General features: G+C 38.6%; 1 protein-coding gene across 2 annotated transcripts; it reads left to right on the forward strand.

The window, feature by feature from the left end:
* Positions 1 to 53,558: 53,558 nt before the first annotated feature.
* On the forward strand, positions 53,559 to 118,532 carry SLC12A2 (solute carrier family 12 member 2). Of its 2 annotated transcripts, none has more exons than XM_065661819.1 (27): positions 53,559 to 54,174; positions 73,198 to 73,317; positions 75,284 to 75,359; positions 76,001 to 76,096; positions 77,939 to 78,078; positions 79,805 to 79,915; positions 82,787 to 82,895; positions 83,342 to 83,469; positions 83,557 to 83,641; positions 88,032 to 88,180; positions 92,931 to 93,038; positions 94,015 to 94,138; positions 95,538 to 95,639; positions 96,868 to 97,023; positions 98,216 to 98,315; positions 99,229 to 99,340; positions 102,060 to 102,200; positions 102,396 to 102,502; positions 104,449 to 104,528; positions 106,029 to 106,169; positions 108,554 to 108,601; positions 110,151 to 110,273; positions 110,443 to 110,554; positions 110,913 to 110,999; positions 113,116 to 113,251; positions 114,520 to 114,587; positions 115,615 to 118,532. In XM_065661819.1, exons 1-27 carry the CDS (start codon positions 53,599 to 53,601, stop codon positions 115,748 to 115,750), a joined length of 3,471 nt encoding a protein of 1,156 aa, XP_065517891.1. In that variant the 5' UTR covers positions 53,559 to 53,598; the 3' UTR covers positions 115,751 to 118,532. The 2 variants fall into 2 exon arrangements, with proteins under 2 accessions (XP_065517891.1, XP_065517892.1); XM_065661820.1 differs by having other exon boundaries at positions 106,032 to 106,169.
* Positions 118,533 to 120,009: the final 1,477 nt, after the last annotated feature.

The raw sequence follows: 120,009 nt of genomic DNA on the forward strand, positions 1-120,009 counted from the left end.
ACCCGTATTAAACAACAATATGGGATGTCAATACGCTCAAGATGTAAGAAGACTTGATACTGATAAATGAAATATTGGACATGACCCAGCAGTGTGCCCCTGCAGCCCAGAAAGCCAGCCTTATGCTGGGCTGCATCAATAGGAATGTGGCCAGCAGGTGAAGGGAGGTGGTTCTACCCACCTACTCCACTCTGGCAAGACCCCACCTAGTGCACTGCATTCAGCTCTGGGGCCCCCCATAGAAGAAAGACATGGAGTTGTTGGAGCGAGTCCAGAGGAGGGCCATGAAGATGATCAGAGGGATGGAGCACCTCTCGTATAAAGACAAGCTGGGAGAGAGAACTGCGGCTGTTGAGCCTGGAGAAGTGTGGCCTTCCTATGTATAAAGGGAGCTTATGAAAGAGGTGGAAAAACACATCTTACTGAGGTCTGCAGTGACAGAACAAGGGACAATGGTTTTAAATTGAAAGAGGGTAGATTGAGATTGAATGGAAGACATTTTTTTATGACAAGGCTGGTGAGGCACGGGAGCAGGTTGCCCAGAGAAGCTGTTGATGCCCCATCATTGAATGTGTTCCGTGCTAGTTTGGAGGGGCTTTTGAGCAACCTGATCTACTGAAAAATGTACCTGTCCATGGGATGGGAGAAGAGGGGTGTTGGACTACATGATTTCTAAAAGTCTTTTCCAACCCAAACCATGCAATAGCTCTATTCTATGGTAGTTGTCTCCTCCATTCCCAAGATTAAAACCTGCCTCAGTGGTGATATCCTGTTTGTTCCCCCATAACTTTGACCTGAGAAATTGATTTTACCTGGAATGTGTCAAGAAGAGTTACTACTGTTAAATAACAAGATGACTTGCCAGATTTTGCTGGGGAGGAGGGGAGGAGAAAGGGGGGGTGGGAGACCAAAGACTGTTTTACTCCCATTAGTTTAGCTGTTTAAATCCTTTTAAAAATCAGGCCTTCCATCATGTCTACTGTACATAGCTATCAGAACACTTGCAGCAATTATATTTTGATCTGTATTTTTTTCTGAACTGTAGGATATATTAATTTCTGTGAATCCTGTACTTGCCACATTTCGTATGCTTTCCTTCCACCGTCTTCCCCATTTTGTTCTATGCAATTTTCAGGAACTGTGAAAAGGGATGATTCTCAACAGCATGGAAAAAAGTTGGATACTGGATTTGAAGATATTAGCATTTTTCATTGTTTAAGAAGCTAATAAATCATCAGATATTCAAACTCATTCTTTGGTAAGACCCAGAGATTCTTCAAGCTCTATTCCAAATTCCTCTCTGTGAGTGTCATCATAGCTGTTAGCTGTTTGAAGCACAGATAGCAATCTGTCTTCACATACTTGGTATAAAAATATTCAGTGGTAAAAATATTCAGATAAAAGGGAATTAGAACTCTTCAGACAGATAGATACAGCTGGTGTAAGTTTAAATTCAGAGGTTTTCGAGCAGGAACCTACACGTCTGCATTGTTTGCAATTCTTTAACCATTTTTTTCACTTTTCTGAGAATATGAATAACGAATAGAAAGGAAATTTCTCACTTCTGCCAAGTGAAATTAAAATTCAACAGTCCCTTTTTAAAGTTTATTTTAAAGTACAGCATGACAGAACAGCCCTGTAGAGGTCTTAGACAAGTTGGGGAGAGAGATGTTAGGCTTTGTTTTATTCTGGTGTCATCTACTCAAGTTTCACTGTAGCATGAGAAGATGAAGCAGCTGGAACAAGCTTCAGAGAAAGGTGAAAGCAGCTGGCAAAAGATTTTAAGTCCAAGGCTATTTTGGCTGCTAAAATCTTTGAAACTATCAAAATTACCAAACTGCAATAATGTCAGGATAAATCTCATGGAAACTTCTAAGAACTAGGACTTTCTTAACTGAAATTACTGAGTGTACAATGTGATGGAAAATCGGCTAATGTCCACACAATTCTCAGAAGCACAAGGTACAATCATATGTTTCCCAGCAATAAATACAACTTCTTCCTGCTTTGTTATATCATTTAGTAATAGAAAACCAACACATTTGAAAGCCAAATCTGAAAATGGAGCTTTAATGATAAGTTTAATCATATAATTAGCAAAGTATGAATAACCTTGGATGAGGGAGGCACATGGTATCAGTTAAACTGGAAAGAATGCAGCAGCCACACTCATTAGAGAAAAATAAACAAAAATACTAGAGTTCAAAGTTACTAAGCAACTGCATTTAAAGGAGGAAACATCAAACTATGTGTTTCTCTTTGGGAGTCCTAGTTATTGAACTGACTTCAAAACTATTGCCATGTAATAAATTAGCCTGGAAAGTTTCTATAGATATTCTCTCAGTTTTGTTGCTGTTGCTTTTTACTTTTGTCTGGAACACATTTCATTAACACTTTGTAAATGTTTATAACACTAGAAAAGACAATCTAGGCAAAACACAGCAGGATAAATCCAGTCAAGTGGGCAAATTCCCTAAGGATGTTAAGATTAGAAAACTACATGAGAAAGCACAAGATCCATATTTTCTTATGTCTGTAGTTGGCTAAAAAAGTAAATGGAAATACCAATTAATGTTCCACCTTGCTCAGACAGTATGGTGGGGATAATCCTTGGGGAGTAAAGAGTTTTTAAAAGGGGAAAAAAACGTCAAGAAATCTAGAACCACACTGTGACTGACCCCTGTACAGAATGCCTATGAGCTGACCAACAGCCTTACAAATGTTATGGGTTGGTCAGAGTTGCAGTCTAAGCACTATTCTTCACCTTCCTCAGGAGATTAAATCCCACAAACTGGGCAGAGGTATGGTCCTGACCGCAGTTCATCAGCAGCTCAAGGCAGAGGAAAGGGGAGGCACGTTACCCCTTGCAAAGCAAGGTCTTTTTGTATATGCCAGAGGGCTCAGGGAAGACTTTTGATTCTTATATGATCTATTGCTTAGTGGTAGTATAAAACAGACTAAATTACGAAATCATGTTCATACTCTGCAATCTGTAAGGATAGCTTTTACCTTGACAGATAGCAATTCTTTTTCACAACAGTTTAAATGTACTTTTTCTACTATAAAGATTCCAGATAATGAAGAGTTTCTCCTGCAGACTCTATAGTCTCTCCTAGAGACTTATGTGCAGTCTCTTCCAACTGCTGATTATTATATTTAAGGTATTTTTCCCAGTCTATAGCTTCTCTGAGAACCGTAACTTATTTCATTTACGGGGCCATTTAATCACAGTACGATGAAGTGTGTTTAGATAGATTCTGTCTATCTAAACTTTACGGCACAGAAAGTGAGCTGTATGAAGAAGAACATTAAGAGATATCAAACCACTGAAAGGATCCCATTCATGTGACAATTTAATTTTGTCACATGCCATGAGAAGATACATCCATAATGCCCATTGACCCTTCTGGACTTTGAGGATGCTGATACTGTATAGAATCAAAGTCCGGGTTGTAGGAAAAATACGTAATTGATTTTCCACTAGAGACATCTGTTGTGACAGAAACTTCTTTGTTAAACCAGTTATAGCATCTTCAATCTAATATTTTTTGTAAAAATAAAAAATGGAAAACATTAAAAATTATTCTATATTTTAAATGTAAGTTTTACTGATAATTTCAGAGGAAGTACTTGCTGTTGAAACTTCTTACAGTGTTTCAAAGGGATCTGAAGTCCAAATGAATTTCACATTTACTGAAGTAAAATACTTATGTAGATCCAGTTTGATCTTTCCAGACATGTGAAATTATTAATAAGCTTGAAATGAATTTTCTGACAAGCCATAACTAAGCTTGTTATGGAAAATATGAATTCATAAACTATAATAATTAGCAAGATTTATAATCTTGCATAAAACAATGAGTAACTTCAGTTAGTCACAGAACAAACACCTTGTAGTCATGTAAGAATTTAGTAAATTCACAGGAGAGTAAAAACTATTACAGAGTCAGCATGTCTCCTTCTGGAGTGATAATGCATTATTTTCCAAAGCCACTTTAATAACATTATATGCATATACTCACACTAATAAAAGGCTATAACCTCCAACTTAATTTAATGGATCTTATATTGATTTTACTGGGAGTCTTGAATAACTATGACCCAAAGTAAGTGAAATGTACAGAGCAAGCAGATCATTACATTTCTAGGTAATTTACAAAGACAAATGAGCATTAATATTCTTCCTTGGCAGATAAAAAGATTATGACTTGAGTAAGGTTACAAAGGCAGTCAGTTATGAAGCTGGGAAAGAGCCCCCTTCTGACATGCTCTGAAAGCCCTGTCTTCCATGTTTCCCATAAGAAATAATCCAACTGTAGGAGAGCTGAGGAACTGCCCAGAGCAGCCTCTGTCTGCTTTTTGTACAGCATACCTATAAAAATACTGAAGTGCAATATTTAATTTTTTTAAATGACTGTATTATTGCGAGTTGTCACCTAGATCTGGATGAAGCAAAGAGTTTAAGCATCATTGTTAAACCCTTTGACTTCAATGAGCTTTGAGTCAGTTGCTTTTTTGTATGCATACCCTTTATTGTAAGTGTTTTCTGATGCAAAATAGAGTCTAAACTGGTTGCATTGACTACTTGCATACAAATTCTGCAGCTGTTTTTTTCTTTATGGTTAGTTACCAAATCCAGAAGCATGGCACTTTCTCAAAGTATGCAAACTAGCATCATATCACACTACTTATTAGCTAGCAACCTATACACACAGTATAATCTATGTGATGACATGATCCTGCAAGGAATTTGATACCCTTAAACATCACTCCTTCTTTGGAGCTAAAGACATTGAAATCTCTTTGAAGCAGTTATATGAAAGAAACATCCTACTTACATGGGAAAATGGCTCTGTTTTTTCTTTTGATTTAGAAACAAAATGCATGAGTTTGTGAGTTGTAAATTCTTTCTGCACTAGTTTAGTGTACTATGTGCTTTCTTCAAGAAAAATTCAGCAAGGCTAGCTAAACATTCAGTAAACATATACATTTAGAAAACCCCACAAAATAAACCACTCCAATTGTACAGTTCCTGTAGAAAACACAAATTTCAACCAAGAAGGATGTTTAGAAAATATCTTTAAAAAGTATTCACAAGGAACTCAGATTGAGTTAAGCTGAGCACTTCTGCAGATCTACCACTATTTTATTTCACGGGCATAAATAGCTGAACACATTATTGGAAGTTTTCTCTACTTAGGCCAAGCAACCATTCTGATTGCACTCTACTCTTAATCATTTAGTACATTATATATAATACATATATATATATATTCATTTTTTATATTTCTTTTCGTCAGAAAAGTTTAGTGTGAGATGAGATCATCCCATACATACAGACATGCTGATGACTATTTTTCAGCCCTTGAAGAAAGAAAATCTCAAATGGAAACATTGCACAGAAAAGGCTTTGTCAGTAGGTCTAAACTACAGCAACATAGCTATGATTGGGGAAAAAAAACTCTTTTCATCAATATTTGGCTTGTGATTGGAATGTGTACCACTTTCTTTCCAGGTTGCTACAAGGGACTGAAAGTGAGAATGAGAGTGTTTTATCAGTGACCTGGTAAATAAGTTACTCATGACAACTATTTCTCTTGAGTTAAACATAACAATAAAGCCCAGTTTTCCAAAAATGTAACCAAATAAATGGTTTGTGGGGGGGATATGTGGGAAAAGCAGTTGAGACATGCAAGCAAGGAAAAGAAATAGGGATGGTCTATGACTCCCTGAAACTTTGAAGCTGTTGTCTGAGTTGAAAAATAACCATTGTCATTAATACTAAAGTTGTAAAACAGGTTGTCAGATGTGTGTGAGGACTATGGAGAAAGTAAATGATTAAACTTTTCCTAAGCCTTGAATAAAAAAATTGTTCATTTTAAAAGAATATGTCATTGAAAGGAGATGTTTGTACAAGGATACAGATAACTTTTCACTTTACTATGTTTTTGTTCCTGCTAAAGACAAGTATAATGAGTCAGTTGTTTGAAAATAGAACAAAAGCAACTTAGAAAGGAAGAAGAGACGTAATAATTGCTTTGATGTGTGTAAAATGAACTGCTTGTATACAAACCACCAGATTCATATTGGTGGATTTCTGCTCAGCACTGATGGTATGGATTATTTTACTACATTATTTATTTGATTTCAGGTATTTATCACAAGGAAACAGGGCCTGATCCTGGGACTTTTGAAACTGATGGAAAATTTTCCCTTTTTCTAATGCACTTTCTACAGCCATGAAGTACAGAAGGACAAATACTTGTATATGTGGTATGTAGTAACAATTATTGGGAGGTTTATATGTCCTTTTTTGGTGGTGGTGGGGTTCAGTTTGCTGCACAGAGGACATTCAGAATGAGTTCTCATAAGCCTGTCTAGAACAGGAAAGGGTCTTGAAGCCTTAGTTGCCCTGACCAGCCTCACCAGCCATCTAGCCTCCAAAATGCAACCATTATCGCAGAAGCCCCATTTAAGCTTAGCCCAGGTGACATGCTTGTTACCTGACCTGTGTACAAGTTCTCTCTCAACTTGCAGACCGGACTTGCCAGTAAATGTTGCCTTCCATTTGTTTGATGATTTCTAGATTCTTGGTGGGCTCTGTTTTTCTCACTAGCTCATCCTGCCCAGCCATGGTCAGACTGCAGCTATTTTGGGTGGACATGCGTGGCTCCCATCTCACCGTCTGCTGTTGCTACTTCATGACAGGCACATCAATCTGTAAATCTAGGCTGCTGGACAGTTGACTATAAATGTTCACTGCACACCTCACCACAACTAATTGTAGTAATTTTCTGTATGTGTAGTTTCCTCACTGTTGTATGTACAGAAATGTCAACAGAATAGCCAGGATGGTGGCTTAAACAATCCATGCTTTAGCCAGCTATATTGCTGGGTTTTCTTCAAGGCAATTATCACCCAAAGTTGTTAGTTTTGGTTTTAAGTCACTGAAATGACTCAAGATGCGGATAGAAGTCTCAGTGGGATTTTCAAAAGCTGACATTTATCTTTAAATTAATGAGATGTGCTGAGGGTTTTGCAAGTTCTGCTTATTCATGTAATCTTTAGATACACTACTACCTTAAATAACAACACCTAGATAAATGTTAATATAGGATTTCAATAAATAATAAGTGCTCTCTACAGAAAAAAACTAATTTCTTTCTGCTTTTTCTTTTATAGCACATGGTTACTAATTTAAACAACAAATAAGTCAATTCAAGCTACAGATGGGGAAAACAAAGCAGTTGGCATGAGTGCTACAACCTCTAGCAGATTATTATAGAAAATAAAAGGTGGTTTAACATTTAAACACTTAAGCATTGCTACCAAATACAAACAACTGAAATGTCTATGCTACTATTTCTTCCAATTAAAACAATGCGACTATATATTAAATATATACAGAATGATATTTAAGTTTTATTTTTTAACTCTGGCAGGAAGAAAAGCTCAGACAGATGTTTTTGCCCAATATTTTTTATAATTGGAAGGTGGAATGCTAACTGAACCAACAACTCTCACAAAGTGAGAACTTTATTCCTGCTAGTCTTTGTGGGTCTGCAATAACCTTGCGATTTGTAGGACATGTCTCTCTGTAAACTTTTCCCCACATGAAGTTCATAAAGTTATGTTCTTGCTGTATTTTGTGTTTGAAACCTGAAAGTACTAATGGAGTATTAACAGCACTTGGAATGAACGATGATTTCCCAGTTTACCCCTACTAAACTTGAAATTATTTCCACTTCAGTCACTAGAGTCATGCACCACACACAGCAGTTAGTACAGACACTCCCCTCTTGGCCACATGTCTTATAAGGCAATAGTTCCCTCTTCCTTCTTTTCCTTCTTTGCCCCAAACATGGAAATTTCCACGCAGCTTCCATTCTCAGGAGACCACCCACCCCCAAGTGCTGACAACAGTTACTACAGACTCACTGTGCATTTCCCAATAAGGAATTAAGCCAAAATCTTTGACCTTTCATTAGCTTTCACAGTAGTTTTGTTCCACTGACAATCATAGTCCTGCCTAGCTAGGTCCTGCAAGACTGGCTGTAAAACCAGTTCTATATGGAGAACATTTAGAAGTGGCATTGTTTACTCACTCATTAACTTCTCAGCCAGTCAGAATCCAGGAACAGGGTATCATAGAAATGAGTTTAAAAATAAACAATTGGGATTATTAGCCTTCTCCTCCCATCCTTCTCCCTTTCACCCATGCTATTACAGAAAGCATCATGGTGGCACTATGTGAAGCCAGCAGTTGCTATACATTGAATTCTGTACATACCTCTACATGTTCCATGTTAAAAAGCACTAGGACAAGAAAAGGTCCATGCAGTCCAAGCAATGCAGATGATCCACCAGCGGGAGTGGCATGGAGGTAAGAACACATACATTCGAGCTCCTTACTTTGGAAAAGGTGGAAAGGGACCTGGACAGTGGTCCATAAAATCACTAGGGACGGGAAAAGGCAACTAGGCAATGACTGCTCATTGCCTCTTCAAGAATTAGGAAATGTCTAACAAAACTACAACCTGGCAGGTTCAGCTAAAATAAAAGGGAGGTAGGTTAGGTAACTTCTTGCCACAGGAAATGCGGAAAGAGGAAAATTTTCATGTGTTCAAAAAGTGACCATACAAACTGAAAGGAAGAAAAATCCAACAAGGTCTATTAAATATACCATAGGAGTCCTTGGAATGGCAGTTACTGGAAGTTGTGACTTTCCTGGGAAAGTATTATTACTAAGTGATGTTAGTGATCTCTGTTCTTATTTTAGGCATCTGATGTTGTTTTTGTGCTTCGCTGTAGCGTATGAAAAGACAACACTGACACTGCTTGTTCCTGTTATTTTTGTTATTTATTTTTTTTTTTTCATTTCTGAAAGCATCACTGCATTTTTCGCAGTGATTGCAGTGCTCTGTCACTGATGGTACACTATATGTCAAACACTTTTCCAAACAGGAGGGATCTTCAACAGTGCATGCTTGATTCACTCTATGCTTTTGGTGATAGCTACCCTTTCAGGATAACAGAGAAGTCTTAATTTCTCTCCTCCATTTTGCTACACTGCACCAATACTCTAAATCTGACTGCTTTATCTAGCAAAATCAGTGGGGCGAGCCTCGCACACAAGAACTTTCAATTATGTAATAGCTTCCCTTTACAATAAATGGAGCTGAATTTCTTTAGCGTATTTATTCTTACATGTTTTAAGGATTATTTAAAAGATTCCATGCAAGTAGCCATTCCTTTGTACATATTACACAGTGGATTTTCTCCCGTTAGCAGGTAGAGTGCAGCCAGAACTTTGCTCCTTGCTTTTTGCTGGCAGCTTCCCTTCTCAGAGGCTGGAGGACCGCAGCTTGAGAGGCTGCCATGGAATTCAGTCCAATTAAACCTGGTATTTATTGTGACCTTACTAATTTATTCTGCCAAGAAGGTTAAGTGAGAAGCTTTACAATGAGCTAGGAAGAGGGCCATGTGACAGAGCAACTGTAAGTAGAAAATTCTGCCTATTGCTGGTACTGACTTCAGCCAAGTGCTCACATGGAGCCCTGCATCCAATGGAAAGAGGAAGGCCCAAGAGCTGGATTAAATAGGGCAGCAGATGACAAAATAACCAAGTCAGGTAGTTTACATGGTGGAGCCTTGAGGCACTTCCCATACACACACATAAAGGACTACTGAGAATAAAGACACAGAGACACACAGATTCCTTCTGAGCTTCCCTGCAAAAGCCTAAGGGGAGGTTTCTGAAACTGTGTCTGAGGTGACTGGAAAGGGTCTAGGCATATTAAGCAGAACATGTGCATCACAGAACCCATGCTCACCTGTGGTATATGCAGTATTGTAGCCTAACCATATTAGACCTGGCCTAAAGATAGGTGCTTTGATCTTTTGGAACAGAAGTGTATCCTACATTTAATACTATGTAACTTCTATGCAACTTCGAGTCGCTATTTTCCCATTTTTCATATTTTCTTTAGCATCTAAGAACATTGTAATCAAGTGGATCACATTGTATTTGTGCTTTCTGCATCTCCTAAAGAAATGAGATAAAAATGCAGCAACTAAGTGAGCCATTCACTTTACCTGCCAGGGAGAAAGTCAGAAAAGCCTCCTCAAACTTTTTTTCTTTTGCAAGGGATGAACTATTTTTTCCACATTCCTGTAAGCAGAGAGCAGTAGCAGTCCTGTTATACATGTAATGAAAGAGGCACAAAGATATTTCCAAAAATCAGACTAAGAACACACTCCAGAATTTTGACTTTGATTTGATAACCCAGCTCAAACTAACAGTTAACACTGAAAAACCTTCTCACATATAGACGATTCTGTTCCTTTGTAAATATCAATAACAATATCAATTATAAACTTCACCGTCATTTACAGGTGCAGTTTTATGATTCCAAAAGTAGCTGCAAGCAGAGCCTCTACAGTAGCCATATTCCCTACAGGACTGACACAAAATTCCTGTAGTGTGATCACACTTCATCTTGTGCCTCAGAATAACCTCCTTTACTGTGGAACTCTTTTTTTCAGCCTTGCTTCATTGTTGAGGCATCCAGCCATGGGAAACAGCGATTAAAACCCTCCTCCTAACACACTGTGGGAAGAATCCTTTCAGTTGCTACCATGGCTACGAGATATAAGCCAAGGTCATTGTTTATTATGATTGTAGCTGTGCTGAGCCTGTTTTGTTCTTTTTGGCTTTTCTTTTTAATTGACGGCTGCTGTATTTTAGTAAAATTCAATCAGGTTTGAGGCAGATACAAAGTGTAGGATTTTTCTAATTCAGGTGAGGCATGCTGGTATTTCTATATTCTCTGTGATCTAATCTCTGATTTTTGTTACCATTGTACTTTAAACACAAAGTAACATCCCTAATTGTCCTTCACCACTTAAAAGGATATCAGAATGTGTAATTTCGTATGAATAATTTTAAATAAACTGGTAGCTACAGAGGTGAGTTAAGTCTGCACGCTTTCAAACTTTGCCATGTTTTAGAGATGCATTTTCTAAAACTAATGACATTGCTGGCAATCTGTACTTGTGCTTTATTTAAGTACTGTTATCCTCTGAATTAATCAGATTTATCAGATTTATTCTGGGTGGATTTGGTATCAGTCATGCGCAAGCAATTTCCAAAATAAGATCAGCAGAGACGTAGAAAATAAGGTCCCTTCTCTTTTCAACTGTGAGGTTGATTTAGCTGTCTTTGTTGACATTTCTAATCTAAAGAAGTTACTTTTAAGAATCGGGACTGTAAGAAAACATGTCCTGTATTTTAAATGAGGCCTGTATACTAAAGACCACTCCCATACATCTGGTTAAACTAAAGCATAGGATGCAAGGATCTGGTCCAAATCTACCTTCTTGCTTTTCAGCTCTATCTGGGCAACAACAGAGGTAAAGCCAATTCCTAAGGTAAATTAAAACAGATCCATCATTGCTTTATCATATATGAACTGGAACTATTGCCTCTAGTAGCTCTGAAGGGTCTTTATGTCTATACTGGTCAATATTGCTGCAGCAGTCTTGCAAGGGTTTTGATATACAGCAGAAGCCAAGGCAGTAAATGTGATATGGAGTGATACTGAATAAGATACTAACTTCTTTGGGGCAGTTTTTCTTAAATATAACACGCAGAACTAAAATATAAAGAGCACAGAAGGCAATATTTTGCATTTTATTTACTTTCTGTTTCTAAAAGCTGCCTTTCATGTGTAATGCTTCAAAACATGTAATATATTTCTGACAGGTATTTATCACAAAAGAGAAATATTGCGAACATTTGTATTCCTCTGCAGGAAATTTTCCATACTTTGCATTTTCCTTTAAAATGCTGTAAAGTAATACTGTTGGTGTCTCTAGGTCAAATATGATCGGTCTCCAAATATTCACTTCCTTAAAAAAAAAATTGTATCTATACACACATATAATCAAAACTGTGCTTATCTTCCGTTTCATTGTGGACACTCATGAAATATGTGCTCTTAAATGCACCCACGACTTTAGTTAAACCTTAGAGTGTAGGCTTTTATTTACCATCGTTTCCCTTCTGACAGTGTTGGCAGTAAGCCAAGTGAGCAGACGCAATCCCTATCTTGATATATACCAAAAGGTTCATTAAGTACATCACATTTCAAGGACCGAATTACTCAGTTTCAGAAAAGCATACGGAATAGAATACTTTAAAAAGAATCTGTAAATATTAATTATCTGTTTACACTCAAGCCTTAGCGTATCACAACGTTCCAAATGTAAACAAACTGAAGAATGCTGGATGACAAATTCTTGGGTAAAATTATTTACAGGAAGATAGGAAATGAGTCAGGAACCTCAGGAAAAAATAGCTATCTTACGAACATCTAAAAAAATTGTCCAAAACATTTTTTTTTCCCCCCAGGTGGAGAAAGGAAGTAAAAATGTATCAATAAGAGTTACAAACCATAAATTCCTAATTTCCTTCTTAGCTGCACATCAGCTTTGTCTTAAAATTTTAGTGCTGGGCACCAATGGGTAAAACAGGAAAAGGAGAGAAACTGTGGCTTTATTCTGTATATTAAAGACTCCTTAATGCAGACGCTGAATAAAACTTGAAGAAGTGATTTTCTTTGCTTCTGAAATTCTTTGGAAATATCAACAGCACTGCACAGAAAATATTTCTTAAAGCTGCTTCAGGAGCTTTTGATATGCTACGCAGATGTATTTTCATGCATCATGCTAAGCAGAATAACAATAGTTGGTATGTAGTGACTACAGTTTCACATGTTAGGAGGAATCCAAGGGTTCATGAAATAAATATTTACTCATTTTCAACCTTTATCTTGGTAAATAAAATGCAGAAAATAAGGAGAGTTAAAAGTGTAGCAGCAAGTTTGAAGACTAGAAAAAAACCCAAACAACTTTATACTCTGGCATTTACTCTAAGGAAGGTATCAGGACACAGAATCAGTAAGTACCATTGTTTAAACTTAGGTATTTCAAAGAAATGGCTTCTAAGTTGAGGGAAAGAAGATTTCAATAGCATCATCCGGTTCATTCTTTTCGGATGACTTGCCATTCACACGTGGCAGTACATGAGATGGATGTCTTCCTGCATTCTCAACTTTCTCCCCCTCTTCGGTATCCAAGAGACATTAAAGAGTCTGTGAGACTCTTGCTAAGCTCAAGTGGGAAAAGTTGCTTTATAGTCAGCAGTTTCAGGTGGATGAAGGTCAGAGGAAAACTGAGGATACCTTTCATGGTGCTTTTTTTTTTTTTTTTTTTTTTTGTAAACATATGAACTCTCAGTTCTAAGATACAAATTTGCAGATGACACCAAGTGGGGTGGCAGTGTTGGTCTCTTCACACAAGTAACAAGCAATTACACAAGAGGAAATGGCCTCAAGTTGCACCAGGGGTGGTTTAGATTGGATATTAGGAAAAATTTCTTTCCGAAGAGGCTTGTCAAGCATTGGAACAGGCTGCCCAGGGAAGTGGTAGAGTCACCAACCCTGGAAGTATTTAAAAGATGTATAGATGTGGTCCTTGGGGACATGGTTTAATGGCAGACCTGACAGTGTTAGGTTTATGGTTAGACTTGATGATCTTAAGGGTCTTTTCCAACCTAAATGAATGTATTATTTGATGATTCTAGGGATACGAAAACAGAAAGAATGGACTTGGTTTTCCATATACTATAATTAAGGAAAAAACAAACAAAACCACACAACAAAACCACATTTTTCATACAGCAAGTGTTACTGGTATAGTAGCTGTAGAGTCACTACTGCCCTACAGAAACGTTGGTCAGCTTCTCTGCGTAGATTAGTGTCCATGCTGCAGATAGCAGCTGTTTTTAAAGCCTTTTCCCAGATTTGGAACATAGAAGGAGCATGGATCTTTTTCAACTAAAATATAGTAATTCACTTAAAAAATCAGACCTTTAGCAGTAATCAGATCCAGTCTGACATCTTTGCTGTACAATCTCTGCTGTTTAATATTTTCATCAATGACCTGGATGAGGGAACTGAGTGCACCCTCAGCAAGTTTGCTGATGACACAAAACTGGGAGGAGTGGCTGACACACCAGAGGACTGTGCTGCCATTCAGCGAGACCTGGACAGGCTGGAGAGTTGGGCGGGGAGAAACTTGATGAAATTTAACAAGGGCAAGTGTAGAGTCTTGCATCTGGGGAAGAACAACCCCATGTACCAGTACAGGTTGGGGGTTGACCTGCTGGAAAGTAGCGAAGGGGAAAGGGACCTGGGGGTCCTGGTGGATAGGAGGATGACCATGAGCCAGCAATGTGCTCTTGCGGCCAAGAAGGCAAATGGCATCTTAGGGTGCATCAGAAAGGGTGTGGTTAGTAGGTCAAGAGAGGTTCTCCTCCCCCTCTACTCAGCCTTGGTGAGGCCGCATCTGGAATATTGCGTCCAGTTCTGGGCCCCTCTGTTCAAGAAGGACAGGGAATTGCTTGAAGGAGTCCAGCGCAGAGCCACAAAGATGATTAAGGGGGTGGAACATCTCCCTTATGAGGAGAGGCTGAGGGAAATGGGTCTCTTTAGCTTGGAGAAGAGGAGACTGAGGGGTGACCTCATCAATGTTTACAAATATGTAAAGGGTAGGTGTCAGGATGATGGAGCTAGGCTTTTTTCAGTGATATCCAGTGATAGGACAAGGGGCAATGGGTGTAAACTGGAACATAGGAAGTTCCACGTTAACATCAGGAAGAACTTCTTTACTGTAAGAGTGACAGAGCACTGGAACAGGTTGCCCAGGGGGGTTGTGGAGTCTCCTACACTGGAGATATTCAAGGCCCGCCTGGACAAGTTCCTGTGTGATGTACTGTAGGTTACCCTGCTCTTGCAGGGGGGTTGGACTAGATGATCTTTTGAGGTCCCTTCCAACCCTTGGGATTCTGTGATTCTGTGATTCTGTGATCTTTACTTCCATTTTACAGGTCAGTTTATAGCTCCACAATCCACAAATCCTTTCAATTAAATCAATTGGGGAATATCTCTTTGTCTTAGCCCCAAGAGAGCACCTACCATCCACAGCTCTAAACTATTATTCTTGACAAAACAAGCTCTTTGAAAAGGTGAAAATTCCCTGACCACTCCATTGTCAGGAGAAATGGAGGAAGAAAGCCTGACTGTAAATTATGCCATACAGATTGAGAATGGATTGAGATATATGGGAAAAGTACACGTCAATCAAATCTCACTTACAGAGACTTTTTTCCACAGAGTACCTTTAATTTATTTTATTGTAATCCTCAGGTACACATATGTCAGCACTAAATAATTCAGTCCAACTGCCCGTCCAAGCTTTAAGAAACAATACATGCCTATATACTAAAAGAAAGGTTACACAGATGAATAATTATGGTTTGTTTTTTTATCATGCTTAAGTTAAACTACTAAATTATATTTGCTGCTGCTCCCCAAAAGCAGCATCAATAATTGAATTACATGCATATTTAAACCCAGAGCTGCTCTTGCCTAAAAATATCTCCAACTCTGACTACGACAGAATAACTACCTTCCCTTCTGTGATGGTCCCAGACTGTGACTTGGCAAAACAAGAAGAAAATTACCCTGACTGGTTCTTTATACTCTTCTTGGTGTATCTCAGTCTTTCTAAAACTGCTGAAAGTATTTTATATATGTAAACTGTACTTCAGGTAGTCTGTGTTCCCTTAGAAAATTATTCATTGAAAATAAGTACTTGGAGTGTTTTCACATCAGAACACCTCAATCCCTTCCTTCACAGTTGCCAGAATGCCTGATGATTGCAAAACAAATAGCCAGCCAGTATGATTATGTGATCATTTGGTGCGAGAGCTTTTGCATTATTTTCTCCTCACCACTGAAATTATACTGTACATACAGAAAGATTTATTTCCTCCTAGATTTTCCTTAAAGAGTCTGTTCTGGGTTCAGCAGTAGCAGACATTTTTCTCCTTCTCAGTAGCTGGTGCAGTGCTGTGGTTTTGACTTTCAGCCTGGGAACAGCGCTGATAACACTGATGTTTCCAGTTGTTGCTAAGTCATGTTTACTCTGACCAAGGACTTTGTGAGTCTCATGTTCTGCCAGGGAGGAAGGGAAGCCGGGAGGAAGCAGAGACAGGGCACCTGACCCAAACTGACCAAAGAGGTATTCCATACCACAGCACACCATGTCCACTATATAAACTGTGGGCAGTAACCCAGAAGGGCTAGATCACTGCTTGGATTGGGCTGAGTATTGGTTAGTGAGCGGTTGTGTTCTCTTCCCTTGTTATTTCCCTTATCATTATTATTGGTGGCAGCAGCAGTGGTTTGTGTTATACCTTAGTTACTGGACTGTTCTTATCTCAACCCGTGGGAGTTGCATTCTTTCAATTCTCCTTCCCATCCCCCCGGGAGCAGGGGGGCGAGGAAGAGGAGGAGTGAGCGAGCAGGCTGCGTGGCAGCTGGGCTTAAATCACATGTCTCATGATATGTCTTAGCCTCATGATTTTAGGACTTATTTTAATGGGATTTAATCACCATCCAAGGTCCTGTGACTATCTGCTCTTGCAAGTTTTTAATATGACTAGTTCATCTTTGGGTACTTATTACCATTAATGATCTACTTTTGGTTGTTTATAAATGTTGCTTAATATCTTCCTCCTAATTGGGGAGGGTGAGGAGGGTAGGAAAACATTAAAATTAATTCAGAATTGATAGGTTTATAACGCTTAACAGGTAATACTTTTTGTCATTTTTCAGAATGTTTAGCATGTAATAAATCATTGAAAAGCCTAACACTTGACTTCAACTGCAAGAGTCATTGCTCAAGTCTACTGCAGACCAGACCCCATGTGTTTGAGGTTTAGCCCCAGAATGCATGGAATGTATGGGGTCTGTGAAAATGCGACTTGGCCAGCATTGATTACATACTGTCATATTATTCAAGGTGATATTCAGGTTCCATGACTACAAAACTGGGTTTTTTCCCCCTGAAACTTTTTTTGCTTGATTTTTCACCCGTCTTTGACTAGTTGCAGCAAGTTATACAGCAAGACTAGCTTTCTTGTAGCTTGAAAGACTAAGGGTGGTAAGGCACTGGAATGGGTTGCCCAGGGAAGTTGTGAATGCTCCATCCCTGGCAGTGTTCAAGGCCAGGCTGTACAGAGCCTTGGGTGGCATGGTTTAGTGGGAGGTGTCCCTGCCCATGACAGGGGGGTTGGAACTAGATGATCTTGAGGTCCTTTCCAACACTAACTATTCTATGATTCTATACTAGTATAAGATACTAGCTATGTAATGTATGCATTATGTATTTTGGTACAGATTTACTATTTGTTAAATAAACATTTCAGATGTTGGACTTTTTAGTTTTGGATAATATTTGTAAATTAGTTCTGCTATTAGGCTTGTTATTCATCACTGGAATGCAGTTGAAAACTGACAATCTAATGACTGCCTATGGATTACTAGAAATGCATATTATTTTGATAACTGAGTTTGAATACACTTACTTAAGCTAGCACCTCTATTTCTGTGATCTCTGACTCCTAAATACCGAAAATTATTTAATGTACACTTGTATGTACATTTGGATGCAAATACAATTGTATAGAGCGTAATGTTTAGGTATTTCATAAACTCTTCTCCTAAACTTAATGTCATGGATAATGCTAGTCCTTCAATCAGGTAGCTGAAACAATAGAAAGTCAATATAATTAATTGATTAATGAGAAGGAAAAGTAAGAAAAGAATCAGCTTTTCAACAAATACATTTAAGAGTATGCTCCTACCACCACGTGAACTTTCAGAACACAGGATTGAGCAAAATGCGCACAGCTTTCATTTTAAAGGTCAGGTATTGTTCATAATTCTCTTCCATGGAGAACAGAATTTATTTTATCCTCTGAAGTCTCACCATCCTGAATCTTGTCAGCCAAATCCAGTTCAAATCTCTGATTTTCAGGTCCCACTGGTCCCATATGTATGCCTTCTTAGGTGTTGATTGGCGAAAACCTGTCATCTTAGAACCATTTCTCTAAGGCTCCTTTGAAATTGGATAATTTCCATTTATAAACATTTCTGAGTCATAATTGCCATAGCTGCCAGGCTTCTCTTTTCACCTTTGAATTCCCACCTTTACCAGTTTAATTTAAAAGCCAGAAAGACATTTTAGCCAGCTGATCATCCCAACAACTGTATAAAGCTTAAAAAGGGTAGTGAAGAGGGAAGGGGGAACAGGAAACAGAGCCATATTGTAGTTTTAATTATATTAATAAGCACTGGTACAGTTTGTTGATTCACCTTTGCTTATAGCGGTGTTTGGGTTTTTTTAAATATTATAGCAGTATCTGAGGACTTCAAGCAGGATTGCGATCTTACTCTGTTCTGTATTGTGCAAACATAGTAAGAAATAGTGTGTCCACTGAAAAACCTCTGGTCTAACCTGAGACAATAGAGAATCGTGAAAACAAGATCCAAAGTCATAGCAAAATTGTGATACGTAATTGCTATATAGCCAGCTGTATACTATCTTAATGTGTTTATATCATAAAGTCACAGAATAGTTTGGGTTAGATAGGACCTTATAAATCATCTTGTTCTCACCACCCTCCCACACGCAGGGACACTAACCATGCCCTTCCACTAGACCAGATTGCTCTTATTTTTACTTACTGCACTTTTTTGTTGATATATAATAATTTTGTCTGCCTGAACTCTGCAAATATGATAACACACAGAAGCTCAGACTGTTGTATCTAAATAACAGAGCTGTTACAGACCATCTTGTGTCAGCAACAACTCAAAGACACTAAGCTGTTTTATAGATAACTAATCAAAAGATGCTTACCCATACTTGTTACAAAAAAGCCAGAAAAAACTGAGGGCAGGTTCAAAAGCTTATTGTACCTATAGTACAGTAGGAGTAGTATTGTATGAGTTCTACAACATGTGTTAGCAGTTAACTTTCGAATGACTGCAGCTGGTTGACTACAGCATGATAGTTACATTTCTCATGCAAGGTAAACCAGGCAAATCTGTGCAGCTGGTAAAAACAGTAAAAAATAAAAGTGAAAATCCCTTAGGTTTTCTTTGGCCTTCTGTCTATTTAAGGAGTAAGTGTGGCAACATGAATTTTCCACAAAATTAAGACAGAAAAATATAGAGAACCTGTGATTCAGAAACGATGGGGCTTCATGTTTTATTATGCTTTCATTTTCTCTCAGGACTATAATGCATTGTGTTTCTGAAATTAAGGTAACTTCTGACTCAAAAAAAAAAATGTGATATTCTTCTTGACCCCCTGCATAGGATGTTATTAGAATGGTATTTATTTTCAGCGTCTAAGCACTGGGTTAACAGTGTCCCAGGTTAGCAGAGCAAATCATCTCTTCTGGTTGAAAGTGTCTGGCTTTAGCCTGTAAATAACAAAGCACATTTTCAACACACAAGAATCTTTAACTGCATTAATTAATTAATGAGACATAACAGTGGAAGAAAACGTGTCCTGTTGATTAAGTTCTTGGATGGGATCAATGGCTTCATTGCTTGGATATATTAACTTTCCAAATATCATCACTGCGGGTTTCATTACAGAGAACACAATAGGCTGTACATGGCTGAGTGAGGTATACCCAGGAAGCCAGCCACTTAGAATTAATATACAGTCCTCCATAAATCAAGCTGTCCTTTTGGTATTCTGCAGAAAGGAAGAGAAGTACATACTTGAAGGCCCTGATTCACAGCTGACATTCAATCTGACCTCTCTTTCATATAGCATAAAACAAATATGGCAGACTGGATGTTTGGTTTTAGAATACCTGCTACTGTGATAAATTGACAGGCAAGATGATCAAACCCAGGGGAGCAAATAAAGATTTCTAGTTTTGGTAGTTTTAGGGAAATTAGATGGTTTGACAAAAGTGTTTTTCACTGACAAATGAGAGATTTTTTGAAACTTAACTAGAAATGAGTTGTCAGATATATTTTCCTTCTGTCTTTTTCTCTTTTTGTCTCATCCCATTACTCTTTTTTTCCCCGAAGGCAATGTAATGTAGTATTCAGGTATTTTTATAGCTTGGGAGTTACCTATTCTGTCACACTTATTTGCAAAGGAGAAAGGAAAAAGTAGAAAACTTAATTTGCATTAAAATAATCATAGCATTCTGGAATGAAAGTCATAAAGTCAGGATTTTCTACAAAAATCCTTCTCTTTCTTTTTTTTTAACCACTGCAGTTACAGGTGTGGAGTTTCTAGAACATAATGTAATTATGAACTGTGCAAAATCTTGAGATACTCAACACGAACTACATGTTGCCTTCATCTGCAAAGAGGAGGGCTCTTCAGTGGTGTCCCTATATAAAGTGATAACACTGACACCCGTCAAGTGGGTGGTTACTGTGGAATTGCAGTGTGTTTGGGATGCTCCAAATCTACAGTGTTAGCATAGCACACACTGTTACTTTGTTTTGTTTTAGTGAGTTCCTTGGTTCTGCTTTCTTTTTTCTTTCCTACATCTTCTGCATCAAATTCATAACTGCCTCACATTTAGTCCTGTTTCTGTACTTACTTTCTACATTTCTGTTCTGCAAGGAGAAAAAAAAAAGAAAGTATCTTTCTGAAATTAAGATGAAATTGGCTGACAGTTACCATTCAGAAGATATGCCTGACTCACTCTCCAAATCAACTCTGTAGAGGCTACTGCCATCCTATTTAGTATAAACTCAGTGACAGAAAAGCAATGCATTTTATTCTGGCAATAGCTTCAAATGACCTTGCAGGAGCCTGCAGGCTCCAGAACAGTTCTTCAGAATGTCCTGTCTTGGTGCCCAGGCGGATTAAAGTACAGTTTCCCTTGCAGCTGAGCAGCAGCCTAGCTCCATCAGGTCTTCTTTCACCCCATGGTGATACAGTACAGAGAGCACTAGTGTTACCTTAAAAACATAAGCACTGCAGGCAGATTCTCTGCAAGTCTAGTGTACCTTTTTTTCTCTTTTTTTGTTCTGAGTAAAAATAAGAAGAGCAAAGATAACATTACATGCTTCCTAATGTATTTAAAATTTCTCTCCAAACACTGCCATTTCTCCAGCATCCTACACAGCTTTCCATTTGCAGGGTTAGAGACAGTTCTTTCCCTTTACATTATTTGGTAGCTTGAATGGACACATGGTTAAAAATGGTTTTTGTCTAACTAACTGGGAGCTGGATTCCTGATGTTCAGAATGTGCAGAGTGTTGAAAAGATAAATAGCACTGCTCTGTTAACATCTTAATGAACCCGCTGAAAAGCCCATCTGATGTCTTAAATTCACATTTCACATGTGCTGAACAGTTTTATGTTTCTTTTACATTCCTTTGAAGTCCTTTCACGCAAAAGACCATCGCAGAATTTTTTTTTAATCTCAAATATTAAAAGCAGTTGCATGCCTGACTTAAGGCATGTTACTGTTTGCTGATAAATGGCATACCAGGCCTTTATCATAAACACCACCTGTTTCAGAAACTGTCAGCCTTTTGGGCTTCTTGTTTCATTGCAGACAGGACATTGACAAAGAGGAAAAGGAGCTAGGGAAGGAAAGAAAAATTTCAAGGCAAAAGCTCTGAAAACAACCTTTGGTTTTCTTCCAACCCAGGGAGTACATCAGAAATGGCCTTGCCTGAACAAAGCAGAGGGAGGAAGGGTGAGGTTGAATTTTGTGTTTTAGAGTCTACCTGGGTTCCACATGAGTGTTTATTACAGATGAAGCCTGAAATGCAGTTATTTCTGCATCAGCACAGATGAGACCAACCTGTTTCAACATCTGCTTCAGCAAATCATTTTGCAGTTTCATAGGTACACCCTCAGAAGGACCATTTTTAGTCTTTTGCCCTTTTAAGCCCTTTTGACAGAGATTTTAGTGATACCTTAGAAGACTGAGTGGGAATTCAGCATTTAACTCAACTTTTTTTAAAATTCTCTCCTTACGTTGTTATTTCAGGAACCGAAACACAAGCCCTGTTACTCTGTCAGACTCACTGTTGAATAAAGTCAGACGAACACATTTAATTTTTCATGTTCATTGTTCAGATGGGATAATTATCTGTCAGAGGATGTTAAATAAATAGCTTCCCCATGATGTCAGTTTGTAGAAGGGTAAGAACATTTTATGGAAATTTATCTCATAACATTAAGTTATGGATCCTGGAAATATTAATAGAATCACAGAATCATAGAATAGTTAGGGTTGGAAAGGACCTTAAGATCGTCTAGTTCCAACTCCCCTGCCATGGGCAGGGACACCTCACAGCAGACCATGTTGCCCAAGGCTCTGTCCAACCTGGCCTTGAACACAGCCAGAGATGGAGCATTCACAGCTCCCTTGGGCACCTGTACATTCCAGGGCCTCACCACCCTCACAGTAAAGAACTTCCTCCTTACATCTAACTTGAACTTCCACTGTTTAAGTTTAAACCCATAAATACTGTGGATAAATACGATAATGCTGTGGTTTAACATTTTTGTTCAGAGAACTTCCCACCTTGAGAGTCACAAGCAATATTATTACTTTTGATTTTTTCTAAAGCAAGTTAAGAGGTGTATGTGGGTTGGAATGCTTCTTAGATGGCTTTTTTTCCTCTTATTCTGGTTATATGGATGGAGAGGCATTTATTGAAGAACTGGTTTTGGTTTTATTATAAAAGGTCCTTATGAGCTGACAGCAACCTATGCACCTTCAGAAAGCTCAGTGAACTGGGGTCTAAGATTCTAGGACAAGAAAAAGGACTGATTTGACAGCTTGCATTGCTGCTCTCCATGTGCAAACAATAGTTCTGACTGAAGACTGTCATATCAGTCAGCTGTTTTATGAAAGAAGAAAAAGTACCTTAGAGACACTTGTGCAGCTTCAGGGAAAGTAAGTGTGGTAAGGAACATTGGAGACCTTAAAAAGCAGCAATGGCTTGTTATGATTGTAACTCGCATTTACGTCACTTCGGATGTCACAAACTCAGAAAAGCCAGACAAACTGAGTTATCCTGGATAATATCCAAAACCACCCACACACAACCTGGAAAAAACTGTCCCTTATAAATATATATCTATATCTTAAGCATTTTCTGGAGTTCCTGTTTGATATCCTTTGCCTTCATGTTGCAAAAGCCTTGTTATGCACAGCATATAATATACCATTTACTACTGTTTTTCTAGTAAGAGCTTAAAATCCTTAAAAGAGTTAGGAGACACTTTTCTAATAACATATACATTACTGAGAAAACTAAGAAATTCATAGAAAATTACTGCTATTCTGGTACATGGTGCATTACTCATGTTTCTGCAGACTGGAATTCAAATTTGGGTCGTGAGCCATAAGTGAATATGAATGAAATATTCTCAAAGTACTTAAAACATCACTGCCACTGAGCTACTGGACCTGCTTGGCAATTTCCCATCAGTAACTCCTCAAGAACAGTAAAGACAGGCACACAGAATCAAGCTGAACTCTGAGAACCCGATGTTCGGTATAAATGACTTACAGCTGTAGCAGATACTGAATCATACTAAAAAAAGCCTCGTTTAGTTTTTCAGAAGAAAGCTGGAGAACCCTATATTCTGCTACATCTTTACTGTTGTTGGGAACTTTGCTTTAGACACTTTTCATAGAATCAGGAGTAGATGCTTTCTTTGCATGTTTCCCCTGTGCATACTATGGGTGATAAAGCCTTCACTTGAAATTATCTCTTAGCTGATGTGTATAGTAGCTGAGATGGCCAGATTTATAGCTATACCACTTATTGTTCCCTCACTGGGTATTACTGACTGACGGCCTCGCTTGTCACTAAAGGAACTTGAGTTGGTTAAAAGTCATGATGTTTAGATTTATTTTGTTGATAATCAGAGGGTATCATGTGCTCAAATGAAATACTGGGACTTTGGTAAAACTGTCACATCTAACCTTATGACCACTTTACCAATTTTGACATGTTGTTTCTTGTTCTCAGCTTTCAAAAGAATGCGCTTTTATGGTATCTAACAGACAACGGAGCCTCACTGCACCTTATGAACTGATGGATTCTTCTAAAAATTATGCTGGCAATTATTTCAGTGTGGAAAGTGTCCTTTTCAGAAACTTGGTTGCCCGCCTACTAGATTCTCATAATCTCTCTTTTAATTGCTGTATATTTATTGGATTCTGACAGAAAGTTGCAAAACATGCCTCTGATGACTGCATACATAAAACCACATTTAGATAGCACTTGCCTTAAGCAATCAGTGCTGTGAAAGCAATCCTTATGTAAAAGATGCAGAAAACCTCCCTATAAACTAAAAAAGAGACAGTGTTCTGTCATCCTCAGAAACACATAGTCCACCACTAATGCCAAGCATGCTAAAATAGTGGAAAAACCCCAAGCATTATACGTCAGCATTCAAGCAGCTTTCACAAATGGTTCTTGCAGTTTTGGACTTGTGCGACAAGAAGACAGAAGACAACAATCTCCTCCCTAACTGCAGCACTAAAATTATATGCTATTTGGAACACCTAATTTATTTTCTCTGGTTTATATACAGGATAAATGTTCAAAAGGCTCTGAAATGTATGTGCAGCAGTGCTGTGGCAGTGAAGAAATGATTGGAATAGTATCATAATCATACTGGTTTGAAGAAAAGTGAGAAGGGTAGGTTCCTCACTTATATATTAATTAGCTAGCTGGGAGAAAGATTTGCACACAACATTCTGTCATCTAATCAGTTAACTTGATTGGCTTAACAGGCCATCATGTCCTTTCTTCTGCAAGATCATCAGCATTCACATATCACCATGCCATAATAATGAGTATTGGCACTTCATTCCCTCTAGCAGTAAAAGGCATGAAAGAGGTCCCAGTTAAAGATAGAGGGGAAGGCACATAAGAAAAATAATAATCTTAGGGAAAAGGGGGTGGAATGATTAAACAAAGGAATTCTTTAGCGAAAGGAAGTTCAGTGACACATTTCTATTTTAAGTATTAATTATGACACTGTCTCAAACAATATGACAGCGTGTGTGACTGGCTACCCACTAATCTGAACACGTGTGCCTTCTCTCTGCACTCCGGCACTGCCTCTTGCTCGAATTTAGTAATGTGGAAGATTAAAGCTGTCAGTTATATATAAGGGTTAAGAACTCCAACAGGATTTATGTATGATCTCTGTGCAGTCTCCAGGGAGAATAAGCAGACTGTTCCCTGCCAAAACACTCCTAAGCTGCCCTGCAGTGAGAAGCATTACAGGAAAAGTACCAGAGTTAGACGGAGAGGGAATAGCGAAGGCACAGGCAAATGCAGCTGTCAGCATCTTACCTGCTATGCCTACTCTCCATTCTTACTTCAGTGTACTTCCTCTTCTTTCAATAAATGTATTGTTAAGATTGACTTAAACGTAAAGTTTACTTAATTCAAGTTAGATAGTACATCTTCTGCTGCATATAGAAGCTTCCTTAGAAAAAATAACTTAAATAAATTAGAAATAATGAACTAACAAGAATAGTGAACTGATGAAGATTGCTCCTCTCTCAATTTGTGGGTTCCTTGCTGAGAATGTGGCCTGAGCCAATATTCATCACTTACAACTCCACTGGTGGCTAAGACAAGTATCCGTTGCCCTAGTGCTCTCCTGGAGAATAGTGCTTATTAGACTGTAATTAAAGTCTTTCAGTGTCTGAAAATCTGTGAGTATGATTTTGTTTCAGCTCCTGTCACTTAGGTATTAACTAAAAGAAAAGCTTCTGGAATTATTACAGTCCAGTCTCTTGTCAAAACATAATCATTATCTCGTGCTTCCCTACTCACCCCAGTAGCTTTTCCACAAATTCACCAGTCAATAGTGGTCTTTCAATTCCTAATTACTCAAAGGCTTTGCGAAAGGGTTATTGAGAGGACAGATACCCCAGCTGAGGAAAAACCCCTGTGGTTTCACTACAGACCTGCAGCTGAGACAAACTGCTTATGCACCCCAGCTGTGTGAAGTGTCCAGCTGGAAGAATATGTATCTTTTTAAACACCAAACCCCAAGCATCAGCCATAGTTCATTCATCCTATTACTTGCTGAGCAGTTTGCTTTCCTACAGCTGCATTCAGATTGTGGCAAAGGTGAGGGTGATGATGAGGGTTTACAAGAGCTTAAGCTAACCCATATGTTTATTCATGTGATTCACGTCATTTGGGTTAGCTCTTTAAAAACTGTCCAGTTGACACCAAATCTGAGGCATAAGGGCACATTCAGTAGGGGTCAAAGCAACCTTGAACATGAAGGGGGTGCTGTTTCCAACTGCACAATGCTTCCGCATTACTGAAGAAGAAGCAGTGTTTTGTGAGTCCCAGAAAGAGAGCAAAACAAGCCAAAGGGAGGGTTTCGCTGTCTGGCACAGAGAAGGGCCATGACGACTTCACCTGCATAGTCTTCTCAAGCATAACACTGCCTGTCCTCACTTGTGTAGCAATTTATATCTTGTTTGCATAAGGTGTGTGAATGAGATGCATCTTTCCTCTGAAACAGGAGCGTTTCTGAACAGTTATGTAATAAACGTATTAGTGTGCCTGTCTGCATGCATAATGCCAAAGGAAACTGAGAATAGCGTCTGAAAGTAGAGGAAACATGAAAAGGTGTAAAACTCCTCTACAACCCCACATCAGGTTTCTGTGCATCTTTGATCAGCACCATTCCACATTATAAAACATTGGCAATAGGAAATGCAGTCTGTTGCAAGTTATGCACAAACAACCCAACTGTGACTTTTAATATGATTTGCAGCCCTGAGAACTGCTAAAAGGAGATAAGCAGGGAAAGAATCTAATGCCCAGGTGTGTCCAAAACACACCGTAGTGTATCTGTGAAGTAACTGTCTTATAATTTCATAGGGTACTTTAAGCAAATGTGCAATAATTCATAAACAGGGAAAGACCAACCAGACTACCTTAAGTAGCTTCAGCTCTACTTGAACTCTGTGATTTGGCACAGACTGGGTTAAAGTGACTGTCCAAAATGACTCATTGAACCTGGATCATTATATTGGAAAAGAACTGGTCTGGAGGGAAATTAATGAGTCAAAGGTGCAGTCTAGCAAGACCCAGGGTACCGGTGTCAGTTCCAAGCAAATAGGTGGTTTCTTTAGGGAACATATGTAATTTTAGATAGCACTGAGACAGTGCCATAAGGAACTGTAGGAGGATAGCAGATTACAAGCCAGGATCTCACAGAAAGTTGAAGGCAGGAAACAAGCAGTAGAAGTCATGGGGAGTCTGTCTAGATCCAAAAGCCTCTTTGGAACATCTCTGAAGTTAGGAACTGAGAAGATACAGAAAAAATAAGATAAGCTAATATATTTTCAAACTATATGATACTTTTATTGCTATCCCCATCCCTTCCGTGCCAGAGGTAACAGCTTCAAAAAATTTATGACTGTTTTGGTCAGGAAATGAACTGAAGCAGTACTGCAGCATTCCCTTTTTTAGTTCCAGTGCTGAGCCCTGGTGCCAGTCGTATTGCTCTTCAACACCTGACTTGGCTCCTCTTCCAGGCAATGCAGGATTTTTTAGCTTTGTCCAGCATGGCTCCTCTTCCACATGTCCAGAAGTCCAAGGCAGAAGGCAGATAGCAGTTGACTGCATGTGTCTCTAGCCACTGACTGAACATGAATAAAATTCAGTCTACAATAAATATATGAAATACAGTAAAGCAATCACAGTATTATGATGAACAGAGTTCCTTCCAGCACTTCACTGTTGGACACTGAAATCAGGGTATTTATTAAAGAAAGCTGTAAAAGAATGTTTCTTCTCTCCTCAAGGATAGTCTCAGGGTCTGTTTTTTTAATTTATTCATAGTCTCATAATCAGGTGACAGTAACTTCCCTGCATTCCCTGCCAAATTCTTCTACAGTTTTCCTGTTCTGGAGTATGTCGTTTCTTGGGATTTTTTTCAACTAATTTTACTGGTTTGAAAGTTATGAGTCTTGTACAAATTCACCGTCTAGCTGACTTCTGTAATGGAGAGGCAGGCATTTCCCACCTAAGATTTCTATCTTAAAATGGTACTGGAGATGCTGATCTCTCTCAATTAGCACAGTGCGACAACAGATAAGTAATTTAAACTTGATATTCAAATCTGGATGGCTAAAGTTAGGGGTGATAAACCCCACCCTTAGAGTTTTTAACATCAGCTTAAGTTCTACTTCTTTCTCTATCATTTCCAAATGAGAACAGTTTAGGAGTATTTCTAATTGCGGATGCCATACATGTCTTGTAGATGATCCCCAAGCAATCAGATGTGAAACTAGTTCATACGTAATTGCTGAGAATAGAAAAAGAAAGACAGATCTTTTTTGTTTCCTGGAAGATTTAAAGATTTAAATGGCCTTAATGGACAGAAGGGAAAGAGAAGTTTGCAACTGACTTGTAACAAAGGAAGATAATTAAATCTTCATCGGTACTGTTTTGTGGATGGGGTCTTTCAACAAAATTTAGCACACCCGATTGCTGTGTTACAGAAGAGGCCATGTTTTCAAGCTGCAGACACTAAATCTGCATTAGCTTGGTGCTGAAGAAGGATGTTATTAGAGCTTTTGTTAGAACACAGTTTTGCTGAAGTTAATTATGGGAGGGTAAACCTAATTTATAAACATATTATAATACTGCATTACCAGCAATTCAAATACATCTATCTGTAATTTAATAGCTTTTGTGACCTCTCACAAAATTTTGGGCAAACACCATTTCTTAAAGGTATTTATCATTAATTACATTAATGTCCAGAAGATGCTCATAGCACAATGATTTGACTTTTTTTGTTTGTTTGTTTTCTGGTCAGTATTAGGACCATTCTGCCCATATCAGCAAGAGTTAGAAAGATGAATATAACCATTATTTAATCAAAGATCTGTTTAATGATAGCGCTCAGTGCCATTTAACTTTTCTGTGCTGAGTTCTGATACTCCCACAGAAATGCACAGAAGCCTCAGAAGCCTTATCACAGGAAAATAAGTTTCTACATTTCTTTAAGTGATTTTGCAGGATCAGGGGCTGCTTTTGAAAGCTCTGATATGAATGATTATTTGACGTCACCCTCAAATACAGCAGCAAGTCTAGGAACAAAGCCTACTTATTCTCAATCTGCCATTTCAAATATTTTTCTGGTTTCTAGGATTAGCTTTCTACCACAAAACTGGAGCAAATGTAATTACGAAATACCAACATCTTGTGCCTTAAATGCAGTGTGTATTCACGGAAGTCCTGGATGCATAGATGAAATTCCCAGAGACATCCACAAATCAGTGTGATACTTGGTTTTGTTTACCTCCATAGTTCACACATTTTTTTGTAAATCATTAACTTACCAATAATAAAAAAAAAGCAAATGTTAATTGATTGTGGTGTTGACTCATGACCTTGCTGAGGCAACAATGCCAAAGCTGAGGGCTACGTAACCAAAACATGTACACAGACTCAAAGAAAAGAAAGCTTCACAGAGCTATCATGTGCCTTTAGAAAGTGGGTGGCAGATAAAGGAAGAGCCTTAGTAGTGAGTTCTGCAATATAGCCTTTCAGCCTATGAAAAAGCATGTGCTTGACGGAGGTTCTCCTGCTTTTTATAAGGCAAGAGCAAGACAAAGGCTAATTCCTTGAGCTCAGCTGATCCAGAGACTGCAGCAATGTTTTTCTTCTTGCAATTTGGAGCATGCTACCGTCACTTGATCCCGAACAGTGCACTGAGAAGCAGTATAACATTTAGAATATAACATTTCATTACGAGTTTTGATTGCTTGCATTACTTTGGAGCCATCTGCCATCTTGCTAAAACGTGACCTCATCTGAGAAACTTTTAATGAGTTGCAGCCAAGTGTCAAAGAATGCAAACAATAAGACAGAGAGTGCACAAGTTTAATATTTACTTAGTGTTTTAAAATAGAACATCTATTCCAACATGAGTAGGGTTTAGACGCCATGGAAAAGGCAGAGTACTCATCAGTGCACTATGCAGCCATACTTACCCTTTATCTTTCCTCCTGCTTTTCAGCTTTAAGAGGATTTCACAAGCATGTTGTCAGGTTAATTTACACATCGCCTTATGCCTGTCAGAGTAATTTTTTTGTCTGGGATGTTACTGAGAGGAAAGACAACTGGAGGATATGTGTAACACTAAACACGTGCAGATTTGTATAAATGGATTCTTGTTTATGTTTCCCATGACTTTCAACATTTGGAAATGAGCCCAAATCAATATAGTTAAATATACTCATTGTGTAAATACAGCCACATCCCAAAGAGAAACATTAAGTGGGAGGGCGCTGGACACTAGACAGGTTTTTGATGAGGTCTTACACATTCATACAACCTGTGAAAAGGTAATTGCATAGGTGGACACTTTTTACTCTGTTTTTCAGAGATTAGAACACTAACATCTAGTAAGTTTCTAGTTAGTCTATTTGAATACAGGCTCAGACCTCTGCTTTAGTAATTTACTATTCAAAACCTTGCACACAGATACTCAGGCACTGTTTTGTAAATCCATGTAAATCCATGCCTTTATGTTCCAGGCTGCAGGTGGGATTAAGGATACCCCAAGCCTGCACCACAAAATCCAGGCAGTTCCACAGGCTCTGCATTTTGGTGTTGCACAGGGACTAATCTGATTCATCCAGCTGATAGGCATGTCTCTTTCTCAAGATAATCAGCCCTCAATCCTTTCCTGGTGGTAGTAATCATTCAAGAGGCTTAGTCTGGACCTGCTAAACCCCTGTACCTATCATTTACTCATGCTGGCTTCCTTCCATGTATTCCTTGAGTTTCAAGTGTTTTCTGCATGTGTCCTCTGCTGTCTCTCATATTTAAGGGACCTGTCTTCCCTCATGATACTGTTAATATCTATTGGGCATGTTGCAAGAGTACCAGTGATAAGAAAAGACTGCCTGGGGCTCATGTTGTGAATAATTCAGCTGTGGTACCCTTAACAGCCTATCTCACATAGCCATATATGCTCCTGGGAAGTCCTAATCCTTAGCTGTGCCAGGAATTAGGTTATCGTGACACCCAGCTGCACAGTCAGCCACATCTAGTCCAGCCAACATCCAAACGAAATCCACTGGGAGCTCATGTTATCTGGCTTTAAACTCCCACAGCTCATTCCTTCTGGCCCCTCCATGTGTCTTCTGGATTCCAGCGCTTGTGAACAGTTTGGCACATGGGAAACATAACATCAGGAAGATTGGCTTAAGGAATTGTACATTTCAGCCTCTAAATAATCCACTTCAGAGGGCTTGGGACTTTTTGAAGTTGGGTTCTGCGTAACATTTTAGACCTAGGAAGGCACACGGTGGTTTCTAAATATGAAAAGGTATATATACATATATACATGTGTATATACATATATTTTTATATATATATATGAAATATATAAAAAGTAGCAGTCATCTGAGCAATTCTGAGGTTTTGTGCTGGATCAGCCTGGAATTGCTGTAACTTGCATGTCAGCCTCTCTTCATCTTTTTATTAATCATGTTTGTTCCAGTAAAGACTAAAGACTAAACACGAACAGCACCACACTTACCATTGTACAAAGTTAAATACATAGAAATGTATATTGTTGCTTTTCTAGCGCTTTGTATCTAAAGTACATTTGGAGGCTCTCAGAGGTACGCGTTGTCCTGCTTGCAGCCAGCCAGCCAGCCAGTAAGACAAACAAGCACTCTGTGCTATGCATAACTGCTATCCTGGTAACACAGCACCTCCTAAACATTAGCCTGAAAACAAACTCTTCACCAGTGTACAAACCTGCATATTCTCACATAAGAAAGATCTTGTTAATGTGGGAGCAAAATGGCATGACAAACTCTAAATAACTACACTCATCCTACTTAACAGAGGTCCACATAACTCAAGATAACTTTAAAAATCCTCAGTAACAGCTTGTGTGATGTGATTCTCCAGATCCACCTTGTTCATACCAACACTTGATTAATCCTCCTGGGAAGGGTCCCTGCAACAGGAACAAGCAAGCTGCTCACTTCTGCTGAGGCTAATTTTCCAAATACTTCATTCTTCTTCTGTGGAAGCACCTATTAGTTCACAGGGCTGTCATGAGCATTTGGATGTCCCTGTTCATGTACGTGTAGTGAGAATGGACTAATGGTGTTTGAAAAGCACAGATGATAGTTGCACTGGTATAGAAATGTTGATACAGGCAACTGTCTGCAAGGGAACCATCTGTCCTTTGGTGCAGGGTTCTAAGACCATTTTATTGTCAATACCACTATCAAATTATGGGTGTTGTTTCCAACTCCTCTACTACTGGTTGTCTTTTGAATAGTTTAGCACCCTCAGTATTACTACACATGCAGCTTCAGGTACATTCCATTGTCTCCCTCTTTAAGTGTTTAATTAGTGGCTCCCAGCATAACAACCAGTTGGCATAAGCATGAACACATCTTGGTGTCTACAGTTCTATTACCTTATAGTCACACAATATTTTAGATGCTGAGTTAGAAGACATTTAAACATTTTGTATCAGAGGAAAATCACTGCACAGCATATTGGATATTTTCATAAAGCTATGCAAAAATCCACACAATTATCACATATCTTTTACTGTCTCATAATTAAAATGCAATCTAATGTTCCTATAAATATATTGATATACGTAAGAAACGTGTAAAAAAATTAAACTCTCAAAATTCAGTGATTTGCTTTATCGAAATTGGACATACAGAAAAGATACTCCTGCATTATAAAATGTAACAATGCATAGAAATATTTATACTACATTTACCTCAGACAATGCAATGCTAAACTCTGCTGAAGTATGTAAAATTTCATCAAGATATCTCAAATAAATTGTTCATATTTGGATCACAGCAATACAGCTAATCTAACCCAATATTCAAAACATAGCAGAAAGCATACAAATCTTAACAAGTCTGTCTGACAGACATTTCTAAGTGGTTTGTTTAGACATGTGATAGCTTGTTCCATTTTTAGCATTTTTAGTAAAAACCAAATAAACTCAGCACTCCAGAGGTGAAATGAAATGTGAAACTGATTATCATTTCATGAACATGTGGAAGAGATGGCACTGTGTCTGGCTTTGTTATTTTTAAAATAAGTATTTCTGTAGAGAGCCATTGAGCCTCCTGTGCAATGAAGTGCTTTAGCATATGTCAGCATTCTAGCATCACTAATTCTATTCCTGCTCAACAAAACATCCAGTCAATTTTAACAGAATTTGAATATGTATAAAAATTATAAGTTTAAATGGGTTGCTCAAAGCAACTCTTCTTCTGACACAGAATTTTACATCACCTGAAGGGAAATGCCCTTAAAATTAAACAAAATTAAACAAATTAAAGAGAAGGAGACTTCTTTCACTCTGGGGATTTTTTTTGATAGAGCACTTTAAATTAACTTTACTTATATGGCACCTAGTTTCATGTTACTTTACTGAAATTAATTAGTTTTGCTATCAATTACTCATGAGGGTTAGACATAAAATTTAAAAAACCACTAAAAATCATATTTCAGTTCACAGTGATTGCTACACTAAAAAAGCAGGTTTTGCCTGATGCAGATTTCTAACTTTTAGCAATGTAGATGGTAATGTTTTATTCTAATTTCCACCAAAATTTAGTAAGAAGCACATTTTAAAACTCCATGGAAAATTTTGTATTCCTGAAAGTACAAGTTATTGAAGTACTTTGTAGCACTAACAATAGCTTTCTGGCATTAACAACCTAAACCACAAATGACATCCGCTGGCTATTTGTTAATTATGTTTCTGAATTGCCTATGGCTACACTAAAGCATATATTTCAGGCTCTGATTTCTGTTTATAGACACCTGCTTTGGAAAGCACAAAACCCCCTCTATCCAGCCTCCTTACACCTAAGACAGCAAGCCCCCTTTTATTCAGACTATCTACTCTCAAAATACAACAAACTGCTGCTCTCCTGTAATATGTATGGAATATCAATGTGAATGTACAATGTGTAGTCCTCTAAGTTTCTTGAAACCATTCGTGAGCACTCAAGAAGTTTGGAAGACTAATTATTTTGAGACAGCATTTGCAGTTAATGCTTTCATAGACTTCAGTGTTCTGTAATCCTTCAGGAATAGGTTCAGTTCAAAGGTATGTTTATCACAGCTATCTAAACGTCTTGAGATTAGACTAGACTGTAAATAACATAAAGTGAGCTTTCTTATTAGGCATCTACTAATTTCTCTTTTGATCACTCGGAAACAATTCAAGTGCAATCAGAGACCGAGCCAGAACCTGGAACTGTGGAGCTATAACGTTTACACAATGTTTTGATAACAGTTGTGGAATTTCAGAAAGTCCTGACAAAAGCTCATGTCTGCTTTTGTTTTACCTCTTCAGCTTTATTCAACTGGCTGAATGAAAAAGACCACGAGTATGTCAGTTTTCTCCCATTTTACGACCACTAAGAATGTAACAGCTAGCCTGTATTAAAGGACCTTGTCAAATACTCTGCCTCACCATAACCATTAAGTCCCCATCTCTTTCTATACCCAAAAAGAAAAGAGGCAATGAGATACTTTATTCCCCATGAGTGCTTACAATAGACAAGGTAAGATAAATTTTGAAAATTAAGAAGACGGAAACGAGAGCAATGAAGATTTATTCTTGCAAATGCTGTGGAATTTACTCTCTTCAGGAGATGGAATATTGCTACAACAAAACAAGATATTCTAAAATGTACATAATCATACTTATTCATAAACTATTATAATTATGGTTTTAGTAGTACTATTATATTAATTGTTCTTTTTGTGTAACCAGGAGATAGTCTTTTGAGGTGTCTTATACTGTTTTTTCCAAAAATGTCCTTGAAAGGTACATGTTCACTGCAGACACAAACATTTACATGTTGCAACTCGTGGCACAAAAAAAAAAAAAAAAAAAAAAGGAAAAATCCATTAAAACATATTACGTACATATTGACAAGTTGGATAAGAATGAAAAGACTGATCCAGGAATATGTATCTGCTAATTTTGGCATTGAATAAACCCAACATTGCACCCGCCCTGGGTAGGTGAAAGATTGTCTAGATATGAAAAGGCACAACAAACACTAACAATGAAGCTTTCATGAGAGGAGCTGAAGAACTAGGTGGTGTAAGGGTAGGACAGGGAGAAATGCCTGCTCAAATGAGTTCTCCAAGGGCAGAGCACCAAAGCTAAATACCAGAAGAGAAGGACTCAGTGGGAAGTCTACTTTCGCAGGTTTTATTAGCAGGTTAGGCAAACATATACCATGAATGTCACTGGTGCAGTTGATTTGTCTTAACTCCACAGCAACAATTACACGCCTTCTCAAACCCTATTCTCCTTCCCTCCCACGCCCGTTATTGTTCTCATGATCTCAGTCCACTGTATGTTCTCCTTGGTCAAATTTACCTCTCTAGGTCATCTTCAGCCACTGGAACCCAGGGCTGCTGTAATTACTGCTTCTCAGAGACAAAAAAAGAATCAAGAATAAATCTGGACACAGTAAATCCAGAGGGAAAGGTTTTATTCTCCAGGGGTGGAATTCTGTGAAAAGCATCTTTCTTCTCAAAAACTGGGTGACAAAAAACTGCCTGACAGTCTCTGAAATCCTGAGTCTCGATGCAAGCATCGATACACCTCTTGGGTTTGTGTGCCAGCTACCTCGTTTTACAAACTTTAAGAACTCAGCTCTCCTTTCTGCTCTCCATAGCTACTGGAAGGAGTTAGGACCCTCCTAAGTGAGATTAGACCTTGGTTAGGCAAACTGCCTTCTAGAAATGCTCTTTCCACAAATTTCAGGATGACTCTGGGAAAACAAGGCACCTCAGCTGAATGGATTCATTCACTTCATGTGAATTGAGGCTTCTGTGCAGTAAAATAAACTAATATCCTCAGAGAATGGGATTGCAAAACTAAAAGGCTCTTGGAGTTAACCTTTAACTTGAATGGCTAATCCAGTGTCTTGTACACCAAGGATAGGCAAGTTCCTAGTGTTCCCATAAGAAGAGGAGGAGAAGCTGCTTTGGCACAGACAGGATGTAGGATGTTGGCACTGGCAGGCAGATCAGATGGCAGTGCTGGAAGAGGCTGTTCTGTTGCTGTCTTTGGGCAATTAGCACTCAGAATAGTTCTGCAATGCACACGGAGAAATGAGGAATAAAAGCAGTAAATTTATACACAGACAATGGCTTTTTCCCATCTAGAAGTTGTATTTATGCTAGTGGCTATGTAAGGCTGGTGGTGGGGCGCAGAAGAAAAGACCTGGCTCATACTGACTGTGGGGAGGGAGTGAGAGGAAGCAAAGTAAGAAAAGGAACAGACTTATCCTGGCAGGAAGCATGGGGAGAGGGACGGGAAAGAATTTTCCCTGTGTCTTATCCCAAGTCAGAATACCACTGAGGAAGTGTCTGTTTGATTTAGCTCTCTGAAGGTTGTTTTCACCCTGGAATCTCTGGCAGTAAGTTGACATACAAGGTACTTATACCTGTATTTACCAGACATGAAAAAACAAAGTACAGCATTTCTTTTGTGAAATCAAGAAAATAACAAATGACTGAGGCCCCATCAGCCACACAGCTTATAACATTTTGGGCAAATATATATATTCACATATGTAATTTTCTAATACCTTACTGCCTAAATCAGAGTAACTGTCATAATGAACACATAGTTAAGTGAAGAATCCCTACTTTTATGCATATATATATATATATTTTTTTTTTTTTTCCAGTTTGGATTTCCATCAAAGTTTTAATGCAAAAGTGCTGATGTTTTATCTTATTTACGCATAATTCCTAGGAATTACTAGGATATGTTTCAATTACCAGAGTGTTAGGATGAACCTCTACAGATACTTCTGAAAAATCATTATTTTGAAGAAATGCTATTTTAGATTTAGAAAATAAATCTTAGGAAAATAAAGCCTGCATAAAGATAACAACTTACAGACACACTAGCCAGATTCAGTACCAGACAAAAGGGCATCTACTACCAAGCCAGCCTCCAAACTTGACAAAAATTTGAACAGAGGTTATAATGTTTCACAGAGAGGGCAGGACTAACATAAACTGAATGATAAACAATTTTGTTGCTTTTTTTTTTTTTTTAATACTAAATTACCCAAGGTTTTCAATGTTACTCATTTTTATCAATTAGATTAAGAAAAGCAGCACAACATAACTGTTACTCAGAACTGAAACAATCTCACTACAGAATAAGGAAAACATTAGCCAGCAGAATCCATATTTTATCTGTGGTTTTCCCACAATGTGCAGAATGACTCCACTGGTGAAAAACGCCTCTGAAATTTGATCCATGTCCAAGTCAGAATGCAGGTGAAGAAATTAAGAGTGCCTTCAACTGTGTGTGTCAAATGTTTAACGTTCAATATGACATTACCCAGATTTGAAACATGAATTTTGGTATGTCTGGAAAATACAGAAAGAGGAACGGCAACAGCTGCAAAAATTTAAGACATATTATGTACTGTAACTTTTTGTCCTGGATTTCTAAACTTTCTGCCTTTGGCCCTGACCTTCCTTCCTGTGCATATTGGATAAACAAAAAACAAAATTTGTACTGCAGAACTCTCAGTGAATCCTACTTGTATTTATGAGGAAGTTGTCTTAAAGGAATCTTCATGCACCCACCAAAATAACACAATTTTTCAAAAGAGTGGGTTCTTTTGGGGTTTTGTTGGTTTTGGTGGTTTTTGTTCTTTTTTCTTTCAAAAAATGTAAGCACAATGTTATGCGAAGTATTCATAGCTAACAAAGCAGTTTTAATGTAAAGTTGTTCTCTAATATAATTGCCCTCGGTGGTAAAATCATTACATTATGCAATGTTTTAAAGTCACTCTGGTTTCTTTGAAAGAAGTCATACCTTTTCTTTGGGAATAAAATGAGGTATTTGGTCTTTTTTTTTAATTGAAAAAGAAAAAAAGAAAGAAGTATCATCAGAAATCTGGCTGAAGATGCGAATATATCCAAAATTATTATATTATGAAATCAATGTTTCAGTATTCACGGAGCACTAACTTTTCAGATAATCTTATTATGGAAGGTCTGAATAGTGTCTTCTGTATACTTAATAATGCCCATTCTTTAGTACCAAGATACCAAGACAATTTTCAATAAATTGACAAGACTATTTATTTGTATGTAGTTGTCAAATACGTGCGATGTCTATGCTTCCTCAACCTATTGACAGGGAATCAAGGAATCGGTGGAGTGAGAAGCACTGCCTTCCAGAACACCATATTCAGCATTCACTTATTTGGTAAAACAAGAAAACACCTGCTGAAATGTTAGACACGAAATTGCTAGAATATTCTACCTAAATAGAAATAACTGTCAAATTAACAAAGTAATTCTGGCATACATGTTCAAACAGAAGTAGGAAATTTTTGGGGGGAAGGGAAAAAAAGGACTAATGTTGTAATTCTGAAGTGTACATTCTCCATCACACAAAATACACTGTTATTTCCTGCAATAGCTGTAACTAGAATTTAAAAGTCACCATTTTTTCCCCCAAAATACAGAGAATATTTCCTTATATTTCATATAAGAACCAGCTCCAATGCCTATGGCTGAACAATTCTATTGCACATGACAGTATAGGTTCATCTGAGGAGTAGGAATTGTAGGGTCAAACAGAAAAACCCTGTATGAATCCTAAAAGATCTTTTATCGAGTTCACTGTCTGTGGCTCATACTTAGATGCAGTTCCTAGAAAAATAAATCCAGGGTAAATCAGTGTGTCATGACTCAGTTTCAAAATACACTTCTGTACAAAAAATAGAGCAACCAAATAAATAACCTCTGCGAATATATTTAAACATGTCCAGTGAGAGGTGATATATTTCAACCCAGAACTTTAAACCTCCTTGCTAGATTCCATTTTTTTAACCTTTTTTTTTTTTTTCCAGGTACCAAACTGCAAAGTAACATTTAATGACAGATTTCTTTTAGCAATCTGCCTCTGTTTGGCATGGCTCTTAAACAAGCTGCTTGACCTTAGTGGACCTGGACATGTTTAATGCTAAATATACTCTTCAGTGCCTTGCTGAATAGGAAAGGAGATAATCACATACTTGCATAATTTACTCAACTGGGTGTCTCACTATTCAGCTGAATAGCTATATTATACTTCCATTTATTTCAATACACTACAGGTCATTAAGCAGTTTTAGGCAGTGGCCTAGGGAAGTACTGAAAACTATCATCTGGGAACTGATACCTTTCAGCCTGCTAAGACCCCAGCTGTACTACTGGACAAAGGCCAGGAGGAAAGACAGAAGTAAAACAAGATAAGAAATATAAAACAGAATACTAGCAATAGCTTTATGAGAAACAATCAGGGATTTAAAGTTGCACTTGTAAATGACACAAGACAGTGACAGAATGGAGGCAAATTCTCTTCTAAGAAGGAATTTGCTATGGGAGGTGGCTGGTCACGCAGAGAACAACCTTGTGAGTTTTGTCATTACAGGACCAACCAGGGGAACAAAAGTAATGAATAGTCAGTCACCATTTCCATTACAAACAATCCAAAAATATTCTTCTAAGAGATCATACCATACAGGGATAGGAGGAAAAACTACTGTTTACTGATAAAGAGGTAAAAAAAAATACCAAGCAATGCAAAAGGACAAATTTAGATATTTTCGCCTTTTGATGTTCTAGTTGAGAAGGATAACCAGATCTCACAATTAGAGGATGTGCAGAGACAGCTGCAGGAAAGTGTTTCTACTGCATTTCCTTCCAGCCCATTCTGAAAGATTAAGGAGTACCTATGATATTAATTCCCTTTGACATAAACGAGTGATGACAATAGACTGCGATGTGTGGGGGTGATGCTTGCCATATGGTTTTTGACACAACTGAAGTAGCTATTTTTGAAACTGAGTAAAACAAATTTACAATATGACATGTGGGATATAAACAAGCTACAGTTACAGCAGAAGTTCTACCTCTTGGTCTAAATGAACTGTTTACAGGATATTTTGAAAATACAAACCAGTTAAAGAATCAAAGCAGGAGCAAGGTGGTATCTGTTTTTATTGAATTTTATGTCCTTTTCCTCAAGGCAGAAGAAAATCAAATGAGGAGATTGTCTACTCAACATTCCTGACAAAATTTACATCAGAGCTGTGCCATCAGTCTAGTTATACAGAATTTAAAAAGGAACCCAATGAGCACTTTTACCACCAACAGCCTTTGAATAGGGGTGTTTTCCTAGGAGCAAAAGCACTATATAAAGTGCGATAATACAGACATCACCTGGAAATGCAGTCTCCAGCAGTGACCAATACCAGGAGCAAGCATGAGGAAATTCAGAGTAGCAATTAATACACTTTTAATTTTAATGCAATTAATACGTTTGGGGAGAACTTCTTTCTAATCCTTGTTAAGAGTTCAATTATACTTTGATAGAAATAGATTAAGATCTTTAAAATTTCCTTCTGCCTGGAAACTGTGGATGTTTTTGTCATTTGAATGGCTATTCCTTTCTTCCCACCCGTCTAACTCTATGGAATCTGCATCAACAACTTAATTATGCTGTGTGTCATTACTTTTCAACTTAATTGATCATTCCATTCTAGTAGAAAGGCATACTGTAGCTCCCTGTTTTCTCTCTTTCATTGCTGTCCAGCATTTTGCATAAATCTACTAAGCCCCCTTCTATCAGACCTCTCTAAAGAACCACAGCCATTTCAGTCTCATTTCCCTACTTTTGAGTACTTTTATCCCTCTAAAACTGTAAACCTTTGTCTATTGCTGGATTTGTGCTTGTTTTTTTCTAGTTGGTTGGTTGGTTTAGTTTGTTTTTTTACACAGATTAATCAATTAGAACCGTCTGTATGATATCAAATAGAGATGAGTGATTGTATATTATTATAACAATTTACTATGGCTTCATCCCTTTTTTAACTGCTGCAGCACCATGATAGGGTTTTTCATTAAACTAAGTTAACATAATTCAGATTTTTTTTTCTTTGAATCATTCATGCTTACTCTGAGGCACCAGGCACATGCTATCTTTTCAAGTAAATTTTTCATCAACAATAAACTTCCTTACATCTCCCAGGGACCCTGAATTTATCCTAGGAAAAAAGTTAAAAAATATTTTAAGATGAAAAATATTTGGATTCTACCTTATATAGAAACATGGGGCTACATTTTTCTATAAAACTTGGGTGTAATGATTTTCAGAGGTTAGTGATAAACTCCTTCAAAGGATGCAGGTGAGTCTCTATCTAAGCATTTAAAGACTTCTGGAGCACATACAAAAATGCCTCTAGAACAAAAAAAAAAAAAAAACAAAACACTTGACCACAATATTTAGCATTGTTCAGGAATACAATAAATTATGCAGCAACTTATCCTGCCAACATATCATAAAAAGCTACACAAAAGGCCTACAACTAATATCTGTAATGCAATCTGTAGTTCTAAGATAAGTTCTAATACTGAAAGAAAGGGAAAAACAAGTGCATTACTACAAACCTATGTTTTTAGCTCCCACCACTCATAAGATTATAACGGATTTGACTGCCTTTGGTATTAGTAATTTTCCCAATGAATTTGTGGGTGGAACAAGAATGTGGAAATGAAAACTGAGAGGGTATTGTATGTTCAAAATATCCACCTGCCCTCACAAACATTCATTCACACAGTAGATTTGATTCAAGCCATCATCTTTCCATGCCTCAGTTTTCCCAATTGTAAAATGGTTCAAGTCAGAATATGCTCTTTTACTACCATTAAACTTCTTCTCCCACCTTAGTTTCCTTGTGTTCCCACATTAATTTCCTATTCCGGAGATGAAAGGAGAGAAATCATTCTTAAAACTAGTTACCAGCAAGCTTACTTGATTCCCTCCCAGTGGCTGTACACCTAGGTGCTACTACTCCAAAGCCTGTACACATGCTGGGGACACAAGTCCCCTATTCAGCCGTCCTCAGTGGAGTGGTAAAGGTCTATCTTCCTTGACCAGTCACCCAGGATCTTATCCTCTGATGCCTAGCAAACATCATAAGCATCACAATTATATCCCATACCTCCCCATGAGTAAGAGAGAATACTGGTGACATATGATAAAAGTAGCAGTCTTCCTTTCCTATAACCCCAACTTCCTGAACATGTAAACTCTAAATTCTTACAACAACATGAAAAAAGTATGAGTGGACAAAGAATATGTTAGTTATGCTGCTAGCATGTGGGAGATGTTTAGTTTCTCATATCAGAAGGGGGTATAAAGACTTTCATTCCAACAATTAGACTTCTCCCTCCAGTCTGAACTAATCAATTTTAAGTGGTTATTTTAGTCTACTTTGTCAAATAACTTTATGGCACCTACCAGGGATAGCCTGGAGCAAACTTCTGCTTAGGTTCTAACCATCTTAAATAACATCCTAGAATTAGCTATCATCCATCTTCCTGGCATAAATCTGGTAGTAGAAAGGAAGGAAAATTCTTCCATTGCAGGAACATGTAGCACACATGAATCTCTGGCAGTGCCTACTCAGGTTTTCAGCCTTGTTAAAATGCATGTTAGAACTTCTGTTGAGGAGTGGTAGATCTCAAATCTAACTGAATTTGACTTAACTTCTGTACGGTCATCATACAAGACTTGGCAAGTTTAAGCTGCTAGAGTGCTACATATAAGGAGTCCACTGATTGCACATGAATATAATGCAAAGAAAGTATTATTAAGATATGACTAGGATCAAGTAACATCACTAACCATGGCAGTAACCATAAAAAAACTCCTTAAAAACACTCAAGCTAGTAGTTACACTTTACAGGCAAATCATGACGGTTTGGAACATGAGAGGTAGAAAAATTGTTTGAACAGGTGTGGTTAAAAACCAGTAAAATAATTCTACACAAACCTGCCAGCATCACTTGGACTACAGAGGCTGTGAATGCAAAATGTCATCCTGTTAATTTCTGCACTTTCCACTAATTCCGAATTATTGTTTACAAGTAGAACACTACTTTGGAAAACTAGGACTTTCCTATTTTTTGTGCAGGTTTTTTTTTTTTTTTTTTTGAGAAAACAGTGTTGTAAACATCCAGATGTACTACAGTTGATTTATATTTAAATTATGTATTTGATTAATTTTTGATCTGACAAAATAAAAATCAAATCATTTTGGATTGCAAGCAGTTGCTGCCAAGGGCTGGGGGACACGTCATGGGAGTAGGGGAAAAGCAGCTTGCGATCCTATAGGATTTATTATGAGATGTCTGGGCAAGGGGCAAGGTGTCAGCAAGGGCCAGTGGCAGGTAGTAGCTGGACGGTGGGAACACTCATCAGCCATGGCCTGTGCCTGGCCAGCACAGCCTGTCCCAGCCACTCGCCACAGCCCTTCCTTGCTCCACCACTGATGGCTCTGTACGTCTGTGTACACGTGTCTGTGCACATACACATGGGGTCTGAGTGCAGTGGCTGAGGTCAGAGGGTGGCTGGGAGCCTCATGTCCATGGTGCAGTGACCACAGTGGGTGTAGGCATGCAAGTGAGTGTGCAAGAGGTGGTGAATGAAGTTGCTAAGCCACTGGCCATTCGATACGAAAATCATTCCCAATGACTGGGAAAAGGGAAATATAACCCCCATTTTCAAGAAGGGGAAAATGGATGATCCGGGGAAGTACAGACCAGTCAGTCTCACCTCTGTGCCTTGCAAGATCTTGGAGCTCATTCTCCTGGAAGGCATGCTAAGGCACATGAAAAACAACAAGGTGCTTGGTGACAGCCAGCATGGCTTCACTAAGGTGAAATGCTGCATGACCAATTTGGTGGCCTTCTATGATGGGGCTCCATAACCGATGGACAGGGGTAGAGCAGCTGATGTCATCTACCTGGACATGTGCAAAGCATTTGACACTGTCCCGCATGACATCCTTGTCTCTAAATTGGAGAGATATCAATTTGATGGATGGACCACTCGGTGGATAAAGAACTGGCTGGATGGCTGCACACAAAGAGTTGTGGTCAATGGCTTAATGTCCGGCTGGATACCAGTAATGACTGGTGTCCCTCAGGGATCAGTGTTGGGACCGGTCTTACGAAGTTCAACCATGCCAGGTGGAAGGTCCTATCCCTGGGGCAGAGCAATCCCAGGCACAGCTACAGGCTGGGCAGAGAAGAGATTCAGAGCAGCCCTGCGGAGGACTTGGGGGTGTTGGTTGATGAGAAAATGAACATGAGCCGGCTGCAGTGTGTGCTCGCAGCCCAGAAAGCCAACCGTAGCCTGGGCTGCGTCAGAAGGAGCGTGACCAGCAGGTCGAAGGAGGTGATCCTGCCCCTCTACTCTGCTCTCAAGATAAGTCACTTGGAGTATTGTGTGCAGTTCTGGTGTCCTCAACATAAAAAGGATATGGAACTGTTGGAACAAGTGCAGAGGAGGGCCACGAGGATGATCAGGGGGCTGGAGCAGCTCCCATATGAAGACAGGCTGAGAAAGTTGGGGCTGTTCAGCCTGGAGAAGAGAAGGCTGCATGGAGACCTCATACCAGCCTTCCAGTATCTGAAGGGGGCCTACAAGGATGCTGGGGAGGGACTCTTCATTAGGGATTGTAGTGATAGGACAAGGGGTAATGGGTTAAAAGTGAAACGGGAAGTTTAGATTGGATATAAGGAAGAGGTTCTTTACTGTGTGGGTGGTAAGGCACTTTCCTGGATTGCCCAGGGAAGCTGTGAGTGCTCCATCCCTGGCAGTGTTCAAGGCCAGCTTGGACAGAGCCTTGGGTGACAAGGTTTAGTGTGAGGTGTCCCTGCCCATGGCAGGGGGGTTGGAACTAGATGATCTTGAGGTCCTTTCCAACCCTAACTATTCTATGATTCTATGATTCTAAGAGCCATTGAAGTTCATGCCAGGTGCGGCGTTGGTCTGGTGAAGTGGGTGGGAGCCAGCAGGGTTCTCCAAGGATGAACACAAGGGGTTTAGCTATGGGGACAAGGGAGTCCCAGTCTGCTATGTGTGTATGTGCATCTGTGTGCATGTGAAGCATGCGTGTCTGTGCATGCATGTGTGTGTGTGTGCATGTGCACCACGGTCTGCCCCATCAGCTGCCATGGGGCTGCAGCCTCAGGGGCTGTATGTCCCGCTGCCAGGAACTGGGAAGTCTGCAGATTAAGAGGCAGCTGCTGGTCCGGTACAGGATCTGAGCCAGCTGCCAGAAGGACCCACAGCATTGACTCCTGTGTGCATGGAGTCACTTGTGGATTCCCATTCTGCCCTGCCAGAGAGGGGAGCAGGCTCAGGCCCTCCGTGCTGCCTGTGCCTGTGTGAGTGCTCTGGGTGTCTGATCTGTGTGCCCACACATGCACACTGGTACCTGTGTGGTGTGCACGTGTGCTCTGTGTGTGTTTGCCTAATGGGAACACATCTCCAGCCTCACTGCCGGTTGGACCTGGCAATGTGCAGCTGAGCAGCCTTGCCTCTCCCAGGCTCTTGGGTCCCGCAGGAGATATCTGCTCACATACTTTGTTTCCTACACTTCTGTTTCCTGCGTTTTTTTTTAACTTCTGTCACTTCACCAACCAGTTGCTAAACAGTAAGTACAAACAGTACTGGAATATTTTTTGGAAATGTTAGATGGTTTCCCATGGGAAAAAAATCAGGAAAAAAACCAAAATATAAAATAATATAATTAGGCAAAACAAACCTAAGAGTTTTCCAAATGCTGAATGAAGTATGCAAGGTAAGGAAAAAAACCACCCCAAAAGGATGACTGCAGCATAAGTGATTGCTAACTTCCACTCAATTTTGATAGAGGACTTACAGAACACGAAAGGAAAAAACCTAAAAATAATTTAATGGACTGTCATAATAAAAGGAAAATTAAAAGAAAAGGATTGAAAATTAATTGTATGAGTAGAATGTGGTCTGCTGTCTTGAGTTTCTGCAAATATAGACATCTTGTCTGTGGGCACTGGTGGGCTGTGGGCCAGCCCACTCACTTCCTAGGCTTCTTTACATAGTGGGTGTCTGCTACAAAGGACATACAGTTCAGAAACCAATGAATGGGATACAAAGATGTGGAAGTTATTTTATTCTCCTCCCTGCCCCCCCCCCCCCATATTAAGAATGACCTCTGTAAGTTTAATGTTTGAGACAAGTTCCTGCACATAGTTCTAGAGAGCAAAGGAATGAACTGAAGAAGGAACTGAATCGTCCAAAATGGACTTAGTTCATGCAGGAGTGTCAGGAAGAAAGTATCAGAGTAGGCTGCTAGCTCATAGAGAAATTAAATAGGAGGATCTCTGGTGAGGGAGATTATGTGAGCTCTGTCCAGAGCTACTTGGCTGCAATCTGCATGCAAGGCTTGCAATCAAAATCAGTACTCCGTGGTCTGGTCTGAACAGTTACAGAGCATTCAGGGTGTCCATATTTCAGCAGCATCTCAGTGCTACTCTGTAACTTTGTCTACCATAAAATTCCTTAGAGACTGAGACACGTAAAAATGATTAAAACTAGAACAAAAAAGATAAATCATGAAGAATATAATTTTGCCTTGAAGTTGCACTGTACGGCATAAAAAGCCTGCTTGTTTGATTGCTTATTTACAATTTCAGACTTGCTGCAATAAATTCATCTATTTCTCAAGTTATTCTTCATGTAACTGTCTATAACCATAGCAGTTTAAGATAACAAGCTCCATTTCCCCTTTGAATAATTTCTTCTTCCTAGCACATAAACACGGCAATTTGCAAATGCTGGGCAAAAAAACGTAGGAGTCAGATATTAAGTGCTGTGGATGATATGTGATAATTAAAGTCCATAATTATCTGGTCTTCACTTTTAATCTCACTTTGTCACATGCAGACCTTGGCAATGGTTTCTAGAGCCTCTGGGGCTTCACTGGTCTTGACTGGACTGATATGGTCACATGATAAAAGGTAGTCTCTTGGGTACTAAGAAAACCAGGACTTTAAAGATAAACCAGCAGCCTAAAACTAAACATGGAAATTCAGAAACTCAAGTAGATTCTGAACATCCTTTTTTCAGATACCAAAAAAGCACAGCATCTTGCAAAAACTTCCATTTCTGTATGGACATGAGATATATCCTCCACTCTTGCTAACAGAGTATTAAGTATTGAAGTCCTTTGAAGAAGTTACCCAAAACCTATATTACATGCCAGTTTTCAAACACAAAAGGTTAGAAATACCCAATTATCAGAAGTAATTTGTGCCATCAATGGAGGTAGGTACTCGTTACCACCAGGTCAATCAAGACAAGGCAGTGTTGCGTTAGGGCAGTGGGATATTAAGGACACACGCAGACACATCAAAAGCATGGCTGGAAGAAGAAAAGTCCTTGAAACAGATTGTTCCACCATCACCTCTGACTGCCAGCAAATGGGTTTAATTTTTGAGTGTCTTTACCACAGGATTTATCTGGCAGCCTTTCAGAAGTGTTGCTGCAATTACCTTTTCTTCTTGTAAGCTAGGATTAGTATAATACAAATAAAGGTAAGTTGCCACACGACAATACAGTGTTTGTTAGGACTTCATTCCGATTTCTGGGAAAAGACAGACAGTACTACTTAAATACTCATTTGGATGAACCCTAATTATAAAAGACACAATAAACAGTACAGTAGTAGAACACAAATATTAACTGTGTTTGTTGTGGAACAGGAAAGAGAAAAGAAGGAAGGAAAAAATATACCAAAGGAAAAAAAAAAAAAAGAAAGAAGAATCAGGCTGTGTACTGATGGAAAAAATGCGACATCAGATCATGATGAAGAAATAACATGTTTAGATGCTAACAAAGACTGTTTCAAGGAGCAATTAGGTAGGCGATATACAAGAGAGGAAATAACCTTCGTTACGTTTAAAGCAGTGCATACACATGACCTCTTCAAAAATTTTAGCACTAAAGAACTGCGTTGCAACAATGACTGTAGCTTGATCTGCAGAAACAAAAAAGTAAGCGGAACTCCCAAATCTCTCAGACCTATGCTCAGCAGAAAAAAGAAACAAAAACCAAAAGAGCATGAGGAAGGTGGTCAAAGACAAAACTGAAGGGAAGACCGAAATGAGTGAGGTTCTTAGGGGTTTTGATTGCTGAAAAATCATTTTGGAGAGGCAAAGCAAATTTATAAAACCAATCAAGAATGGCTTCAGAAAGGTTGAAAGAACGCTGACATAACTGAACATCAGATAGAAGGCAAGTTACTGGAAGAATCCTCTGAAAAACTGAAGTTGTGTCCAAGTATATTAAACCCAAACCAAAACATGATAAGCATGAGATGACTGCCCGAACAGCATATGCAGGAAAAAAAAAAAAAAAAAAAAAAAAAAAGTAAGAAATCATCCCTTACATGTATTTGGAACAGCAAGTCTGTCAAGAGCCTAAGGCCAATGGATGATGAAGATACAAAAAGAGCACTCACAGAAGGTAAGTCCCTATCAAGAAGACAAAGTAAGTTCTTGTTATCTGCCTCCACTGTGGAAGAGGTACACACATGAACAGGAGGGATCTGCCTGAACAGTAACAATGCAACCAGTCCAAAGGGCACTCCACAATAAGGTCTACAAGAATTCAAGGGCAAAACCACTGAATTACTAACTCTGACGCACAGCATCTTAAAACCAGCTTTTGGAACTTCGGAAAGTAGATGCTTATATTTTATTATTTGAGGGGAGATCTGTGGATTTACAAGCTTCTAAGTCTGGTACCTATCATCAAACAAATCATGAGAAACTATAATAAAGGGTAGAATCTGAGGACACATGGGCAAAGATGGTTTGCAGAGTGTCAGCACAGCTCTTGTAGACTGGGAGTATACCAGAGTTTTCTGATGGTGTTCACAGGCAAGTAGACATGACTTAGCATGATTTTCTGACAAACTTTTGACAAGATCACTTGCCAAAGGCTTTTAAGAAAACTAAGGATCAATGAAACAAGACGGAAGGTCCATGTTTTGATAAATATCCAATTTAAACAAAGGAAAGAGAATAGACTAAGTTGTTTGTTCGGAACCAGAGAGGAGCAAGATGTGTGGAACAGTGTCCACGCGAGCAAGGACTTAGGAGTTCTGCTTCGAAAAGAGGCAAGCAGGAGAGTGGGGCAGTCTAAATGGCCACAACAGTCATAATTCCATAAAATGGCTGCATTTTTCAGTATTTCATATTGGGTATCATATGAGCACTATAGAGTACCAGGTGAAGCTGGCAAATGGCAAGTTGAAAGTAGAAAAAGGAAGCAGTTACTTACACCATGTTTACATGTGGAAGTCCCTGCCACACACCACTGAGAAAGCTGTATAACACCACAGGGAAAACAGACAAGTTGATGGAACAGAAAGACTCCCTGGCTTGCTTAGCCATGCCCTAGCTGCAAAACGGTGGAGTCTAGGAAAGTACCTGAAAGAACTGTGCCTGCCCTCTTCTTAGGCAGTCTTTCCTCGGTGGCCACTGCTGCAGGCTGGTTACAGGACTAAACAAATTCTTCATCAAACACAGCACAGTTGCTCTGTTCTGATCTTCTTCTACGGAGGTTCATACGGGCGTTAAATTCCTTTTGCCAACTCTGACAGGCATTCTCATAGACCTTTCTGATACCCTCCAGTGCCAAAAGTGTGTCTGGTGATGAAAGGTACCTCTGATAATGGTAAGGCACTAAGCCAACTGCATCTGGTATTTTCTCCAGTAATGTATTTATTATACATGTATAAGTATTAATTCAATGTTCCCATGCTTTTTAACTACCAAAACCAAATTTTGGATTTTCAGCAGTGCTTTTGCATCTCTGACAAACACTGAAACCTTCCACAGCTCCTCACTCCACACTTTGTAAAGAAGAAAAAAATTAAAGGTTCTATGGTAAATAATCTTAGTTAGAATTAGAGTAATTTATTGCTTACTTTTATTTAATGTGTTACACTTTTGTTTCATTCACGAATGACACCCAGACTCTACTGTGTTAATGTTTTAAGCAGTGGTATGCAATAAATAATCTAAGTTAAAGTGAATATTAATTTCTCTTTTTTTCCTTCAAAGTGTATTTTTTAGCATAAATGGCATTTTATCTGGCCATATTTGGTCATTTATTTGGCCATTTATTCTCCTTTAAAGTTACAGATTCTCTCACCCTTCTCACAGGCCATGTGAAGTCCCAGGACCTTTACGAAGGTCGGGCCCATTTTCCTCTGACTCTTGCAAGTTTCCCATACACTAGTATTTCTGAACTTCCTTGGTCCTTTCAGTTTTGAGAGGACAGAATTTTCCCCATCCGTCTTCTTATTGTTGGGTCCCCTATCTCCTTGTTTTTCATGGGGACTGTGGTAGCATCCTCAATTCTTTGCTTTCTTGAAAGACAGTATTTAGCATTATTTCACATTTGATGAATGCACATCACAAAATTTATTTGCTATTAACGATACACCCTGGGTTTTTTCTTTCATTTCCATGAGGTTCTGTGTCACAAAATCATGTGCCCCTACTGTCTTTCAACTATGATGATGTACTCTTACCTCTTGGGACTTTTCTGTGCCACATTTTCTTCCCATTAGCATACTCTTCTCACACAGTTCCTTCTTCCTTCTTCTAAGAAGGAACCTCTTCTTGATGCCAGAAGTGCGAGGGCTCCATCCATCACCTGCTGCACTCAGACTGATGCTCTGGCCCTCCCTCAGCATGAGTGAGGCCAACCTGATCGTGGCTTCTGGGAACACAGAATTGTGGGATGGATTAAATGTTTGAGCATTGTGTTGCAATAATATAAATAAAGGCAAAAGAGGAAATGACATCAGGCAGGCTGTGGGCCTCGCACACCTGGCCAATGACTATCTTAGCCATACATGTACAATGACGCTTCATTTAAAATAGCTAAACATCATAATACAATCCCATCGCCACCAACTATATTATGAATTGGGATTTCACAAGCTGCTTCCCTGCTCCTTTCATTGTTTATTTAATACAGAAAACTGACAGAAATTATAATTTTCCAAATCTAAATTGCTTCCACCTTGATAGTCTATGCAGGTGTTGTCATGCAGTGTTTATGTCTGCCTGTGCAAAAGATACAGTGGAGAACTCCCTTTGTACATCCTTTATTCTGATTTGTCCTCTTTATCATATACTGTTTTTCAAGTCTTGCTTCCTGACAAAAGCACTTCACCATGTTTTAATCTTTTATTTTCCAGCTCATTCACAGATTTTTTGTTTATTCTTTACATTCTGAAAATTTAGCAAATCCAGTTTTTAATCTGTTACTCTCAGAAGTTTGGGAGTCCATCAAGGAATTTCTCAAACAATTTTGAAGCTTATTTTTTTTGTTCTTTTTCTAAAACAGTGCTTGAACAGGAAAGGGTCAGTGTGCTCATGTTTTCAACCTACTGGTGTCCTCAGCCCTTTAACGTAAACACATCACTAAAATTGAAATACTTCTTCCTCTAAGAAACTGTAAAGAATAAGTAAGATTTGTTTTATAACTTGAGTCCTTTTCTGTTTGGTTATGTCACCAAGTTTCTTGCTAATTTAAATAAGATAGTAGAGACGTGGTGAGCTAGAAAATGGGTGCTGGCACTCGGGAGTTTGCTAGACAGAGGGGAAAAAAGACCTGGAACCAAGAAGTACCAGCCAAGATGTTTTTGAAATAAGTAAGTGGCATTGCTTGAGAGGATTAACTTAAGTGAACGTTTGTGTGATGAGTTTTAGCAACTGAACAAGGTAAAACTGTTTTGGCAACTGCTGCCCAACCCTCTTGTTGTTTTGTGACCTTCATGTATAGTGATAATAAAATACATCATGCAAAATTATTGGTAGATCCTTTCTAATTCCTTACTGTGGAAGCAGAGGATTTTTCTTACATCCAAGGTTTCCTTTCCACAGCCTCAGAGCTAACCTCCTATGCTTTAATGGATTATCCAGATGCTTATGCTCCACTAAGACAGGGCGAGTGGTGGGGGGGGAAAGGGGAAGACGATGTCCAGCAGCTGCACTTTTCAAATTAAGTAACTAAAACCCGGTGTATTTTTGGAGAAAGATTACAGTTTAAGAGACTACGGCAACACAGGATACAGAATAATACTTATTATTGACATGAGATCTATGATATGAGGAGAAAATGACTTTTACACAACACTAGGAAGAGATGTGGCGGCTGAAACTGAAAACAGCTCTCAAAGACTGCCTGCTTTTACTCTCCTCGTTTATTCCTCCCTCAAGGTACCCGCGGGCAAGCCTTCCTGTGCTTCCCCGGCATTTTCTGGTCCTGGGTTATCCGCAGGCACACACCTCATCTTTGCCCTTACTCACCCAAGCCGTACATCCGGAAGCTTTACACCCGGACAACGCTAAGGAGCAGCTAGGTGGCGTACGGCAAAGATCCAAGATGAGGCGACTCAAAGAGGGGCTGGGGGGTTTGCAGGGCTGTGAGCAGCGCGGGGCCGCCGGGCGGAACTGAGCGAGCATCACAGCTACGGCCGGCGGGCCGGGCCTCGGCGCCGCACTGCTGCCTAGCCTCCATCCCGCTGACCGCCCCCGCCAGCGGAACGCTATAAGCAGCTGCCGGGGGCGAGAGGGGGCGCGGGCGCAGCTTCGCCCGCCATGTAAAGCAGGCCGCTCCTCCGGCCGCGCCCGCGGCTTGCATTCCCGCAGCCCGCGGAGCCGGCACGGCCCGCTCATCCCCCACCGCCCGCCGCTCCTCTCGCGAGAGGTGGTGGCGGCCGGCTAGCTGACAGGCGCTGACAGGCTTTGACAGGCGGGCGAGCCGCGGAGACCCCCGCCCCGGGCCGGGCGCTGCGTGTCGTTCCCCCTTCCCCGGCCCCCAGAGCCGTGGGCTCCGTCCTTCCCGGGGCCGCCGCGGGGCGGATGCTGCTACGGCCATACTTTGGGCCGGGAGGAGCCGCCGCCACCCTCCCCGCCAGCGCTGCCGGCGGGTCGGGAAGCCGCTCCCGCGGCCGCTGCCAGGAGCGGGCGGAGCTTAGAGAGCAGGCAGCGCCGGCAGCCCTCCGCATCTCGCTGTCGCCCGAGCAGGGAAGCGAGCGGGAGCGGGGAGGCAGCAGTGCCCGTTTCGCATCCAAGTTCCTGTCGCCACCGGGAGGGGATGAGGTGTTGAAAACAGCCGCCGGAGGCCAGAAGGAGGAGGGCAGTGGGGGCCGTTTCCTTCCGCGGCTCCACCGCCCCACAACGCCGCGTGCCCCGCGCAGCTGCCCCCCGCAGAAGCCCCGGTGGGCTCGCCCGACGCGGCCGCTCCTCCGCGCGCGGCGCTGTCAGGGTGGCGGGCGGCTTTTCCGCGTAGCGGGCGCGCTTGGCGGCAGGCGAGCGGGAGCACGAAGGCGGCGGCGGGGCCGGGTCCGGCGGAGGCAGCGCGCGGTTAGGCAGGGGCGGGGGGGGGCGGTAGCCGCACCGGCGGCATCATCACCTGGCGCTGCAGCAGGGGGCGGGGCGTGCGCGGCGCCAGGCGTTGTGTGCGGCGCGCTGCAGCCCCGGGCGCTGGTTGGTGGTTTAAAGCAGCGGAGCCGCGGCCGCGAGGGGTGGTCACAGCGTTGGGGCTGCAGCGGCGCGCAGTGCTCGGCTGGCAAGAAGAGGGGAAGGGAAGAGGGAAAGGCAGAGAAAGACGGAGAGAGAGAGAGAGAGGGGTATGGAGAGCAAACAGCAGCAGCAGGACCAGCCGCCGGCTGGCCTCGCCGTGATGGGGGCTACAAGCGATGAGCGGCGTTCGGAGGACGGCAAGGATGGGGCTGGCGGCGAAACTCTGGGCAGACCGCTGGGTCCCACGCCGAGCCAGAGCCGCTTCCAGGTGGACCTGGTGGCCGAGGGCGCCGGCCGCCCGGCCGAGGAGCCCCGCAAGGCGAGCGGGGAAGGCGGCGCGGCGGGGAAAGGCAGTGAGGAAGCCAAGGGCAGGTTTCGGGTGAACTTTGTGGACCCGTCGGCTGGTGGCGAGAGCCCTGGCGAGCCGGGGGGCGGCAGTTCGGAGGGCGGCAATGTCAGTTTTCAGAACGGTGGCGACACGGTGATGAGCGAGGGCAGCCTGCACTCCGGCGGTCACCACCACTACTACTATGATACCCACACCAACACCTACTACTTGCGCACCTTCGGCCACAACACCATGGACGCTGTGCCCCGAATCGACTACTACCGGCACACGGCCGCCGACCTGGGCGAGAAGCTAATTCGGCCCAGTCTGGCCGAGCTGCACGATGAGCTAGATAAGGTGAGCGCCCGCTGCGTACCCCCGGGTACTCCCCACCCTTCTCTCGGCTGTCTCCGTGCAGGGCGGTCGCGGCCTAGGACCCCGCATTGTGCCCCCGGCGGGGCCGTGCGGGTCCTCAGTGCGCGCCGGTAGCGGTGGGAGGATAATGCGAAAAGCGCCGAGAGCCTCGAGGAGGCGCAAAAACAGTGCGAATGCATCGGGTCGCTTGCGCCTGCATCGTGGGGTTTTTTCTTTATATTTTTTTTTCATGACGCATTGAGGTTCTCCCTCCACCCCCCCCCCCCCCCCGCCGTGTTTTTGTGATATGGTGCCGGTGGTGAGAGGTAGCTCCAGCTGTAGGCTTGCGGGGTGTTTTTTTTGCATCGCCGGGAGAGAGGATGTGTTCTAGACACAACGGTTTTCCACTTGGTCCATATCGCCTTAGGATAGGGAATTAAGAAGCCTGCGAGAGGTGTTAGTCAGGGAAGGGGAATGAAAATGTTTGGATGAGATGATAAAACCCCCAAGCAATGAAGGAGGATTCACTTGCTTTTACGAGTGAGAAGAGGCTTGTCCTCCAACCAGCTGAAAACGCTTGCCTCGCCCTGCACAGGCAGTGCCGAACCAAAGCGCCTTCTGGCGTGATGCTGAAAGCTGCACAGCTAACAGCTGAGGCTCCTTGTCCCCCTTAAGATCTTTAAGAGTCTTTTCTGAGTAGCCCTGCATGTGAGGGCGTCATGAACAGGGCTTCCGAAATTTTGAAGCTGTGAGTGTCAAGGTTTTTCTGTTTTGGACTAGCCAGTGTGTTACTGGAGACGCTACAGTGAAAGCTTATTTGCATCATAGGCTGTCTTTATTAAAAGTCAAGCTTTACCTGAACCTAGAAGTAATTTGATGTGTTTTTTAGATCATTATTAAACTATCATGACTAAACAAAAGCCAGATCAAGCTATTGCAGTGCTGATTTCTTACCTCTTGGTATATGGCTGTGCTCGAAGAAGCCCATGCCCTAGTGTTTTTTTTCTGCTGGGTTTAGGGAAAGGAACAAGCATGTGGGCCACATCCTACAGTGTTTACAGGACTTTTTTCATCCTGCCTTTTGCTCCTTATAGGTGGCATTCCATGAGAAAATGTATGCTTTTTTGGGGACTGTCCAGTTTCACACCATTTTTACACAGATCACTGCGTTTGCACTGATCTGTGGGGGTTTTGTGGGGTTTTTGTATGCTGATTCTTCAAGTGTGTGTTTTCAAACTCTTCATGTATTCTGATAGAAATAATTCATGTGCTATGAAGATACTTCTTTGCAACATCTAAGACCAAATATCAGAATACTTACTGTGACAGCAAATTACTCTTGCCTTTCAGGTCCCCTCCTGATGGAGTTAAATGGTGTTCTGTAGTCTGTTTCTAAGTTAGTATGGAATGGAAGTTGGCAATTACTGTCTTGTGCATGAAGTTAGATACGCTATAAATAAACCACGTAATACATGTGAAAACACACTTTCCTCCCCCCCCGCCTCCCCTTCACGATTTCTAATGCCTGGCCAATAGTGGGATGATCAGGTTGCTAGATACTCTTCTCTGAATTTTTAAGCTTGGCAGATAGGTTTTTGGTGTGTTTATATTGCAGCAGTCAAGAAAGCTCCTTGTGACACCTTTAAGACATTTCAGTGTGGAATCAAATTTAATCTGCAGCTACAGTTTGTAGAAGTGCAATTTCTTCATAAAGAAGAAAAGCATGACAAGCAATTTTCTCTGTACAGTTGTGGCAGAGAGGAGCTGTAGATGACCTAATTGCAAGATCATTAGCAGAACAGTTTCACTATAAGCATTAATTAACTCAAATTCTTACTATCTCACATGTAATGAATTTGAGAATCTGCAGTGCCATTGGTGTGTATGTGAAGATTTTTTTTTCTTTTCTGATTTTTCTTAAAAAGTAGTTGTGTCCTGTCTGCTGTGCCCCCTGAAATGGGGGATGTCATGCTTAATTTTGGTTACATTGAATATTATACTTAAGTATTAATTTAAAAAAACTGTCATGGTATAAACTTCAGAAGTTAGGTTGAAGTTCTATATAGTAACTCTGTTTTGTCACAGGATGTTAATTCTGAAGGCAGTTAATGTGTTAGCAAGCATTTAGGCTTATATGAAGAAGGGAAGCAATTTTTTTTACTTAGGACAGCTTGCAAGATGAAGTGGAGAGCACAGAACCTTTTAATAAGGGTATGTCATGCATACTGATAGCATTGGATACCTACCTTTTTCCTAATCTCTGGAGTAAAAGATGTACTACGTTTGTGATTGTTCCTGATTCCTGGCCGCAGAATGATGATAACTTTTAAATCATAATGGAGCCATGCATTCATATGAAGAATGTTCACAAAGCTATTGTGCTCTTTTTTCCACGGTGTTTCAGGGGGTTTATTGTCTCTGTTCCCAAAGTGACATTTGGTTCCCGCTGACTAATGGTAGTGGTCTTTACTGTTGAATAATACTATGCATTAAAGAAGATATTTCAGTGACTATTAAGAAGTTGAAAAAACTAGCCCTTCAGCTGTGTTTTTTTTTTTTGTACTAACTTAATTTGCACAGCATGTATGCCAAAGACTTCGTAGGGCAGCTGATGTAAACATCCAAGTACAATTTCATAAAATCTGCACTTATGTAAAAACCTATTGTTATGTTCCTGTTTCTTGACCCAGTACTTAAAGGTTGGCAGTTACTTTGTGTTAAGACTGATCAAAAAATATATTCACCAGCAGTGTGGTTCACTGCTTTGAATGAAGCAGTTTCTTCTTGAAGTTAAAGTTTATGCTATTTGCAAACTGGTCACAGCCCAGAAAGCTAACCATGTCCTGGGCCATGTCAAAAGGAGCATGACCAGCAGGTTGAAGAAGGTGATGACCCTCAACGCTTCTCTCATGAGACTCCACTTAGAGTATTGTGTACATTTCTGGTGTTCTCAACATAAGAAGCACATGAAACTGTTGGAGCAAGTCCAGAGGAGGGACACAAGGATAATAAGGGGACTGAAGGACCTCTTGTGTGAAAACAGGTTGAGAAAGTTGGGGCTGTTCCGCCTGGAGAAGGCTGCTTGGAGGCCTCATAGCAGCCTGCCAGTATCTGACAGGGACCTACAAGGATGGTGGGGAGGGACTCTTCATCAGGGACTGTAGTGATAGGTCAAGGGGTAATGGATTCAAACTTAAACAGGGGAAGTTAAGGTTAGATATGAGGAAGAAATTCTTTATTGTGAGGGTGGTCAGGCGCTGGAACAGGCTGCCTAAAGAAGCAGTAAATGCTGCATCCCTGGCAGTGTTCAGGGCCAGGCTGGACAGAGCCTTGGGCGACATGGTGTAGTGTGAGGCACCCTGTTTGTGGCAGGGGGGTTGAAACTAGATCCAGTCCTAACCATTGTATGATTCTATTTTTTATTCTTTTTTGCTTTTAAAATGTTGTGAGGCAGTGTTACAGTAATGTTGATGCTGGTGCCAATTATAGAACAGAGGGGTTTCGTTTATTTTTTTGCTTAGTTTTTTTTTTTACAAGCCTCAAATGTTTAACTGTTCTACTGATTCTGTTCTCAAAGAAAAGTACTTGTTGGAGGAACATATGTGTTCCTCCACATATGTGTACAGAAGGGGTATTTTTTCTTTTTTTACAGGGGTTTGTCTTGCTGTCTTTGTAGAATAGGTGTTTAACCACCTCAAGTTTCATGTGGTCATTTCAAGAGAGGCTTTCCTAGTAGAAAAGAAAGGGGTTGTTCTTGAAACTGACTGTGGAAGCATAGATGGGTGATGCTGCAGTACAAGGGGATGACTTGCATACTACTGATCTTGAGCTGTCATGTTAAATTTCAGGTGAGGGGTCTTGTCTTCATACATCATTGGCTGCACATAACCAGGTGATCAGTCTGTTGTTTACCCAATAGGTGTTCATTAATCTTCCTTTGCTTTAGAGAGATGATAAAGGGAATTTGGTAATGCTGTTATAGTTGCTAATCTCCTTAGATAAGGTAATGCTTTGCAGGAGCATTAGTCTCCAGAGACAGAGAGGTGAGAGGATAGTTACTAACAAAGAAGTGGGAGGGAAACTGCATACCACGATGGGTAGGGTTTTGTTGCAGCCCTGTCCCCTCCCTACTTGAAGTGATCTACCTTCATTCAGATAGTATCAAGATTGAAAGTGTCCTAGCCTCCCTTAACTTTTTCTAGCTTCTTTTAGGAATTTCTGTTTCACTTCGGTCATTTCTCTGTGTAAACAAAGCTGTAGCCCGTAGAAGGCATTCCACCTGCCTTTGTCTTCCTCAGTGCAAAAAATTACCATGCTGTATCACCATAGTTGTTATAGTTCTGGAAGGTGAATATTTCTAAAGTATTCGGAATTTGACAGTGTCTTAGTAATCCACTGCTATGCATTAATGTGTGTCTTTTTTCAGTATAGTATTGCCTTCATTGGGGAGTTTATTCTTTTTTGAAGAATAAACTTCAATATGTGAGTGATTTGGTGTATCGCAGTCATTTACAATTGTGGTAAGTAGCTGTTGTGTGAACGAAGCCCTCTGCTGGTAGCGTTGATCTGTTATTTGTTAAATATTGGGAGGGCTAGTTGGCTCCCTTAGCAGGCTAGAAGGTAGTAATCTTGGAGGAAGATCTTAACATCACCCCCATTCTGCCCAAATTAAAAGCAAAAACAGCAACAACAAAAACCCCCATACCCTTCCCCGTCCACCCCCAAAAAAAAACCCAAACAACAAAAAAACCCAACCCAAACACAAAATAAAAAAACCCCACAAAACAAAAAAAAACCCCAAAACAAACCCCAAAGGCATTAGAAGTCTTGCTTCCTCCCACACAGAAATCCATGCACCTGTCCTCTGAATTTGAAGATAGAAATAGGAAAGAAGACATTACTGATAGTTTTGATGCTGAGTTGAGGGTGGTTTTGTTTGATTTTGTTGAAGCTGAATGGCTGGGTTTTTTTGGCTGTCTGGCTTTCATTTATTTTTTCTTGAGCACTGCAGTTTTCCCTCTTATGTAATAACTTAGAATGTTTAACTTAAACACACTGAAAAGGCTGCATATGGCACTGCTTTTTAACAAAGAACATTTTCTCTTGAAAGTGTTAATTGACGGCTACACCTCTGACATTGTTTATATCCCCTTCCACACCTGTTCTTAGTTTGTACCTGCTCAGTTTGTTAAGAAAACAAGCTAGATGACCATGTTATGTAAGGTCTGTCTTTAAAAACTTCTTCTTCCCCTCTCCCTCACTGGAACACTGAGACCCACTTGCAGATATTTTATTTTACTACCTTGCTGAATCTTGTTTACAGTCTTTGGGTCTTAGTTCTTGAATCAGTGTGTTTTTAGTTCAGATAGCTTTTTTTTCCCTCTTGCTCTCCTTTATATTTGTAAGCATAACTTGAACATTCTTTCTGAACTTCATTGTATTTAAAGAAACCAAGAAAAACTCTCTTAGTCTTGATCTCTGTGGTCTTGGACATCGTAGAAGGTTTTAATTTATAACTGTTCTTCTCCATCACTCTTGAAAAGCAGTGAGCTTAGTGCAGCTGTACTCAGGTGAGGCTTTATTAACATTATGTATAGTGGTGTTTTTATGCTTTTTCACTTTGTGTGGAGAACCCTAAATTTGTTTAGCCTGATACTGACATCCTCAGCAAGGGGCAAAAAGTAATACACCACTCTACTTGCAGCGGTAAGTTATATCAGTCCTCCAGGGTCTGTATTTCATAAGGACCAAATGTTTTTGGTACTTTTGTATTGGTTGATGCTTGAATCTCTTTTTACCTAGTCTTTGTGACAAGTCTTTAGTCCAAAACACCTGTGGAACACTGAAGTCTTTAAACTGTCTTCAACAAACTGCCAATATTGTGCTCTTTACTTTGCTTTTTTATTGTTCTAGAGAAGCTGGAAGTAACTGAGTGTTATTAACAGATTGTAGTTTCACAGCAGAAGTGTGGGCTAATGCTGAAAGGGGTAAACTTTTGTGCTCTCTAGTGGTGATGTTTGTATTTTTGAATTGGATCTGGGAAGTGATGTGGTTTACAGCAAGAACCACCACCATTCTGCAACTGCAGTCTTGTGCTGGATGTGCTGAGTCAGTTCCCTGATCAAATGCACCAGTGTGTTTTGATTGCACAGTCATATGAATAACAGAATTTTTGAGCATGCACCCTAACATCTGTGTATTTACTTGCAAGGTAATTGCATGTGTTACTGTGTTAATATTGTGTATGAAAAAAAAAATGAGGTAAACATGAAATAAAGTATGAAGATTTCTGAAAGTGATTATTAACATTACAAGAAGGTTTTTCTTCTCACTATCCCAATGGTCTGTCTTCTGCACTGCTTGGAGACTGCTGCAATGCACTAGGAGTGCCTTGAGTGCTCATGTGAAAAGGCATTGTGATTTCCCAGAAGAGTGGAACCAAGGAAGAAAGGAGGAAGTGCCTGTTCAGAGGTGTTTTTTTTAATAAACCAGTCTTAGCTGACATACTGTTAGTGTCAGTGACTAGTTAAAGACCAGAGCCTGGAAGCATAGTAATAACTTTTCTCTGGAACTGATTAAAGAGGAAGGTGCAGCAGAATTTATCTTCAAAATAACTTTTTCCAATGTAGATACTGCATTTGATTGGGTCTCAGATGATTCTCGTTCTTGGAGAATGTTCTTGCAGAGGAGGAGGTTGGCAAGATCAGTATCTTGGAGTAATTCAAAACAGTATACTACATCTTCTGTTGCATCCTTCAGATTTTTTTCCAAAAGTCCCATGTAATACGCATTCATGGGCATCCACAAGTGCATTTGCCTCCTCTTCTTGGTGTAGGTAATAGCAATCACAATATGGTCATTTGTTCGCTACTAAAATTTTTTCAAACAGTTGACTTGGAATTGTTTGCCTTTCAGTTTTTTGGAAGCTGTCCAGTTCTTGCAGCTTGAGTGCATGGAATGTCTTTATTTCTACACTTCAGCATGCTGATTAGGCCAAAGAAACTTACTGAAATTTCTTTTTATGCATTAAAAACTAAGATGCATTGTCTGTGCCTGATAACTGACTTAAGGGTGCAATGATAAAAAAAAAAAGTAAAAAAGTATTAAAATTCCTTTTGTAACAAGGAAGCTTCTCTGGCATCTTCATTTTGCTGGTTAACTTTCCTTCTTCAATTAAGATGCTTTTATTACAGATTGTACAGTTGTTTTTAATTCGAAGAAAATAGCAATGTCTGTTTCAGCTGTAAAGAAACTTATGCTAGGTTTATTTCAGCTTATTCTGAGGGTTTACACGGTAAAAGAGACTTCTAAGGCTATTATGAGTAATACTGCTATTGAGCTGTAAGCAATTTGGCAGCTTTTGTTTGAACATAGTGCTGTGCCAGTGCAAGTGCCAACAGATGTACAAGCTCTGCTCATTGATGGCTAAGGGGATGTGCCTGTAGTTGTATGTATCACTTCATGTCATGATGTTAAAAATACCAGCAGTGCTTAATTGATTTTTAAGATTATTTCAGTGGGCTGTTTAGTCTGTTGTAAGTCAGTAGGTTAAATAATATTTTCCGTGAATTCACTACATATAGAACTAGACTTTTGTGTGAAGTTCTATGAAGGTTACTGCTGTATAGTGTGGTACGCTTGCTCTACATCCCCCCCATCCCTTGAATGAAAAGTGCGTAACTCTTGCAGAAGTAGATGAAAATTGAAAGGTGTCAAGAGCAAAAACGCTTCAAATTAACGTTTTTTTGGGGTGGGGTGAATAGAGTGTGAAGATGATGTGGGAATTTGCTGTGATGCAAACAAGTTCTTCAGCAAGACTGAAATGGATTCTCTTTTGAAATTATTTACGGAACACTGTATTGAGAATCTTAAAATGGTATGGCTTGAAGGGGCCTTAAAGATCATCTAGTTCTACCCTCCCCTGCCATGGACAAGGACACCTTCCACTAGACCAGGTTGCCCAAAGCCCCATCCAGCCTGGCTTTGAAAACTTCCAGGGATGGGGCAGCCACAACTTTGCTGGGCAGCCTGTGCCAGTGTCTCACCACCCTCACTCAGACTACACTAGAGTAAGCACAACTTCTAGGCAAGAGGCTTGCTAATATGATTTAATTCAGTTCTTATGTGATCAAAATGCTGCATCTCCTCTCTGGAGACCAAAAAATTCTATGAAACACTTAAAAGATCTCTAACCATTCCACATGTATCAAGATAGTATTTCAGATAATGAAATGAAAACTACCTGTGTTCAGAGACTGGCTCTGTTTTCCTGAGAAGTGTGAGTTCTCTTCATGCCAATGGATATCAAAAGGAATATGACTATCCATGGACAGTAGTGAATAATTACTATAATAATCATTTACAGTACAGTGGTTCTTCTGGAAAAGGATCAGATAAAGTGGTGCAGTAGGGAAATTAAAATTTGGTTCTGGAGAGGGCAGGAAAGGAACAGTATATTAAAAGGGGAAATGAGGTGTATTTTTGAAGAGTGGATTAGACTACAGGTGTTTCTTCCTTTCAGGATGGATGGATTGGTTCCCCCTTTTTTGGGACTAGATGCAAATGATGCAATTTCCTGTTAACTAGAGAAAGTGGAGAGACTGGCAAAGTGTTGGGTGCTTTTTTCATTAGGTGTTTTGGTTTTGGGTGGGGTTTTTTTGTGGGTGTTATGGGTGGGGTTTAGGGGTCTTGTTACCTTTTTTTGGTGGTTTTTTGTTATTTTGGGTTTGGTTTTTTTTGTGGGTGTTTTTTGTCTGTTTTGTTTGTGGGTTTTTGGTTTTTTTTTTGGTGGTTTTTCTTTTCTTGGTTGTTTTGTGGGGGTTTTTTTGTTTGTTTATTTTGGTTTGGTTTGGAGTTTTTTTTTTTTTTCTGTTTTGGTTTGGTTTTGTCTTTTTTGTTGTTGTTGTTGTTGTTGTTGTTGTTGTGGCAGAACATGTTGACTGTTCCTTGACAGGAAGGCCTGACTTTCCCTACAGTATTTCTGTGAGTTCAGGACATAAGCGTTGTTGGTCTGCCATGGAGTAGCCGCACCTTATAGCTGCTGAACAGAGGGGTTTTCTCATTTGTCTCTATTCTCATGATCAGCTTGCCCAGAGTATTCATATAATCCTGTGCTTATGGAGGGATATATGAATCAAGGTGTGAAGATGTAGTTTATCTTGATGCTTTTGCAGATTGGCCTTGTTTTTTTATGGAGGGGGAAAAAAAAGTATTTATGTTTCTGATAGGATACTGTTCTCGCTTACCTGCAAATGTCAACAAAATTTTGGTACTGTGGCATGTTGTCGTGGTTTAAACTGAGCCACACAGCCCGTTCACTCACTCGCCCCCCACTTTTTACCTCTTTCTTTCCTTTCATGCCCCCCTCCCCCCCCCCCCCCCCCAGCTCCTGGAGGGATGGGGAGGAGAATCGAGAGAATGCAACTCCCATGGGTTGAGATAACAACAGCCCAGTAACTAAAGTGTAACACAAATCACTGCTGCTACCACCAATGGAAATAATGATAAAATGACAAGGTAACAGAATACCACTCGCCGAACAAGTTCGATCCACCCCCGAAGAGAGCCCGTACCCTTCCTGGTAACTCCCAGTTACCTCCCTGGGCATGACGTGCTGTGGTATGGAATACCTCTTTGGCTAGCTTGGGCCAGGTGTCCTGTCTCTGCTTCCTCCTGGCCTTCCCTTGTCCCCAGCAGAGCATGAGACTCACAAAGTCCTTGGCCAGAATAAACATTACTGAGCAACAATTAGAAACAATCGGTGTTATCAGCTCTATTCCCAGGCTGAAAGTCAAAACACAGCGCTGCACCAGCTACTAAGAAGGAAAAAAACTGACTGCTACTGCTAAACCCAAGACACGTGTAAAAACTACTTGAAAGGATTCCATCTGGTCACGCTTTCCTGGCTGCAAGCTTTCAAATTTCAGCATTTGCGTAGCTACCTAGACTTCAGTGCTTTCCTCTGGAACTTTTCTTCTGTAAGTACTGCTAGTCCTTCTCTGTTAGGGATGCAAAGACTTGATTCTAAACTTCCTATGCTGATGTTATGACAACGAGATCACATGGTGTTGACACTGTCACTGTTTCCAGAGGCACTAATTGGTAATTGGTTTGAGAAAGGCTTTATTTTGATATGATGCTTAGGAAAGCATTCAAAGTTCTTTTTCTTTTGCTTATTAAAGGGCTGAAACCCCAAAATTCCTGGTGATGCCATAGAGAAAGCTGGTAGAGGAAGGGATGAGATTATCCTTGGAATATTAATCAATGTTTTGATGCCTGGATTACTTAAGTGACGTGGCAAGTTAGGGGCTGTGGAATACTGCTATGACAATCAAATTAATTAAGATCACTCAAAGACCAGATTATGTCAATCTTCGCCAGTGAAGGTATTCCTAAGTGAGGGCAGTTTTGCTGTTGCCTCATTTCTGAATTGATGCTAAACCTTTTTCTTCGAGCAAGTCCACCAGACTGGAGTTTGTTACCTATCCCATATTAGGAAGGGGAGGATCACAGTCGCCTCCTTAAAGAGAAAAGGTCATAGACTTCATGTGCTTAGCTGGCTTAGAGATCAGTCAGAAAAGTTGTATGCATGTAACAGGTTAAGTGGCGATGAGCTTTGTAAACAAAGCTGCTGTTTGTCCTATGTGAATATACTACCTTGCAAGAACAGTGATTTTCTCCTAAGCTGAAATTAATTGCCTGAGTAAGTTTCTTGATTAACAGTCTCGCCAGCCTGGATAATGGATCATGCAACTTCTAAGAGTTGGGAGGAAGAATGAGTGAGGTTGTGAGTGCTCCATCCCTGGCGGTATTCAAGGCCAGGTTGGATGAAGCCTTGGGTGGGATGTTTTAGTGTGAGGTGTCCCTGCCCATGGCAGGGGGGTTAGAACTAGATGATCTTGAGGTCCTTTCCAACCCTAACTATTCTATGATTCTATGATTTTTTTATTCCTTTAAAAAGATTAAAGTAAAAAGGGCATTTAAAATCAGAATATGTATCTCCACACACACACACAAATGTTACTTAATTTTTCTGTTTAAAAGCATTATTGAGTTGCAAGACACTGAAACACAAGATGATGGCAGAGACATGTAGCTGGCTAATTCTTCAGTTGACCTGTTAATTGTAACTATACGTTTCTTGTGTTTAGAATTGCTGTAATCAAAATACACAATACTTTAATTTTAGTGTAAGATAACATTAATGTTTTGTGTTTGATGCAGTCTCTCTGGAAGTGGATGCCAAAAGCGTTTGCTGCTATATTTTATATTTGTAATTGTAGGCAATGTAATATAGCCAGAGCACTAAAGTTTTTGTCTCTTGGCTGCAGACCTGAGGTGAGTAACCAGTGGTTGAAGCTGTTCATGTTTGATTCCACGGAATCGCAAGTTTTAAAAACAGATCTGAGTAATGTTATCTCTTGTTGCTGTAAGTAACTGCTGGGTGCCATTTAACTGGGTTAGTAGGTGGTTTTAGATTATGATTGTAAAGGTACTGGAACCAGAGTACAGTAGCAGCATTTCACATGTGCTTCAAACAAGAAGTGGGAATTATAAACTCTATTAGCGAATTTGCTATAATTCCTGTTTTAAAACCAAGCAGTAAGGTACCTAATATGATTGCTGAATTTTCTGAACTGCTATCAATAACTAGTCATTGCACAATGACCAGCAATGTTTCTTGAAAATGTGTGGGTTTTGAGTTTTTTCTTTAAAGAAAGCAAGCACTAAGAAGGTGTTTAGGCAGAGTGAAATACCTTGAATGTGTCTTCTGTCATATTTTCTTTTGCTGCCTGATTGGATTTTTCCCATTGATGGTAGGTTTCCCATCTAACTGCTGAAAAACCTGTACACCTGAATCTGTGTTACTAACTTAATTTGTTAGTTAAAAATAAACTTGTTATCAGGAGTTTGTGAAGTGCTCCAGGTGTCTGTTGAAGCTATTCTCTTTTTGTGTCTTGAAGTCTTGAAGTGAAAGGTAACTGTGTTCATTTGGATTATCACCCTGTTTGAGGTACCAAAGATTCAAATTGTTGCATCTGCTCTAAGATGTAAATGAGTGATGTAATTAGGACATAGAAATTGATAACCTAATTTCAGGTTTAGAGTTTGCTCTTCCAGTGCTCCTTCATCACAATGAGGGCTATTACAAAGCATTTATTGTGAGTTGGGCGTGCTAGTTCTTAGTTCCCATACTAACTCATGATAACCTTATTGCCATCCTTACTCCAGCAGGGGATTCTTGAGGAGGGACTAGAATGACATGCAGTATTTGAAGGTCATGTGTACTGCAGATTATTTACTTTTTTTTTTAATTCAAGGAATTATTTTTCTGTTTTTATAATAATTTCAGCTGTTGCTGTGTAACAAGGTGATAGTTTTCTGAAAACCTTTAGGATAGGCCAGAAAGAGTGCTTTCAAAATTAGTGAGAGATGTAGAAGGCATGTGGGTTTTTTCCTTGTTACTTTACTTTCATAGCAGTTGAGTTTCAGTTGTGTTAGTTTCCAGTTCCTAGGTCTAACAAGATACATCTATATTATTTGGTAGGTCTAAATAGCAAATTGCCTTTCTTCAGAAGTAACTGTTCCAGTCAGGTAAATATGAATATCCATACTGGATAACTCTGGGGTTCTAATGGGAGGCTTAAGTAAATGGTTGGCATAAATGAAATCAGTGAGGGTATCTGAAAAAAACTTCAAGGTTAGCACTTCTGAGACGGATCAGTATAGAGAAGAAAATAGATGTCTGTCAAAACCAGTATTGCTAGTGTTAGTAATTTACAAATTGTGAATTTCATGCCAGTACTGACGGTTCTTTAAAAGTGTTATGTAGACAAAGATACTCAAAAAGTTACTACCTACAGTACTAACTGTGTCTTAGAGCTGTTTATTTCCCTTAAACCAAAACACAAAATATGCAAACTGCACTTGAAAACTCAGACCTGGCAGATTTTTTTCAAACTTAGTATTAAAAAGTTGCTGGGATTTGTTATTAGTCTACAGGGCAAAGTTAACAACAGCATCTCAGGCATTTTCAACAGTGGTTGGCTGCAAAAACGGTTACAAACAGTAGTGTCACCAGATCAAGTTAAAGTCTGGTGAGAGCTTCTTTTTCTTATCACATATGTAAGTACTGAAATACTTTGTATTCTCAATCAGACAATCAAATTGGAGACTTTTCTTGATAAAAGTGTTAATTGCAGGACTCTTTTATGTGCCTGGACAACAATAAGCTTAAAACCATTCAATAGAGATTTAGATGTTTTGGTTTCTTTCACCACTGGTTAGATAAAAGCATTAAAACATAAAATAGCCAGCTTATCAAAGCTGACCCTTAGGCACAGACTGGGAATTTTACAACTGCAAATATTAGAATGCTGCAAAAGCAGTGTTTAAAGAACAGATGTGTTTGGTAGAGTTTAGTGTCCTACAGTCAACATTTAAGAGCTGGTTTATTCTTGGTAGCACAGGATCACACCTAAATATATTTATACCAGTACAAACTGTGTGCAGAAGTTGTCTCTGTTCGTTAGAGGTAAACACCGGTGTCAGCAGGATTATTCTGTGCGGTTGTTTCATGCATGCAATACATAGCACTTTTTAAGCCTTTTATTAAAAAAAATTAGAAATGTCAGGTGAGGTGGGAAGAAGAATCCAGAAGTTCATTACAGAAGGGAAAGCGGAAGGTGTGTTCATCCAAGAAAAGACTTGTAGTCTTTAAAAATCAAGGGAAGTGTTGGCATCTTCTGGCGTAAAACATTCACTAATTCTGCTGTTGTTTTAACTTTAATCTATCACTTTTATTTTATCCATACTCTGCCTAAAGTATGGTAGAGTTAGAAAAGCAAAAAACACATGGAATAAGAGCTTTTGACATTTATATTTTAAGCTGTATTAACTCTGAAAATCTTCTGTACTGTCAAGTTTTGTACTCAAGTAGCCGTAATCTTAACTCTGTGCAGCTATAGAGTTGCTGCACAGTGTATTAATCTCTCTAAGTAACAATTCTTCAATGTTGAGACAGCTGCCATGCTACATCTGAATCGGTACATGTTAATGGTTGCTTCCTTCCACAAAAAAGAATTTCTTTAAAATGGCAATGCAAATGAAGTTAGTATTTGGGAAATGGAAAAGATAAACTGTTATGGTAACAATTAATTGTTATGGTATTAGTGCACAGCTTGGCAGTAATGCTGTAAGATACAGTGAAGGAGTGCAGAAGCTTCCAGTGAAGGAGTCCAGAAGATGTGTCAAGTCTCTTGACCTTGTGAAGAAGGGCTCCACTGTCCATGGTGATTAATGCAGGCATCTCTAACCTCAAAGCTTCCAGCAGGTAAAAGCATGATCCTGTTGAGGCTTTCACTGTAGGTGGTAAGGACAGAGACCCATTGCTGTACAGAATTGTTTTGTAGGTACGTCTGTTGGTTAAAGTTCTCAGGTGGTTTTCCCTTACTTTCTGTCCTCAGTAAGCATATTAAGTAATGGGATCACCATGCTCAGTATCAGAATATACAAAGCAGTTTTAAATGTAAGCTGCTGTTCTCTTGATTAAATGTAGCGGAATGCCATGTTTATATTTCCTTGCAGAAACTAGAGATTGGAAAGATAGGGGTCTCGATTCGCTTTAACATCTCGATAGTACTAGCTACTTAAAACACCTTCACTACCGTATCCTACTAAGACAAGAAAAAGCTACTGTTGTGAACCCTTTCTAAGGAATTTGTACAAGGAGAAGCCCTCATACTGTATGGCATGTACTAAACTTGTAACTGGTCAAACTTGAGAGATGGAAAAAGAGATGTTAAATGCTCAGGTGCTTTTTTGGCCTCTCTTTGCACAAGAGTAATGACAATTAGAATGTAATGACGAGAGTAACGACAGTTAGAATGATTAAAGAAGTTACTACTTGGGACATGCCAAACCAGGCAACCCACAAAGAAAGCAGTCTGCCTGAAGAGCCATCATGTAATCTTAAAAACAGACTTGTTGGTTGCCCTGTCCTTTACCTGGGGCAGCAAAGAAGCTAAAGAAGCAAGAGCAGAAGAGTTCATATGTGTTTATTCTGGTCCTGCCTTGTATGGTTCAATATAGCTTGAGCATGTTGCATTTAAGACGGACTCTAGGTAAGGTCACAAGAAATAAATGTTCTGCATGGCATACATTACTATCAAGAATTCTCAATAAAACTAAATAGCCATTTTTACCCATGAGAAACTTCAATATGTGAGTATATTTCTAGCTGTGTGTGAAAAATCTCAGATCTCTTCTGGCTAAAAAGTCTTTTCTTATTACTAATCCAATTCTAATAAATGTGGAGGCTATTCACAATTGGCACAAATAACTTATTGTCATTGTGCATTACTGGAGATGAAATAGTAGAGTATCTGTACTTTTCAGTGCACTGTGATACAGCAATGGAAATTTCTGTGTAGGAACAGAGTTTAACTGTTTCTTGGCTAAATTCCTGTCTGTGTATGATAGAATTCTAAGCATGTTAATGTGTCTTATTTTTCCTTTAGCAGTGCAAGTAAACACTAACTCTGAGCATTCTTTGGAGTGATTGGATAGAAGACTATCTAGATACAAAGTTGTGTTGACAAGAGCATTTTTGATCTGAATGCTAAAACTGTTTCTTTCCCCTTTTGTCACACCCCCTCCAAATCCACAATGCGTTAGTGTTTTTTACTGCTTATGAAGATCTTATCATACATGTATTGCAGTTCTAAAATAGTGCTAGTGCAGTTTTTTCCATTCAGTATGTGACTTGAGTAGAAGCATTGTTTCCTCATGAGCACAAGCATGAAAAATACTATTCCTGCTTGATTTGCAGCTAAGACCACAGTGGTGCTTTAAATCTCGCATTAAGGGGATGAACTTGGAGCCTTGCGTATGGAATACTTTTGTGCCCACACTGTAATATCTGTTCTCACTGTTTTATTGGACACCCACTGACCCGGATAACCACCAGTAACCTTTCAGTTATTACATATTGCGTGTGCTTCAAAATATTTTTCTAGGAAGTATTGCATGGTGTGGAAAGACAAGACAAACAGAACAAAACTTTCTTGTGTTCATAGTGTGCATATCTTGGACCTGATCTGGTAACTGATAACTCAAAATTTGCAAGCTATTATCTCCTTTCCAGAATACAGCAGGCTGAGCTATTGGCTTGTTTGAGCACTACAGTAAAATGCATAGCTGTCACATGATGGTTGAGGTTGGAAGTGACCTCTGGAGGCCAATGTGTGCAGATTCTACCAGCACCTGGCCAGCCATGGTGATGTGTTGAAGAATGTGATTGTCTCTTAACACTAGACAATAGGATAGTCTCCACCTTCTCACAAAACCTAATGGTGCAGGTTTCTTCTAGCCTTTGCTTGATCTTCCCTGACCCATCTTTTCAAAGAACAATTTTATTCTTCCTTATTAAAGACATGGCATGCCTTTTTGTTGGCAGGTTTCTTGACCAAAGCATAAAATCTACTTAGATAATATAAATGTAACTCCCTTTATGTAATGCTTTAAAATTGAATTTGTTCCAAGTATAATGTGATGCTTTTCTGTGAGAAGTAAAGATAGATTTTATATGAACGAATAATAACACACAATTACACTGTTGCACCCTTGGTTGGAGGTTCTGTTGTCATGGTTGTGAACATCTTTGTTAACCTGTTTTTTGTTTTAATGTATCTTTTTTCTTCCCAACTACTGATAGTGGGTGGGGAGAAGTGAGGAGAAGCTTATCATCAGTGCTGCTGAAAACAGCAGAACCTTGATAGGGGAGATTTTAATACCTAGGGAGAGTTCAAAGGTTTATTCTTGCATTTCTAGGAAAGTCATCTGAAGGATGAGTACTCAAGGGCATCAGAGTAGTGCAGTATGTAGTCTTACTCTTTTGTTGTTACTTTAAGGTGTGTCTGAATTAAGTGAGGAGCCTGATTAGAGGTCTTTGCATTTCCTCAGTTCTTGTTTAGGCAGGTTAACATAGGCTCAGCAAGTGAGCGGCTTGTGGCTGTATCTATTAAATTAAAACTAGTTAAATAGTATTACTCTTCTTGAAATAGAGCTGCTAGGGTTCATTCTGTATAAAATCTTACATGTAGCAGGTAGGTAATTCTGTATTTTGGTCCTCACTTTGTTGTGATGTTCTTGCCACTCTAGATGGATCACACACCACTTCTTTCTTGATTTGTGTGTCTGAACACAAGTAATCAGCAAATCAGTATATTCATTGATCAAAGGCTGTGCAAATCTCTCGAGGTTACAACTATTAGTTCTCCTCTATCCCAAAGAGCTGTGGTTCAGCAAACTGGGTAATTCTGTGTTACGTTTCTTTTTGTCCTCTGTTTAACGTATGTAATGTGTGATATACGTGTGTATATATTTACACACATGAGCATATAAAAATATACAGATGTATACAACGTGTGTATCTACTCCCTTTGGGAGACAAGAAACACATTATTTAAGAAACCTCTCTCAGAAAGGTAATAATCTGGAAACTGATCATGATTCTGCCTACTGGTATAAAGCTTATGCCATACAGGATCTCCAGATATGTTGCAGGTGCACCTGTTTTTAAGTGAATTTCGTAATCAGTCATTGAGAAGCACTGATGTGAATCTGTGCTAATGACCTTTGGATAAGGTTGAGATAATCAGATTTTTTTTTTTCAGTCTGCTTTGTATGTTTACTGCTGATTGTGAGGGGATATGGATGACACCCTTCAGAATGACTGTTTATAAATACTTTCTCTGGATTTTATGCTGAAGGTGTATTTGGTGGTAATGTATCAGGAAGAGGAGCAATTTAATAAAGTATCTCACATTAAACTTTCTTACTGTGTCCATTCAGCATGAAGCATACTTCCTGAAAGCATAAATTGGGCCCAGACTATTTTGTGTCTTATTTAGTGAATGGGAGTTTTGCTGTTGACCTCATTGGGATTGAACCTCTAATTATTTAAGTGTTTTCTAAGACCTCTGGGATGCAGGCTGCTTCACAAATACTGGTGAGCTGGTTTGTTGAATAGTATTGTTCCAATGGTATTCAGCGCCTTTCTAGTATGTTCACTCTTTATACTTGTTGCCTTGGATAACTAACAAACTTTGCTTAGAGTATTGCCTGCAGATTTGTTATAGCAAGTGTAGGAAATTGAGTTTGTATGTTCAGATGTTCACCTGGCTTGGCAAAAAAACCCTGCTGCTTTGAGAGTAAGCATGTGACATTATGTATATGCACACACTTCTATTACATGCAGATTGTATTGTTTACACACACACATTTATTTTAATATATATCAAACAGTTAAGATTTCTGCTTTGTAAGGCTGAGAGTTTAATTGTAAAGGAAATCTTCAAGTTGGTCTTCATCCATGAAACTGATGATTACTGCATCTGTCATCCTTCATTTTAAAGAAGGAAGAGCGTTTAGGAAGAGACTTATCTTCCCTCCTTCTCGTGAAATGTCACCCTCCTTTCTAGCAGCATCACCTTACAATGAATAGTAGAATAGTTTGCCAGGAAGTGAATAATTTATTTCCGGAAAAATTGATCAAATGACAGCAAAGTCTGAGCTACAGCAAATGCTGTAGCCGAGTCCAGTAACTCGTGGTAGAACAGTACATGCTTTTAAATGAAGAAATAAAGTGCTGTACAAGTCACTTAATTTGAAATTTTGTAGGGTATTTTTTCTTGAAAGCCCTTGTGTTTGTTTCTTAGTGCTGTAGAACTGATTCTTAAAAATATTTATTATTCTGACTGATAGCAGATTGCCCTGAGTGAAGCAGAATACCTAAATCTTCTGTGTAACTTCTTTTTTTCTGTACCTCAAAATCTCTGAGATGTCTCATGTAGGGCATGGAAAAGAAAAGCTTAAAATTTCTGCTGTGTCATTCTTTAACTTCTCTGTTTGGACAAGTAAATGAATTTTTTTACAATGTATTAAATGCCCCCTTTACTCTGTTAATCACATAAAAGATATTTTTTTTCTAATATTCCTTTTGTGGTTTTTTTTTTTTTTTTCAAGGAGCCCTTTGAAGATGGCTATGCAAATGGTGATGAAGGCACACCAGCTGGGGAAGCTGCTGCCTCTTACACACCTGATAGCAAAGGAGTGGTCAAGTTTGGCTGGATAAAAGGCGTATTGGTAAGTTCGGTTATTGTACTTCAGTTTCTTACAGATTTAATCTTTCTATTAGCCCTCTTTTTTTGAGAGGGATTGTGATAGTGCTGTATAAAGAAAACATTATGTGTATGAGAGATGTGAAAAATGCCATAATTTTGGGTAGGGTTTCTCATGCTGAATTTTAAGGAAATGGATACTTCAGGACTCAAGTTTTCAAGTTATCATGGCTTCTTAGCACTGGTGTTGTGATTTTGAAGTTGCATAATTTCCAAGAAGGAAAGAGATCATGTAGCTATTCATATGTAGTAGAAAATACAAATCTTAAGTGACAAAGGCAAATGGAGAGAATAAACTTAATGTGTTCACCTTGGATCTGTAAGAGTTTGGACTGAAGTGTTAGAAAACTTGATTTCTATTTGTTTTACTTAACAGAAACAAAAAATAATGTGTTGAGCAGAGTACCTAGCGGTATCTGGCAAAACTTGACCCAGATTAAGTATTTAAATTTTGTTGAACCTGGTACAAAAAGTGATCTTCTTCTAAGGTGTGGAAGTCTTAATACTGAACAGTATAGTCATGGTGGAAAAAACTGAGTCTGCCCCAATCTGGAGTAGTGAAAAATTAAAGGTGACATGGGGGATTTTATTACAAGTGCATATTAACTTATTTTTAATATTTTGGCAAGGAGAAACCATGATTAATATGTACTGTCCAAAGCTGGAAGAATTTATAGTGATGGTTGTAAGTGCAACAGTTGGTTAAAATATGCTAAACTTGAGCATTCAAAATATCTAGCTTTAGTTCATCAGTCTTCCACTGTTTAATAGCAACTTCCTTACAAGTCTTGAAGTAGCCATATTCATTCATATGGGAGAAGGGGAGTGCCTGTAGTAGCTGTGAAATGAGTATTGCAGGCTTCTACTGAGGTACCCCAGCCAAGGTTAGAGTTGGTCATTTTGAAGCAGATTTGAAGCTGACTTTGAATGTCTCCAAGCCCAAATCCTCTATTGGATTATTTTTGTAAGCAACAACTCAAAACTATTAAAAAGAGTTATGGGATAAATGTTGCTGGCCATTTAATTCCAAAGTATATTTAAAAATTTCAAGGAGAATGATAGTCTTTTTCGGTGGTTTGAAAGTTGCAGTTAGTATTTCCTAGTAGGTGTAAGCTGGCTGGGTGAATATTTTCACCTCAGGTGATGTACATTTTGTGAAAGACTTCTTAAATCTCTGAGAACTTTTTACTTTTGTGCTTTGGAGAGGTCCTTGTCTCACTTCCAGTCCTAATGGCCATCTAAACTTTTTGTAGGATTGATACCGTATTCTTCAGGTTAGAGAGTCCTGAGTTGTGTTGGTAGTCTTCTGTCTGAATTCTGTACAGTGTAAAGTATTGTAATGAGGACTAAGAGTTTAAAATGCAAAGATACACACTACCATCACCATTCTGTTGGTGTGCAGCTGTTTTGTAAGATAAAAAAAAAAAGTTGTAGAACAGGAAGGTGTGGTAGGTGCTTGTTTTATAAAAAAAGAATGAATTATTTAATAGGGTATTGGTTTAGTGCAGTTTTGGGGGGGTATCTTTGACAGATCTGAAGTGGGGTTGTGGACTTCATATTCTCTAGATTATGCAGTCTTATTTTGAGTCATATATTCTGCAGTATAAATTTTGGATCCTGAAGCTTGGGGGGGTCTAAATTTTTATTTGGTTAAGACATACTACAGTTGTCAAATACTGAAGTATTGTAAATTATTTGTGTTCAAGATAATATATCTTTATTCATCTTTAGGTTCCTTTTTTTTTTAACCAAACCACGTCTAATTAAAAAAAAGACCAAAAAACCAAACTCAAAACAACTATTCTTGTAAAAATGTGAAAAGTGGTGAATAAAGACTGCAAAATAATTTCAACAACATTAAAAACTGAAATTAAGAGCTAGTGGAAACGACTGCAAGACCTAACCTGTGTAAAATTTCTGTTTTATCTTAGGTACGATGTATGTTGAATATCTGGGGGGTGATGCTCTTCATTAGACTTTCGTGGATTGTAGGACAAGCTGGCATAGGTATGTGCACTAATGCTATAATTTTATTTTGGTCACTCTTAAAGTGACTAAAGAAGTGATCCAAGTCACTCTTAAAGTGATCCAAAAGAAGTGTTGATCCTGAGCTTACACTTTATAGAGAGGTAGAAAATGTCCTTAATATTGCCAGTTTTAAAGATAATTTACCCTTATTCAAACTTAGCAGTGTGAAGTTACTTGGACTTTTTAATCTAGTTGTAAGTTACGTAATTTAAAATTGACATCTGTAGATCTTCAGTGAATTTTAATGATAAAATTTAAATTTCTGGTTATCAAAATCTGTCTATAGACAAATGTGGTACATAAACAATCTTCTTTGAAGGCTTAACTTAGTTTTGGACTGCAGAAAATACCCCATCTGCAAAAGGCATGTGTTTTCTTGAAGCTCTAGGGTACAGCTTTTACTCTGCTGATTAAAGATAACATTTACCCAATTTTGATTGTATCCTGGAAATTTCTCTGTACAAAAGGGGGAGCCTTTTGTGAAGAAGCCTTTTGCTTGAATGTGGGGGACCACACACAGTAAATTTGTGTTGTATTTGCAAGACTAATTCTTTAAACCAAGTTTAGTTGAAGATTTGTACACCTTAATACTGCTGGACTTACACTGTTTTTTCCAAAAGGTCTGTCTGTTGTTGTTATCGGAATGGCCACTGTGGTGACGACTATTACAGGACTGTCTACTTCAGCAATAGCCACAAATGGTTTTGTAAGAGGAGGTAAACCTACTTTCATAGAGCCTATAAAACTTCCGTCACTCTGAATCATATACCTTGAATATGAAACCTAATTAATTTACCATTTATTTTTTAGCATTAGAGATAAAACTGTGTGGATGAAATATAAGGAAGAGTTAGTTTTCTGAGGAGCTGAGTTTTCCCTGTGTTCCGCATTTGATTAAGCGGACATGTAATTAATGAAAAGCCAGTAATGGCTTACTAATTAGATTTTTTATATTGGCTTGCTTTTCCACTGCAGAAGAAAGACTGCCTATTATGAATTTTTTGGAATGCAAACATTTTGAAATGCACATATCCAGGAATTAATAGCTTCTTGATATTCTCCTACATCTGCACTGGTGGTTTAAGGGTATGCATGTGTGCTTATATATGTTCATGCCCTGAAATAAAATTTACTAATGAAAAAATACATCCTATAGAAGGATAAGCTACAACTATATGAGAGCATACATGGCCATGTTCCTGTGCTGTTGGGATTATTTTTTTTTTATACACAATAGAACTTCTTCAGACTCTTGATCCCTAGCTTTCCTGAGGGTGATGGTCATTCTCTTTCATGGTTTATGTGTGGTTGACAACAATTCTTACAAAATTACTTTGTAAGCGTTTGGTGCCTTTGATGTGCTCAGACTGCTTCATGGCATTACAGAACTGCTACTACTAGAAAATATGGTGGAATTAAAGAAGAAGTCTGTAAAATTGTTGATTAGGAATGAACAGAAGAACCTCACTATCATAAACAGACCCAGCAGGAATCTTAGTATTATGTTAAACTTAGTATCTAAATGTCCTTCTTTTCTTTTCTTTTTTTTTTTCAAATTGCATTGTACATACCAGATTTTCTTGTTCATCTGAGATCCATTTTGCTTTTAGAGTCAGTCTTGCAAAATAATAATTCATTAGAAAATTTGGAGTGCTGAATGGAGAAAACTGTAAAGCAAAATCACAGCTTTTCCTGTGAAAATCTTATAGTACAGTAATACTGCTCTTATGTTAGTATTCTCATTAGCAAAGTACGTCAAACCTGGATACCTACATATGTTTTGCACAACAACTGTAGCACAGTGAAATTAAGGATTTCCTGTTGCAAATCTTTAATGTGCACTCAATTACTTCAGACTGGAGCTGGAGGATTTTGTGGCTTCTAGAAAGATTAGCCTTAAATTAGAGGAATGTGCATTTGCTACTTTTTTTTTTTTTAATTTTCACTCTAATGCTGCGGATACTCAAGATGTCCATTTGTCATACGTTGGGTTTGAGATGTTGTTTTTGACAAGCTCAAAAGTACAAAGAATAACTTCAGAAAATTCAGTGGCAATGTGATTTGAGAGCCCTATTGAGGGGCAGAAAACTCCCTTAACAGAGCTTTAAAAAAGCCAGTCATGGAGGTTTGGAGGTTGAGTGAGTTTATTACAGTCTACTTTGCCAGTTTCTTGAGCTATAGCTAATGAAAATGTATAATAGTAGAACTATGCAGAAATGCTTTGAGTGTTTTCAAATAAAAAGCCCAGTAATACTGCTATTTGTGTTTTACAGTTTGTTTTTTAACCACAGAACTGGTTGCATAGCTAAATAATATGATGTGGTGCATGAGTCAGGGGATTATTTCCAACTGGTGTCTTGAAAACTTGAAATGTTCCTGAAACTTCAGCATGCCTGTCCCGGAAGTACTGAGTTTGGGTTATTTTCTAATACATCAGTGAAGATGCAAGCATAAATAGCATCTTGTTTCTATTAACTTTAAATTGCTAATGACTGTTTTGTTCTCACACTTTATCACATAGAGGGTATTTTTGTCTCTCTCTAATTTTTCTTTTTCAGGTGGAGCATATTACTTAATTTCAAGAAGTTTGGGGCCAGAGTTTGGTGGTGCTATAGGTCTGATTTTTGCATTTGCCAATGCTGTTGCAGTAGCAATGTATGTTGTTGGCTTCGCAGAGACAGTTGTGGAGCTACTCAAGGTATGTGGATGATGGTGGTTATATTGATTACACTGCCCTTCATGCAAGTTTTAGCTGTCATCTACTCACAAAATCAGAGAATGGTTTGGGTTGGAAAGGCCATACAGTACAGCTCCTCTGCCGTGGGCAGTGACACCTTCCACTGGACCAGGTTGTTCAGAGTTCTGGTCAACCTGACCCTGAATGTTTCCAGGGATGGGGCATCTGCCATCTCCCTGGGCAACCTGTTAAGTGCCTCACCAGCCTTATAATAATAATAATAATAAAAAAAACCTTATATGTAGTCTAATAATCCTTTTTTTCAGTTTAGAGCTTACCCCCTGTCCTTTTGCTACAAGCCGTATTAAAAAGTCTGTCCCCATCTGTCATGTAAGCTCCCTTGAAGTATTGAAAGGCTGCAGTAAGGCTTCCCTGGAGCTTCCTTTTCTCCAGGCTGAACAACCCCAGTTTTCTAAGCCTTTCCTCATTGAGAGGTCTTCCAGCCCTCTGATAATTTCTGTGTTCCTCCTCTTGTCACATTCCAGCAGGTCCGTATCTTTCTCTTACTGGGGGCCCCAGAGCTGAATGCAGTACTGGAGGTGGGGTCACGCAAGAGTGTCACATAGGGGCGGAGTCACTTCTCTCCTGGCCACACTCCTTTTAATGCATCCCAATGTATGGCTGGCTTTCTGGGCTGCGAGCACATGTTACCGGCTCATGGTCCAGCTTTCCATCCACCATACATTTTCCATCCAGAAGTGCTCCTCAGCAGGGCTGCTCTCAATCACTTCATTTCCCAGCCATTACTGATACATCACAATTGTCCTGACCAGTTCAAAGACGTGGAATGAAGTACAAACCTGATAGATCAGTACAGTACTTGTACCTCAATAGATCAGTAAAATACTACTGTAATTCAGTAGCTTTTTGGTTTTAAAAAAAAAAAAAAAAACCAGAAACAGCCAAAACCAAACCAACAAATTATCAAAAGTGTCAAATGGAAACTTCCCCCACTATCTCCTTGGAAAAAATAAAATGTGCAATTTATGGTAAAGTCCAACCTGGGCGTTGAGGAAAAGGTTGTCAGTACAGACATGTGATGCAGGATCATGGAATCATAGAATCAGCTAGGTTGGAAAAGACCTTTAAGATCATCAAGTCCAGCCATTACCCCAGGACTGACAAGACCACCATTAAACCATATCACCAATTCTGAGATTCTTGTTACTGAACTGTTTCTTTTAAGTGATAGTCATTTATATTACACCCATTTCCAAAGGAGTTCTACATATTAAAAACTATATCTTAACTTAAACACAACCAAGTATTATTTTTTGTTGAATGTTTTGATTAAATGTAATACTGAGAAGAACTATACTTTTTGTAGATGGCAAGCAGTTTGGAATACATTAAAAGAATTGAGAGTAATAGTGAACAAGTGAAATATGTGTGCAGTTGCCTAGCTGATAAATCTGATTCTCTGGCAGCTGAAGACAGGCCATGCTGCCTGGGGATGGGCTATGTATAGGCATGATCATTTCCACTTTGAAGAGTCAGTGATTTAAAACAAGGCAAACCCCAAATTATTTGTGTCTGTACAGGGAGTTTAAGGTGAGTATATTTGAGGTATAGAGTTTAAATCTATTAATAAATTGCAGTCAATAAAATGCTATTCTGCAGAAGGGAAGTTAAGTACTTGATGTAAGTGTATGACTCCTTTTTTTGTCTTTGTGTGTTTTGTTGTTAGGAAAATGGAGCACTGATGATTGATGAAATGAATGATATCAGAATCATAGGAGCTATAACAGTGGTTATATTGCTGGGTATATCCGTGGCTGGTATGGAATGGGAATCAAAAGTAAGGAACTTAACTTTTCTTCTCTGCTTCATAATTTTAATTCCATTTTCTATGTCAGCTGCTTCATTTATTTTTAGTATATTTAGTGCACTCAGTATTGCATGTGTGATATGTTAAAAGTCATCATGCGGCTTTTACATAATAGTTCTTTGGTCTGGACAGAATTTGGACCTTAGACTGCCTTACTCCATTGGAAGTTTGAGCACCTGTGAGAACTTAAAAACCGCATAGCCTATTCATACTGACACTGTCAAGTAGGTTAATGGTATTGTTTTTCTTGTTAGCCCATTGTTGCCCACAAAAGGGTAAGAGCAGTAGTCTGGGAATTTTCCCTCGCTGGGTACTTCAAGTGAGCTCTACAAATTGAAAATACGGGGCTGGAGCTGAAGCCCATCTGAAGTTATGTAGCTTCTGTTAACTCAAACCCAGTATTTTTATTTTTCCATTCACTTTCTGTTGGTTTGTTTTCACTTGGAAACAGAGAGACAGTGGTGCTGCAGTTCCTAGGCCCAGTACTGAGGACAGTTGTGAACACTGGTGGTGATGAGTGTGTAGGAGGGGGAACCCACTTTCCTCATCCTGTGGTTGCACAGTCTTAGGTCAACTCAGATTATGAAGACAAACACATACAGATCCTAGGATATCCTAACATAGGGGTTGCCTTATTAGTTTTCTGCTCTGTATCAATCACTAGGCAGTGTAGCTTGCTATTTTTTTCTTGCACTTAGTGGGCTTTTATGGAGCATTTGCCTATAGTGTGCTCAAAAACAATTGAGAAGAGCCTCACTTGGTTTCCCTTCCCATTTGATATTTGGTTCACAATAGTTCCTGTTCTTTGCAGGGACAGCCAGCTGAAGGAGCTTTCTCATTTTAGTGTTATAACTTAAAAAAAAAAAAAAAAAAAAGAAGGAAATAAAGATTAAATCTACCACAAGGAGAAAAGAACCTACAGAAGCTGAGTTTGGCATGTACTTGTAAATCAAACAGCACACTTATGTAAAAAATTTTTCAGATAGTCCTTCACTGTCTATAACCTTAGTTTGTAATGGTATTTGTATGCACCTGGCTTCAAACAAGACTGCCCTCCTTGATCTTAACCATTCAGGGTTTTTTTTTTGCATTACTTAGTTGTTATTAACTCTCTAGCTACTATCACTTGAAGTCGCAAGAAATGTCTTGCTTTGGGTCTGTAGCGTGAGCAATTCTATAGCAGTAGCTTGCATAGAATACCCTGTTTAATGTATCCTGTACACTGTTGCAGTGTTATCCTTATTAGGAAATAGGTAGCTTTCAAAAATCATGTGCTCAATGCAAAAACCAGGGTTTGTTGGCTTGATTTCTGCGTCATGGAGGAAGGCAGGTAGGAGGGATGCTAAGCAACTGAACCTGTCAAACAAGCACTTCATGTGTGTTAACATGCAGCTTAGCATAGCAAAGCAGTACTGCTTCGTTTTTGATTAAAGTGTCTATGATATTCTACTATGCCTTCCCCATGACTTAAAGTATACCTTGCAAAAATGAGACAAGGTGAATCTATAATGATGCCTTCAAAGTAGATCTGAAAGATCTCTAGAGAGACAGGGATTCCAGGGAAGCCTGCTTAAAAAGTGGCTTTTCAGAGTTTGTCATCTCCTGCCACTTAGCTCCTTGTGTTGAAGTCTTAGAAGCCCATTCTTTCTCTGAGACTTTTGAATGTAAAGAAGATATTCAGGAAATGCTCTTAGCTTCAGGGAGAAGATCAGGTTTGTTACTGGGTGAATCCACTTGTGGAAATTACTTTGTGGTAACTTCATGATGAATTCTCTGGGCTTACTGAAGACTAAGCACGCAGCTGCATCCTTTATACCTCTCAAAGGAGATCTCTATATATGATGCATTAACTGGTTTCTTCTGGTGGTCTTCTATTTCTGCTCTTGGCTGTCATGCTCTGTTTATCACTGTACTATCCTGTTTCCTTATGAGTTTGTGTGAACTGAAAATTTTGTTTTGTATCATCAGCAATGCCACTGTGCTGTTGCATATTAAGTTCTCATCCTAGGTCTGAAAAAACAGTCAAACTACAAATAGCTTCCCCTGAGCCACTGGCATATATGCTTTAAGGAAGCAAATACACAAAAGATAACATGAATGGTTAGAATAGTTAAAATGGTTGCTCATTTAAATGTAAAACCTGAACAACCTCTTCAATGCCTAGATCTGTCTTTACTCATGCTTTTGAGGTATGGGATGGTTTGAATAACTTCTTGTTCAAAGTATAGGGTTTATAATGGTTTTATTGAATAGTGGCAAAAAATCTAGGTTGTAATGAAAAATTTTTAAGAAAACTAGAAATTAACAAGCAGTTCTGGTAATCTGCAGTTTAATTTCGTAAATTAAGGATTCAGAACATGAAAATAGCTAGTCCATTGCATAAAATAGCAAACAAAAGTTGTTTGATTCCTGATTTAATAAAATTCTCAGTAAAATAAATATCTGGTACTGAGGTATAAGGCTAAGTACTGTAATCACGGTTCATAAGGCAATATTAATAGAATTTGTATGCATTTACCTCTTGTGAATATCTTCAATCTACTCAAATCCATTTCTTCTGGAAGGCTGACAGAGAAAATAGTTCTTTTAAGTATTTTTTTTCTTAAAAAGTGTAACTTCAGGGATTGATCATTAAACTTACAAACGATCGTATTTCCTTGTAAAAATCCCAGTACACGTTCTCTCCGCCTTGGCCTCATTTATTTGTTGGAAATTAAACTGTGAGAAGACTAAGCTGAATTTGGAATCAAAAAAATATTTAAATTTTGGAATACAACTCTGAAGCTTGGAACTGTGAAAAAGAGCAAGTTCTTCTGTCTGACTGCAATCATTATGTTTCAGGCACAGATAGTCTTACTGGTGATTCTCATACTTGCTATTGGAGACTTTGTCATTGGAACATTTATTCCTTTGGATAGCAAGAAGCCTAAAGGTTTCTTTGGTTATAAAGGTATGTTGGAAGAGTTAGTGTTGTAAACAGTAACTTTGCAAAGAGTAGATATGCTGTCATAATTAAATTAAACTTATAGCTTATAGTCCTATTTAAGTATAGAGGTACTTTTTTTTTTTCTTTTTTTCCCTGATTCTTCCAAACTTCTGCAGTTTTGTTCCTTAAAGCTACGGGGCCAAAAATTGGTCCTGTCTACTTAACATTGATTATATTAAATCTAAAAAAGCTGGATGGTACTGTATTTTTTCTGATTTTTAAAAGCTGTTTTAAGTATTGTGTTGACTGAGTTGAAGTGATGAGCTAGGACCTAAATGTTCTACGCTTAGTTTTAAGAAGGTCGTACAGCTGTGACTTTCAGCTTTTTCATGGAGCTAATAATGGATGGAATGGGCTAATACTGTAGCTTCTCTACAAATATTAATATACTTAAATCTCTTTTTCTACAGCTGAAATATTTATGGAGAATTTTGGTCCAGATTTCAGACATGAGGAAACTTTCTTTTCTGTATTTGCTATTTTCTTCCCTGCTGCAACTGGCATACTTGCTGGTGCAAATATCTCAGGTGATCTTGCGGTGAGTAGTGAATGAGAAAATACTGTTCACAAACACTGAGTATGCATTTATCTCTGTCATCACTGTCCACTGACATTTTTCTTTCAGGATCCTCAGTCAGCCATACCTAAAGGAACGCTGTTGGCCATCTTAATTACTACATTGGTTTACGTAGGAATTGCAGTATCTGTAGGTAAATAGAGAATGTTTTTAAGTTTTTCCTTTTACATTCTTTCTGAGGGTGTGTTTTGATGTGGTTGATGTAATTCAGTATGTAAAATCATTATGTAATTGACTTTCATGCATGGGAAGTAATAGCCAGAGGTTTCTGATTTTTATTGTTGGAGGTTCAATATTTAGCTGGGTTTATAATTTCCTAAGATGAGTGGGTTTTCTTGTTTTTGTTTTTGGTTTTTTTTTTGGGGGGTTTTTTTGTTTTTTTCACCAAGACTACTGACTGCTTGAAGCAGACTAAAGCACATTTCCTCATTTGTTACAGTTACTTATGTTAAAAGATTTACAATTTAGCAGTGGGATAATCCCTGAATTAGAAAAGTGAGTTTTCAGAAAATACCTGCTGAACATACACCTATATTGTTTTGAAGATGATGATGGTCAGGTAGTCAAAGTGAATTGTGGGATGATCCAACAGCTCTTTGGTAAGGATGCAGGAGCAGTAATTCGCCGGTAAAAGGAGTTGAGAGAGTAGTGACTTTATCTGGCCAGCCCACTTTTGGAAGTGTTGTCATGTTCAGAATGTTACGATTTCCTAAAGTTTTATTTTCATGTGAAAGAGGAGCGCAATCATAGACTGACCTGGGTCTTGTATAAACCTTTCTTCCTGGTCTTCCCCACCCCACAGTGGTTTGAAATTCTTTGTAGAATTTCCCTTGGGTTTTGATGCTCCCTATATCAGTGTTGCTCCAAAGCATCAGTGGTCAACCAAGTTTTTTTCCCACTGCTAGAATAATTCTCTTCTGGTAATCCTAAGAACTTCTTATTCCTCGGCAAAAAGTAGGTTGGGAGGAGACCTTAATGCTCTCTACAACTCCCTGAAAGGAGGTTGTAGTGAGCTGAGTGTTGGCCTCTTCACCCAAGTAACAAGCAATAGGACAAGAGGAAATGGCCTTAAGTTGTGCCAGGGTGGTTTAGATTGGATATTATGAAAAATTTCTTCCCTGAAAGGGTTGCCAAGCATTGGAACAGGCTGCCCAGGGAAGTCGTGGAGTCATTGTCCTTAGAGGTATATAAAAGATGTGTAGGTGTGTCCACCACCTAAACAACTTGGTTTAGCGGTGGACTTGCTGCTGTTGGGTTTGCCCTTGGCCTTGATGATCTTAAAAGTCTTTTCCAACCTAAGTGATTCTATAAGATTGTAATAGTATCTCACATATTTCTTGCCTATGATTTGGAAATGTTATTAGTATAATATAGTTTCTGGCAGCAGTAATCAGTTTTCACCTTGTCTTATCTTAGCTGTGCTGCCTTTTGAATTAAATTCTCATAAGAGTACCATTGATCTTACTACTAATGATGCTTCCTTTCCAAAGATAACAATCTTGCTAGTCTGCCTCTGTTGGCTAACATTGTACTGTAGCTCTGCCAGAGTGTTGCTCTGTAGTGATTGTGCTTTGTGCGGCATAATGACCTACACTTATTTCCTAAATAGATTGACCACATAGACCTCTGCTACCAAATTTGAATACTTTAGAACTTGAACCCACATGAGAGCAAAGTGCTCGTTAAAATTCATTTGATCATGTAATACTTTGATCATCTTTCAAACATGAAAAACCTAATTTTTCGTACTGCAAAAGGAGCAGCTTGCAAAACCAACTGAACATGAAGTTGTTTGATGCGTCAGACATGTTCTGCCTTAGTTACCTTCTATAACTTACACTTAGAATTCTTGTAGTTAGAAAAGCCCAATGCTATTGTAGAAGATTATGACGTGAGTGAAATTCAGGGGTTTTTTGGGCTGTTGGATCAGGGATCAGACAAATACAAATACTTCTGTTCCTTTCCCCACACACTATTCCCCACTGTAAATTTCCAAAGTAGCTATAGGCATGTCATTAAAACTTAGAAGAGGCTGGTAAATGTCAGTGAGTAGTCATGTCTGAAGGGGAAGATGATGTTATGAATTTAGCTCAATATCTACATGCTCTGTACTAAGTAAGAGGGTTAAACTGAGTAGAGAAGGCTTAGAAGGGGAAAACTTCTAGTCCTACTGCTGCAGCTAGACATCCAATTTCAAACAACAGCTGTGAGGAAAAAGTATGCAGTTCCATATTTTAGCAAGGGATTAATGCAGATATGCAGGTGGCAGGATGAAGACTCCACAACCAACTTCTGTATTGAAATTCTTGAAAGGTGTATCTCAAAGAAAAACATTTACTGCTTTAAAACCAAGGGAAGCTCTGATTAAAATCCCCCGAGTCATAACTGCTGAGTAGGGTTATGACATCCTGTCTGTACACAGGAAAGTAAAATTAGTTAGAGGCTAACTGTATCTGTTTGTAGCACCTGAGAAGTTAAACACTCAACTGCAGTCTGAAGAACTCAGTGTTGCATCTCTGGAATCCTTGCTGATTGTATGGAGTTAGGAGGTAACTTTACAGAGGTGGTCTGTTCACCTGAGGCTTATAACATGGCAAAACTTTATTTTGGCAGGAACATGTTTATAAATGCCTTCCGTGTTTTTACAGGGAAGAAGGCATAAAGGTTCTTAAGGGAAGTGTTGCCAGAATCTTATTTAGAAATAAAATGTTTTACTTAACCCTCATTCATAAAAGTCTGGGACTTCTACTTACATCTAGGTATCCACTGCTGAGAGTGGAACCTGCCCAGCTGGCTTCTGTTCTGCATTCTCTCATAGCAAGGCTCACATTAAGTTTGTTCATAGTATGATTGTCCCTGTCTATTGTACTTTGATTCAGTGTGTGAAAGACCTGCCAGTGAGTTGGCTCTGGACCCTGAAAAAGGGAATGAGGGATAGGAGTGCTGTGATAGTGCGTTCTAGCTATTTAATGGGTTGCTCAACTTAATGGGCCTGCCACTGCAAACTACCAACAAAATGTTATCTACAAATAATTCTCCTAGTAAATATATTGTCACATATGTTATATATTCTTCAGTGCTGGGGCAAATGCTTGTGTAGTAAAAAGAAGCTTTCTCATACAGAGCTTTTACTCTCATTTAAAACAGAACAACCACCAGAAAAACCCCCAGCCTGTCTACATACCCACAAGAAAAGCATGACAGATGATCAATATAGGAAGCTCTTACTGAAATTGAACCAATTTAGCCTAATAAGTAACTGAAAAAATAAGAAGTGGAAGGATTAAGTAATGTCCACCTACCAGCTATCACTGTGGACTGTTGTAACACCTCAGAAGCAATCTAAACATGCTATGTAGGTATTTAGAAGTTAGTTTTCCTAATGAAAGACAAAATACATAGATAACAGGGATTGTTAGAGGAGAAACTTAAGCTTGCAGCACATCTGTGTCCTTCTTTTCATTTTGCAGATAACTAATCTAGGTCCTCAGTAGTCACGTGGTCCTGTTCCCAGGACCTCGTCATTCAAGTTCCTGAAGGACACAAATTAAGGCAGTTCTATTGGATACTGCTCTGTAAACTTCTCTCTTCCCCACTCCTTGTTTAATTCATTTTCCTGGAAACATTTGTTGGTTTCCAAACAATCTGACTACTTCAATTATTAAACCATAGAATGTTAATAATATTTAGTCTGCTCTAGTTTGTGTTGTTCTTTAAGACAAAAAACCTTGAAGCGGAAGACTTGCTGTCTTTCTGGTACATTTTGGGGTTTCAGTTTTTTTTTTTTTGGTACGTAAGAGGTGAAATGCTATGCCTTCAGCATTTTCTCTACTAGTCAAATTACAAATAATAATAGATAAATTGAAGACATAAATTCAAGTGATAAAATTAATTGCAAAACATGTGGCAGCAATGGGATTGTCCAGCTTCTGTTTTCCCCAAGAAACCAAAATAAAATACCACACAGGAGGTGGCTTGTTTTAGTGCTGGGAAATGCAAGAGGCTTTCATGACAAACTGCTTAACTTTTTGAATGTCTGAGCGTAACAGTGGAAAAGAAGTAACAACAACACTGTGCATGCTTGTCTACATACAGTTGTACATACATTACTAAAATACGTTCCTCTAGGAGAATTGACAGAAACTATAAAATCAAGTGATGTTGAATAATACTAACTTAAAGAGCTATGTGGAAACTCATTATTCAGAAATAATATGTTCAGCTAAAATTGTGCAGTTAACTTTTGCAAGTCTATTGACATTATTTTCCTCTGTGATAAAACTTTCCTTTCTTACTAGTTTTAGATTTATTCAAGGCAAGAGAGCAATTAGTTTGCTTGTTTATATTTGTTCTCACAATGAAGATGCGCTTAGTACTGAAATGTATTAAAAATGTAAATGCTGTATTTTAATGTTGCTCTGTGAGAATATGTATACATAAAAAGGGAATTGAGCTTGACACGTGCTTAAGTTCACGTTCAGCCTATTCGTGGTTTTTTTATTTTGTCACTGTGTTCACTCTAGGTTCCTGTGTTGTGCGGGATGCCACAGGGAATGTTAATGACACCATTGTCACGGAGCTGACAAATTGCACTGCTGCAGCTTGCAAATTAAACTATGATTTCTCATCCTGTCAGCCAGGATGTCAGTATGGGCTGATGAACAATTTCCAGGTATAAAATTTTCTCCTAAATCTGTTTATTGGCTTTTTTGTTTGTTCTTTTCTTGAATCGCATACCACAGAAAAACAGGCTAAAAATACAAGATTTATCTGGAATAGTTAAGCAGTATGCTCTAGCTAGTACGCGGAAGAACAATGATGTCTGTAAAGAATTTTTGGGTGTTATACACAGGTGACAGAAATATTTACTCTTCTTCTGAGTAAGCTGCCTAGGTTGGGTGCTGGGACTGTAACTTTCTCTCTAGGTATCTGAATGCTATCATTCAGTGACATGGATAGATGTACTCATTGTTCAGTAGTCATGCATAGTATTAATAGGCAGCCTCTCTCAGTAACTTGTTCCTTAATTTTAAGTTTCTTAGAAAATTTGCTGACTTTTTAAGAATGTTTTACTTATCTGTCACAGTATCCTCTTTAATGATGAAACTGTTGTCAGTGTTCATAAAATCCTCTAGAACTCATGGGGTAATTCATAGTCTGCAGCTTATACTTCACAGGTGATTAGGTCAGGGTTTGAAAGAAGCTACTAATGAGAACATACTTGTTGCTGATTGTTGCTGATTGATTTAAACTTCCTTCGTGATAAATTCTTCCAGTATGTGCACAAAAAGGTTGCTAGAGACTAAGAAATCCTCTAATGAGAGAGGTGTCTGGCTCATGGGTTTTGGTTAGAATTATGTGGTACATCTGCTCCTTACATGTAGTACATATACTCCTATCCTGCAAAGCTGGGTGGAAAACCTGTTTCGTACATGCTGAAATAATGTTGCAGTGCAGACCATTCTATTAGAGTAAAATTAGAGTACACTTTGCTTTGTTCTGGTTTAGAAAAAGTCTATTCAGAAACATTTCAGAATTGTTGTGGGAATAATTCTGCACAATCAGATGACTCCCCTCATTTTTTTAAGCTCGGAAGCCCCCAGTATGTTGTCAAATGTACAGCTGAGAGCAGCGTGGAACTGATTTTCTTCGTATCTTTAAGTAATAAATACCATAAATGTTGCTTGTACTTCTAATAAGTGAGACATTAATGTTCTAGTTTCTTAACATTTGGTCTAAAGAATACTTTTGTCTCCCGTATTAGTCTTGCTTCTCTCTGTGGACAGACTAGTGGGTTTTGAATTGGAAGTCATTTCCAAGGCCAGGTGCTGCACAGATAACACACTGCTCCTTGTGGCCCCTTTTCTAGGGGAGGTTTGAAGACTTTCATTATGGAGTCTACACAGGATCTCTGGACAACCTGCTGCAGCACTTAGCCACCTTATGCGTGGAATTTTGTTTTTCTAGTGCCCAGCTGGACTTTTCCTTGCTGTTTGTTTTCTTTCTTATCCTCACCCCTTTTGGTGTGTGTCTTTGACAGAAGTCTGAGATTCTGTTTTCTGAGATGTTAGAAGGAAATTGTTTGCAGGAGAAGCTGCCTATACATAAATTGTTGTACATTTTCTGACTGAACTGCCCTCAGCTTAGTGGCTCTGAATGAGAGCTGTAAGAAGATGCTTTTTTGTTTTTGGTTTTGTTTTTTTTACATGCAGGTCACAGGGAGAATGCTCCAAACTTTTGTACCTCTTCAGTTCATCATACAAATGTAATTTCTTTCTGTAGGTTAAGTAACTGACAACAAATACTTCACAAACATAAACTAATCCATAAACTGAGGGAAGATGATTGTATTTATTTGTCTTACAGTTTGTAAGCATGTAGGTTCTGAGGTTGAAAGCGTCAGCTTACTTGTATGCACAGCCCAGTGACTTTATCATTGCAGTACACTTCCTGCTGCATTCAGTTCTTTTGGCAAAGAATTAATTTGAAATTAGTGCTTAGATAGCTTGTGTTTTGAATGAGTTTGGGCAGCAAATGGATGACTTGTAGGATGATTTACCTCTGAAAAGCTTAGATGATGCTAAGAAATGTAAATTGAGAACAGCTGGTGAAACAGGCTTAGACTGTCATAGAAAGACCATCTTTAGTTTCTGTTGCAGTCATTGCAACTGAATGAAGTCCTCACAGGCTTCAGACATTTCTCTGCTCAGTGTCAGTGATACCTCTGTGCCCAGGCTGTCATCTAATAAAAGAGTAACTTCAGAAACCCTGTAGTCTCAGCCTGGGAACTGCCCCAAATTAAGGTATGGCTTTGGCCAATCTAAATGCGGGATTTGGTCAGCTTCAGATGAAGGTTGAAAGTACATGAAATTCCATTTCAGAAGCAATGTAAAAGTTCTCCTAAAACATTCTTTCTGCGAAGGAAGGCCGTTGTGAAACATTTGAAAAAGTTAGGGGGAGGGGGAGTTTAGCAATGCTTTCTCCATACTCATTATAAAAATACAACTTTAAAGAAGCTGCTGCTTGTTTTCATGTGGCATTTTTTTCTGCTCCACAATGGCTGGACCAAATAACAGAAACTGTAGTCAAAATATTTTATTATCGCAAATGTAAGAAATTTAGGGAACTGTCTGAAGAGCAAATGGCAGACAAACATAATGAGTCCCTTATAAGTAGTAGCTATGACTGTCTCATAGCTATCTATATCTCGCTCATAGCAGTATCTGTCTTGACATGCGGGTGATAACAGGGCAATTTTTACAAGATACCTGTCCTTCCATTTCTGTGTTCTTTCAAGGATGAAAATCTCAGTGCTATAGCTGACAGTGTATGTGGGCTCCTTGGTTTTTGTGGTTAGGAGGTTTAGGTTATGGTGTGTATGCTGGGGGAGAGGGGAGGGTTTCTGCTGGAATTTGTTTCCCTTTTGTTCTCTTAGCTTACATGAAGCTTCCTAATGTCTCTTACATTATAGCTTTTAAAATGGGCAAACATTATCTGCTTACATCTTACTTGGATTTCTCTCAAATTTATCAAATGGATGTAATACTTAAAAGTAGTGTAAAGAAATGGAAGTAATGAAGAAAATGTATAGAGAGTAAAATCTAAGTAGATTGTATGAACTAAATTGCAAGAAATTGATGCAAATGTAGAAAAGTGAAAGCATCAAAATAACCCATGTTTTAAGTTGGATGGGAAGAAAAGCTCTGGTGACTTGCACACAGATAACTGTCCATACAAAGTCCTTCCAGGGAAGATATATTGAACCATCTTTGCAGGGAAGAAAATTTTCATGCTGCTTCTACAAAGATTATTTTGTGCTGGTTTATTATGTTGCTAGAGAAAAAGTTTCTTTCTAAAATATTTCAGCACAGCCTTTACACCCTGAAATTCTCTTTTAGAAATACAGTGTAGGGTTATTACAAACTGGCATTTATAACTAACTTTTTCTGCTGATCATTAAAGTAACTTAAACCTGGGTGCAAGGGAGGTAATGTATGTGTTATTAGTTTTATTCATCTGTGAACAAATGCCTCTTCTAACTTTTTGTTATTGGCTGCAGATATGCTTCAGGAAATTCTCTCTGTTCATTATGGTTCTATGACAGCTACATCACTCATCTTATACATCTGCAATTACTTAATCCCTCTTTTTAGGCCACACATGCCTTGAACTAACCAGTGAAACCTGATGTAATTTAGAGGTTCAGTTGACTGAGAAACCCAGCAGTTTTTGTCAGTCTGTTTTGAAGAAAAAAAAATTAATTTTGTTGTTAGCTTAGCCCTAGGAGTATGAATAAAACTTCATCAGTCACCTGTATATTGTTTCTGAGAGCATGTTCTACCTAGATAAGATTGCTGTAGGTAGCTAGATTTTACATCTTCAGGTGACAGTAACTTAACAGTAGCATGCAGGTTCTCTGTGATAGTTCCTTCCCTTCGTTCAGTCCATTTCCTGATATTGTAGGTGAGGTTGAGAGGACGAAAGAGGCAAGTAGTCAGTGCAAATGATGCAGAACCTCATTCTGACACATTGTGCTTTAAAGGCACCATGCTGGGTTTGATCCATTAATGAAAACCATAAGTTTTTTTCAAGATAAATTCTTTCATACTAGCTGTGTTCAAGCAGCTTAGGCTTTTCTTTCATAAAGAAAATAACTATTAAAGCATGATTGTATTTTAAATATGTAGTTCTGTATCTTCACTTGAAATAGGCAGCGCTGGATGCAGCTAGGGTGTGGAAGTAATCAGTAGAATGGTAGAAGATGGTCTTCAGGCTATATGGCAATTAGAAGCTGCTTTTGTTCTAATTTGGGGCATTTTTTAGTCTTACCATTGTTTGTTTAGGTTTAGCTTACCGAGCATCTCTACCAAGAATTGTATATTGTATTTCACTTACTGCCGTTACAAAGATGTCCTAGGATGTGATCTTGGGGAGACAGGAAACAAGTTTGTCCTGTCTTTTTTGGTTTTGAGTGAGAAGCAAGTCTAACTTAGAGTTATGGAGGTGTTAAGAAAGACAATCACCCTTCCCAAAATTCAGTTGTTTTGTCACTTGGGCTTTCTGAGACCGTGCTATCTAGTGGTAGGCTAGTCAGAATATGTAATAAAATTCAATGTATTTTTCTTCCATGACTTATTTTTAATCCTTTTATGAGCCCATGGGAGACTTATGCCATTGATTATTCTGACCCAAGAATTACATGGTTGCATTTTACCTTGTATAAAAAGCCACCTTCTCTTGTTCTGAAATTGGGATCCATTTATATATGTTGATTTGTCTATAGGTCATTTGTTGATATGAATGCATGATAATCAAATAGCTTTTAAGTGAAGAGTGCATAGTATTTTATTCTGTTCGTGTAGTTAATGTTGTCATCCATACATACAGTGTACATATTAAAAAAAGAACTATATTGCTTTCAGGTAATGAGCATGGTGTCAGGATTTGCACCACTGATTTCTGCAGGTATTTTTTCAGCTACCCTGTCTTCTGCATTAGCATCTCTTGTGAGTGCACCCAAGATCTTCCAGGTAAGGATGGAAGCAAAACCGTCATCCTTTAAAGAAAAACTACAGTCCACTTTTGAATCAGAATTTTTGGAAGGGGACTCTGACAAACTGCTGTTGTGGCTCATACCAGTTGACAGCAGCACCTTGATCTGATATTTACCTGTTGCTTAGAATAAGAAAATAGTGTTTAGCTGTTAATAAATGTTAGCTAGACCAGATTTTTTTCCAGATCTGATGTGTTTCTGATCAATTCAGAGATTGCTGGTAGTTACACCCTAAGTAATCTACAAACCTCTTTATGATGATTTTTATTGTAAGTGTCAGTGAAGCACATACAAGGAGAACAGACTAGTTCATTTCTCAGAGGAATCACAGAAGGACACAGCATGAAATAGAACCTGTGGCTGTGGAATATCAGTCCTTAGGGATTGCATTATGAAAATAATTGTGTACCAGTTCTCATGTAAATAATTTGCATTGATTACCTTGTGTCCCTGAATGTGTTTTGCTTTTACTTGTTTTTAACCATTTAATCTTACTCTTTTGTCTTAAAAATTCTCTTTAATTGGGTACAGCCGTAGTGTCCTGTACTGATCTTATTTCCCAGCAGTTCAGCAGGGAGTCAAACATAGAAGAGATTTTGTTGAAGAATAGAAGCACAAGTGTTGATGCACAGAACTAGTGTATGCATTGGGCAAGCTTTTCACTTTTGAGAAAACATTGTCTCTAAAGAAGGATTCTTTGTGACTGTAAGACACCAGTTAAGTAATATAGGCAGTTACTTACAGAAGAACAAAATTTGTTGTTCTAGATAGAAATTACTGAAGGATAGAATACTGGAAACAGAAGATGTCAAGCTGCAAGAGAGTTGAGAATAGGATAAGTACATGGTGGTAAAAAACCTTTCAGGAAGATAATATTCAGTGGAAGATAGCATTAGTAAGTATACAATTTGAACAAAATGCATTCTGACTCTTGGAATTTTGTGTTTTCTTAGGCTTTGTGCAAGGACAACATTTATCCAGGATTTCAGATGTTTGCTAAAGGCTATGGGAAGAACAACGAACCACTGAGAGGATATCTTCTAACATTTTTAATTGCTCTTGGATTCATACTAATTGGTTAGTGTGAAATTACAATAAATCTCAATATCCTTTTGTCCTTTATGAGGCATTCAATTTCATATCATGACGTGCTAACAGTGTCCTGAGGTCTAATGCACAGCGTGACTCTAAGCCAGCATTCAAAAATCTTTTTATTTTGAGAGTTACTTTTCTCCTCTCTTCTAGCTATAACTCTTTCTAGAACTGCAATAGATATGAACTGTAGCAATCTGTACTTCTCTTGATAATGGCAGGTATCTCTCTCTGGATACTGTCAATAAAAATACATCCTTTTGCTTGAGGTAAAGAGATGTTAATGTCTTGTAAATATGATAGCTTATTTCATATTTTTAATAATTACAACCAGCTCAGTAAACAGCAAACTTGCATGAACAATACTTTTGAAGTGCATTTTTCTGTTAAGTTCCAACTAATAGAGATGAGTGCTGATGCTGCTGTGCTAAAGGTAAAGGTAGGCTAGGTAGAATTACATGTGCTCTACCTAGATAGCAAATTAATTGTGCTTTGTCCATCCATGAGTCCTGTACCAGTGCTTTTAAACTTTTTTTTCCTCAGTTTGCTCTTTGATCCTTCCCCCCAAGTCTCCTTAAGGCACAGGTATACGCATGATGTCCCTACGCTGATATTTCCCATGCTGATGGGAAACTTGCTTACAACAAGTAGAAACTTGCAGACCAGCTTGGCATATTCTGCACTTTGGTCTCTTTTTTTGATGGTGAGAGTACACACATTTTCTACCATGCTCCTCAAGGAAAGGAGAGCATCAGGTTCTTCCAGCTCTCACACTAAAGAGGGTGTACTCATCACTGTTACAGTGGTAGTCGACTGTAATAATGCACTATATTAGTACCGCTGATGAAACTTTTCATTTAGGATGCAGGGAGAATAACATGCTTGTTCCATTGCTCACACTAACTTTATTTGCTGCTACCATTCACTGTAGTTGATAGTCTCTTAAACTTATTAGTGTCTCATTCTTTGCTTGAAAATTCTTTGTTTGAAAATAGAGCTAGAGATGTACTGTGTATGTATTAATGTCTACCGTTTCTGACATTCTTCAGAACCCAGTATATTAGTGCACTGTTTTGATAAAGCTATGGTGGGGAAAGAAATCCTCTCAATTATTTTGAGGAAGTATGTAGTGCTTCATAAGTGGCAGTCCTGGAACACGTAATAGTGTGGGAAAATGTTTATTTTTGAAATGGAAAGTTACACTTCCTATTAGAAGATAACATAGTTAATAAGAGACCATTAACATAATAGCTCTATCTGAAAAGAAGAATGAACTGCTGGTTCTTAGAGTACATCAGAAAACAGGTTGGTTGTAGCAGATTTTTTTACTCTGGAATCTGCATGGTATCTTTCATAACAGCCTGTTTCATTTTTTGTTTTACAGCTGAACTGAATGTGATAGCTCCAATTATTTCTAACTTCTTCTTGGCCTCATATGCCTTGATTAACTTCTCTGTATTCCATGCTTCTCTTGCAAAATCCCCAGGTAGGAACTACATTTTGGGGTGAGGGTTTAGCCTGAAATTTCCTTAAGCATAAATACAATCATAAAAGGTATTATTATAAATGACTGTTTAGTTTTATCTAGTTACTAGTATCTATTTGATTCTCATGATGCATCTGTAATATGAGCTGAATACTGTGTGTACCTGGGTCTTCCGAAATTTTGAAGACTGAGTGATCCAGTACAGTTTGGGAGCTACTAATTTTGTTACCTTTGCTCAGGGAACACAAGATAATTCAGAAACTCTTGAAGAAAGGTTTTTTGTTAATTCTGTATATGGTTTTAAAGAATTACCCTTCAGTCATCTTTGGATGTCTTGTTAATGTTTCTTCTTCCAGTCCATGAGAAACTGGAATTGCAGGTGGTATTGCCACATTTTTATAGTCTTTGGTGTGGGACGCTAGTTAGCAAATAGGAGGAAACCAAAACCCACTACCCAATACCATCTGCAGAACAGATGTGTATCATGCCCAGCCCACTATGCATTTGTACTGAAATAATGTCCTTAAAAGCTTCTTAAGTTGCTGAACAGGTAGATACAATTATTTTTCAAGAACATGTGCATAGTCTGTTTACACAACAGTTCTATGTGTAATATACTTGTTAATCTTGGGTGTGTTAGTGGGGGTGTGCATGTGTGTTCACCTGATTTTGGATAAACTTATGAAAAATAAGGGTGTGAAACAGTGACAGTCCAGTATTTTGACATGTTAAAGCTGTACTTGGATATATCTGTCCTTTGGCCTTTGATATGTGAAAATTTCTGGACATGTGAAAATAGTAAAAATACACCACTGGAAACGGTATTATGCGAGAAAGCAAGTCCATAAGCTAATAATTCAAGTTATGCTACCCTTGACAGCAGAAATCAGTTGTCAGGCAAGCTATTGCCAAAGGTTCCTGTAGCTGTATTTGATAGATACATTGACATAAACATCTTAAAAATTTCCATTTGAGATAAACTTTTAGAGGGCAAAATTAGGAACATTGACATATCCATGTAAGAAAGATACGAATTCATTCTATAAGTGTTGGAAAATCGAAAGCATAAATGTGCCAAAGTCTGTATTTTGTACATCACTGTCAGACATTCATATGAAATGTGATACAGAACGCTTGGGAAGGAAAAGAGGAATCACACCTTCCTTCTCTTTGGGTGATGATTAAGTTAATTTCTGCCTTCTTTTCTCTCAATTTGTATTTTGCCTAGGTTGGCGCCCTGCGTTCAAATACTACAATATGTGGATTTCTCTTCTTGGAGCTATTCTGTGCTGCATTGTGATGTTTGTTATTAATTGGTGGGCAGCACTTCTAACGTATGTCATAGTCCTTGGACTCTACATTTATGTCACATACAAGAAACCAGGTATGTATATGGGCTTCTTTTGGTTGTGATGGGGGAAAGAGAGATGTAGAAGAAAGGAGGAAAAAAAAAAGAAAAAGGTCTTTAGTGGGGCAGAGAGGAGGGCGAACTGGAAAACTTCTGTTTGGCTGACTAGTTCAGACTTCTGTTTCAGGCTTTTTAGTTGTAATGAAACATAATTATGCCTGTATAGTCACTGTTACTGTTCCCCCTGCTTCAAATTATCAAGGTGCATAAACTCAGACATAAACATTTGAATGAAAATTGGAGGAAGAGGTACGCATGGAAAAAGCTTGAGTTGCAGCAACAAAGGCACTAGGGAAGAGTGTTATGTTTTGTAAGGAAATGAAAGAGAATGCTTTTATCAATCCAGATTGAAAAGGAATTTGAGAGGTGGTGGGTTTTTGTTTTTTATTTTCAGTAAACTGTCGCTAGAGCTATAAACAACAAATCGTATTACACTTTCTTCCCTCTTCTAATAACGCTGTATTATCATAAGTGCAAGATGGAGCAGAATGGAACCAGAAAGTGTTCCTGAGGTTGAAAATAAGGAAAACCCTACATCCTGGGCTATGAAGATTACTAAGTACTTGGATGACAGATTCATTGTAGCTATCAAAGATGTATATGGGAACAAACAGAAAGGATACTGGGATCTTTACTTTCCTTGTAAAATTAATCTTACAGAACTGTTTAATCTAGCAGTTTTTCACTGAAAGGATGTGACTTTGTTTAGGCAGTGTTTTGCAATTGCTTTTTCCTTTGATATTATATGAAATAACTGAGCGCGTAATTTTTTCCCTGAAGTGTGAGGTTTTTGTTGTTGTTTGGTTTTGTTGTTTGTTTGTGTATTTTTTGGGGGGGGGGGTTGGTTTTTTGGGGGGGGGGTTGTTTCTTTGTGGGGTTTTTGACTCTGAAGTTGACACAGTCTTTGAAATGCTGCGGGAGGGAAACCTCAGTTCTTTCTTCCTATAATTGTAAAATAACTAACTTGTTTTCTAAAACTTCTACAGAAATGTTATTTTTAAATAGAATTTTCTACTTAGCTGTAGGGTTTGTTGACTAATACTGTGTAGAATGTACCATGATATAGCTTAATTATTCTGTATTTTTAGTTGGCATTTGACAGATTTTGTGATCATACAGTTTCACAATGAACAGTTTTAAGTTATTGGAACTTCAAATCTTCCAACAGATGTGAACTGGGGATCCTCAACCCAAGCTTTGACTTACTTGAATGCACTACAGCATTCTATTCGGCTCTCAGGAGTGGAAGATCATGTGAAAAACTTTAGGTAACAGTTAATATTAGAGACATGAAATGTATTGAGTGGGGTACTATCACAGTGTTTGCTGTCATGTCTTCCATTGTATGCCTCTTCATCTCCTGTGGGTTATAACAACTTTAAATTTCATCACCATGGACATCTGCTGGACATATTTACATCAGTAGTTTATTTCTGATGAAGAATGCCGGTCAGAAGCAAGTCTATGTGTGATGCATGCTTATTGTTAGATGCCTCATGCTTCGTGTCATGAATCATGAACCACATTCTTCTTTGATGAATTGTGAGGTATGCTCCAAACTGCTAATGAGCATACAGTGTATATGCTTGGTATAAAGCCAATCTAACGTAAAATTCCCAAAATGTGTATGCTGTGTATATTTCCCTCAACACCAGCTATTTCACATTAGGCATATTCTCTCATGGCACTCCGGTAAGGGTAAGCAGGCTATGCAAGTGTTTTTCACACAACTGGAGAACTGATTTGCTGTCTTGCCAGCTTGGGTACTCAGGAAGGTCCTACTGAAGGAGGCAGTTTTCAATCCTATAGTATTTACACCACTTTTCTGGAATAAGTTATTGTAGAAGAAAGATGCTTCCAAAAATTTAATAAAATATATTGACTTAAACTAATTTCTCTAGTTAAATAGAATAATAGACTGAATGTGACCTTACCATGTGGTCTTGTCCAGGCCCTGGCTGGACACACCAAAGATCTAGCTGGAAAGTTAGATCCAACTTTATAATCAATCTTAATTTAATACAGTATTGTAAAAGTAGATGAGGTTGCTGTTTCTCCAGTGACACTTATGCTCATATGGCCTATATTTAGAAGAAACTTCATTCTGTTAATAAAAAACCCCACAACTCCAGACAAAATGAATTGCAATGTTTATTTTTCCTTCTCTATTCACAATTCTAGACCTCAGTGCTTAATTATGACGGGTGCTCCAAGTGCACGTCCAGCTTTGCTTCACCTTGTCCATGCTTTCACCAAGAATGTGGGTTTGATGATCTGTGGCCATGTCCATATGGTAAGTCTGTTCTGTCTGTACTTTAAAGTTACTTAACATTTTTTTTCTGGTTTTTTTTTTGTTCTGTTTTTTGGTTTGGGGGTTTTTTTGTGTTTGTTTTTGTTTTGGTTTGGTTTGTTTGTGGGGTTTTTTCCTGTTTTTTTTTTTTTTTAACCTGTTTGTGGCTCTTCTTTGTGTGGGGTTTTTTTGGTTGGGTTTTTTTTTTTTTTGGTTGGTTGGTTTTTTTTAGAAGAAAGTGTCTTAAATATGGAGAAGTGCAAAACCAGAGATACTCTGGTAGGATCCACTCCTGTGTGGGTTATCACTGTTGTAGTTAGGTATGCCACAGTGGAAACTTTACAAAACTAGTACCTTTGGTCATTTGATGCCTAAATGCTTAGGAAGCTTTGTAGGAGTAAAGTGAATGATAGATTACAGCTTGAGTCTCTTTATGTCCTTGTGTAATACAGTCTCATGTTCTCGCTCATTCTTTGAACAGAGCAGTTGGTCAAAATGATGTGCAGTATTGAGCTAGATTTCCCCTCAGTGTTACCAGTTCAAGGAAATTGATAACCTCTGTAGATTTCTTAAAAATCTAGGGCTAAAATAAACTTTGAGCAGGAAATTCAACTAGCTCAGCCAACAGATTAGCTCTCAACATTTCATGTAAATTTTTATTCCTTCATTACCAGATTCATTTCATTGGCAGGTGAAACAATAATGCCAACAGGTATTTCTTTTCCTGTTAGCTTTCTGCCCAGCCTCTAGTATTTAACTGACTTTCCCTGTTCTTTGTCAGGATATGAGGTGTGGGGTTTTGGGGGTTGAGGTTTGTGAGGGCTGTTGTGCAAGGACATAAATTTAGCAGTTCTTACTACTTAAAAAAAGTTACCTTCTACAGCAGCCTGTAGGGGTTTTGGGGTAGGGAGAAGGAAGCAAGCTTCAAGTAAATGCTCTTCAGTGTTGTGCTTGTCATGAGTTGTCTGAACCGTGATACAAGGTGGCTGTCATAACATGATTTGTACCAAATTTTCAGTTAGTTACAGAAAGAAAGGCTGTTGGATTTCTGATAAATTTTGGTAAATACAGTAGCATATTTGGAATGTGCAGTTTAGCTTTATATCTTAAGACCTAACTTCTGTCACATCACTAAGAACATTTAAGCAAGTGTAACTTCAAATGCAAAGATTGGTTACTCTTAAATACATCTAAATTTAACCACACTTGTTCAATCACACTTGCTTATGATCTAATGAACAGATAAGACCAAATCAAGTTAATCCAATATACAGAATATATATTTTGTGAGGCAAATAAGGGCCAGTTTTGTCTTCAGAAAAATCAATTATTTTTAATTCCTTACTATACAAACTTAAAATGTCAGTGAGTATGAAATCCAGAAACTGAGTAATACTAGAGAGGTAAGCTACCATAGATGGAATTACTGGCTTTCAAAAGAATAAGGTAGCGTCACCCTTTTTGTAGGAAAGAAGTTTAAGAATTTCTGGGAGGATATGCTATCTCTATTTAAAATTGCTTTCCTACACTATCTCATTCTTCACCAACTCTAACCATTTCATCCACATCCCTCTTGTGTTGGGGATACCAGAACTACTGTATGCAGTATTCCAGGTGGGCTCTCATGAGAGCCAAGTAGAGGGGGAGATTCAACTCCCTTGACCTGCTGGCCATGCTCCTTTGCATGCAGCCCAGCGTACAGCTGGCTTTCTGGACTACAGGCATACACTGCTGGGTCATGTTGAGCTTCTCATCAATCAGTGCCCCATTGTCTTTCTCCTCAGGGCTGCTGACCATTTGGTCAAAGTTTGTATCCTCTTGTAAACTGTATCTTTCTGCAAAAATTGGGCTACTGTATTCTTGATTATACCTCATTCTGGATTTTGTTGTATAGGAGGAGCACAATGATTCGTCCTGATGGAAGTAATAAAAAGAAAGTACTTAATGAGGAGATCACTTTGACTGCAACATAAAACTGCAGAAGTGATGCTACTGTGACAAAGGCTTTCTGATTAGGTTTATTTACACACAGAGGCATACTTGTACAGCTTAAAACAAATATTCCCATAAATCTTAATATTAAATCATCCTATATCTGTATATATTTCATTATAAAGCCCTTTGTTTATAAAATTCTGTTATGCTGTGGAGGACTGTCCTGGCTTCCACTGAGATAAATTTTCTTCTAGTAGCTGGTACAATGCTGTGTTTCAGCTTTAGTCAATGAACAATGCTGATAACACACCACTGTTTTAGTTGCTGCTGAGCAGTGCTTACCCTGATCAAGGAATTTTCAGCCTCTTATCTCAACCTGTGGGGTTTACATTCTTTCAATTCTTCTTCCCATCCTGCCTAGGGAAGGGTGGGAAGAAGGAGGAGGGTGTGAGTGAACAACAGGCTTGTGCCACCTGCTAAGGAAGTGGGCTGTGTCCTGCAGGAACAAGATTGGGCAAGTTTCAGCAACCCTCCTCCTAAAAATGAGAATCTGGTTCACTCTGCTGCTGCTGATGCCTAATTATTTTTTTTTTTTGTTTCGGATTTTGTTTCTTTGTTGGTTGTGGTTGGTTGTGTTTTTTTCTTTTTGTTGGGTTGTTTTTTTTTTTTTGGTAGTGTGGAAACATGTTCTGAGTTTCTTCAAGCTTGAATTGGATTCTGGTGGAGTGGGGCTTTATTACTACTTATAATTCTTGTTCTTTCTCATTTTTATTTCCTTATTTCAAAGGGTCCTCGGAGGCAAGCCATGAAAGAACTGTCAACTGACTTGGCTAAATATCAGCGATGGCTGATTAAAAACAAGATGAAGGCTTTCTATGCTCCAGTGCATGCAGAGGACTTGCGGGATGGAGGACAGTATTTAATGCAGGTACACCTCTCCTTCAATTTTTAATTTTTTTTTTTTTTATCTTTAATGGAAGTGATGGAGGTGAACATCAAAATCTGAAGTGTTTTTATACTTGGAAGTATTTTCATTTTTCATAGTTATATAATAAATACATGTTGTATAATACTTTTTTTCTGTTTAAGAAAACAATAGAACCTTTATTTTTATTCTTCTTAGGCTGCTGGCCTGGGTAGGATGAGACCTAACACCCTTGTTGTTGGATTTAAGAAAAACTGGAGACAAAGTGACATGAGAGATGTTGAAACCTACATCAATTTATTCCAGTAAGTAGAAAATGTGGAGCTGTACCTCTTACGTTCCATTTCAGTACGTTCAGTAGTGAGGTGATGTCAGTTTCGGGAAGTCTCATGTAGACTCAGATTTTCCATATTGCTGATCTGGCAGTCTTCAATACCCTGGGTTCTTCTGATACGGAAATTAATAAGTTCTTATAGTCCAAAAAGATTCTATTTCTATATAATAACTCCCTCTGTGTCTAGAAAGTGGCGCAGCAGTGGTCTGAGGTTTAAGTCTGCAGAGATGAACCTAGAATCTTATGTGCCAGTCTTTGAAGCACGTTTTCTACTTAAAGCAGGGTTTTTCCTGCACTACCTCTGTACAAATTTAGTGTAGTGAAGAATAAACCAATTCTTATGCTGAAGCTTTTATCTTTATTAAAACTTGCTGTTACATGCAAGAAATATTCTACTTACAACATACACAGCACTGACTCACAAAATAATACAGTAGCCAAAAGGGAGATGGGGAAGGAAGTCCTAGTGTAACTTGACAGTACTGAAAGGCAGACCAGTTCTGGCTGAAAAACTTCAAGAATAATTTGTACTAGAAACACTTAAGAAAACCAAAGCTTGCTTCTTGTGTTTATACAGAAATTTTTTTGTTTTCCTTAAATGCTGCTTAACCTGCTTCATTTATGTTTTACAATTTTCATTTACTGTGTGTTTAAAAGAAACTGGATGGAGGGATTATGGGGAGCGATTAGAAAAGAAAAGCAAATAATTCCTTAAATTCATTAAGGGAAAAGAATCATACCAGTTCCTTGAGAGAAGCTAGAGCATCAAATGCAGTGAAAAATAAGGAAACATGTTGGTTAGTTCTTGGTTTTACTTTTTTTCTTACTTTATTTTGGAATGGTTTGTGCTGCAAGATGTGTCAAGGCCAACAAGTCATGTGGTTCTCCACATCCCAAAAGAGAAACCTCAGGAGGTAATAACTGTAGGTCAAGCATGTTTCTGGAGAATCTCTAGAAAATAGAAAGTTTCTAAAGCACACAATAGACATCTAAACACATCTAATCTGTACAGATTTAACAAATTAAATAATTAATTTAAAATGTTCACTGATGGACAAAACATTTTCTTATTAAATCAACCTCAATTTTTCTTGCATAATAGAATATACTGACACTTTGAACATTTCTGATCAAGTCTTACTACTTCTAAAGAGAAGTGTTTAATGAGTGAAATCTTGAGAAATTTCTGTCTGTGAAAATGACATGGGAGGAAGTTCTCTGATTTATTGTTTGCAATAAGGTATTTGTATTTAAAGGATTGATAACTTGCAGACTGTATGACATGGTTAAGTTCATGTTTTTCTGCTGTGTTTCTTGAGGGGTGTTTTGTTTCATTTTACTGTTTTCACTCAGTGATTTAGTCAGGCTTTTTGCTTGTTCATAAGGTAATGATGTTTTCCTTTTTTTTTTTAAAGGGGAAAGTTCCTTTCCCATCAGATGTAATGGGGATAGGCATGGTATAGCTAATTTGATTCTATATTACAACTTCATAAGTGTGTTTAATACCCAAATGTCTTGTAAACTTGTGTTAAAGTTTTAGTTCTCAGATCAATGAGATCTAGTCAAAATATGTCTTTTTTTTTTTATGAGGAGAGATAAGAGTTTAGATATCTCAGTGTATCTGATCATCCTCCATGAAGAACTCGACTGGCCTGTTCATGTTGCTTTTATTGAATTGGTATTTACAGGGGAGAGATGGAAAGGGAATTGATCTGTGTTGCTTTTCAGGGTATGGAATTCAGTTCAGTAATGCAGTGGATAGTCTGGAATTTAAACTGAAATTATAACACACATTTATGGTTTGGGAGTTTAAATGGCAGTATTTTAATCATTTGAGTTTGTTCAAAGAGTGTGCGTAAAGTAGCTTTTTGTAAAAGAAAAAGCTGGAAACACTTTATTTTTGTTCCTTTTATTCAGTGATGCCTTTGACATTCAGTACGGGGTAGTTGTCATCCGCCTAAAGGAGGGCCTGGACATTTCTCATCTTCAGGGCCAAGGTAAGATTGGTTTTGTTTCCTCTGCTTCGAATTCCCTTCTAATACTGCTTTCTGAAAATACTAAATGAAAATAAATTAAAAAAAAAAAACACAAAACAAAACCAAAACAAGAACCAAAACAGAACACCACAACAAAAAAAACACAGCATTAAACAAAGAAACAACGCCCCCCCAAAAAAAAAACTCACCAGCGAACAAAAAACCCCCACCCAAAACAAAAAAACACCACGCAACAAACTAAAACAACAGTTGTCTTTACAGAGTAAAAGTCATTGAAAGTAGCAAATTAGAAATGTGAAAGGCAGTAAAACTGCCCATGTATAGTGACAGAACTTTGTTTTCTGTGTGTTTTGACTTTCTGTATTCATAAGCTGCGTATAGTTTCTTCCTGAAGATTTACTATTTTACTGAAACAAACAGGCTGGCAAATTGATACAAAGTATTTAGATGCAAGTCTGACAATGATGAAAATAGCAAATTTTGCATGATCCAAGAGTGCTGTGGGTCTGGTGTGGTTTGCCAACCCCTACATGCACTAGGGTAGAAACCTCAGCAGTAGTCCATTTCAAGTTTGGAAAGGCTTTGTCTTCCATATAGAAGCCTTGGTTATGTTTCATAGTAGTGATCTTAAGCCAAATGATACAATTTTAGTTAAATTTCAAGCAGAATAATGGAGAAAGCCTGTGAGCTTTGGCAACAACTGTCTGCTGAATTGATAATGTCTAATTTGTTTGTAGCTTGCTCCCTACAGTGCTGCACAATGAGGAACACTTGTGACACAAGCTCTGTAGGGGGGCATCCTCTTGAAAGAGGGGAGAGTTGTTCCTTCATTGAAAACACACAAATGTCTTAGGATTTGGAGAGAAGCAGAGAGCCTGTTCGCTCCGCAGTAGGGCATAGGAGTATAAGAAAATGGCAGGAAGTGTAGCGTGAAAACAACAGTGCTGAGAACACTTGAGGAATGAAACACCAAAATGTCAGAAGCTTCTTAACATCCCCCGGGGACTGTGAGTTTGCTTTAAATGTGACAGCTACCAAGTAGCTCCACTGAAGCCAGACCTGGAAAAAAATCTTAGCTGTGTGAGCGTACTTGGTCTGGGCCTTGTCTGAGGTTCATCTTCCTCTTGGAGTTAAGAGTAGAAATGGAAAATATTTCTGTGAGTAATCTTGTTTTCCTCCTGGTTGTATTTTTCAGTATTAGCTAGCTCTAGTTTATGTTCAGCCTGTGGTAATGTAATCAATAGCAAAATTCTGTGAAGAAAGCAGGAAATTACAGCTTTGCTCAGAGGAGGAGTCTCTTCGTACTCTGAAGCAGTTCACACAAGACTTTCTGGTGGTTTACTACCTTTTTTAAAAATGTTCTTTCCCTTTCTTTGCCATGGCAAAAGAACTGCAGTAGAGGTTAACCCACTGTGAGGTATCTCTGTATTGTCTCATACCTGTAATGATACTATTTGGACAATTAAATTGTTTAAAATGTGTTTCTGTGCTTTCTCAAAGAAGAATTGCTGTCATCCCAAGAAAAATCTCTATGTACCAAGGATGTCATAGTAAAAGTGGATTATAGCAAGAAGGCTGAGACAGACACTTCTATAGCTTTTGCTCCATCATTTAGTGAAAGAACTTCCACTTCACGTAAAGGTAACTTGCTAGTTAGCAATGAATTTTCAATTCTCACTGTTTCTTCTCTCTTTCATTCTGTCTTCAGGTTCTCTATCCCCACACCAAGGAATTATTGAAGGCAGTTTTCTGTGTGAAATAGAAGTGTCATGCTTTTCTAGCTGTTGATATGACACAGTTTAGTGGGAGGTGTCCCTCCCCATGGCAGGGTGTTGGAACTAGATAATCTTCAGGTCCTTTCCAACCCTACCTATTCTATGATTCCATGATTCTATGATACCTAAGCACTAAAGTTCTTCGGTTTAGAGCTTCTAGTATGTAGAGTAAATTTACATCTTGTCCCTTAAATAAAACAGGGACTAGACAGTGACATGCAGTAGGTCTTCTTTGTTAATGAGTTAGTCAGGCATTAAAAATTGCTTGAGAATCTTGCTACACATCTGTACATTTAAGTGTGAAGACTGCTAAATTTATGAAGATTTTTTCACCTTAGGCTAGAGTATTGTATCTATGTTAGCTGACACATATAATTTGCGATATTTTGACATGACAATAACCAGTTTTCCTCTTATTTTTAAAATAAAAGCTCGGAGTGACGTAATAGTCAAGGGCAGCCTTGGTTATAGCGATCCTGAGATGGTTGAGTTTGAAATCCTCAGGGCAGTGAGAAGAGCGTGCAGTAGGCTCACTGCCCTGGACTTCAAGAGAGCAGACTTTGGCCCCTTTAGGAACCTGCTTAGAAAGGTTCCATGGGATACAGCCCCAGAGGGGGAGGGTGGGGCCCAAGGCTGTTGGTTGATACTCAAGGATACCTGCTACAAGCTCAGGAGTGCTGCATCCCAACTAGAAGGAAGTGCAGCAGGAGGGCCAGGAGACCTCCTTGGATGGATAAGGAGCTGCTGAGGAAAATTCAAATGAAATAAGAGGCTTATAAAAAGTGGAATCAAGGACAGGTGGCCTGGGAAGAATACAAGGATGTTGTCCGGGAAGCTAAGGACCAGGTTAGGAAAGCTAAGGCCCAGTTAGAATTAAACTTGTTGGGGGATGGGAAAGATAACAAGAAGGGATTCTATAGGTACATTGCAAATGAAAGACACAATAGGGACAACATGGGCCCTCTCCGGAAGCTATCAGGAGAACTGGGTACCCTGGATTTGGAGAAGGCTGAGGTTCTGAATAACTTCTTTGCCTCAGCCTTCATTGGCAAATTCTCTGACTACACCACCCATGTCTTGGCATATGCAGTGACTGTGAGAGTGAAGACCTTAGGCACCCTGTAGGAGAGGATGTGGTTTGAGACCATCTTAAAAACCTGAATGTGCACAAATCCATGGGACCTGATGAAATCCATCCGCGGGTCCTGAAGGAGCTGGCGAATGAAGTTGCTAAGCCACTGGCGATCATATTTGAAAAATCATGGCAGTCGGGTGAAGTTCCCGATGACTGGAAAAAGGGAAATATAAGCCCCATTTTCAAGAAGGGGAAAGTGGATGACTTGGGGAATTACAGACCAGTCAGTCTCACCTCTGTGCCTGGCAAAATCCTGGAGCACATTCTCCTGGAAGGCATGCTAAGGCACATGAAAAACAACAAGGTGCTTGGTGACAGCCAGCATGGCTTCACTGAGGGGAAATGCTGCCTGACGAATTTGGTGGCCTTCTGTGATGGGGCTACAGAGCTGATGGACAGGGGTAGAGCAGTTGACATCATCTGCCTGGGCTTATGCAAAGCGTTTGACACTGTCCCGCATGGCATCCTTGTCTCTAAATTGGAGAGACATCAATTTGATAGATGGACCACTCGGTGGATAAAGAACTGGCTGGATGGCCGCACACAAAGAGTTGTGGTCAATGGCTCAATGCCCAGCTGGAGACCAGTAATGAGTGGTGTCCCTCAGGGATCGGTGTTGGGACTGGTCTTGTTGAACATCTTTAGGGACTGTAATGATAGGGCAAGGGGTAATGGGTTAAAACTTAAATAGGGGAAGTTTAGATTCGATATAAGGAGGGAGTTCTTTAACTGTAAGGGTGGGGAGGCACTGGAATGGGTTTGCCCAGGGAAGTGATGAATGCTTCATCCCTGGTGGTATTCAAGGCCATGTTGGAAGGAGCCTTGGGTGACATGGTTTAGTGTGAGGTGTCCCTGCCCATGGCAGGGGGGTTGGAGCTAAATGATCTTAAGGTCCTTTCCAACCGTAACTATTCCATGATTCTATGATAACAGTTAAATGAGCAATGTGAGTACAAATAAATTTGAGGATCTGGTAGACTGCATTTGTGTTCCTTTCTTTGTATGAAAATCCATTTCATTCTACATCTTTATTTTCTGGTTTTTATATACACTAGCAGTGTTTTCATTAACATCAAAATTAACATTTTTATTTTGTATCTTTAAAAATCTTACAGAGGAGGACGAGGATGGAAAGACTCCAGCACAGCCTCTATTGAAAAAAGGCAGGCATTTTCCACCTTTTTTTGTGTTAAATCATTCTTTTGCATTATTAATTTCAGTTTTCCTTTTGTATTCATTTCTACACACACACACACATATATGTATATAAAAATAAATACATATATGTATATATACCTAAATGAAAGAGAGGAAAATATCAACCTTGCAATATTGTTTCTTCACGCCTGTTTTGTGATGTGCTTCATCTTTAGGGATTTGACTGTGGGAAAATGCAACTTTGTGGAAATTCCCAGATGAAGTTGCTACTTACTGAAAAAGGATTGTGCATATATCTAAGATTTTAAACTTTTTTTCTTAAGTAACATTTGAAATGTATTCAGGAGCTTGTTCAGCACTCTGTCCTTTAGGTAGCTATCTGGGTCGTTATTTGATTTAGGAGTACTGGAAATATCACCTAATGGGATAGTGGAAGTGCTCCATCAGTATATTCAGTGGCTCTTCTAAAGTCATAGTTTTTGCTCTCTTATTTGGAGTTCTTCAATAGCTTTCAAATTAAAGCATAATACAGCCACTCAGTGAGATTAACATCTGAAATAATATGAAGTGTTAATGCAAATAAACAGCATTTTCAGAGCAGTTTTCACTTCCTAGTTTAATTTGGACTTTTTTCAAGTTAAGCAAATATTTTTGCCTTAACTAAAATTTATCTAACTTTTTTGTAATTTTTTTTTTCACAATTTCAGCAGCTAGAAGCTGTTGTGTTTTATTGATGGAAAGTGAGATTACATCTTGAAGCACAAAATGCAGTTTGGAAAAAGTCCCAGTATGCAGTAAAGTAAACGTAAATCAGGCACAGATGTAAATTTAAAAATTCCTAATAAAATAATGACTTAGATGAATATCAAGCTCCTGGCTCTTGTTCAAACTGAAATTTTATTTAAGAGAAAGGGGTTAGTTTTTTCCTTTAGTTTCTTAAAAAATATATTTACCTGTATTAGTCTAATTGAAAATGCCACAGTTGTCTTGTTCCTAGCTAATCCAGTAACTTTGCTATGCGAAATAGTTTATATTGTGCTTCATGATCTTGCAGATGCAAAACAGTACTTGTTGCAAAAGACAGAATTCCAATATGCAGAACTAGCTTTTCTTTCACCATATGATTGAAGAAAAATGAATTTAAGGAAGGCAAGTGCTTAAGACATGGTATTTACATGTAAATTAGTATCTACATATTTTTACAAGTTGTATCATACGCAAAAGGTAGCAACAGAGCGTGACTCTGAAGTAGGTACGAAAAGTTAGTTAAATTGTGCAGGTAGATGAGTGTAACTTACAGATCCTTTATTTGTCAAATGTCTGCTAAATGACTTAAGATTTAAATCTTTAGCTACTTAAATTACAAGTTTGCACGTTTCCTAAATGCAGTTCAGTCTATATCTGTTCAATCAAAATTTGGATTCAGGTTGAGGCGGGAAGGAAGTTATTACTTAAACTCAGAGATACCACAAAATACTCAGAGGTTGCATTTGATGAATTTCTAAGTGACTAAGTAAAACACTTAACTTCAATTTTATCATACTTTTTTGCCAGATTCAAAGAGCCAGTCTTCTCCTTTAAATTTGACTGACCAAAGACTTCTTGATGCTAGTACTCAATTCCAGAAGAAACAAGGCAAAAGCAATATTGATGTCTGGTGGCTCTTTGATGATGGAGGTAATGTGCTTTCTACTTTAAAAACAAATGTTAAAAAATTACTGAAGTTACCTTTTAGTTAATTGTTAATAGATATCTTTCAGTCAGTTCATACATAAATTACAAATTTGTACTATTAAACACAATGCTATGTTTTCTGAATCATTCCCAAATTCTGGTCACACTCTAGGTTTGACATTGTTGATTCCATATCTTCTTACAACCAAGAAAAAGTGGAAAGACTGTAGGATCAGAGTGTTCATTGGTGGAAAAATAAACAGGATTGATCATGACAGAAGAGCGTAAGTTTACCTTTGAAAATTTAATTTGAAATGCTAATAGATCAGGTTACGTAGGACATGGCTTTCTGTTCCTAGTAGCCTTCTTTCAATTGTTCTTTAGTTGAGGTGTAATCATATTCTGTTCCCTTTCTTCAAAACAAGTTCCATGTCCTGCAGATTGTTTAGGATGAGATACCGCAAGTTAATTTATTTGCAGCAGCATTCTCTGACACTTAACGTTTTCTTTTTAAAATATTTTCTGACTTTGTCTTTAAGGAAGAGCTCTTCTCTTAGTTTTTACAACCAAACACCTATATGTTTAACCCTGTGAAATAATTAAAAATCTGATTATACATAAAGGCTTGTTTTCTTGATGCAGGATGGCTACTTTGCTTAGCAAGTTTCGGATAGACTTCTCGGACATTATGGTTCTTGGGGATATTAATACTAAGCCAAAGAAAGAAAAGTAAGTCTCGGAAAACTCAGCTTCTTTGTTTCCTGAATGCTTGATTTATTCATGAATTTTGATTACTTCATTCTTTTCTACATACCAGTTTTGATTAGAGTAGTTCCTGTGACATGCAGTACTTCACAAAAACACAGGAAATAAACCTGACATCCAAGAATAAAGAATTTTGTATTTTTAAATTCTCTGGCCCTTAGACTGTAATATTAAATTAAGAAAAATACAGTTACAAAAAATACAATTTGTCTGGAGCAAAAGAGAAATGCTCACAAAAAACTTAAATGGCCTTTATCTTACTTGGAGTCATAGTTTAATGTAAACAAGCTGCGTCTTCAAATAGCTATGTGATAGTTCAGATTTTCAACTTCAAGAAACATTAAATTATAGATGGCTTTCAGTACAAATTTGTAACAGCATATGTGAGATCAAAAAATATTATTCTCCTTTCCTTTCAAGTCGTCTTCAGTGCGTTGAAGCTGTAAAACTTTTTTTATGTGGATTTGCGTATGACCAAATAATGTCACGTCACACAAATCAGAAAATACTTGTCTGCAACTTACATAAATGGTAAAGGCTAGTAGGCATTCTTTTTTTACTCTGCTTTTAGTCACCTTTTCTTAAGTGTATAGAATATATCAAGCAGTTAGAACCCTAGACTACTTCTACCACTCTGATCCTAAAAGGATATCTTAGGTCACAGGAGCCTGCTATTTTTCAGTTTGAAAAAATTAGAGGTAGCACATATTTATGCATAAAAAGTTGAGCTAGTAGAATTACGTTGTTATTTTTAGTTCGTAGAGGTGATCCACAAGTTATTTTTTCTCTGAGTATTTTTTCTATCTCTGTAGATACATTCCCCACAATATATCTAAAACCTTTGTAAGATGCTAGTTGGCATTAATAATAGCTGTAAGGGAAGTGGAGGAGGATGATTTCAGTTGCAATGTTATATAGTAGGATATTGCTACTACTTTTCCTTTTTGTTCAGGCAAAAAATAGCAGATCACATTTGCTTTTTGTCTTTTAATGACGGTGAAGTCACCATAACTTCAGTAAAGAGCACCAAGAGTAGAAAAAAAATATATTTTTTTTTTTTTAAGCAGTGTGCGGGGTTTCGTGGAGGAGCAGGAAGGCCTCAGAAAATGGGCATGTGGGGAGTGTTTAACTATACAGAAGCTAACATGTTACACATACTGATACTACACTTTATCCTAAGAGGTGTTCTTTAATGTCTGTTAAACTTGCCACACTGTAATTTGCAACCACAGAACACTGGTAATACCTTGTCATCTGTATAAAAAACCAACATTCACATAGCATCAAAATGCAGTTACTTCATTGGATGCAAGGCATACATTTCAGTATGTATAGGTAAAAATCTTGTTTATTTTTCTCACATCTCACATACTGGGTCTATTGAAAGTTACTTCATAACTTGTGACAGCCTTGTTTGCTGTTCAAGTATCTTGATGTCGGTAGAGAAAGTAAGGTAATGTGAATTGTTCTTTCTAGTGGAAACAAATGCCTCTTCAGTCTTCATACAGTTTTCTTCCAAAGGTTTTGCTGAAGTTCAAGTAAAGTCAAAGTAGCATCTCATGTTCTAACAAGGGCAACAGGAAAACAGGATGGCTGTGGTTGTTTGCATTTGAATGTGGCTCTAGGACTGTATTGCAGAGGTTAAGAAACAGAATAAAAACATCAAAGCCAAAATCCTAATGGCACTAGCATGAAACTTGATAGATTTTTTTTTTTGTGTGTGTGTGACTTGTAAACTTATCTTTCAGATTTAATTCTGAAGCTACTGCTATCCAAGTCCCCAACTTTCAAAATTACAGTAAAACTCTTACCAAAAGTTGTTTGGGTTCTTTATTTTTAAACCGGCTAAAACTTCTTACTGCACGATGAATAGTGAAAGCTCCTACAGATGTCCCTAGTTATTGAATTATTTCTGCATATATAAATAGGTGATTTGATGTTCTAACTGCAGTTGGCAATGAACAGATTTCAGTTCACTTTATTTTTACATGATAATGAAACTTTCTTTCTGATACCATGAAAGTCATTGCTGACAGACTCACATCTGTTTTAATACGGCTGTTCAACTTAATTGTTCCAGTATTGCAGCTTTTGAAGAAATGATAGAGCCCTTCCGACTTCATGAAGATGATAAAGAACAAGAAGTTGCAGATAAAATGAAGGAGGATGAACCATGGAGGATAACAGATAATGAACTTGAGCTTTACAAAACAAAGGTTCTGTACTTATTTATTTTATCCTACTTCATTTGTGGATGTAAAATCAATGAGTTCATGCTTGTAATTATCTCTTCCATAGTTGTTTTTATGCACAGCTGATGGAAAGCAGCATTTAAAACCATTTATGTGGTTTGCAAAAAAAAAGATAAATATTTCTGCCTTATGGGAAGGGGAGGGCCTAAATGCTTTTATTTAGAATAATATAGCTTTTATTCACCTGAATTTTTTTTTTTTTTTTTTTTTACGAAACATACCACATCTGGTTGTGGTGTTAAAGAGAATTAAAAGCTTGCCATTTTCCCCAAGTAGTCTGCACTGTAGAGGCATCAGAAGTACTCCTTTTCAGTTGCATCTGTAGAGGAGACTCAGGTAGCATCTTGTAACAGGATTCAGATACAGACAGGTAACTGAAAAAAAGACTGGTTAAAGTTTCAGTAATCTCAAGTTCTTCAAGATGGTTTTGAATGTATTCCACGCATCTTATTTCTTTCCTGTATGGGTTGTACAACTTCTGTGAGGATTTGCAGTAGAGAAGAAATGGGAATCTCTTTAACTGCAAATTACCAAGGGGTTGGGGGAGAGTGGGAATTTTACGAAGTACAATTACTTTATAATTAATGACTTGCTCAATGCTTTCTTGTTCCTCATGTCTATAAACACTGCCAAAACTAATTTTGGTGAGTAACTGATTTATTCTGTCTGCTAATAGCTTAATTGTTTTCTCAGACACTAGCCTGCAGGCTAACTAGACTTCAGCTTATTTGAGAATAACAGCACTATAAGAAATGGTTACTTCAAAAGTTTTGCTAGGAAGTTACCTGATGTAAGAGCTGAACACGACTGAAGAAGCTACCTGAGTTGTTAAGATAGGGTAGGCCCACCATGGAGATGAAGACAGGACTTCACGTCTCTAAGCTTCTGTAACTGTAAGCTTCTAGGATACAGTTAAGAGAACCTTAAAAGAGAGTATATAAGGGGTTCTTTCTTACAGGAGCCGTGGAGGGTGGTACCATTATTAGAGTAACTACTTTAGACTTTCATACTACTTGGCTTATTTCCAAATTTTAAGCTTACTGCTTTCTTTTCTCCCAGCCTTTCAATGGTTTGGAAAAGTGGACAGATTACCAAACTGAGATGGAAGTACATTTTTCCTCCAAATGACTCGTACCAATTAATCATAACTGGTTTTCGTTTTTTCTTGAATAAATAAAATTTTTGTACTCTTGTATAAAAGATCTTCCTAACAAGTTTTGTTTTAATTACAGACTTACCGCCAGATTAGGCTAAATGAGTTGCTACAAGAGCATTCAAGTACAGCTAACATAATTGTCATGTAAGTAAATTATGTGTATTGTTCTCTTAATTGACAAAGAACTGTAATTTAAAATACAAGTATGTGTAAATACAGGTTAGGAAAAACATGGTGCCTTGACATTAAAGTACAGAAATACTCAAGGTTTCAGTGCTGGCAGTATTTGTTAGACATATGGAGATACTATACTAATAAGTGAAAAATAGCCTGTGTAGCTTTAGATTAACTCCACATTTATAGCGGGGGTCAAGATTCTCACATTCCTTCCTCTTCTGCATGCCAGATATTCCGTTTTCTTTCCTGTGCATCCATTCAGATTTTTCTTTCTAGGCAATCTGTCTAGGTAAAGTTAAATTTCATCCTGCTGATGGATTTTCATGGAATTGCTTTTGGTGTAAACAAGCAGAATGAAGATTGTAGATTTCCTTAGAATCACAGAATAGTTAGGATTGGAAAGGACCTCAAGATCATCTAGTTCCAACCCTCTGCCATGCGCAGGGACACCTCACACTAAAATGTTACTATAAATAAAATCCTTGCTGTGTTTTTCTTTAGGATCATACTTTATCACTTCCTGAAGTAGTATTACAAGTGAAAGTTGAGTAAGGGAAATAAACAGAGTTTTTTTTAAGAGAAAGGTATGGCATGTTTTGGAAAGGCTCTGAGAAAGAATGTAAGACTGCACCAACACGGCAGTGTAAAAAAAAAAAAAAAAAGGCTTGATTTTAAAAATTTGAGTTTTTCAAGAAAATATCTTTAACTGAAGCGAATTCTCTATGAAGCTACCTGAATACAAAATGGTGGTAAGAGGCCTTAAGTGAGGGGTAACTGAATGTAAAGGCCTGTGGTGCTTAGGATAGGAACTCTCAACCCATTAATGGAATTCTGGGGCAGGGGAGGGGAAGCAAAAGAAAAACTGAAAAGGTTAGGAAATATAATTTTGCATCTGCCTCTTTGCACAATTGTACTTTCATGTTTACATGACATGACTTGTACTCCACCGCATTTTTCTAATTGTTGAATGCTTTTTTTTCTGTGTGAATTGTAGGAGTTTGCCAGTTGCACGAAAAGGTGCAGTTTCTAGTGCGCTGTACATGGCCTGGTTGGAAGCACTGTCTAAGGATCTGCCGCCAATTCTTCTTGTTCGTGGGAATCATCAGAGTGTTCTTACCTTCTATTCCTAAGAGTCCTGCACATGGGACAGCTATGATGAAATGGTACTTTAGTGTACAGGGGAGAGTGACTTACATATACATGATCTATAGTTTATTAACATCACAAAGGCAAAAAGTGACTCTTCTTTCACTATTTCACTGACTTGAAAGCACACAAGGAAAGTCGCTGTATTTCTAAAGGTGTGACATCTTCAGTTTTATTCTGTATTTCCTGTAATCTTGCTTAATGGGGGAGGATTCCTTGTTAGACTGAAGAACAAGACAAGCTTTTTGTTTGCTATTTGAATAGCAGCAATAAAATGTTTTATTTTTGATCAATAAAAGTATTATAGATTTATAAAAGCCTTTTAGCCTTGAGGTGCCTTCTGAAATTAACCAAATCTCATCCATACATCTTATTTTGTAAATTTATATAGAATGTCAAAAATCTGCCTTCAGCTAAGAGTTTAGATCAGACTTCCTTTAGTTTCTAGTCTCTTCCATATTACAATAAAAATGAATGCTGCTTTTCAGTCTTCCATCGAGATATTAGTTCTTAATACTGTATGTTTTCTATTGTCAGAATTTTTTTTTTGTTTTTATTATTATATCTGTTAGATTTAAAGGTCAGAATTGGGGCAGGTCAGTTGTATTAACACAGATTTGTGATGTGATTGTCAAGACTTTGTGCTACTAAATTTTGTAAGAGTTAAAATAAAATTGGTTCCTACTAGCAGAGAGAATCCTTTTCTCAAATTTGACAATGTATACTACTGAGATACATGACTAACATTAGCTACTTTGGCAAAGGTGTATCTAGAGCTTTGTAGCTCCAGTGTGAAGCCAAATTCATCTTGCTGTCTGAGGCTTTTAGTACAAATTAGAAGAAAAAGACCTGTCCTAGTTCTTGGCGTATTGTATTTTGGTGTCACTTTCAAACTTACTTTGAAACAAAACTTAAGGCTTGAATGGGGATAATATAAGCAATGTGATGCTATCTAACAGAAAACAGTAAACACTATGTGAAAACTTGCTATCCAATATAAAATGTAAAAGCTACAGTTCTCTCGCATTTTTCAACAAATGGTTAAAAGGACCACTAGTTACTAGGGGAGATGTTTTTAGGTCAATTCGTTCAGTTGTCAGAAAATACATTTATTTTTATTAAATAATACTCAGGTTTGATCGTCTATCCATTTAGATCTCTTCCATACATCCTACTTTATACATTTTCTATGTTCAATAAAGAAACTGCCAATCTTGTATGTCCTTTCATTGCGTATTTTGAAAACTTCATAATTTAGTCTACTATGAATACCTACACAAGAAAATTCACTTAAGCCTTTGTATAAAGGCCCTAATGTGAAGTATTTTTTAAATTCCTAATATATTTTGGATAGAAAGGATTACCTAAAAACATTTCACAAGCTTTTGATATTAGCATTGGGCATGCTACTGGATCAGTTAACCAGTGGTGGAGTCACTTTCACTTAAGGATGCACAGAAAAGGTGTATTTTTATGCTAAATACAAGATCAAATTGAAATATAACTTCCTTTTGAAAGACAAAGTGTAATTGTTGTGTGGTAAAGTAGAGCTTCAAGTTGTGATTAAAGATAGAAATAATCTACACAGTGCAGTTTACAATGTTGTCAAGTTCTTCATAAACTGCAAAAATTCTTTTTTGGTGTTTCAGTTGGATTTGAGATTATTGAATCACTTCATGTATTGAAAAAATTAGTAAAAACAAATAGGTGTTTTGCTGCTAAGTGTGAGATAACTGATGCCAGCATGAACCCAGCTTGTTATGATAGAGATTGTAAGACAAGACTGCAGTAAAAGTGCTGTTTCCTTCCAGGTGCCGGGGGGGGGAGGGGGGGGGAACAAACTTACCAATATATCTATTGCAGGTTTTACAATGTTTTTTGGGGGAAAGGGATGTCACATTGTGAGTATGGAATCATTGCTGTGTTTCTTCTTGTTTTGTGGGTCACATTCTTTTGAACAGAGGGGACAGTAAGGCATGGACTTAGTGCTGCTATCTTTAAAGAAAAAATAAAAATAAATACATGCACAGGTACACTTACTCAAAAGATTTTTTTTTTTTTTTTTGCCCATTCAGGAAATCATTGCTTGTGATCTGTAACACAGAAACCAAATGAAGTGTGTGTATACATGCATATATGTGTATAAAAATTATATAAAATATATCTAAATATGCATATGGGGATAGTTAAAGTAGTCTGTGAAGTAATGTAGGTTGCTTTTCACGTGCACTCTCAGAAGTCCACTAATGCTAGGCACGGGGTCAAGCTTCAAGATTATTTGCTACACTAAAATTTCAATAGTTAATTGTAATTGTTTGCAAGATGTCAGTTAGTGGCAGTCACTCAAAACTTCTGCTTTTGATTTTGATGCCAAATTTAGGTATGTTCCAATCATTAATTACTTGAAAAACGAAATCACTTACACATGGCAATTCATACCTTCTATAGATTAGGTTTCTTTATATGGGTTTAGGAAGTTTGTAGCTGGATCAAATCAATTATTTATTTGTTCACTTGTATTTAGGTTTCCTTTTACATACATTCTTTTTATATGCTTTTTCTGACATTGCATATTTAAAAAAAACAAAATAATTTAAAGATCTGAGCATTAGTGGGTAATGGCCCACTTGGTTTGAAGAGGTAAGATTTGATACTGTACTGTAACTGTCACACACAATGCTTTTCTAATGTTTAACGTGATTATTGCAGTTAATACTTTGTACCAGGGGGATGTCACTGCAATAAAAGGAAGTGAATTCAATATAACTGTCTTGTCTTACAAAGCCTTTTTTATTGGTGGGGATAAGGAATAATAATAAAGTGTGAATGCTTCATCCCTGGCAGTGTTCAAGGCCAGGCTGGACGAAGCCTTGGGTGAGATGGTTTAGTGAGAGGTGTCCCTGTCCATGGCAGGGGGGTTGGAACTAGATGATCTTGAGGTCCTTTCCAACCCTAACTATTCTGTGATTCTGTGATGCTAAATCTGTGTTGGCCTGAATACAGTGGACTGTTCTAACTCCTTTTCCTTCCGGAAAATTGTAGTCTGCTGTGTATGAGGAAATATGTTGGGAAAATTACTTGTAAGCCTCAGATGCCTGTGAGTAAGCCACATTTGGCATTAACTCCACTAGTGTACATTCAACTAGTTGCAAAATCTATCATAATGAAATCCAGCAAGTTGTTTTCTCGTATCAAATGGTAGCTGGAACCAGTGAGTAACTTTTCAGCCTCATAGGTTTTGGTGTTTCCCAATGTAGCTGGGTAAAGGAGATACTTTATTTAAAAATTAACATCTAATGAATTCAGATCTCTATGTAATTCTTAATTTAGTGAATTCTTAATTCACTAAATACCTGTTAAATTTTTCCATGCATTTAAATCTCAGTTAAGTGTGAGATCTGGAGATCAGGGACAAGGAATGCTTGTTAAAAACTACACTGCCAAATTTTATGGCATTGGCTGTAAGCAGTTTTAGTATGTAAAGTAGCAGAGGGGGAGGCATGTAGCAGGATTTTTTTTAGATCCTTTTATTTGCTGAAGGGTTATGTTCAGCTGTAATGAGAGCTAGGCTTCAGGTCTGAGGGATGGCAGTGGCAGTGAATGGTGTCCTGCTTTAGTATCACTGCTGTGCTTCCCTTTGGTGCAGGGTGAAAACTGGGTTCTTAGCAGATCATCAAATCTTGCTGCTCTGCTTCTCAATAGCATGGTGTGGAACAGGTTTTTCAGAGTTCAGACTGCAGGTTAGGTTGATGGCAGCCAATGCCTGCATTTAAGAGGGGGGAAACAAGATGGTGGAAGTCACTTTTGAACTGGAGGAGTAAATATTGAGGCAGTAGCATGCACGTTGCCCAAACAGAAGCAGGGAGGACATTTCATGTACACTCAGAGGCCTATCTCACAATGCCAGAGAAACCTCGCATTCATTGGGCCCATATACATCAAACTTTTTGAGAAGTTACAGAAGTTACACCTGGTCATGAGGATAACTCAAGCCCAAGCTGACTGTTTACACCCCTGTGCTTACTGCTATCAGCAGGCACAGAACTGAGAGTTTACGAAGGACTCCGAGCAGTTTGCTTGCTAGCCTCGCCCTCGATCTGCCCGCTCTGCCCAAAAAGGATGGCGCTGTATTTCCAGCTATCTGCTTTCCCCTCTGCCAGCCTGCCGCCCTTCCCTCCTGCACTGCAGGTGCAGGCCTGTGCAGTCACGCTTATCTGTACGTCACAGTATAGAGGGGAGCGGG

This window comes from Lathamus discolor, chromosome Z (assembly GCF_037157495.1).
Source record: "Lathamus discolor isolate bLatDis1 chromosome Z, bLatDis1.hap1, whole genome shotgun sequence".
Lineage (NCBI taxonomy): Eukaryota > Metazoa > Chordata > Aves > Psittaciformes > Psittacidae > Lathamus > Lathamus discolor.

Excerpts from the sequence above, each read along its gene's own strand:
- SLC12A2 (XM_065661819.1), top strand. The coding sequence starts at position 53,599 with ATGGAGAGCAAACAGCAGCAGCAGGACCAGCCGCCGGCTGGCCTCGCC. Across the intron at positions 88,181-92,930 it reads GGCTGATGAACAATTTCCAG|GTAATGAGCATGGTGTCAGG; the intron begins GTATAAAATTTT and ends TATTGCTTTCAG. Across the intron at positions 95,640-96,867 it reads TTCTCTTGCAAAATCCCCAG|GTTGGCGCCCTGCGTTCAAA; the intron begins GTAGGAACTACA and ends TATTTTGCCTAG.